Genomic DNA, 144,179 nt, shown 5'->3' with positions numbered 1-144,179 from the left:
ATACCTCTTATCCGGTATGGCAAGAATCACGTATCTCTGCACTTAGATACATACACACCTTTTGCCAACAACCTCAGCATGAAACACAACATCGACCTTATATGAAACAGATAGGTCGATAGCATAAACCCTAAACCCTAAACATTTAGGTTAAGCAATTTAGGCGGTTCAATCTTGGCCATTGAACACTTTGCATTTGAATACAACAGTCTTGAACAGATCTCGAGACATTCTGCATCATTCATTCTTCACGAAGGCGATAACCCATCATGCATTCTCCACCGTTTACAGGAACTTCACACATTCCCGAGGTAGATAGGATCAATCTCATTCATGCAAGATCCTTCACGTACACAAGGCTGACGTAGCACCATGATCTGATCTTCATTACAATGCTAGCTCATCACACAATGTCATCGGTTGAATCACATAGGCTTGGAACACTTCAACCGGAAACCCTTAAGCTAAGACTACCAACCGGTAGTCATACCATATTAAACCTTCATAGAAAACATTCCATATGCCGGATCACATTCCATCATACCGGTTCTCTTGGACAAACATACCACTTCACCTATTGCTCATATACCAGTTTATACCACTATACCGGTTCTCTTTGCCTGCTGCTTAGCTTCAATATACCTGTTCACTTCTTTGCACATATACCGGTTCACCACATTGTACCGGTTCACATTTCAGCATATTGTCGGTTCACTCTCTAACATATTGACATCAATGACAACATAATATCATCATGTCAACATACTCTGCACAAATGCCAATAACAATTTGTCCTCACGAGAGATCCTCTTGTTCCTCTCGAGCCAGATCTACCATAGAATGAAGATGGGCCCAATATACTAGACAGTCTAGAGGAAGGAGGACAAGATAGGAGGTCTTCCCAAACTGTTCCAGAACTCTACCAGAGAATCTGGGTGGACACATGGATGCTTCCATACCCCCCACCAATAATGCCAAATAAGATGAGAGAAAGGGCATCTAAAGAACAAGTGTGAGGAATCTTCTTCCCCATAACCACACAAAACACAGATAGAGGGTCCCAAAAATCCCCGCTTGCGGATATTGTCCCAAGTTAGACATCTATTCAAAGCCAAAGTCCAAGTGAAGAAATTACACTTCGGCCAAGAAACATTATTCCACACCTGTTTCCACCAGATCACCTCTCTTCCCTCAAGTCTTTTGTTCAACAATTCCCGATATCCACTAGCCACAGTAAAAATGCCCTTAGGATTTGGAAACCAAGCAAGCCCATCCCTACTCTTGAGGGAGCTACAATGTCTACTCACCAAAATGCCCTGCAACTCAGCACACTCTTCCTCTATCCCATCAGCCAGCCACTCATTAGGAACCTTCCACCGCTCCAACTCCAGTCGACCACACCTATAAGCAACCTTAAAGTCACTCACCCTTGACCATCCCGCCTCCAAAAACCTCTAGCACAGATTCCCAAGGTTAGGAAATTGGTCAAGGATGGGAGGATATCCATCCCAAGAGTCGTTCTAGAAAAGAACCTCTTTCCCCCTTCTACAAATCCAAAATAGACCGTCCTTAGTGAGTGAGGCCCCCCTCTTGAGAGTATACCAGATCGAAGAGCCCTTTCCCTCAAACAGATATCTAGGGATTTCCTCCATCGGGATCCTCTGCATATATTTGTTGGCCAGAATCCTAGCCCAGCCTTGATACTGCTCAACACACCACCTCTAGTATAGTTTAGCCGCCAGCGCTTCCCCAAAAAGAATAGACTACCTTAAACCAAGCCCCCCCGACTGTTTCGGGCTACATACCAAGTCCCAATTGACCAGACTCCATTTGGAAGAGGAAAGATTGTCTGCCCATAAGAATTGCCTAGCCAAAGAATCCAAACCCTTCAGGAACCACTTAGGAGCCACATGAAGCATACATTGATAGATCGGAAGAGCCTGAACCACCGACTAAATCAACTGAACCCTTCCAGCAAAGGATAGCCATCTATGAGTCCAGTGTTCAACCTTCGTGCAAAATTTATCCAAGATACCCTGCCAGGTCTCCCTAGGAGGGTTGCCAGGAGAAATAGGAATACCCAAATAAATCAAGGGCAAAGAGCCAACTTGGAATCTCAAGATAAGGGCAATCCTCCTTTGAATAGCATCAGGAGTGTTGAAAAATAGGATAGAAGATTTATCCTCATTGATCAACTGGCCCGAGGCCGCAAGATAAACATCCAAGACCTTACACAGATTAGTAGCTTCCGTGACCTGAGTAAGCTCCATAAGGGTCGTGTCATCCACAAACTGCAAATGAGATTGCGGCTGCAAGTCATTACCCCATCGCCATCCCTGAATAATACCTAGCCCCACATTATGCTTGATCAGCCTCCCCAGACCCTCAGCCAGAAGAATGAATAAATAGGGGGAGAGGGGGTCCCCCTAGCGGAGACCCCTAGAAGCACCAAACAACTCCGTATGATCACCATTAATAAGCATAGAGAAAGAAGTAGACTAACACAACTCATAACCCACTAGACCCACTCATCAGCAAAACCAAAAGCCCTGAGGATCTTCTGAAGGAAGGACCACCGAACTCTATCATACGCCTTAGCCATATCCAGCTTAATAAACATAGCTTTTTCCTTGGATGACGCCATAGAATAATGGTCTCCGTAGCAATAACCACACCATCCAAAATTTGTCGCCCTTCTACAAAACCACTCTGCTCCTCAGAGATAACATTCCCTAGGTACTTCTTCAATCTATCCGCTATCAGCTTAGAGATGATTTTACAAATCACATTGTAGAGAGAGATAGGGCGGAACTAGCCTAACCGGTCGGCCCCCTCACACTTGGGGATTAGAGAAATGAACATTGCATTCAACGCCCAAAGCATCTGTTTATTCCTTTGAGACTCCTGGACTACATCCAATAAATCTAATTTGATAATACCCCATAACTCTTGAAAGAATTCTACCGGGAACCCATCCGGTCCAGGAGCTTTTCCTTTCCTCATGTGAAAGATAATCCTTTCCAGCTCTTCCAACAAGATATGACACAAAAGCTTCTCATTCATCTCCCCTGTGACAAGAGAAGGAATGCAAGCAAGAACCTGATTCTCCACCACCACTTCTCCCTGGGAATCCTCCCTGAAGAGGGTCTGGAAAAAATGTAGCGACTCCCTCAAAATCTCCTGCAAGGATAGGCACTACTCACCTCTATCGTTAACTAGAACAGGGACGGAATTTCCATGTCTTCTTGATTTCACTAAGTTGAAGAAGAAAGCAGTGTTCTTGTCCCCCTCCTTCAGCCAATCAGTACGAGCTCTCTGCTTCCAGAATATTTCTTCTCTAAGCACCCATTCTTCAACCACCATGACATCCCTGTCCTCCTCCCTAAGCAAGTCCTCAGACAACCCATGCTCTCTGATTTCACCGGTGATCCCATTCAACACGCTTTGAGCAGCTTTCTTAGCATGAAAAATGTTCCTGAATCCCTGTCGGTTCCACTGTTTAAGCTGAAACTTAACAAATTGCAATTGTTTGGCAAAAGAGTACATGGTTATGCCAAAGGTCGGCCTCCCTTTCCTCCACCACTCCGCTACAAGAACCCGCAAAGTAGGATCCCGAAGCCACATGAGTTGGAATTTGAAAGAAGGTGAGTGAGCTACCCAAGCCGAAGAAGACACCAGCTTGATGGGCCAATGATCTGACCCTCTCCAGTCCAAAATCTCAGAACTTGTGGACCACCCCCCACCAATCCAAAAACTAGAGACCAAAAAATGATCCAACCTCTCTGCAATCCAATACTCTCCCAACCTCCTATTGTTCCAAGTGAACAACCCATTGCTAGGCTTAATGTCAACAAGTTGCAACAAAGATATACTATCTTGAAAAAGGAAGGAGGAGGGTTCCAACCTCATTACCTCCCCCCCCTTCTTCTCACTCAACTTGAGGATTGCATTGAAATCTCCTGCCATAATCCAAGGATGAAAAGGGGCCAACCTTCACACACCGGAAATATGAGACCATAAGTTTTGCTTTCCCTGAAAATCAGTAGGGGCATAAATGTTAGAAAACAAGATGAGTTCCCCAGTCTCAAGACTAGATATAACCCCGGATACCGAAGATCTGGAGGCAACCCACCAGATAGGGCAAAATCTTAATGGGTTCCAAAGGCAGGCCACCCCTCCAGAAGAACCAGTTGCCCCAACACACTGACACTCGCCTCGCCCCCACAACTTTGGCACTAGACCCATCATACTCTCCACTGAAAGTTTAGTTTCTTGCAAGAATATGACATCAGGTGAATGATTCCTAATCAAATCCCGAGCAACTTTTTGTCTAGGGCCACTGTTCAAGCCCCTCACATTCCAAGAAAGCACAATCATTTAGGAGGATTGGAAAAGGCAGAATCCAAAGTCTTCACTCACCTTGACTCAACCAAGTTCTACCCCATCAATTTGATCTTCTCTAGATCTTTCTTTCTGCCCACCTTTGAACTTTTCTCCGAAGCACTTTTCTTTATATCTTTTTGGTGCAGACCCAGGTGAACGGAGGACTTATTACTTTTAACCCCAGTCGGTTCCATTTTCAAAGTTATCAGAGACCCCTCCCCCTCAACCGAGTTCACCTCAAAGCCAGGAGTAATTCCCAACTGGGCCCCTACTGGCTGATCCATCTCCATCTGCTGACTTCCAACCACTAGCATGGCCTGGGTAGAGTTCTCAATTACTCTTTCTGAGGCCCCCCCTGAAGCACCTTGATCCAAAGGGGTACACCCCGGATTTACTTCCTGATGGCTAAGGTCATCCAAGACTTCAAATCTATTGAAGGAATCCCCCTCCTATTGCTCTTGTAAGGGCCTCTTTTGTCCTCGGTTCCTGTTCTTTGTCTTAACTGAGACAAACCCATCAACACCCTCAACCTCGACTAACATGGCAACTTTCCCCTTCTCAGCCCTATCTAGACTTGGGTCTGACTGCTGAGGTTGGCGCACCGCCGGTTTATATCTAGGGCACTTATGCTGTAGATGACCATACTTGTGACATAGTCGACATCGGTAAGGTAGAGTCTCATAATCTAACTGCTGAACCCAAGAATAAGAGCCTGCGCACATATCTATAGCATCTAGCAAAGGTTTACTAAGATCAATTTCAACACAGATATGCACAAAGGTCATTACCTTTCTCCCCAGGGTTTGCGTTGATGATCCCACAGGCCTCCCAAGCAGAGCGGCCAGCATCCGGAGCACATCCTCCCGACAACATTCCACCAAAAAATGTGGTAACCGAACCCACACTAGAACCCTATTTGGGAGCTCCTCTGAAGGATTAAACCCCGCATGCCAAGGCTTGATGAACAATCCCACCTGGTTGTAAAAATGCAAGCCCCCTTCAAAGACCCTATTGCGATCCTCCATGCAATTGAAAGTAACCATGAAGTAGTTATTGGCCAACAACATAATCTCCATTTCCCCTTCCGGTGCCCAAGTCCTCTGCGCCTAGTTTTCCAAAAACTGCAAGGAAACCCTCATTCCCAAAAACTTGCAGTATAGTGAGTGTTTTGAAAAATAATCAATGTCTTTCGCTATCATCTCTGGAGGAATAACAAATTCGGCCTCTCGCTACATCTCTCCAAACAACCATTAATCTTCATAATGCGAGAGCTAGCACCACTCCCAAACCCTGAATCTGATGCATACAAATTATTGTTAAACGTCTTCATACTCTAAGGTGGGGGTTTTGAGCCCATCGCAGCACGAAAATCCATGGCTGGAGCAACCTATGAGGCCTCACCACCAAAACTCGACATCGGAGCATAAAAATAAAATGAGGATGCCTAAAAAACCACACCCCCAAAGGGTTGTTCAAAGAGGCTCGAAGACCGAGACACCACCCTGCCTGAGCACCACCGTAGGACAGAGCCAGCCGGCACCCCAAGCTCACGAGAGACCCTCGTGCCACAACCAGCCGGAGCCCCACCCCCGCACAACTTAAACACCACCCCCGCGTAGCCAAAGCTCCACCCCCACGCAGCCTCAGCCCCACGCAACAACCCTCGCAACACCCCCACACCCACAACTGCTCCCTACCCAACACCCGCAACCTCGTCAGACCCTCGACACCCTGCACAACCCTCCCCCGCCGCACTAGCACCATCACCACCCATGAGCTAGGGCCGCGAAACCCTAGCTCGACCGCACGCAGACGCCCAAACGCACGACATCCCAAAAAAAACCTGCTAGATCATGCATGTGATATAAGTTACTCACTCAAAGGATGATATATTTTACTCGTGCTTAAAAGGATATTATTTTTAATTTTTATAATCTTTTGGTTTATGGTTCTACGATGCTATTATCTTAGAGATATATGATTGGATATCTTTGTTATTGTAATTTTTTTAATTGACACAAAATAATATGATCTCTCTAATATTGCTTTTACCAATCAAAAAAATTATAATTAAATTAATAATATTATTAATAAATGTAAAAATATTTTATTTGTATTGAAATTATTAATTTGATATGTAAATGATTTCAAATTTATTTTAAATATTTTTGTAAACTATATCATTATAATTCATCTCTTATTATCAATTTTAAAAGATTGATAAATGATAATATTTATATAAGTATTTAAAAAATAAATCTTATTATTATTAATAAAATATTCATATTATAATATATTTTTTAATTCATCCTAAAAAGATCATGTTTTTGCATACTATAAAAAAAATGATTACAAAACTACATATGCTCAATCACAAATCTTTAAAAAAAACTAAATATATTAAATTACCTTGAAAACAAACAACTAGATTAGTATTAAAAAATATAAACACACAAGTCTACTGATAAAAAATGTTCATGGACGTATGAATACATATACTACTAAAAACTAATATAGAACCATAACAAAAAATTCATAATATTATCATTATTTTTATTTATTTAAATATTATTGATAAAATAAAGTGAAATTATAAATAATAAACTTAATATTTTTATTTCTTTAATAAAATATTTTTACTTACCACATATGAATAAATTTCACTATTTGTATGTATGTTTAAAATGTTGCTTGTTTTAAATGTTATATTAATGTCAAATTTCTAAGTAAACATGTTTAGAATTTTTAAAATTAAGAATTTGGACTTTATAAAAAATGTACACATAATTTCAATATCATTAATCCATATTTATTTCAAATATATAGTTTTTATCCTCTTCTCTCATGAGAATAATATTTCAAAAAAAAAAAAAATTGGTTGTCCTTCTCTCTACACACTATGAAATTTTAGAATTAAAAAATCTCACCCTTAAAAAAGAGAATTTGTTTAATCAATTGTAAAATTATTATTAAAATAAAAAAATACACAAATGGATTTTAAATGAAGAGTTCTAGTTAAATTATATATATGATTCTAAAAAAAAGCAAGTTTAAATTAAAATTGTTTGTAAATATAATAGAAATTGTCCACTTTTTTCATCCTTCTTCATATGCATCTTTGTCAAGAAATTCATCAACCATTACCAATGGCTAAAAAAATTATATTATTTTACTAAGACTTAAAAAATACACACACGTCAAAATTCTAACTAATTAAAGTGTTTATTTATTAATCTTGTCTATTATAAAAATATCACTGTGCGTGATAAATATGATTTTCTAATATTAAGAATGATTAGTAGATCTAGAATTAATATGATTTTCTAATATTAAGAATGATTAGTAGATCTAGAATTATAAGTCAATTGGCTCAAGTTGAGGTCATAAAATATAATTAGAACTATCAAACTAAGAAACACAACAACAAACACACAAAAATTAACAAAATAATATAAAGAATTATATGTAAATGTCAAATATTATATTGAATTTTAAACTATAATACATAATACAAAGCATAAAACCACAACTATAGAACATAAATGAACTTTAATAAAGTTATAGAAATCATAGACTTTCTAAAGTGAGAATTACTTTACAATGTTAAAGAAGTAAATATTTATACACATATAACCTATTATGATCCCAAGATAATTACTACTGGCCTCTAATTTGATTCCCTCATTATAATTTCAGCTTATCTTCTTACTCGTGGATCAATACACAAGAGAGATATTTGAGATATAACACGCATTGAACTATGTCATCCATTTTCTTGGATCCAACATTATTTCCTACCTTTTGATTGGTTCATCTAGGCTAGTGAGGTTTCTAAAATCAAGCATGCCTCATTAAGGCAAGAATCTAGTTGTCCAACAAATCCAAAACCCTTGGTCCAAGGGCATGAATCCACAAGATGAAATATTGAAAATTTGAATTCCATGGTAGGGTGCATAAAAGTATTCTTTCCTTTGATGAAAACTTGAAATATGTAAAGAAACCTTATGAAAACTAATATTTGAAAGATAAAAAAGGTGGAGCCATGTTAGTTTAATTCTGATATAAGATCTAAGCTAGAAGTGTGATCAAGTTATTATTGCACAACATACTATTTAGTACAGAGATAGAAAAGTGAAAAGATCATCTATCAATAAGTGTCAAAAGAATGTTACAAAAAAAATCTCACACTAATTCAACATCATTGAGAATTTAATAAACATTATTAATGAAGATGCAAACAATATCTTCAAATGCAAAAATGGAAACTAAAAAATAAAGAAAATTAAAAACTCTTTGGCTTGCACAAGATTGCATATAGACTACAGATGCTCCAACATTGGACTTCTAGATATGAAAATAGTGATATTGTGTTTGTGACTCTTTTTAAAATAATTCAAGTTTGTTGCAATATAAGAAAACTTATTTTGTGACAAATATGAGACTTATTTTATACTTTTATTCTTCCACCTCACTAGATTTGTATCTTTGGTCCTATAATGCCCCACCAAGGAACCCTCAAGGAAACAAGTCAAGAAAACCTAGAACATTTTTTAAATATACTAGATAAATTTAACAACTTCAATGCCAAAGATACGACATCACACAAGCATGATGATGTGCACATGTGTTGCACAAGGAACATAATGACACAAACCTGTGCAACTTGATTAAACCTCACCAATGCATAAGCAGGGTGACTACAATAGAAGACTAACACAAGTGGAACCACTCATCATGGTGAAATGTGTGTGTGTGTGTGTGTGTGTGTGTGTGAGAGAGAGAGAGAGAGAGAGAGAGAGAGAGAGAGAGAGAGAGAGAGAGAGAGAGAGAGAGAGAGAGAGAGAGAGAGAGAGAGAGAGAGAGAGAGAGAGAGAGAGAGAGAGAGAGAGCTCCTCAATGACAATCAACACACACCATAATCACATCCTCTCTTAAATGACCCTCGGATGGGATGATGGAATCATCAACCTCCACTCCACATCAAACTAGGCTAACCAACTCAAGACAATCTCTTTTTACACATATAGGAGTTCACTAGATCAACTATAACATACAAAAACTTGTCACAACTTGACTAAGCACAGATGGAAGACTGAAGTCCCTAAATGCCAACCAACCATACGAGAAGGCTTAGGACACCTAAGAGAAGACCAGCAAGGGGTTTTAACCATTAAAATATTTCACAAGACAATCTAGACCATCTCCTTAGTCCTAGGTGGGGAATTGGCCTCCTATAAACAAAAGTATGCAAACTAATAGAATTGACACCATAACCTAAATAATGGGTACACAAATGTACCCCCTCAAAGGTTTCCCAAAAACTTCAATACATGACGACCAACTTTAGTGAACAAGATTCACCCATTTGAGGCCCCAAAAACCCAATCGATAAACAATTGAGAACATTGGTGCCCCAAGTGGACTTCAGCACCCACCCAGGACACTAGCATGCCAAAGGGACACTAGCACAACACGTTGGTGTCCTTTCAACACACTCCTATCCTCTGGGCGTGTTAGTGTCCACTTTAGGTGCTAATGTCCCTAGCAAACTAGCACCACATTGTTGTCCTCTAGACATACATCTGTCCTAAGCAACGAGTGAACTAAAGACATGGATCGGTCACTGGGACATCACAAACATGATGGAATACACCAAACGTTCATACAACACTCTAGGAACATAAAAACACCAAAAATACTCAAGCGAGAAGGAAGAAGAATGACTCCTTCATAAACTAGACACCACTGATGCACAAAAGGAGAGGATGGGGAGGTGCATGATGACCTTGCTAACATCCTAAAATCCTTTTCTAAGCAAGGACACACAAAAAATGGAATTGTGACTCTTTTCCACATTTATGACACGACACAAGATGCTCCAAATGGCCTCTAATGGACCTAAAAATATCACAAGAAGTCATAGTTTTCCACTTGAAGATAAGACAATGATATGAGGGATCTACAACACCCTCCAAGATATCTCTAGCACACAGTAGATTCAATTTAAGCCCAAAAGAAAATACCTACAATCATTTACCTTAACCAACATAAGCATCATAATCAAATTACAAAGCAATTATGCTCGAATCCAACACCGCTACACACAACTATTCCATATCCAATTACATTATCTATCCAAATACATATCCTCTCAATACAAGGTAGAATGAATACATTACATATCCTGCTAACGTGTATATGTGGTAGTTAGATAAGTGGACTATGGTATTCATTATCATTAATGAGAGTTGTAGTAATTGGCCCCTTATATATATTGACTATGTTGAGATGTACTTGATGGTACTTATTATTGTACTTAACTTGAATAGTATTTAATATTCATCACAATATTATTGTATTACTTGTATGTTTTACCTATTGTTGTAATATTGTAGCTCATAAGAAAAAACTCTAACTACACTTTTGATGGTTGTTATAATTATAAATTGATCCAACACATTCATTACATTTAGACATAAATTTTAAATTGAAAAATTAGTAATGAAAACATACTTACAATCATAAAATTCAACTATATAATAATAATTTACATGTTTTAGTCCTATTACTAGTCTTATCCTAACAAAAAATATAGGTTAGTATTTTTTCTTGTAATGCTCAATTCTAATAGGTAACACAACACATACATTTGGGAATAAAGTCAATATAGATGAAATGGTAAAAATATGACTAAAACAAGGACAATAAAAGACCATTTTAATAAGCTGGGATAACTCTTCCACAATTTGAGCCCTACCAAGCTTAAGAGGGTGCTCTTAGAGACTTCCATAAAAAGAACATGAATTAATTGACCAAACCTAATGCACAAAGACATTCCTAATAATGGCTATCACTTCATGTAACTATATAATTGGCTCATCAAATTACAAGCTATAGATCTCTCGATAAGGGGGATTTATGATAGAGCATGATGCAACATATGATGTAAAAAAATTGTATTCTCATGGGAGCATTCATATATATTTGGGTAATGAATAAATTTAGAACTAATAGTATGCAAAACTATCTAAAAAATATTGACTAAATTTTAAGCTCATAGAAGATATGACATAATTTTTTATTGCTAGATGCGCACAAACAGATGAAACATGACTTATAATTAATTTACTAGATTAAGGTGAATAATTTGTATTTTATTTTATAGAGATGGATTATCTATAATTAGCAGAAATGATTGCCTAACCTATGCAAATAGTCATATGTACAAAAGAAACACAATAATATAATTCATATTATTTTTCATTTGAATAGCATTAATTGAACATCTTATCTAGCAACAAATCACATTCTTAACAAGAATATAGCAAATGTATATTTAGAAATGAAAGTTTTTTTAAGCAAACAATAAAACAAAAGAGACAATCTAAATCAATCTAAGATATGTCATATTTTGATTCCTCAGAGAAATAAAAATATGAACATATGACTAAAAGCATATTTTAACACAATCCCAAAATCTTTCACTTATTTAAAAATAGAATTTATTGCTCTTTTTAGAGGTCTTTCATTTTTCAATTGACCCTTAATTAGTTGAGAGGCTCTAACAACAACTTAGACACAAAATAGACCAATACCAAATAAACCCAAATGAAAATAATATATAGAAAATTGATATTCTATATTTGACCAAAATTTGACACTTGTCACCATCTAAGCCCTTGATTTTGAATTGCATACGGACATATTGAATATGCCAATAGTATCTTCAATTAAAATTTTGACCCAATAGGATAACTATTAAAAATGTTATTAAAAAACAAATGCCTTTCCTTTATTTATTTATCTCCCATGAAATTAAAAAGAGCAAATGGCAAACACATAAAATAATCCTTTACATTGGAATTTGGTGTTATAGGATATAGTTTGTTTCCTCTTTTTTAACACTAATGAAATATTAAATGTTTATCTCATACTCCGCCAATGGTTTTGAATACAATGGTCCTTCTGACTTGGTGCGGCACTGCCGTGACAATAAGAAAAAGCTCACTTCTTTTTTTATTTATTAAATGAAACTTTATAGTAATCCTTTACACTTAAATTTTTAAATTTATCATTTCCATTTATAATATTGCTTGTAAACAATTTTTGAGCCACCAAGTTTTAATTAAAAAATAATTTAATTTTAATTTTAACCAAGTCAAACATTAAATGGGTAAGTTGGAAACTAATTGTGTTGTAGTGGCCAATACAATATTTATCGAGGAGCCTTAAACATATGTAGGGAAGTGTTGATAGTCATTTTAAGTCGGTAGAATTTGACATTCACAATTATAATTTCTAGTTATTCACAAATATTATTGATTGCAGGAAGTTAATCAAAAGTTTGTCAAGGACTCAAATTTCGTTTGATATATTTGAAATTGAAACTTGAAGTTGATTATGGTTTATAAATACTTACCTAATAGACAAAAATTTAAATTTTCATATTTTTGGCATGTGCTATTCATAAGCACTCTCAACTAGAAAATTGTTGCTTTTAAGTTCAAACCATACTTGAGTGACTCATAATCAAACTTGTCCAAACTTTTCCCACTACTATTTTAGGCCTAGAAATGTGACTGCCACATATCAACTAAAGGCTAAATGTCTAAGGAAAGGTAGTGTGAAATTCTTGACAATAATGACACTTGATCAAGGACATATGCCCTTTGTGAGCATAGTGAGATCCTAAAATTAATCTTCAAGGTGCAAACCAAGACATAATTGTAGATGAACACAAATTGACGAGCTTGCAAACTTCTAAATTTTTCATTTTGTAATTTTATTTCTTAATGGTCCAAAGCTACGTAAAAAATGTGAAACCATTGCCTTTTCTTTAAATTTTACAAAGATTTACTCCATCCTTATCCAATTGAACATTTTAATTTAAGTAACAAGGCTCTCCATGTTCCTTCCCCTTTCTATTGTATACACTATACTTAGGCCTCTTATTTAGTTCATTATCCAAGGTAGCTAATAATATTTCTAAGTACAATTTCAATTTCAAATTCCTCCCTATTCATAAAATTGTATTTCATGGGATTGAAAGAATTATTCCTTACTTCCAAATTTACAAGCTTAGCCAATAGATATAAATTGTTATGGGAACAAATAAGGTCAATGTGAGCCTGAGAATTGTAAAATTCAAAATCACTCTTGTGCTTGTCTATCTCTTGGGTATAAAGTTGATAAAGATGGATTTATATTAAGATTGTTAATATTTCCAACATGAAACTATATAGAATCTCAACACATGACTCAACTTGATACATTCTAGGGAATGAATCAAACCCTCTTCCTTGCCTTTTTGTTTCAAATATGTCATTACAATTTGCTAAGTGAAAATTAATAGAATCAATCTTGTAGAAAATATCTTCCTCTTAAACCTCTTCTAAGGGGACATTCAAATCCCATTCAAAACCTACATGCATATTGACAACACATTTTTTCGTTGAGTCGATATGTCCCCTAAGTATAATAATTTGTCTCTTATTAGAAAGAATAATATGAGGACTAATAACATCATAATAATGAAAGCTAGATAACAAGTCATTGGGAGTAGATTTAATTGATCCAAATCTACATTTAATTTAGTACTAAATAGCTCAAAAAACATGAGGAATGTCATTTATTTGAATCAATTTATCTTCCTTGAGTAGGATTTTTTTTTTTTTTTGTTCATTCATCTAGATGTAAATTAGAGTCTACATTTGCATCATCTATAACACGTTAATTTTATAATGTAGACTCCTCCAAGTCTTCTTCATATTACAAGATAATTGAATCCCTTTTAAGAAAATAAATTCAATAGTAACACACTTCTTAATTGGATCAAATAAAGATCTCTAATTCAAATTACTATTTGCTCATTAAGTTGTTTAATAATAAAGGAAGTGAAGAAATGAAACTATGATGCCCAAAGGTATTGAAATTGGAAGAAAAATATAAACCCAAGATTTAGTCTACATTAGCAAAAGAATTATTGTCACTATAAGAAAATTTAGGAGACACTTCATATTAGTCTGTTTATCTAACTGTAGAAAACAAATTATAATCACATTGTGATTTGCAAAATCATTCATGAACATAAAATATTTCTCTTTTCTTCCATATGAATAAATGCTTATAACAAAGATCTTATACCAACATCATATTTAAATGAAACAAATAATAGAATTCATCAAATAAAAAATGATGTTCCTTATATTCCATTTGAACACTTGCATGGACATAATATTTAATATATCTTATGCTAGCTAATATCACTCATGCTAATTAGTCATTATTACATAAAATTTCGTTATTACAACTACCAAAAGGTGTAGAGTTACAAATTTTTTCTTTCTCAACAAATGCATTTTTAACTTGATCATTAGAATATAATCAACATAAAACGTACCCATAAAAAATATTTGACATAAGAACAATAAATTTCTTGAATTTTAAAACCAAAATGGAACTTAGAGTCTCCAATAACCCCCCTACAAAGCTCTTTATATTTCTGCAGTCAAAAGGATCCCATATTTGCAAACAAGAGACATTTAGTGTGATTGCTTGTGTTAGTCCGAAGATTTAATTAATGCTATTAGTGAATTGGGTTAAGGCCGAAAATAAGGATTTGCTTACTAATTTGTTAGAAATCATTACCTTTTTTTTCAAATAGACTAAAGATTGGGAAATACATATTTTTTAAGTTTTTTACTTTTATGGATCAAAATCCCAAAGATTATACACCAACAAAAATATATGAATATCAAGAAAAAAAAAGTAGAGTACAAATATAACTAGAATAATTTAATATATTAAAAATGTAATAGAAAAATTCATATGTAGATGGTGGATGAATTGAAATCAACAAAATAATTGCAAATTGTTAAATTGTTGGTAGAAGTAACTTTTAAATTAAATTATTTCCCTGTCATGTCATATCTATAACACTATTCAATGCCACTCAAAAAATTAATAGGGTTAACAATTTAGGCACAAAATTTAAAGCACTACAACTTTTTTATAAAAATTGCATGATAAATTAGTTTTGCAATGACCATTTCTAAAATCAACCAATAGAAAATATACAATAAAGGTATACAATTAAGTCAAGATATGACATATACAATAATGATATGCCGTTCAAGCCATTAATACAATTGACATTTGATTGATAAATTAAATGCTTTAAGAAATACCATTTTTAAAAAAGAGAAAATTTTGATTTTTGTCCTTAATTTTTCTAATATAAACCAATAGAAAGACAAATAAATGACATTTTTATAATCATTTAAAATAGAGAATTAAATATAATTATAGGAATTTTGTTCAAAAATTATAATTCTATGTTATGATTGCTTAAATTATTGAAAAATATTGGATGCAATGAATGCATAATTATCTTTTATTTAAAAATAACCTTTCAAATTCCTTTTTTCTACCACATTTTCAAGATTTTATTTTTCTTTCTTCCATGGTAAAGTGTCTTTTGACTTTGCTAATATGATTGTTTCTTGCTTCAATTAGCTCAATTTGTAGATATTGAATAAGTTGTGAATTGCATCTCTATGTATCGTAAAGTCTATTAGTTGTACTTTTTACGACTGATGTTGACATGAATATCATCCATCTCCTATAAATATGCTAGTGGTCTTATGGAGGGGGGTTTCTTAAAAAAAATTATTTAGTGGTCTGATCTTTAGAATTAGATCATGAAGCCTCCCCCAGCGTTATCATCCTTGTATAAAAACATTTTTTTGTGTACTCCTTTGACCTTGTTAATCAGACCCATCATTTATTTCTAATATATTTTTCAAGAGACTTGAAATGTTTTTGCTCTCTGATCACTAATCATGGAACTTCTAAGTAAGTCCTTATCTTTATTACAGTTGCTTATAAGCAAGAGCTACTTTGCAAATTTTACTCGAAAATTTCAAAACTGAAGCCTCCAGTGTGAAGGTTGATTGATAGTGATTGGATACAATTTGGTCAATAACAATACTCTTCAACATGCCATCATTTTTTTTTAGATCCATGAAATTTTTTCTGTTTCAGCACAAATTTTCTACCCTGATTTTTAACAATAGCCTCAGGATATTTCCTTATCATATGTGTTTCTAAACTGAGCACTATACTCTTTTACTGGTAAAACAATGGCTCTCAAACTTTACATGCTTTCAGAAGTTTTGCCTCCAATAGTGAATGTGCTCTTAGCAGAATTATTTGTATCTGCATAGAGCTCAAGGAAATGTTTTTTCTCTGAGTGCAATTTCACACTACCTTCACTAGAAGTGAAAAAATGTTTGATTGTAATTTTGCTTCATCATTTTTTTCTCAAGTGAGCAGTAATCACAAGCCTAAGATGTTCTCTAAAACTTACTTTGATAAATTGATAGATTCTACACAGCACTTTTAGCAAATAACAGTTATCAAAGATCTAAAGAAATCCTAGTTGAAGCCATCAACTCTGTATCTTTCAGAATCCTCCAATACTCAGCCTCAACTATGATCTATGCTCAAGGGATTCAATGAAAGACGCTTGTCTCTAATTTTTGTGAAGAAGGCTCATTAATGTCTGTTGTGCTATATGAGACTTGGACACCTAGTTTCTTATCATTATTTATTAGATGCTGAAGAGACTCATCTTTTCCATATTTTATAGAAAACCTAGGAGGGTCTTCTCTATTTAGAAGAGGATACACCACACAAACATTATGGAATTCACTTAGTATCTTAGCTGTTTATTGTCTATTAGTCATTTCAATTCAATTATTTTTTAATGAAGGATTTTCATCCACAAAGTTATATCAGTTACTTGATATAAGAGCACGAGCTTTAAGCTGAAACCTCTTTGACTTAGAGTCAAGGACAGATGCGTCTATTCTGGCTCCAAAATGGCAGTACGGATTGACTAACACACGTGTTAGTCGCGCATTTTATACTGTCGATTTTGAAATAAACAGCTGCGACTGACTAACACATTGCTATCACGCTGTGCGAAAGGTCTGTTTTGGAGCCAGAATATCTTCGGCCGTCAAGGACTAGGGATATCCATTTCACCAAATTCATCTGGAACATGATCTCGGCGTCATCCCTTATAATGTCAAAGCCTTACACTCATCAAGACTTGATTCCTTGTAAGCTCATTAAACACTGTTCAACTTCAACCCAATTTTCAATGATATCCCTAAATCATTTTCTTCAATGACATGGTTTTGTAGTGCAGACTTATCATGACATCTCAAATCAACATTTCTCAATGATATAATAACATTTCTAAGGTCATGCATCATACAGGTATCCTAAATGACTAGGAAGACCAACCATGCAACAGTAGTGGTGTGCGTACTACGTATGGCATGATGTCATAACGTTGATCCATATAAGCAAGGTATTGCCAACCATTATCAATTGAGCCATAGAATCATTGCATTCCTAATAACAACATTTGTTTATTGAATCATCTCAAATACTTCATATGCATTAGTTATGCTCCCACATTTTGTATACATATCAACAAGGCCACTCCCCATGAAAACATCAGGGTGGCATCCCCTTTGAATGACATCTGCATAGAGGTTCTTCCCATTTTGTAGGGTCACTAAGTTGGCATTGGGAGAATACCATCAAAGGTGATCACATTGGGAGTAGTGCCCACCCTATTCATTTCCCAAAAATCTTCAAATCCTCATCAATACATCCTTCGATTGCTTACCTCATGTTGAGTCACGGTTTGCATAGGGAACTGCAAGTACATTATCCCACAAGAAAAAAAATTCTTCTATCCTGCAATTATTACATTCCATAAAACATGTCTTGATTGAGCATTTCATTGAAAACATCATATGCATCTTCTATGATTCCATGACTTCTATTCATAAATTTTTTTCATTAAAGCCAAGCATGATCAAGGTTGGGGTATTTTTTCACCTCCTTTCAGTCATTATAAGGCTGAGCATCATGACATAATAGATAAAGAAAAGGAGATAGTAGTTTTTTATAATTTATAATCGTTCTTGTTACTGTTTTTTATTTAGATTATATGCGTTTGTTTATATCAGCATATCAGATCACACTACGATCTATCATCAGGATAATCGATAGCTCATTTTTCTATTCCATAAGCTATGTATCATTCTGATATGGATCACAATATGATCAGAAACATTGATGTAAATAAACGCACACAATCTAAACCAGAAACAATAACAAGAAAGAAAAGAAGTCTTTCATTCTACCTCCAATATAGACACATTTCCATTTTCCATAATCAAAATACTTATTAAAAAAAATAAAAAAATTCAAATTTAAAGACCATAAAATCTCGATGATCTCCTCCTCAACTTTAAATTAACCAAACCCCTAAAATATGAGCCTTATGCCATTATTGATCACTGAAACTCACATCACTATCAGAAGAGCACCTCCATCTAATTGCCTTTGGCCTTGAACTTCTTTCCCTAATGTTCTGAAATTTCAGTGTTCCACATCTATACGTATGTCAAGACAATGTGCAAGAAGCCCATCATTCATGAACACACTGAAATGCTAGTGGTATAAGGTCCTTCTCTGATGCATTTATAACTGAACTCAAGTACATATTCAAAATGCTTGATCAACTATGCTATAGTTTGTCACCATGCCTTCCATATTCAAAATGTTTGGGTTCTAAATCTAATTCATGGGCAACACTTCCAGATTTAGAGCCCTTCTCTGTGTCATACTCATGTTGAACACTTTTTTTTCACCTTGACTTTAAGAGTGTATGGTAGACACCAAGAGGAATTCTGTCTGAACCTTTGCTCTTCCTAAAACAACTTAAATAGAGTCTGACCAAGCCCATTGGTTTAATATAGAAAAAAACAACGAGGAGCTATTTTCATAAACAATTTCCACTTTAGCATAGAGGTGATAGGAAATAAAGACATGTATCAACAATCTTGATTGTTAATGCATGGAGAAAAAAATAGTTATAGTCTTCAGGAGTTACTATCATAACGAAATTTCATTCCAACATTGATTTCATAAAGAGATGATAAAAATAAACGATATACCAAAAAAAAATTGATTGTTAATGTATGGAGAAAAACCGAGTTATAGCAATGAGAACTGACATCTTATACATAGAGTCAAATTTTGAAAATTTTATAAAAATTGAGTATCAAAATTGCAAACAACAACTGTTAACATTTTTTTTGGAGTATTTTCCATATATAAAGTGATACTTAGTAGATAGGTATCTATTTTAATTATTTTATTCATTAATCCTTTTAATTTTGTAATAAATCAATTTTGAAGTTGATAATTTTAAAAATGACATTGAATTTGCCCACTTAGCCTGTAATTGATAGTCATTCTTAGTTTAGAATATGTCGTCTAGCATTGATTTCAATTAACTCTTTTTTGTATCCACAATTATAGTGTGCTATGGGGGTTATTTATGTCTATTTTAAAAAGTATGGTTAGAAATCATACCATTTCAACGAACTTATACATTTTCAACATTGAATTATACTAGAAATTTTATAAGTTTTCCAATTTTAAAATCAATTGAAGGATCATGTCTACTATTTGCAATTAATTGTTCTAATCTTTGAAATGGTATGTGTTGCTTTATTTATCTAAATTGAATAATCTAGTGAGATCTATATTTTTATGCAATTCATAGAGTTTGTGTCTCAAACTTGAACATGAAATATGGTGGTATGATTTGTATGTAACTTGAAATATATTTCGTTATGTTCCCTAGATTCTTGCATTAATGTTGTTTATAATTGTGTGAAATATTGATCATGACAATGTTTTTTTAAGATCTCATCTAACCATTCAAATCTAACAAATGAAGTGAAATTGGTCATTTTCTATTTAGTTTTTTATTTCTTTTGAAACCCTATCACATTTCGATCATTTTTATGAACAAGTTAGAATAGGTATGGATCTAAGATTAACTCCAACGATATTCTTAGATCTAAATCAATCTTGGTGAAAACCTTTAAAATAGTTCTACATCTATATTTTCTAAGCATTGAAATTGATTTTTTTATTAGATCTATTTTTTTTTTTTATTATCTATCTCATTAGTTTGGTTTTCCAACAAATGCCTCTCATTTAGCTAATCACATAGACCACTAAACTATCCCACTTGATCAATCAATGACCAAAAAGGAACCTTGGAGCATAATTCATTTATTTTGAAGAGGACTAAGTGATCTATCATTTACTCAGAGTTGGTTGTGCTAAAACCACTATCAACAAAACTAGTGCTAGGAGGGTCGCTTTCAAGTTGGGCTTAGATAAAAAGTCTCCAGCTAATCCTTCTAGAAGAGTGACCCATTGATTTTTCAACAATTAACCTTATCTCCAGTTTGTTGAGTTATATCAATGCAATCAAGCCAAGACTAAAAATAAGGAATCAATGAAAACTCTCTTTCAGCCATAAATCCCTAGTCTAATAACCCAAAGAATTTAACTTGGTGGACCTAGCACTCTCACATCTTCTATGACCCCATTAGCTCAAATGGTATTCTTTAAGGCAAATGAGAGTTCTCCCCTCAACATTCTTGAAGATAAACATGCTCTATGAAAAAAACTAGAGATTTTTTACCTCTGAAATTTATATGGAGAATCCATGACTGCTGAAGATCATATTGAAACCTTGAAAAAAATATGCAATCAAGATCAAATTGAGCTTGAATATGTAGTTTCTAGGTTGTTCCTTTACTCTTTGGGAGAATTTTCATACAAATGGTATTTGAATTTTGCTCCTAAATCCATCATCTCATGGGCTTAATTACAAAAGAAGTTCTTAAACCAATTCAAGGTCAACATGGATCTCGTTGTTCTTTATTATTAGTTTTTTTTATGTAAGAAAGAACCTAATGGACCCATAAATATCCACAAAACTAAATTTAATAGGATATATAATAAGCTAATAGATCCATACACAATGGAGGAGGTGGTATCCATTCAAACCTAGTTAAGGTCTTTGTATCCCTTAAACAATCTATTTTTATGGAGATGGTCAAGCAATAATCTAAACACTTTGGAAAAGGTCTATTCTAAACCAATCAAATTATCACAATATATAGATTTGGTAGTTAGGGAAACCTTTGTGTCTCTATCTTCTTTATGTTTTCCTAGTATGACCAACCAACTCCCAACTATTAATAACACTTTGACCAGTCCCAAACCTTTGATGAATCTATTTCTAAGTGTGATGTATCTAAGACACGCCCATTTTTTTCTCCCCAAACTATAAAACAATTTTTATTTTTTTTGATCAGTAATTGGTCGAAGCCTGAATAGCTTTTGACTGGAGCTATGAACCAGTGGGGACATAGTAGGGGTCCCCATCCCCATTACATATCTTTGAATTATTATAATTATTATGTTTGATTAGATTGACCCCAAGACCTTCCCCATCCTATGGAAGGCCAACAGTCACAACTTAGAATTCCACTTCAGATGTCCCTTTTGGGAATTGAACTTGGGTCTCCACAGTGAGAACCCAGTGTTTTAACCAGTTAAGCTCAACCCCTTGGACCAAACTATAAGACAATTTTATTCAACCCTCAAGATATCATATCTTGGAGTAGGACACGAAAGATAGGCTATTAATGGTTCAATACCTAAGTTTATTTCTTTGAAGAACAAATTCAAAGAGATCCTTCTAACTTAGATTCCACCACTCAATTAGCCTATGAGTTGAAAGTTATAAAGATGGTATTCTCCCAAGTTACTAGTGAAATTACCCATTTGAGAGTGAATCCTTCAGAGGGTGTCAATAAATCAAAATCAAGGCAATAACTCTCCAAACCACAACCAATGTAACCAAAAGTTCTAAAATAGAAACCTCAACTATTACAAACTTACTAAAAAATAAAATACAAATCCATTCAATGAAGGGTTACTAACAACTTGGATGTAATGAATAATGAAAATATGGTTGATTGTTCTAATAATAGTTTTATGACAAATGGTTGTAGGTTTCATGAAACCATGGATCACCTTGAGGTTAACTATCCTGAGATGTAAAAGATTTTTTAGTTAATGTAAATTGATCATCCTTTTTCCTCAACTCACATAAACATAATGATGATGAATTCATATGATTTCATAGTTGAAGGAATTTTGGGGAAAAAAAAGAACAAAAAAAAGAGAAATTCACCTTCAAGTTTGAAGATAAAAATGAGCATGAAGTTGCAAAGATAAGTACTATCTAGCAATTAAGGAACAACTATAACCTCAATAGTAAGAAGGAGCCTCTCATGGATGGAATTCCCCCAAATATTGGTCCAACCCCTTTGAACCCCCATGCAAACAACAATCCTCCAGTGTCAAGGGTCCTTAATTAGGGCTACTAAGGAAACACATCCTTTCTTCAATAAGAATGTTGCATCGTACAAGGAGAAATACAATGCATTATAAGAAATAAAGAAAACTAAAGACGACATTTTCATGTTTTTCCCTAGCCCAAAGGAAGCATTGATGAGGTCGTTAGATGAATAAATGGGAGAAAATAAAATTTTCATGCAAAGGGACAAACAAAAAGTATTCGAAATAGAAGATGTCCTAGCCACACTCTTCAAAAAAAAGGATGGCGTCCCACCTTTCTTCTTGAGAGTTTGGATATTTAGGAAGGACTTAAACAATTATCAAGCATATTTTAGAGTATGTTTATTGTCATGCCTTATTATATTCGTCAAAAGTAAGAAATGATTCCAAATCCCTCTAGTAGAGTAGTTGTATAATTAGATAATACCGAAGTAAAGAGTATAGGTGAGTTGAAGAATTTGAATATCCAATTAGGTTCAAAACCTCATTTCCAAGAATATATTGATATTAATATACAAGTGGTTGCAATACCTATGTTATTAAGTAGAGAATTGATGAAATGTCTTAGGGGCTGGTTCTTTATTGACTTCATGTAGTTATGGTTGTCATGGATGGGCTTTAAAAACCAAATCAAAATTTATTGAAAAAGCTTAAACATATGTTCATTGAATAAAATGCCCCTAATGAATTTTCTTTTTTGATATTGAACTAGGGATTGATAAGATGAATGAGAAAATGGAGAGATCTATATTTACAAAAAATGAGATATGGAATGAGATCTATATATATAATTCTAAAAGATCATTCTCTATAGAAGAAGATATCCATCAATTTACATAGAAAATGATTAACAATTTAACAAATTTAAGTGAGTATGTGGATTTTTACATTCTCCTACTCACAACTTGGTGTCAGATCCACAAACAATACCATTTTGAGTTCACTTGTTTTGCATTTCGAGATGTAATGACATAGGTCGAAGAAATGATGTTGAGGATATAGTAATCAACTGGTGAGGATGATGACAAAATAATTTAAGGATGCATAAAAATTATTCGCCAACCTCAAGATGAAGGTGTACCTCCCGAAGAGCCAAATATTTGTACACATGTACCACCTACAAATAACGTAGATTAAAAATAACAAAAAAATTAAGGAACAACATATTGATTTAGAGAGTGATTTTAGTCCAACTACAATGGTTCCTGAACCAAAAGAAGTTCCCCACATAAATAATTAACTTTTTTAATCAAAATTAAAAGGGATAAAAGCACAATTAGATGTACCTCAACAAAAGGGAGTTGACGAATCATTAATAAACCAAGACCCCAAAGACTTAGGAAAACACTAATATGGAAGGTCAAATTTGATGGATCTAAGTGCAAGAGAGGTTATGGTATTAGATTTCATATGGTCAATCTATGAGGCAAAGCCTTCTTTTCATCTTATAGGTTACAACTCACATGCACAAATAATGTGGCTGAGTACAAAGCATTGATTCAAGGCCTACTCCAAGCCTATCAAAAGAAAGTGAAATACATGTGTGTGGAAGGGAATTCTTAGTTGGTGATTAGACCAATCTAGATTAATAATATGCTTGTCATGGAAAGATGTTGATAGTATATAGGAATAAATTTTGTGACAGGTGATAAAAGACTTCAATGCTTTCAATATTCACTCATTGGCTTAAAGAAGAAATCAAATTGTCGACCCATCAAAAGTTACTACAAGCACCCTAAAACCTATGGATATTGTTTGGTTGGAGATATTTTTAATAAATCTTGTACCAACACCTACTATCCTAAATAATATCACATATTTCCATCTATTTGAAGTTGATGTGCATATTTTGGAATTCATCACCAATACAAGACTCTTTGAAAATCAAATTATAGACAAGAATAACTAAGATGCTTTCGAGATAGCTGATGATGGTATTATTAATTCTAAAACTAATACTATTCACAAGGGAATGGTCTTCTTGGAAAGGATATTTGATTTTTGATCGCAACAATGTAGCCAAATAGAGAAAAGCTACTCCCAATTCAAAAGAAGGTAAATATGACCCACATAGCTTGGGAGATGGGAATGATAAAGTGAAGTGCTCATTGGAAATGTATGCACTCCTGAGGAAAGTAACAAGACCATAAATTCATTAAAATATTATATAGAGGTAATTACTTGGGGTTACAAAGAATTGAAAACATTCAATACCTAAGCAATCACTCACAAAATTCAAATGAAGCCTATAATAAAACCTTTCTTATAGAAATAATGTTCAATAAATTCTTTACTAGAACCTCTGATTCAAAAGAAAGTGCATAGATTAGTGTTGGTGAGAATTATCTATCTTGCAAGACATTTTACCTGGGTCACCAACTTTGTACCTACCAGAAAGAAGAATAGAGAATTTGTGTTGTGTGTAGATTTTAGGAATCCCACTAAGGCCTCTAAAAAGGACAATTACCTAGTAATCTAACTTAATGAGATAATCCATATCTTGAATGGTGTAATAACCCACTTAACTTAATCCAAAAAACTCAACTGATACATACATACATACATACATACATACATACATACATACATACATACATACATACATACATACATACATACATATATATATATATATATATATATATATATATATATATATATTGCTTTCTTTTTCTTACTTCTTCTTAATTATGTTTGATTCAATCGCATACTCAGGTACATCTATCCAAACGAGATAGGCATCCATCCAACCGGGATGGGCATCTAACCATATGGGTTAGGCATCTATCCATACGGGATTAGGCATCTAACCATACGGGTTAGGTATATGTCAATACGGGACAAGAGGTTCCATCTATCCAATCTGGGATAGGCATCTACCCAAATGGGGTAGGCATCTATTCGTAAGAATAGGATATGCTCTGGCCAGAGACTTTAGATTCGTCGAGACCATCTGGGGCTTGAGCCACTCTCTAAAGACTAGACTCCCCTACTAGGAGTGCACCGAGGTTGCCGTCCTTAGGAGTATAAAAATAATTACATAAACAAGCTTGAGTTCCGCCTTGGAATTCGTCCTAAAGCCTCGGGAAGTCAAGCGAATCCATATGGGATTCCTTCTGAGTATGCATTGAATTAATTTTAACCTTTCAATTATTATTTGCACCATTTGATTAAAAGACCAAGGAGCTTCAAGAACCAACTACTCACCCATAACCAAATCCTAATCCCCATCCCCGAATGCCTGAGTACAAGGGACAACTTCGTCCCTAGACTGCCTACATACCTGTTTCGGCACGAGATCAAGGCATAAAGTATGTAGTTCTGGTTTCTTACTATGGTTTAATGTAAATTGTTTGGTGGGTATGCAACCCTTTCTAGGGTCAATGTCCCAGACAGTTTCTCTGCGGTTGCTACCCACGATGGTAGCTCTATAGGAAAAAAAAAAAAGACTCAAGATGGCCTTTTGCTTGTGGCCTAAACAATTAAGTCCTATTTCCTATTAAATGCGTCACCCTTAATCCATTATCATCCGTTGAAATCATCGAGATAAATAAATTTTCAAGATCTTCACACACATCCAAACCCTAATGGGGTTATCTAAAGTTCAACTGATCGGATGTAAATTCATTTAAAATTTGATCTTTTTAGATTATCTATCCAAGGGGGATTACCCGCCCCTTGGATTTTAACTTCCAAATGACCCTTATTTCTCCCTGGCGATTTAGAGGGACAATGCCATAGACGCTGTTATTGCAGCTTTATTAGGCATTAAGTGCAGTAGTTCAACATGACGACATTACCCGTAAGTGTGACCCAGAGGCACCATAGATACCGAACGTCGCTAATTTTTGGTTTCAACTCCTCTTGTTTAGTTATCTAACTATGAATTTAACTTTGAATTCATGAATCTTAAATGAAGCAATATACCAATACAATTATGAAAAAGAAACTATTATATACAAGGAATTATCACTTGAATTTAAAAACTAAAGTATGAATTTTACGTAATTGAAAGGAACATAAACAAATCAACTACTTGGAATAGTATTTTACTAGAAGGAAAGTTATGATAATTAAAAATTCAAAAACTTGAACTAAATACATGAAATTACTAATTGCTTGGAAACCATGATACTTTCAAAGCTAACTTATGAAAATGATTTGAATTACTTGCAAGATATAATTGTTTTGGACAAACCATTACACAATAAGTATGAATCCTAATACTGATTTGCTTGAAAGAAAATTAAATGATTGAATAGCAAGAATTTGGAAATGAATTTTAACACCTACTTGTTTGAAGTGAAAAGTACTTAATAATAATCCCAACTAATTCTTCCATATGAAGTAATACAAATTTCATCTACAAATGATAACACTACTTTAAATGTGAATCCTAATACTTGAAAGGTACTAAATTGCTTGAAATAAAATTTAAATTATCAAATAATTATACTTTGGAAATGAATTTAATACTCACTTGTTGAAGGGAAAAGAAAAACAATTATTCACTAATAAGCTTCAAATTAACCACATTATTCTTAATTACTAATTGTTTTAAAAAGAGATTAGAAAAGAGTCTAAATACTTGCTAGTTAACCAAATAAATAATACCAAGTCTCATAATAAACAATCCTAATCAATAAACATCTAGTTGCTTTTGAACTAATACCTTTGCAAGATTATAAAGTGATAACTAATTACTCCTTATATTTCTTCCATAGTAGTAATTAGGATAATGAGTGATTATTTACTTATATCTAAGATGAGACATTGGGTTTTTTTCTCAAGTTTCACATGTGGGTATTATGTTGTGCATGCATGTAAATGGAAAACGCCATAAAATTTACAATGAATTATATAAGTAAGATAGATGTAAAAATAATAATAATAATAAATAAATGATAGTATTATTATTAGGTGAGGCTTTAAATTTGTTGCGCCCGAAATTAATATATTTACTTTTATACCATGACATTTTCTTCTTGTTTGTTAATGAGTTTATTAAAATATTAGACATATATGAACTTGTATACTAATATAACATAATTGTATTATGATAATTAATATTGAACTAATAGTTACAAGCCATGTCAACCCCCAATTCAATTTTTTTCCAAAACCTTTTAAAAAGAAGTTAACTCTTTTCTTACAATTATACATTTAATAATACATGATTCAAAAGATAATATATAATATTAAAATCATCATAAAAATAAAATTATAATAGCTAAAAGATTAAAGTATGTTTTAAGTAAAAAAAAACTGACCTTTTTCCACTCCAAGCAGGAAAGCCATGTATAAAAAGCTTTCATAAATCTTTTATGTACCTTTATATTGGATCTCTTTCCCTTCTTTTTGATGATATAAGAAATCTAATTAGAAAATTCTTATTTAAGTGGAGATTAAAATTTAGAAAGACTAAGACTTTTAATTACTATCATTTAATAACCTTAACATTACGGTAGGTGACATTACTATCTCATGATGTATTTTACTATAAAAGAACAATAAGTTTTTTTTCTTTTTTTCTTTTCTTTGTTTTTCCTTAAGATCATCTTCATCTTGCTTTTTTTTTATATTATAATATCATGTATATGATATTCAATTTATTCTTTTATTTTTTTGAAAACTCTATAATATGGATATAATTTATTTGTCTATTGATGTTTGAACATCCATATTTCACATTATATCATTTCCCTACTAGAAACTAAACTCGATATATATATACTTTATTATTTATTAATATATTTATTTATTTATAATTAAATAAATATTTTGCTTTACTTTATTAATTTATAATTAGTTTAAGTCTATTTCCAAATTTATTTTTTTTCTCTTAATTAAATCTCTATAAAAAAAAAAAATTTATAAATATATTTATAACCCCAATCAGATAATGCAAAAGAAGGTTTCCAAATAAGAATTTAAAAAGAATATGCATATTATGTTTACTTATATATATATAATGTTTTAAAACTTATCTAGTTTAATTACACAAAGGATAAATTACAGCCTAACAGGCAGAGGGGAAGAAAATTATTCCGAGGAATATATATATATATATATATATATATATATATATATATAGACACACACACACACAGAATTAATTTTTGAAAGAAAAATAATTCACAGGAGGATAAATTGCTTTGAGGAATAAAATACACAGGAATAGATTTCTGAAAGATAAATAATCATAGGAAGATAAATTTCTTTGAGGAATAAAATACACAGAGGAATAAATTTCTGAAAGGTAAATAATCATAGGAAGATAAATTTCTTTGAGGAATAAATTTCTGAAAGATAAATAATCATAGGAAGATAAATTTATTTGAGAAATAAAATACACAGATGAATAAATATTTATTCACAGAGACAATTAAATAAATTGATTATAGTTTTGTGAAAGGATTTTCGTAGATCTAATTTTCCCACAGAGATATACACAGGCAAAAAGTCACAGAGGGTAGTATTTACACACATAAAGATAACCATAGTGGTGCATAAAATCAGAATATGGATATCTTTTGAGATAAATGGATCAAAGATATGCACTCACAAATAATTGAATTTTGCACAATACATATATATCTTTCTTTTTTTTTTAGATTCAATTTTTCACAGAGAGGCACATTTTCACAAATTCAATCTCAAAGACAAAATATCATAGAGAAAGATAAATAATTTTTGAGATTTTTATTCAGAAAAAGATAAAGATGTTTTTTTTGTTTTTGTTTTTTTCGTGAGAAAATATCTTTCTCAGAGATAATCAAAAACATGTTATTCTATTCTAAAAAAATAAAAAATCTGATTTTTTTTTTCTTGATTTACTTCGGCAAAAGAGGATAATTTGTTCCTAATATATTTCACTCTTATTCCTTGAAATCTAAATTTTTGTAAAGAAATAAAAATCAATGAATGGAAAAAACAAGAGTTTAAATGATATTCTCATTTGCACTTAAAAAGGAGTCTACTAATTAATGGCAATTATTCAAATCTTATTTCCTATTTGCATATAAAACTTCTCTATCAAATTCTACACAAATTTACAATAGGTAAAGCATACAAGTGAATAGAATTCTAATTTTTCTTTGACTACATAAAAATCCATTTCAAAACATGAGAGTAGACAAGAAGCAACTTGGAACAAACGATTCCCTTGTTATTGAAATGCCTCCAATCTCCCAGCTACCCTTCTTCACTCCTTCCTTGTAGCTTGATAAGATCTCTTCAAAATCTTGAAAATCCTACCGTACAACGTGACTACCAAAATCCTAGTACTACTAACAAGAATTTGCAATAATTCAAGAAATTACATTTTTTTTTCATCCAAACCAAAAAATGAACTCCTTCTTCGAAAGTTTAGCATACATTATATAGAATAGGTGCACCATTCCCACTATCAGAAGAATTAATTGAAATTGACTTCATGCAAAATTGATTGTTGACATAGTGGGGGAGTTACATGCAAGAAGATGGAATTTTAAATTCACTTCTAGAAACTTCTCATTTCCTCCTACAACATGTGCTAAATTAACATATTGAGAAAATAAACAATTTCTAAATTAATTTCATGAAAAAATGATTGTTGTCATAGTGGGGGTTACATTTGACCATACATTCAAAATTCAAATTCAAATTCTCCTCCATTTTATCAAAATGCATTTTATAACTCCTTTGTCATAAAAATGTCATGAATAGAATTATTCTTGTCATAGAATAATTTTGTGACTCCCATGTAATATATTTGCTAAATATAATATTTATTCTTTAATATTTAAAATTTAAAATTTCTTTTCTAGAATCTTATTATTTCTCCTACACCATGTGCTTAATTAGGATATTGAGAAAATAAGCAATTTTCAAATAAATTATGACCTCATGTGTGTGTCACCACTTAAATTCCTTTCTATTTAAAAACTTCAACCTCATTTCAATTTATCTTTTCTTTCTAACATTACACATAAAATTAATATTATAATAGTAGTAGTAATAATAATAATAATAATATTTATTTATCTCTTAATTCATGAGTCACAATAATTGAATGGGAGGAGGTCCGAACGTTCTCGAATTTCAGAATAGGGTTCCATGGAATGGAAGATGGCGACAAGACGATAGTGAAGGATGGCAAGGCGTGGCAAGGCTTCGAAGTAGGACTACAGGGAATGGTAGATGGTGGCAAGGTTCCAGTGTCCCCCATCAGGCTCACCAAGGACAGTCAAAGGATGCCCCTAGTTTTGACCAATATTCAAAATTTGACATCAAACTGGTTTCAGACTTACCCTTAGGAAATCGATGGTTGAATCATTTCGCATGTGCCTCATCAAGATGACAATGCAGAATGGGAGGAGATCCAAACGTTCTCGGGTTTCAGAACAGGGTTCCATGGAATGGAAGATGGCGGCAAGACGACAGTGCAGGATGGCAGGGCATGGCAAGGCTTCAAAGCAGGACTACAGGGAACGATAGATGGTGGAAAGGTTCCAGTGTCCCCCATCAGGCTCGCCAAGGACAGTCAAAGGATGCCCCTCGTTTCGACCAATCTTAAAAATTTGACATGAACCCCTTCATTAAAATATTCAGGGATAAACCTTTCATCAAACCGGTTTTAGACTTACCCTCAGGAAACCGATGGTTGAATCGTTTTGCATGTCTACAAGACCAGTTAGATAGCCCCGACACTTTTTTCAATAGTCCTCTTGCTCATCTGGCCCGCTCATTTCATTCCCATCCCCACAAAGCATTCGGTAACCTGCAGAATCATTTGAACTCCAACACATCTGCTAAGGGAGCTTCTCTTAACCATGGGGTTTGTAAGGTCCCCAAAGGTAATCTAGGCCACCATCCACCTTTTCAAAAATCATTCGGGCAGGAAAAAAAATTCAAAATTCATTTGGGCAAGAAAAAAAATTTCAAAATCCTGTAAAAAATCTTTCACTTCCGAATCCTTTTCGATCGAAACACCAACAGAAACAACTGATTTTTGACATTTGCGAAGCATCTCCATCCATCCCTCATTAGCCCTCTCTCAAGGTTTGCCTTGCCAAAGGGAAAACTGGAGCAGATCAACAAGGAGATCATGGAGATCCCCTAAAGTCGAAATCAACGCACTTGGTGTGGAAAAGAAAACTGGCAGAGTGTAAAGAGACGGACTCCTCTTTCCCCATTCTGACTCGGGCTCCGGTTGAGAACACCTCCGATATCAAGATATCCTTTCCTGACCACGTTCTCTCCCAGTCGATCCCTTTTCTCCAAAAATCGGCTCTCATCGGTAAGTTTAACTCTTCATTCCCTCTTCAAACCCTGCGTTCATGGGCAAACAGTCACTGGTTGGGTCTTCATGATATTTTCTTCATCGACACCCACTCATAGTTTTTTATAGATCTATTTTCTTCACCAGAAGATAGAGATGCAGTTCATAAAAACAAAGGCTGGTTTTGTCAAGGGGCTGGTCTTTTTACCTTATCCTGGATTCCAAATTTTAAACCAGATGTTAATCGTTGTAGATTTTATCTTTACTGGATCTCTTTTCCAGGTATGCCTTTGGAATACAGAGACCCGAATATTGTGGAGACCATGGCCAATCAAATAGGCATTTTTGTAGCTCATGATCTTATACCCTTTGAAACAATCCAGAGAGATGTTAGGGTTTGCCTTCTCCTTGCCTCAAATAAGACCTTGCCAAAGCACCTAACCATCTCATCAAAATGGGGTTTGTGGCATCAAGACATTGTATTGGATAATGCAGAGGTCATCTATAAATATCAGCAACAATTAGGCCATTTCATGAATTATTGTAGTGGTCATGAGTGCTCAGAGCTTTTAGTCTATAAAAATCACTGCTTAGACCCTCTTCTATGTACTACCAACCAGCATGAGATAGTTTTGTCTTCTGATCCTGTACAATCATGTAATGATCCCTCTGAACCTCGGGATGCCTTAAATTTTGAATCATCCTACGTTTAGTGGATTAATCAGTTGACCCACTTTTTATCATGTATAGCTGGATCCTTTATAGCTATAAATATGCCCCCACGCTCACACCGGTTCTCCAATTATGTGACAAAACATCTGATGACAAAGAAACTATAGTTCGAGACCTAATGTTCAATGAATCCCTAATTGATATCTAGAATTTAATGCAGAATTTATCAGTTTTAGGGATAGCTACCTTAAATAAGGAGGGTCATATCCAAGAAGTAGCAGATGATATCCTATCCACTCTAGCTGCCACTATGATTGAGGAAATTGCAAAGGAGGTAGGTGTTAGTATGACAAATGTAATGTGTCCTTTACGAAAAACAAGGTGTTGTTGTTCAACTACTGACATCTCAGATAAAGGGAATCTCCCCTTGGAAATTAGTCAGGAAGAAATGGAAACCCTATCACAAGATGGTGAGGAAAAAAAATTTATTTTTGATTATGCACAATCCTAATCAATTGAGCAGAGCCCCAGTTTGAAACCAAATGGCTTTACAACCCCAAAAAAGAGAGGTGGAAAACCAAAATCTGTGAAGATCCAAGAAGAAATAGAGGCAGGTGTGCAGAGTACTCTAGACGGAAAATTTAAAGTATCAAAAAGAATTACAAGTAGTGCAAAAGGCACTCCCTGTTCACAATGAAAATGATTTCTTGGAATGTCGGAGGCATTAATGCCCCTAACAAAAGAGGGAGAATCAAATCCCACCTTGATTCTTCAAAGGCTAACTTTTTTTTACTCCAAGAAACGAAGCTATCACATGAAATGTATCACAAAACAATGGCTAAATGGACACAATTTGGATCGGCCCACATGCAAGGTGTTGGGGCCTCAAGAGGATCACTTACATTATGGAATCCTAAAAAAGTTCAAGTTCACTTATTAGAACAAGATCATAACTAGCAAATGTTGAAAGTGGTATGCTATGACATGACCTTTACGATATTCAATGTTTATGGCCCCATATCCACTTAGGAAAAGAAAGACCTATGGGACAAACTGACTCTGTTACTCCAACAAGAAGAAGCACAAAATTTCATCATTGGAGGAGACTTTAATGCAATATTTTCTCATAAAGAGAAACAAGGAGGAATCTGTCCACCCCCACGATCTATGCAGGATTTTCTAAGTTTCACCATAGAAAACAAATTATTGGATGTGATCCCCAATAATGGTCTCTTCACTTGGACTAATAGGAGATCAGGCTTCCTTCAGATTGTAGAGAGACTCGACAGGTTTTTCATTCCCTTGGAATGACGCCTTAATCAGGTCAGTTATTACTCAGACATTCTCCCTATTGCTGAATCAGATCACTTCCCAGTCCAAAATGTCCTTGAATGGCAAAAACAGAACCTCATGCCGATTTTTGGCTCCTCGTTCGAGTTTGAGCGTATGTGGTTTAGACATCCACATTTTCAGGCTTTATTAAGACAATGGTGGGTATCTACCCCCGCATGTAGTGGAACAAAGATGTTCTAATTTTTTAAGAGACTTCGGTTTATTAAGGTCCAGAGTAAGGAATTGAATAGAAAAGTCTGTAAGAGAGAAGAAGAATATTGGAGATAGAAATCAAGAGAGCTCTGGCTGAAGCAGGGAGATAAGAACACAAAATTCTTTCATGCTTCCACAAAACAAAGAAAAGCATCTAATGTTATATTCTCAATCAAGCATGAGGACTCAAGGGTATTGATTAAAAATTTAACAGACATTCAAGAACACGGAGTAAATTTTTTTAAGAATCTTCTAGCCCTCCCACCCTCTAATTTAGATCCCTTTTGGAAGGATAATGCTAAGCTTCTACTGCAATCTATCCCACCTCTGATCTCCGACCAAGATAATAGAGCCCTACTGGCCCCCTTCACTATGGAGGAAGTCCACAAAGTGGTATTTTCCCTCTCCCCAGATAAAGCCCCAGGTTTGGATGGGTTCACTGCCCTCTTTTTTCAAAAGTGTTGGGATGTGATTGGTTTTGACCTCTTAGAGGTAATGGAAGAATCCAGGAAAAGGGGAGTAATGCTAAAAAAATTTAATGCAACAAATATTGTTCTCATCCCAAAAACTCCTTCCCCCTCATCATTCGCAGAGTTCAGACCTATTTCTCTTTGTAACACAATATATAAGATTGTAACTAAGGCCATTTACCTTAGAATGCACTACCTTATACCTAAGATCATCTCGCAAGAACAAGGGGGTTTTGTCCCTGGTAGGGAGACTATGGAAGGAGCCCTAGTAGTGCATGAGGTTTTACACTCTGTCCATGAAAGCCAACAAGAAAAAAATTGTTATCAAACTTGATATGATGAAGGCATGTGACCGGGTCAAGTGGGATTTTTTTTTTTAAGTATTATCAAAATTTGGCTTCTCAGACAAATGGTGCAAATGGATCAAAACTTGCATCTCAGGCGCGCATTTTTCTATTCTAATAAATGGTCATCCCTCAGGGTTTTTTCAGGGTACACATGGATTAAGACAAGGCGACCCTTTGTCACCTTTTCTCTTCATTCTCATGGCAGATGCCTTGAGCAGACACATCAATTTTCAATCTTCAAAAGGGCTTTGGCTTGGTGTCACTCTTCCAAGTACTTCAATAACAGTAACTCACTCTCTTTTTGCTAATGATACATTGTTATTTGGTAAGTCTTCTCTAAAAGAAGCCAAGCTCATCAAGCAAACACTGGATATCTATTCTTCTGCTTTGGGTTAGAAAATTAATGCTGCCAAGTCTAAGATTTTCATTTTCAACACACCTTCAATCTTGTCACTAAGAATATGCAAGACCTTGGGCTTCTCAATGGACCAATTGCCATCCTCCTACCTTGGCATCCCCTTTTTTATGGGATCAAACAAACCGTCCTATTGGTCTATTGTCATTGGTAGAATCCAGGTGCGAATCTCAGCTTGGAAAGTAAGGTGGCTTTCACTATCAAGAAGAACCCTTCTTATCAAGTCAGTGCTAACAACGATACCAAACTATTACATGTTTGTCCTCAAAGCTCCCCCATCCATCATCCATCAATTGCAAAAACTCGTTAGAGATTTTCTATGGAATAGTAACATGACAAATGAAAGGAAAATCCCCTTAACCTCTCTGGAAAATATGTCATGCCAAAAATCCCAAGGGGGAGTGGGACTTCACAATTTGAAGCATCACAACAAGGCCTTTGGAGGGAAACTGATTTGGAAAATGTACACTAACCCTGTCTCCAAATGGTGCCAGATTATGCAAGCTAAATATTTGGACAACACTCAACCATCAAGAGTGTTGACAATTTTAGACCCTCCAAAGGGGTTTGCTATTTAGAACTTCATGATGGATTCAAGGAATCTAATATCTAATTATGTTTCATGGGAAATCAATAATGGTCTCAGTGCTAACTTCTAGATAGACTCATGGTGTGGGCATCCTCCTATTGCTCATTTGGATAACATGGAAAACATTATGAACACAACTATATCTCATTGGGGTACAAAATTGAGTGACTATGTGTCTGTTGTAGGAATATTTTCAGGGAAAATAATCTGGAAAGATCCCACTCTTCTCCCAATATCCATCCAACAATCTTCCTCATTGGCTAATATTTTATTGAATAGGACAATTATCATGTCTAATAGAGATGATGTGTTATTTTGAGTAGCTTCAAAATCAGAGCAATATTCAATTAAAGAAGGTTGCAATGCCCTACAACAGGGTTGCAACAGTAAGGTAAGTAGTCGGGCATACTCTTTCTGTTGGAATGACATTGTTTTACCAAAAGCAGGGTGTTTTGCGTGGCTAATGTTGAACAAAAGAATCCTAACAGCAGAGAGATTAGTAAAACTAGGCATTACACAAGCTTTTTAATTGTGTATTTTGTGACTTAGAGGAAGAATCAATTGATCATTTATTTCTACACTGCTCCTTTGCCTCCCAGTGTTGGTTCTTCATCATGAATAAACTCCAAGTTATGTTTCCCTTTCCAAAATCACTGTGGGATATGTTTAACTCTTGGCCTCTTTTATATTCTACATCAACCTTCTTAGGCATTTGGAAATGTGCTCCTACTCACATTATTTGGGACATTTGGTGGGAGAGGAATAAAATAATCTTCAGAAAAACACCCTCATCCCTGGATCAAGTTTTGATCAAATTGGAAAATTCGATTACAGAAATCATAAATTCTTCTCTCACTAATTCCAAGGACATCCAGTCATTTACCCGGTGGGATAAGGCAATTGCAAAACTATGGCACAATATTATTTTGCCAATAGGGATTCCCCCGAACTGGTCCTCAATTCACGTGAGAGACAGGTTGTCCATAAAATGGGTACCCCCAATACCTAATTTCTTTAAGCTCAACTTCAATGACTCTTCCCGTGGAAACCCAGGGAAGTCAGGAATCAGAGTTTGCATTCAAGATCAATTTGGCAAAATGTGTGCTTTCCAAGCTTCACCCATCCCTCCGGGTACAAATAACTTGGTGGAGGCAAATGCCTTAATAGCCGGTCTGGTGTTAGCAAGGGAGTGTGGCTTCTCTAATATACACATAGAAGGTGATTCATTAGTTATTATCAACTCCATTACCTCGAAAAGATCCAAGACTTGGCAGCTATCTTATGTTCTGAAGCATGCCTTGGATCTTCTCAACACTTTCTTGGACTGCATTTTCAGTCACACACTAAGAGAGGGCAACTCCGTTGCTAACATGCTAGCAAATATGGGTTGCGATGACATTTCAGTGGAGTCAATCGCAATTCCTACTAAACTGTCTTCTTTTCCTAAATTGCTTGATTTAGTACAAAAGGAAAGTACAACACTCTTATCACAAGCTACTTCCTATTAAATACTCACATGTAAGCATTTAACCGGTGCTTGTGAACAAGAAGGCTGATAGGACACTTGCATTTATGCTTTTAAATGCATTTTGTAGATGGCATGTATGGAACTTTAGTGCGAAGTTCCTAGGGATTTCCATAACATCACTTCACACGAGGCAAAACAGATTTAGGCCTCTCACACATCCCCTCGACTACATTACAGTCACAAAATTAATGCAAGAATCGCAAACATGATCCTAAAGTTCGATCATTTATTGCATTTTGAGATGGTAATTTTTGTTTATAATTGGAACCAGCCTGCTCTTATACACACAATTCTCAGCGGAATTTTTTGAAGTACCTCGGTGCTCTGCAATATGGAGAACGACTCTTGCGGAGGATGCAGGCAAATACACTGGGAGTATATGTCATGGAACGACCGGGTTTCAGTGCAAATTTCAGAACCTTCGATGGCTTTTCATGGACACATCAATGACAGGGACCTCGACCAACTTTTTCTTCTACACAATCCACAATTGAGAAGAGCTGTCAAAGACTTCATCGGTGAGGAGATGTTATCCCCTCAAGCCAAAAGGATTCTGTATCCCTATCAACTTCTTAGTTCCTTTTTGTCAAATGCTCTGGATCTCTTGCAATATATCCCTCTGCTTGAATTAGTGTTCTTCAAGTTGGTAAGACAAGATGTGCTTGCTCCGACCTCGTTCCATGAAGCCCTGGCAAAATATAATCTATGGCAGGGGCTGACTCTCCTTGGGGGCCTCTTTCCACGCCACTTTATTAAATCTAGCCATGCTTACATGGTTCTCTATGACTGAATAAAACATGCCCTCAAACGATAAAACTTCCTCCATGTGAAGAACGACCTGCATCAATTCGAAAGAAAATTGGACGACCACATTGTGCACAAAGTCAAAATTAAAGTTGGGGCTCTAATGGAGATCCTGGAAATAGACAATGTTGACCCCTATGTGCCAATTTCACAATCTGTGGAACGGGGACGGGCTACAAATAGGGTTCCAGACCTCAACGTACCAGTGCAGGATGAAGCCATGGGATGGACTATCCCATCTCTGCCCACCTTCGATGCCCCTGTAATTTAGACCCAGGATGATGCCGCCATGGTCGAGTAAAATTATTCTGGCTTTGTTTTTTGCTAATCAGAATATGCTCTTTTTTGATGGGTGGAAAATCTTACGACAACCAGTATGACCCAAAAAAATTTGACTGCCCCTTGCATTCTGGTGTTGGCTCTTGCATTTATTCCACTAGTATACTAGAACCGGTAGAGGAGTCATCCTCTTAGCTTGTCGGCTAGCACCAGTATTGGATGTGTAGTCACATAAATCTGTCCACTTAATTAAATGAATACTTAGTATTTATTTGATTATTTAACCATCAATTAATAATTAATTAAATTAATATTTAATTAATTCATCTTAACCCTATTCTCCTATTAATTAAATAAATTATTCAATTTATTTGATTTAATTCACTTAACCAAATTCAGACCATTAATTAAATAAATAAATCATATTTATTTAATTAAATCTTCTCTCACATTTAAATAAATTAATATTTATTTAAAACCCCCAAAATCTCACCTCTCACATTTAAATAAATAAATCATTTATTTAAAATCACCTTTATCCTCCACCCACTTGCATTTTCCTACAAATACAAGTTGCACAATTATTTTAAATAAATAATTTATTTAAATCACCTTTATCCTCCACCCACTTGTATTTTCCTACAAAAGCAAGTTGCACAACTATTTTAAATAAATTATTTATTTAAAATCCTATTTATCCTCACCCACTTGAAACCTTTAATGGTTTCCCTTAAAGTATTCAAACTTGATGGCTTTAAAGTCTTCAAACTTGATGGCTTCCTTCTATAATCTTCTTAAGACTTTAATGGTTTTCCTTAAAGTCTTCAAGCCTTTAATGGTTTCCCTCAAAGTCTTCAAGCATTTTAATGCTTTATCTTCATTTTTCTCATTTAAATAAATTAATATTTATTTGAATATTTATCCAAATGCAAATTACACCATTTAATTGAAATAAATGATTTTATTTTAATTGAAAATACCAAAATTTCTCCCACTTGCATTTTCCTACAAAATCCACTTGTATGCCTAAACCCCTTCTAGATTCTTCTAAACCCTTCCTAATTAGCCTAATCCATCCCCTAAATATTGTCACATTCCTAAGCAAATTGGAGTCACTTCTCAAAGACTCCAAAGTCTTTGAAAAACAATTAATGCTTTGTGTGTTCAACAAATTAACCCTCAAAGTCTTTGATAACCATTGAAGGCTTTCAACCTTCAACCACTTAATCCCCAAAGTCTCCAATAACCATTAATGGTTACCTCAAACCCTCCCACATGGTTAAAACATTTGTTTTGACTCAACCTCTACCCAACCCAAAGGTCTCATCAAGCCTTTAATGCTTTGACCATGATTATCTCTTAATCATTTGCACAAAGGTTTATCCTTGGATTAACTCTTAATCCAATGGGTAATCTTAATTTAGACTTGACCCTTACCTTCTAGATAACCATGAGGTCTTCTCAGGCCTTTAATGCCTCCAACCTCTTCTCTCAACCCAATCCTATGTTGACACTTGTCACCATTTTATTGGTGCCAATTGTGCACATGGATCCCCAACTTTCAAACTTGGCCCTTGATTAAACCATTCAATCTTAACCCTTCATTTCCCCATTTCTTCTATAAATAGAACCCTTCTCCTCAAGCAAAACGAAGCATTTTAGAGTATTGTTGTTATATTGGCATTAGCATAGAGCTTTTTCATAGCATCACTATCTACTCTTGCATAGTATTTGCTTATCATATTCAACCATCTTGAATCTCCATATGGCATCCATGGCTAGTGCTAAAAGCTGAGAGCTACACTCATTTGGGACTTGGAGAGGAGAGAAACAAGGGAGAAGCATCAAAAGGCATCATGGAAGCATCTTAGGGAGGCTCTTCTCCTTTCTTTTATTTTGTTAAACTTCTTTCATGCTTTTTGAAATCTCTCTTGATATGTTTGGAATGGTTTTTAGTTCTTTGTTTTGTTTTTATGGTTGAAACTAACTTATTAACATTGAACTTTGTTGTTGCCTTGTCCCCATTTCCATGACATTATTTGGTGAACCCGACGTGAATCAAAGAGCAATCATTTTGAAGACTACTAACTTTTGAATGTTTTAATTGACACACAGGTCATTCTCTTGCATTTTTCTTCTCAATTTAGCACCTTCGCAAATTGATACTTTAACGCTATTGTCCATAATGTTGCTCTTTCATGTTAAATAGCACTTCTGTTTTCACACAGAGTAGAGCTATTGTAACAAAGAGTTGTAAGAAAATTCCTTGTAACCGAAAACCAAAAATTTTAGGCTTGTAGAAGCCCACCAAAACATGCAGATTTTTCTAACTAATTATCTTTTGTGCAGGTTTTAACTAACCCCTACAATAGCATTATTTTTAGCAATTTTAGCTTAGGAAATAAATTTGTTCATATTGCTAACTTTGTCTTTCAAGTTAGGATAAAATAAATTCATTTTCCTTTTGGGTTAAAATCAACTACACTTTCATTTGGAGTTTTAAAAAGAACCATATCTTTCGTTTGGAGCTCTAAAAAAGAATCACACTTGTTCAAAGTTAAAAAGAATCACAAAAACAAACACGCAAATTTTTTTTGTTGCAAAGTTAGGAACAAATTCTTTTGGTGCTTAAAATCAACAAGGCAAATTTTATTTCTTGCATCAAGATAAAACTTACAATCCACACTTCCATTTTTGGTGCAAATAAAATTCACAATCAACTTGTCTCATTTTTAAAGCAATTTTACTTCATGCAAACGTGTTTTTCATTAAGTTGACCAGGATTTTCAAATTCTAGTTTACTCCAACAATTGCCTTTGAAAATTAAAAAGAACACCATGATTGTTGGAGCAACATCTCCAAATAGATAGAAAATCATTGCGATGACAAATTAAAAGGAACAAGTGAATTTTGTGTTTGGCACACTTGTGCAAAAGAGTTGGTCGAGTGGTCCTACCTCTAACACACACTATCCTCTCCCTTGGCTCTCGTGGTCCTAGGTGCAAGAGAAAAGTGTTAGTAACGCTCAAATTTTATCTTTTTAAGAGAGGCCTGCCAAGGGATCGATACTCTTGGGAACGACCTCGAGCGGTAAATCCTTCGAGCCGCTATAGAAATCAGGTGAGAGCGAAAGCTGTAGCCTTGGGTATAGCTGTTCCTACAGTGTAACTGGCCGAAAGGACAAATGGGCCCCACCACCAGTTACAAGGCTCTTAAGTGAGTCACTGCAGAATGAACTTATGTCCAAAAATATCGAACATGACTAAACACCTTTAAGTAGTAGCCCACCCGTTCTATTGATTGAGGATATTTGAGATATAATTTAGTGCAAGAGCATAGATGGTTTTGCTCCCAAGATACTCACCATACATATTTCCTTGAGTAGAAACATAGCTTTTTGAAAAGTCACTTGTGGCTTGATAAAAGTGGTGACTCCCCCATCATAGGGATCATCTATTTGTTATGCTCGTGCAAGACTTAGTATATCACATCCTTACCTGCCACGACGGGATTCATAAGATATGTAGTACCAAAGTCGAAGAAATATCAAGATGTGGGCTAAATTTATCACAACTGGCCATTTGACCTTAGGGATAAAAAGTGTTTGAAGTGTGTTCGTTTTACAGACCTAGTGCAAATTGAGCCGACTTCAGGCTTTGGAAATACACTTTAAAATAAATCTAAAGGAAGGCTCATATACAAGTCCAAAGATTGGGTTGATCTAGACCCATACTCATTTGTGCCTTTGGGGGCAACATTCTTGTGTTTGTGTGCTTGCTTTGTTTTCTTGTCAAAGAAAAATCAGCAAATCACTTTCAAAAACAAAGTACTCATCCAACATTTCTCAAAAACAACCAAACACATCAAAAACAAAGTACAAACAACAAAGAGTCAAATTTTATGACCATTCTTCACATCTCGTGAAAGAAGAAGTGTCATCAGAATATCAACTTAAGAAGGAGACCATTAAGCTCAAAGGCTTTAATCAAAAGGAGGAAATTCTTCTATCTCAATAGACAAATCTTTGTCTCACATAGAGTCTTTCTACATTGCATGCGTCTCTATCTTCAAGGTAAAACAAACGAATTTGATTCCGAATCATTGAATCGCAGAGCTTTTATGCAATATAGAGCTCTGAGTTATCACAAAAATCAAGGACGAAAGATTAATCCCAACTTCTTCCCAAACATTTGTATCACCTACAACACAGCTCGAGAAGTGCCACCAACGCCTGAAAGGGAAGAAGTAGAGTTTGTTCCATTTGTAACACAAAGTTTTTATTGAAGTTGAAAACAAAACATCCATCATCTCATTCATACATCATTTTTCCATCATCAATTCATCCCAAAACTCTCAAAACATTAAGAGGTTCTTGTCCCAAGTTCTCTTTTAGATATTGCTTGAAATCAAACACATCACATCACTTTTAGATTGTTTCTACATCTAGGATAAGCTCATCCTAAGAGACACATCTACGCAGGTTAAAACTAGTTCATGAGTGAATCCTCTCATTACTAGGTAGTCAAAATCTGTAACACATCTCAGATTTCTCTACACCTTATCACATCCAAACTCCTCAAAACAAACAAGCAATTCAAAGAAGGAATTTCGGTTACATCTACCTTAAAGTGCTAGAGATCCCCATACAATACAAATCACCAATCATCAATCTTTCATCAATAACTCATCATCATCTTCAATCAACTTCAACACAAACTTACAAACAAAATGGCTCAAACCCGATCGCGATCAAGGCAACGAGAAATAGAAATTGAGGAAGAAGAAGACAACCTCAATGAATTTCAAGAAGCACTTGGAGGAACTGTAACTGATGAAAACCCAAGTACTCCCACTCCTTCAACAATCGAAAGGGCTCAGCATAACCCTCACTTCAACAGATTATTTGATGAAATATTAAGGAGCAATGCGGATGCTCACTTCTTAAAACTCGCTCAAGAAGGAGCCAAACTCCCCTCGGACTTTGATCTTGCCCAATTAAGACAAGCATCAGAAAGACAAAGTCGCCATGAGGAGGAAAGGGGTAGAAATCACATCAGATATAACATTCCTCGAGGTAACCCACCACCTCCTCCTCCAAATGAAATAGAGATGTTGCGGCAACAAGTCGAGAATCTCGCCCAACAACTTCATAGTGGTGTTAAGACCAATCAATTCTCACTTAACGACATCTGTCCCTATCCTTTTGATAGGAATCTTTATATGCCACCCTTTCCACGCGGGTTCGAAACACCCAAATTTGAAAAATATAGAGGAAAGGGGGATCCCCGTGATCATGTCCGAGAATTTCATTCCGCTTGTCTTGAAGTGGCTTATGAGGACACATACCTAATGCGCCTTTTTCCCCAAAGCTTGGGAGGAACCACCACATCATGGTTTTCCCGACTACCAGGTGGCATTAGAACATTTGAGGAACTCATCCAGAAGTTCCTATCTCATTACTCTCATAACATTGAACGCGACATCACCATGGCTGATCTATGCAACACCAAACAAAAACCAGATGAATTATTCTCAGTATTCCTGCAATGATGGCGCCAAATGTCTAGCAGACGTTCTCTTCAGTTACCTGAACAAGAACTAGTGGAAATTTTCATTTCCAACTTAAACGAAGAAATGGAATTTCACCTGGATGTCAAAGACACAGACTCCTTTAACGATATGATCACCAAGGGTATAAAATGTGAAAGGGCACTCATCAAGAAAGGACTCATCAAAATCTTTAATGAACCAAAAGATGGTCCTCGCCCGCGCTTCAATAGTGATAAACCAAACTTCTGGAACAAGAATAAAAATATCGTCAACGATGGGGTTGTGGATGCTCGAACTATCCAAAATGCACAACCTGTGGTTCGGTTTGCATGACAAAATCCTCCACCTCAGAATAACACAAATGTTCCTCCTAATCAAGGTCGCATCACATCTCATGATGAACCAAGACCTCGTCCACAAAAACAAAAACGCACATACACTCCCTTAGGGGAACCCATTGAAACAGTGTTGCGACAACTCCTTTCTCAGAATTTGGTCACTCTACCTAAACTATCCAACTATGAGCCTCAGGTCAAACCAGCATGGTGGAGAGATACTGAACACTGTGAGTTCCATCAAGGACGAGGACACAAGACAAGTAATTGTCACCGATTGAAGGATCTCATTTAGGATCTTATTGATCGAGGAGAAATTGAAATTGAAGGACATGACCCAAAAACGACCAATAATGATCATCTCATGTTCAAGGATCCACTTCCATCACAAGATCAAAGGGGTCCTTCCACTTCCCGGTGAGACACTGATACCACTGATTATACGCAGGCTGCGTATAACTACACTGTAAATCACCTGTATGATGCCAGTGAACAAATTGCAACTATAACCTTCAAAAATCCCACCTCAAATTGCAATGTTGTTACACGTCGTGGCAAGGTCACCATCAAGGCAGCTCCACAGGGCACCACCTCCGTCCCAAAGCAATATAATCTTGTGGAACAATTAGATAAAACGCCTGCGCTCATATCCATTTTAGAACTATTGCGCCTATCGCCATCTCATAAAACAATCTTGGATCAAGCACTTCAAGAGGTGTCAGTCCCTGCAAACCTGAACACGGACCAATTTCGAGCCATGGTTGGAAATCTAAAGTCATCACCTTGTCTCACTTTTTCTGAAAGTGACAACTCTTCCTTCCAACAACCTCATAACGCTTCACTACACATTGAAGGCTTTATCAACCAACACAGGATCAAGCGAGTCTTGATAGATAATGGAGCAGGCCTAAACATTTGTACACTACAGTTGGTCACAGCATTGGGATATGCAATAGAGTCAGTGGATCCTCGCAAGAAGATCACCATCAAGGCCTATGATGATGCAGAGCGTTCATCCAAAGGAGTGGTGGTGCTACCAATCCGAGTGGGCCCTGTGGTAAAACACATAATTTGTCAGGTTTTGGACCTTCCTCTGCCATATAATCTATTATTAGGAAGACCTTGGATACATGCCATGCAAGCCGTTCCATCTACCTACCATCAATGTATCAAGTTCCCACATAATGGTGCAGAGATCACAATCCTGGGTGATGCAAATCCCTTTGCATTTTGCCATAATATTAGCCATCAACCAGAAATTACTGTTCCTAATAATAGGGAAGCCATTTCCTCTACATCATATGTAAGTCCCACCTCTCTTGCCAGTTCGAACACCCCTATACCCAAGCAAGAAAAGCTTAAAATGAAAGTCGCAGAGGAAGGTCCCGGGGAATATAACTTAAGTCAACTCTTTTGTGTGGGACAAATGCCCACTTCTCCTAAAACACATGGTAAACCACAGCAGTTACTCCAGCAATGACTAATCACGCCAGCATGTGCTTGGACGCCTTTCGTCCTTGGAAGAAGTCAAGAGGAAGAAACACAAGATGAGGACCTAGCGGACTGGATCTATAAAGATCCCATCACCACTGACATACCGCGAGTTACACTTCCTACAGAACAGTATGGCAAAGGCCTCCTCATTATGCAAAGAATGGGATATGATGGTCAGAGTGCTTTGGGATACTGCAAACAAGGACGACATGAACCGCTGCTGCCAGAGTTCAAGCCCAAAGGTAATACAGGCCTAGGCTTTGAAAAAGAGATCCTTCCTAAACTCAGATTTAAAGGAAAACCTAGCAAACCATTTTGCCCACCTACTGTAAAGAGGACACCTTTCATAATCAAAGCACCATCAAGCAATATTGTCACTGCCCCATTGAGGCTCACAAACCCACCGCAACCGTCATCAGTGCCAAAAATCCCACCAATCGAACTAGTAATCCCATCCACAGCAGTCATCACATCAATAAAACCATTCATAGCAGCAACTATATTGGAACCCGTAGCAGCATCTATGGCACCAGCCGTTCCAATAGAAGCCACTAAATCAACACTGTCGATACTTCCAGTGACAAAACCTTTAAACCCCATCACAGTTCCTGCATCACCGATCACCTCAAAGGTACATAAACCAATCACACCTGCAGTATTCAACTCCAGCGACATCCCAGTATGGTATAGCAATCGGATGCTGGAAAGTGATTCAGAGACCGACTCACATGAGTGGGAATTTGATTCTGTACAGCTTAACACTTCAGATGAGGAAGACACGTCACCACCTCCGCCACGCAAAGACATTCCTGTTTACGGAGAAGCACAGATAAAGACCACTTGGGTACCTGAGCTAGAAACATCTTCCACAGACCCTACGTCTCATCCTACGCCGGATTCTGATAGGGAGAGTACCATCAACGACCTTCACCACACTGTCTTAACCCTCACTGATACATCTCCCGCACTTAACTTAATCGATGAAGTAATGCCCATTATCCACCCTGAACTCATCGAATGGAACCAACCAAATCCCCCATGTCTTGACCTCTTCCAAAACGATGAGGCTATCATTGACTTTTCGGAATTAAGGGATAATCTACCAAGCGGGGATCACAAAGCTGGATTCGCCATTGAACTTAATAGCGCAGCATACTTCGGGGCGGATGCCAAACCCTTCAGCTGCAAAAATATAACATTAAAACATGGATCTTCCAGTGAAAACCACACTGTGGCACTGTTTGATCCAACAAAAGTAAAAAGAAAGAGTGTATCCAACGGTGAAAACCTCTCTGAGGCACTTGAGGATGAAGGGTTTGACATTCTCCCTACTAGTACACAACAGGAACGATCGACGATTCTCATTGAGGAGACTAAAGAATACAATGTGGGGACTCCTAAAAACCCTCATATCATACATCTGGCATCTCTTCTCACTCCAGAGGAACAGCCTCAATTTATAGAGTTCTTCCAACAGCGTCAGATCAACTTTGCATGGTCATATGCAGACATGCCTGGGCTTGATCCTGATTTAGTCATGCATCATCTCACAGTAGCAAAAGGAGCCAAACCTGTCAAGCAGAAGCTTTGTAAGATGCATCCTCAGATTGCCGTGCTAGTCAAAACAGAACTCAAGAAACTCCTGGATGTTGGTTTCATTAGACCAATTGATTATGCAGAATGGATCTCCAACATTGTACCAGTTGGCAAACCAAAAGGGGGCATCCGCATTTGTACAGACTTCAGAGATCTGAATAAGGCATGTCCTAAGGATGACTTCCCTCTACCAAATATCGACATCATAGTAGATTTGACAGCAGGACATGCCATGCTTTCACTCATGGATGGCTTTTCAGGATACAATCAAATAAAGATCGCACCCGAGGACCAACATAAGACAGCCTTCACATGTCCATGGGGCACATATTGCTGGAATGTAATGCCTTTTGGTCTAAAGAATGCAGGAGCGACCTATCAAAGAGCAATGACCACCATCTTCCATGACATGATGCATACTATAATGGAAGATTATGTGGATGATTTACTAGCAAAATCACTTACTAGAGAAGGACATCTCCACATCTTAGATAAAATCTTTGATAGACTGGAACAATACCATGTTCGACTCAACCCAAAGAAATGTGTCTTTGGAGTAACCTCCGGGAAGCTTCTAGGATACATTGTCTCAAGCAAAGGCATTGAGGTCGATCCAGCAAAGGTTAAAGCAATCATGGACATGCCACCTCCAAAGAATATCAGTAAGCTAAGAACACTACAAGGACGACTTCAATCTATCCGCAGATTCATTGCACAATTGGCTGATAAGTGTCACCCATTCACACACCTGCTACACAGGAACATCCGCTTTCAGTGGGATGACAGATGCCAGCAAGCATTTCAGGCGCTTAAAGACTATCTCATGAATCCACCATTGCTGATGCCACCAGATCCAAGTAGACCATTATTGCTCTATATCTCAGCAACAAGTACAACATTGGGTGTACTACTGGCACAACATAATGCAGAAGGAAAAGAGTGTGCTATTTACTACATCTCTCACACACTGGTGGGCTATGAACTCAATTACACACCTATTGAGCGAGCTTGCCTAGCAGTAATCTTGGCAGCCACTAAACTGAGGCACTATCTGTTAACACACAAGGTGCAACTCATTGCAAAGATTGATCCACTCAAGTATTTACTTAGCAAAGCAGCATTGACAGGTCGCTTAGCCAAATGGGTGATGATTCTAAGTGAATTTGATATTGAGTATGTGGACCGTAAAGCTATCAAAGGTTAGGTTATTGCAGATTAGTTGGCCGATGCACCTCTCATAGGTGATCATCCTCTCATTTCCAATTTTCCAGATGAAGAGATATTCATGATTACAGAAGCACAGTCATGGAAATTATACTTTGATGGTTCATACACTAGGCACGGCTCGGGGGCAAGCATTCTGTTTATCACACCTCAAGGTGATAGCATCCCGAAGTCTTACAGGCTCACATTTCCATGCACAAACAACATAGCAGAGTATGAGGCCTTGATCACAGGACTCAGATTAGCCATACAATGGAAATTAAAAGAATTGCAAGTATATGGTGATTCCCAACTAGTCATTCGACAAGCAACAGATGAATATCAGACCAAAGATGATAAACTCATGCCATATAAGCAAATGGTGGACACTCTAAAGACATCATTTACTACTATCACTTTTGAGCAGATACCAAGAGATCAGAATCGAGCTGCTGACGCTATGGCTACCGTCGCATCTCTCCTAGATCTTCCACAAAATTCAACACGCTACGAGTTCTTGGTAGAACAGCTTTGGATCCCTGCTTATGATATCCCTGAATCTGAAATGATATGTCACCTTGTTGGTTCTGAATCCCCATGGTACGGTGAGTTCTACACCTATCTTCGCGATCATACCCTTCCTCCCAACCAATCGAATAACCAATGAAAAACCTTCATTCGCCAAACTGCTCGATATACCATTATTGCCGAAACCCTATACCGACGCGGTCTTGATGGTACTCTCCTCCGATGTCTAGACCAAGGTGAGATAACAAAGGCTTTGGAAGAGGTACATGAAGGAATTTGCGGGACTCACTCAAGTGGTCCATCACTAGCCAAGAAGATCATGCGAGCTGGATACTATTGGCCATCTATGGAAAAGGATTCCTACTACTTTGTCAGGAAGTGCAAAAAATGTCAAGTTCATGGCGACCTAATACATGCACCAGCTCAAGAACTGCAACCAATCACAACACCATGGCCTTTTTGTCAATGGGGTCTTGATCTTGTGGGTAAAATCCATCCATCTTCATCCAATGGCCATAAATTCATTATTACCGCCACCGAATATTTCACCAAGTGGATCGAAGCTGTTCCACTTACCCAAGTCACCGACAAGCAGTTCGCCTCATTCATCCTCAATTACATCATCTGCCGGTATGGTGTGCCCATGTCCATTGTCACAGATAACGGTCTTCCTTTCAAAAATCAGGATGTTCGTGAGCTTTGTGAGAAATTTCATATCCAACACCGCTTTTCCACTCCCTATTACCCACAAGGCAATGGTCAGGCCGAAGCATCCAATAAAAACATATTGAGGATCCTAAAGAAGACAGTCAATGATGTTGGCCGTGATTGGCATGTTCAATTGAATCCAGCGCTATGGGCATATCGAACTAGCATTCGGACCCCTACAGGTGCAACTCCTTATTCATTGGTCTATGGTGCTGAAGCTATCTTACCTATTGAGGTCGAGATACCATCCTTACGAGTTTCATTGCACAATCTCATCGATGATGAAGCATACAGAGTGTCTCGTCTTCAGGACTTAGAGTTACTAGATGAGAAGCGACAAGCTGCATACAATCACCTCAAAGCCTATCAGCAGCGCATGAGTAGAAGCTACAATCACCGAGTTAGATCTCGTACATTTGAGGTAGGTGATCTTGTTCTTCGAGAAAATCCTCGCAACCAACCAAACAGAGAACATCAAGGCAAGTTTGAATCAAACTGGTTGGGCCCATATGTTGTCACTGTTGTATTCGGGTCCGGGGCATATCAGTTGGCTACATCAGACGGAGAACCGCTCGCAGATCCAATCAATAGCATGCACCTCAAACGGTTTTATACCTAAGGTGTACAAGGCATCAGGCTCCCCTGCATATCAGAAAATACCAAAAACATTCAGAAAAATCTCCTAAAGAAAATACAAAAACATTCAAAAAAGTAAAGAAAAATCATGCATCCAAACGGTGAACAACCACTCCAGTGGCACCTTGGGTAAGTACGATGGCGAAAACCTGGCAAACAGGCGCCACTCGTAAAGGCAATGGCTCCAGTATCTTTCAGGCTCATTGCGATCACATTCATATATACACACATCCATCCATCTAACCATGGCTTGTTATTTGATCTGTCATCCAAGAAAGTACTTCATGCGTCTAGCATCCCGCTTTTTCATAAATCATGTCCAACTTGGGGGCAATGCCCTTACAATCTAGATGATGGAAGTGGATTCTACATTACTGGTGATTCATTGGCAAAAACATTCAAAAATGTCTCGCAAAATACAAAAACATTCAAAAATGTCTCGCAAAATACAAAAACATTCAAAAATGTCTCGCAAAATATCAAAAACATTCAAAAATGACTCACAAAATCCACAAACATTCAAAAACTATTACACAAAATCCAAAAACATCGAAAAACCATCGAAAATCACCCAAAAAACATGACAACACCTTGTACATATTCATCCGATCAGATACAAAATACTCACACAAATGACCACTTATCACTCGACCAACACAATCAACATCAACAATCCCAACTGTCTTAAACAAGGATGCATCCTTCCTTATCAAAACAAAGACAAGATGACATTTTCTTTGACAAGAAAATTATGTTAAGCTATCAAATACTTGGTTGATTTATGAGTACAATCATTTGTTTATCTATATCGGGATCTTTCAGCATTGTTTTGTATCGTTTGCGCATTACTTCCGATGAAGTACTGGGGCATGTACTAATGGTGTCTACGTGGGAAGTTCACCAAGCTACATGATCTTATGCAAAATGCAGTCATAGATCATTACGGCTTGCTGACTACAGCGTATACCTCGACCATATGAGCATGAACCATTACCAAGGATCCATATTCTTTATTCTTTATGTATATATTGTTTGTTTGTAGGTACAATGCTCATTTTTTGGTTCCTCCTCATCCAAACTGGATAAAGGTTTTATCTCTTATTACGGTATGCACTTGTCTCAGGATATGATCAGCCTAAGATCAAGGAGGACGTTCCAAGTCATGCATGAACGGAGATAATCCTTGTCTGTTCCGCAAGCAATACTCAGGTCAACTTGATCCATTATATCAAGTTGCTTTTATTAACTTGCTATATCAAATCCATGTAAGAAATACTCTGGTCATCTTGAATCATTATGTCAAGATGCTTGTATTCTCTTCCAACATTTTAAAGCTCAATGATGAAAATAGAGCACTATGGATCGTCATTCCATCTCATCTATATATACTGCATTTCGTTGCATTCCAACCATCCATACATTCATAATAGCTGCATATCATGCATACATAGTCATAATAATGCATACTCTATTTTCCTCTTCTTCCATAGGAATGAGTCATAAGTCCTCCATATCTTCTATCTAACATCAAATCCCCCCTCACCCTCCCTATCTTGATCGTCAACATCATCCTAATCCCTTCATCACTTCCCATCCTCACTCATCCACAAAATTAAGCCAGTTACTCTGTCTACACAGATACATCGACTCCCACACACCTAGACTATCAACAGATACTCTGATCAAGTATCTTCGGGTCTCAACAGGTAATCGATCATGGTAATCCTAGACTACATCAGACATTTATCATAATGACCTAGTCTCAACGGGGCTGCCATGATTCCCCACAACCATCCATCACATGCACACACTATCAATTGATCAACCAATCAAACACAATCCAACGGACAATTACATCAATTGTCTACGTCTCAACGAGTATTTTGCTTCATATACCTTGACTTCATCGGGCAATTACATCAATTGTCTAAGTCACCATCAGGTCACTTTGATTCACTTACTCAGACTTTATCATGTCCAAGCGACCAACTGACATCAACTGTCACGCTTTGACTTGACCGGGGCAATTCAACCGATTGCACCAGATTGTCCAACCAATTTTGATCAATTGTATAACATCAATCAAAACCCCACACTAAATCTGCTATGTATCTCTTGCATGACCTCAGGGTACTCGCTGGCTTGTTGTTTCTTCATATTCACTCCATTTTCTCCCATTCTTTCATCATTAGTTCTAATTTCTTCTATTCTACCTCCCCTCCACTTTTCATTCTTTTTCGAGAGATCGCCCGATTTTTAAAAAAAACAAAAAAACAAACATTCGGCCCATCTCTCGAGGGGGCATACCACCCATTAAATTTACATTTTATGGGGCATTTCTTCACACCTATTTTTCTTTCTTTGAAACGACGTGATAAACCGCACCGTCTCAAAGAGGGGCAAATGTAGTCACATAAATCTGTCCACTTAATTAAATGAATACTTAGTATTTATTTGATTATTTAACCATCAATTAATAATTAATTAAATTAATATTTAATGAATTCATCTTAACCCTATTCTTCTATTAATTAAATAAATTATTCAATTTATTTGATTTAATTCACTTAACCAAATTCAGACCATTAATTAAATAAATAAATCATATTTATTTAATTAAATCTTCTCTCACATTTAAATAAATTAATATTTATTTAAAACCCCCAAAATCCCACCTCTCACATTTAAATAAATAAATCATTTATTTAAAATCACCTTTATCCTCCACCCACTTGCATTTTCCTACAAATACAAGTTGCACAATTATTTTAAATAAATAATTTATTTAAATCACCTTTATCCTCCACCCACTTGTATTTTCCTACAAAAGCAAGTTGCACAACTATTTTAAATAAATTATTTATTTAAAATCCTATTTATCCTCACCCACTTGAAACCTTTAATGGTTTCCCTTAAAGTATTCAAACTTGATGGCTTTAAAGTCTTCAAACTTGATGGCTTCCTTCTATAATCTTCTTAAGACTTTAATGGTTTTCCTTAAAGTCTTCAAGCCTTTAATGGTTTCCCTCAAAGTCTTCAAGCATTTTAATGTTTTATCTTCATTTTTCTCATTTAAATAAATTAATATTTATTTGAATATTTATCCAAATGCAAATTACACCATTTAATTGAAATAAATGATTTTATTTTAATTGAAAATACCAAAATTTCTCCCACTTGCATTTTCCTACAAAATCCACTTGTATGCCTAAACCCCTTCTAGATTCTTCTAAACCCTTCCTAATTAGCCTAATCCATCCCCTAAATATTGTCACATTCCTAAGCAAATTGGAGTCACTTCTCAAAGACTCCAAAGTCTTTGAAAAGCAATTAATGCTTTGTGTGTTCAACAAATTAACCCTCAAAGTCTTTGATAACCATTGAAGGCTTTCAACCTTCAACCACTTAATCCCCAAAGTCTCCAATAACCATTAATGGTTACCTCAAACCCTCCCACATGGTTAAAACATTTGTTTTGACTCAACCTCTACCCAACCCAAAGGTCTCATCAAGCCTTTAATGCTTTGACCATGATTATCTCTTAATCATTTGCACAAAGGTTTATCCTTGGATTAACTCTTAATCCAATGGGTAATCTTAATTTAGACTTGACCCTTACCTTCTAGATAACCATGAGGTCTTCTCAGGCCTTTAATGCCTCCAACCTCTTCTCTCAACCCAATCCTATGTTGACACTTGTCACCATTTTATTGGTGCCAATTGTGCACATGGATCCCCAACTTTCAAACTTGGCCCTTGATTAAACCATTCAATCTTAACCCTTCATTTCCCCATTTCTTCTATAAATAGAACCCTTCTCCTCAAGCAAAACGAAGCATTTTAGAGTATTGTTGTTATATTGGCATTAGCATAGAGCTTTTTCATAGCATCACTATCTACTCTTGCATAGTATTTGCTTATCATATTCAACCATCTTGAATCTCCATATGGCATCCATGGCTAGTGCTAAAAGCTGAGAGCTACACTCATTTGGGACTTGGAGAGGAGAGAAACAAGGGAGAAGCATCAAAAGGCATCATGGAAGCATCTTAGGGAGGCTCTTCTCCTTTCTTTTATTTTGTTAAACTTCTTTCATGCTTTTTGAAATCTCTCTTGATATGTTTGGAATGGTTTTTAGTTCTTTGTTTTGTTTTTATGGTTGAAACTAACTTATTAACATTGAACTTTGTTGTTGCCTTGTCCCCATTTCCATGACATCAGGATGCTTTTCTTTTTTATGAACCGGTCATGAAGACAACAGACCGGTATCAAAGTACCGGTACAACATAACCAGAAACCGGTTGTGGCAGCTCTTTAGTGTTCTGACAATTAGATTCCCTCTTCTCAGTCCCCACGACAACCGGTTGTGGGGGTCAGTTTTTTTTTATGGTTTCCTCTGGTCCTGTCTCGACCTGTTACTCCAATTTTGGCCCCTAAGAGGTTCATTATGCGGGCATACCCTATCTATCTCTCCGAATCCGGGGGGCTTCTTCTCATAGTCCCTTTTCCTTTTTTCATTGTATCTGAGCAAGGATATAGGGTTTTCTTCCTGATTCTTTCCCCATTGAGCTCTTGAATCAGTTTTCTTATCTATATGTATATCAGTGGCTTGCCACTTTTGCCCAATAATAATAATAATAATAATAATAATAATAATAATAATAATAATAATAATAATAATAATAGCAAGTCATATCAAGGTCCAAAAAGAGGGTTAGACAAATGGATCCCATATTATATCATTTTTGGATGGGTATTTAGGATAAAATCAAATATTGTTTTAAGAAGAGGTTAGATTGAATATGACTTTTACTACCAAGTGGGGTATGTTCACATATAGGAGGATGTCTTTTGGCCTCATCAATGTAGGAGCTAGTTTAAAAAGAGATATAAACATTGCATTCAAAGGTTTGATTAGTAAGTGCATAATAATTTATATGGATGATCTCACTATATTTTCAAAAAATAGCACTAATCATGTTGCAAATTTGCATAATATCCTCCAACGATGCAAAAAATTAGGCATCTCTTTGAATCCCAAGAAGTGCATCATTGGGGCCATTGAAGGTAATTTAGAAAAGTATATTTTGTTTGACCCTAAAAGATTAGAGGCCACATTGGAGTTATGTTTTCCCAATGGTAAGAAAGAATTGATTTTTTTGTTGTTGGAAATATTAACTTTGTTAGGAAATCATAAAAATTATGTATCTGTTGAATGATATGTTAAAGAAGGATGCAAATATTGAAAGGAATTCTAAGGACAAGAAGGATTTTGAATAGATTAAAGAATCCATAGTTAATGCACATATACTTCCTATCTCAAATTATACAAAGCCATTCAATATCTACATCTTTTCCTATAGAGCATTCATGTGTCAGTGTATTGACACATAAGGTAGAAGATGGGAATGATAAATCTATTCCTTTTAGGAGCTCCCATTTTAAGAATGTAGAAAGGAGATATCAAGACCAAGATAAGCAAGCATTTTCCTTTGAAACTGCAATAAATAAATTTAAAAATGATATCCTATGGAGAAAAGTTAATGCAACAGTCATTGATTAAGTAGTGAAGTTGATGCTAATGTAGAACAAGTTAGGTGATAGAAGAGGAAAATGCATGGCCATTTTACAAGCATTTGAATTAGAGATATATCCTATGAAGCGAGTAAGAGGTCAAGAAAAGTAGTAAATACATGATCAAAGTTGGATTTATCTGCAAAAATGACTACAAAGGGGTTTCCTTGAGATTCTTGGATAAAGTTGAAGCCACTCAAATTATCAAAATTTATCACAAGTTCAAGATAGGACATAGGTTAATTGAATCTATAAAACGTCAAGTATTGAGGGTTGGTTATTATTTTCCCACCTTATTTAAGGATACTTATCAATGTTTAAATGCATGCCACATGTTCCAAATTAGTGAACTTAAAGAAATAAATGCAATAATTCCACTACAACTTGTATATGAGGTATGCCCATTCACTCAATGGGTCCTCAAATTCATAGGTATGATTAAAACCCATTCTTCTATAAGACAGATTTATTTTGGTAGTAACAAATTATTGTACACGATGGACTAAAGTTGTCACTTGCAAGGAATATACCACCATGGTGATAATCATGTTCTTATAGGATCACATCATGACTAGGTTTGGAATGCCTTTTGCACTAGGTTGTGATTGAAAGTTTTGAAGTTAGTTTTGAAGGCCTTATAGGCTCCAAAATGGCCTAAAAGTGGCTATAATTAGGAAGTAGGTTATAGCTTGATAGAACACTTCACGAGGTCTCTAATGCTTCAAATGGTTCATCAATCAGACACTTGGTTAAAATGTTAGGTCTCCTAAAATAGGAATTATAAATATGCGTTGGACACATAAATGAGATGTAAAAGGGGGTTACATGTGTTGGTGTGTGTTTTGACTGATCATAGGGCATCTTGGATTGGAGTTAAGTTGGGTGCCACTTTTTTGGTTGGTTTTAGTTCATGGTTTTGTAATACTATTTGATGGTTTCCGGTATTGTATATCCTATATATTAGGTGCATGAGATGGAGTTTGTGTGTAAGAGTCTTATACCTATTGAGTTACCTCCAATCTCTGGTTGGTGATACTTCTATGAGAAGCTTTCTCTGCAAGTATATTGTATTTTGTTGTTGATTTTTGAATAATATATTGGGCAGCTTTTGGACTATGAGGTTTTTCTCCTGAAAGAGTTTTCTTTGTGATATATCTTGTGTTTGTTGTTAATCTATTTGCATATTGTATATCTTCTTCTATTTGTGTTTCTTATTTTGTAACAATTTAAGATTTGTAAGAAAATTTGTGTCATCTCCCCAACTAGATTAGTGTTAAGAAGAATTTTCCACACCTTTGCTTCCTTTCATCATGATAGCTTACTCAAGAGGAATTAGTCGGTTATGAGTGAGAGGCCCATCAAGAGAAATCATTCCCATAAACTTTAAAAAAGAGAAATTGTTATCTTGATTTTGATAATGAGGTCTTGGAAGATCGTTTGAATTTCCTTCACAAGTGGGAGGCAATGAATGGTCTCAAAACAATGTCTGTTATGCAATCTTATTCATTTTAGTTTGTGCTTTATGCTCTATTGTTGATGGTTTGTTATTTTTGTTGTTGTTTGTGGTTATTGTAGACTCCACCTCTCATAGAGCCTTGTTTTTTGTTCTTATATCTTTTAAGCTCTCTCTTTCATTTCTAGCCCATTTAGAAGGTTTTAGCCCTATCACAAACTCACTTTTACCCCTAATAAAAAAGTATAATTTATAATTAATCAAAAATAAATTTAATACGATTTTAAATTGTATATTTTTTTGTTATTCTTTTAAATAAAAAATATTTAGAATTAATTATTTGCAATAAAAAAATATTTTTAAAATTAATTATACATCAAATATATTCATTTTATTGAATATAGGGGTTTTAATGAATATAAGGGTGGGGGGACACCTTGACATCTAACATTTGATGTTAGAAATCTAATACATTCAATTATTAATGTTATATACATTGCCTACATTCAATAAATTTTAGACAATGACACATTATTAAAATCTATGACACTTGTTTTTATTTTAGATATTTTCAAATACTTATTCTTAAAGCATGCATATCATTTCACTTTTCTTCATTTTCAAAAAATAAAATTGTAGAAATTAGTAACACCGGGTAAGCAAAATATAGTTGATCCAAGGTAGTGGTCCTAGGAGGGGCTTCCCAAAATATCTCAATCTGTGTTGGTAAGAATTTTTAGCTTTCATAAGTAGGTGGTCCCATGAATTTTGTTATAATGTGCAAGCTTAAACTTTAAGCTCCAAAATTTTCACAAAGATGGCGGCTTTAAGATTAATATTTGGCAACAACCATTTTAGTTAAATCTACCATTGTATAGCTAAATCTAAAATTATATTGATGCGAATTTTAAAAAATTGTAGATGATTGATACCTAGCATTAAAATTTTAAAAAGCTAGTGGTTGAAAATTTCAGCCCCTCTAAAGAAAACCTCTAAAATCTACAATCTAAAATCTGAAAAATAGGGGCTCCTTTTCTTGCACAAGATTCTAACTTATTATGTAGCATAATTTTCTTCTTCTCATGGGACCCTTGCTTCACAAAAATGGTTCCATCATCAAGGTCATAAGGTTGCTTCCTAAATCAACAAATAACAATAAATCTCTAATCCAGTCAAACAAAGCTAACTAAATTACTAAACTAGAATGTTGATAAAACTAAGTTTACCATAAATAGAAGCTTGTCACCAATATTTTAAATTTTAACTAAATTGTTAAAGGCATAGCTTATCTTCAATGTTATTCAATAAATTAAGTAGTTAGAATAGTCAATTTTATCTCTCAAATATTAAATTTCATGTTTTAATATAGTTTTGTAAATTTTTAATTTAAAACCAAATAATTATGATTTCATTACACCATCTATGAAGCTTTAAATTCCTCATGGGTGCAATAAGTAAGGGATGAGGTTAGGATCATATGCTAGGTGAATTTGGTGGATTGGATACCACCAATCTCTAACCCTAAGTTATAAGAAGTCAATTATTTGTAGAGCTTAAGCGCATACGCCCATTGCCACCAAATTTGGTAGTATGAATACTCCTTAATTCTTGAATATAAATGAAAAAAAGGTTTGATTATCCACCCTCACCCCAAAAATTAAAAAAATGACCACCATGAATATTTTAAAGAAAAACCACGAATAAATGCCTTCAAATTCTCCAAATCCCAGGGTTCCTCCCATAGCATGTTGGTCAAGTGGTGGTGGTGTTGTACCCACCAAAGTTCAAACCAATGTTGGCCCATTGTAATTGTAGGCTTGTGCCTTCATTGAACCAATGTGATCATAAATTTGAACCTTTGCATTGATAAATGGAGATGAGATTCCGTCCCGATTAAAAGCATTCCATGTGATAATGGAAGACATGTCATGTCAACACATTTAAAAAAAAACATGTCCAAAATCCATGGTTCAGATTAGACAGTCTTACAGTAAATCCATTGCACTTGGGAAAAAAAAAACGGAAATCATAGAAGCATTTCAATTCTTTGGAATCATCCGAACCGTCCACAGACACATCAGACTTCGGTGAAATAATTGGAGTCGGGAAACACGTGGGATTAAAATTTACCGCTAAAAACTTTTTTGGTCGTCCGGCAAAATTGTAATTACTACTGCCAGCAAGGATTGGATTCAAAATTTATGTTTGCCTTTTGTCAGGCTGGCATGACTAAGAAAGATTCACACACTACCTACCAGATTTAACTACCCATTTTGTATTTTTTTTTTTGGTCGGTTACCCATTTTGTATTTTGAATATACAGATATCCGATTAAGTCGTGATGGGCGATAATAATTCGGACAAGAAAACTCAGATCCTACTGCAAATAAAATGATTAAGAAATATCTAATACTGATAAATCCAAGGAAAAGTCAAAAAAGACCTTTTCTGGCTTTTAGTGCCTGTCAGAAGTCAGACTAATTATATGAGATGATTTAGATGTATGTGACGACTGCATTAAAAAGGGGTTTTGTTCCACTTGAACTGCAGAAATACAGGACTAATTAGAGTTTTCCTGGAAGCAACTGCAAATCAAAATTACCGTCCACAATTTGGATATATATGATATATCTTTCTTTTCTTTAGATATGGGTTAGAATGAAAGCCAATCCTTGAAGCTGGAGAATTTTTATTAATCTGGTTTGCTAGAGGATATTTATGCTTCTGTATTTAGAAGAGTGTTCTGTTAAACTAGGATTGAAATAGAAAATAACTTTAACTGTAATGAATTCAAATGCAAAGCTAGACAAAGCAGCAGCTCTTGATGTGATGGGTTGAAAATCATATTACTTGGGGTGTTATTATCAGGGTACGCATTTTTCATGAACCAGTTGCCACTTGGGGTTCAAGACTAAGGACCGCTCAAGCCTCCTTGACATCATGCTCTTAGCCTGCTTCTGATACCATGTTGAGGTTTTTAATGGACAAAACCTTTTATTTCCTGCTGGGTACTCAAGACCTAGCCATTTCTCGAACTTTTACTTGTTGGGTACTAGATGCTTAAATACTTCTCTACCTTTTGTTTGCTGAAATTGCCCAAGGCTTAGCTACTTCTGTTTGTAGTGTGAAAGCATGAATGATTTCCAAGCTTCTGCCTCTTTTAGATTTGTTTAAACAAATTAAGCTGGTGAAGCTCAACTTCAAGGCCTAGACAGGGGTCATCCACGTTCAGAACAACGCCAGTAGCTTGAAGAGGAAGCTCTACATGTCAGCAAAGACGAGGAGATAACTCTGGATATAATAATACGTGATAATCTTGATCTGAGTGCTTTGGTTTGTTATACCCCTGTCCCTTTGAAAGAAAAGCCTTTCAGTGGCGCTGACAGAGCTCTGGGAATTAAGATCTGATGGATAGATTAGTGGCTTGTGATTTCTGTGAAGAATCACAAGCAATATTATATTGCGAAGCAGATGCGTCAAAACTCTGCCTGTGCTGTGACAATGAAGTCCATTCTGCCAATTCACTGGCCAAACGCCACTTTCGCGCCCAGCTGTGTCATGTCTGTGGAAACAATCAGGCGTCAATTCGCTGTTGCACCCAAGACCTCCTTCTCTGCAAGATATGCCAAAAGTGTCACATGGCGGCAGGGCATGAGCATGAAACCATTGAGGGATTTGATGGCTGCCCATCTGCGAAACAATTGGCTTGCAAATTTGGTTTTGATAAAGCTGTGTTCAAACAAGTTGGATTTTCAGGTTTAGGGGCTAATGATATCATTGATAATCATAAAACTGTCAAGAGTTACATGTATGATGATTATGACTCGCTGATTTGTGTTGTTTCGGGAAGGAAAACAGTGGATCCGTGGCTCGACGATGGGGTTGTTCCACTTGAATCGTATATGACCTTGCCCTCTTTCAAGAAGCCTTTGACTCCATGCATTGAGGTACTAACTTATCTCAATTTTTGTCTATCTTTTAATCAGATTTGAAGTTGTCAATGCTTCCAGGATATTATTTTGGCCAAGAACAAGACTACAGCTACTATAATCCTGTGTTTCCCAAAGCTTTAAGGAATATACCTGCAAAATGATACGCTAGATATTTTATAGCTCAAAAAATATAGCTAAAAAGTATGTAATGTTTATGAACTTTGTGAAAAATGTAGGATTTACTGATAGTGCATTTTTTTAAAGAATCTAACAACTTCATTGCAATTTCATATAACACGTTCGCAATGACAAATGGAAAATCTGCTAATTAGGAATTTGATTCTGTGAATTCTGTGAAAACTTAACCATTTGGCAAAGAAAATAGCCCAGAATAATTAACCTTTTCTAACTTCTTCTTAGGTTCTGATGTTAATGCTACTGGTGATGTCTAGGTAAGTGTGAAAACTAATTACATTATTGAACATTTCTAGTAGCTATCATAGGAGTGTAAAGTAATCTTGGTTTACTGCCAATTTTATTTAATATTTTGGATGGGTCTTTTTTTAACTCCAACAAAAATAAAGTTAGTTTTCTATTGCATGAAAAACCACTCCAGTTTGCAGCAGGGTATTACACCTGATTGAAGGCGGAATTGCCCTAGCCCTAGGGATTTTAAAATCACAATGACCAGCCCAACCAACACAAATCTCATTGCTAGCTTCAATTCAGTCTTGGATGACATGATGATTGCTAGAGTTTCAATCGTTAAGCATCTTCTGGGTGCCCTCTTAGCCTCAGCCTTCCTTTATCCACTTAAATTTAAATTTTTTTTTCACTTTGTTGCTGTATTTTAAGTGCACCCCTTCCAAGGGGATTTACAATTTTGCAGTTAAGTTTTAAAACTGAATTAATTTAGTCCCAAATATCAACTATAAACTATATCATGTATGCACAGATGGATGTCTATCTCCTAGCAGCCTCTACTCGACATTGTGTCCTTTCATCCTTTTTATTACAGAAGTTGGAAACATATGCAAGATGGGCCCTGTTAAAAAGGTGATGTAGCATGAATTAATCACAGTATTTACTGATTGTTTCTTGATTTGCTGCAAAAACTTCAGGCACATTGCAGCAAACACGAACGGATAATTTACCAACAGCTGCTTCAATTGCTGAAGCAAGAAAATAATTCTGAGGCACAACATAGGGGTAATGTTCAGGATGGAGCAATATCTGATTCAAGGCCACCCACACCTAGAGCACTGCAATGCTCTCCCATGTTACAAATTCCAGATACACCTCATCAACAAGATGGGTTAAACGAAAGCCAAGCAGGGATGGATCAATTGCAAGATCAAGCAGGATATTCAGAGTTGCAGTGCATCACACAACGGTCACTTGAGAGAATGCAGCACATAACTTCTATTTCAATGCAAATGCCACAAGAAACTAGCTATCAAACAACTGAAGACAAATTTGAAGATGCTCTGTTGTGGTTATGTCATGGAGAAATGCAGTCCAAACAGGTATGTTCACATGTTATAGTGATTTCAAATTTCATTTGTGCTCTTCTGTGGAAGAATTGGACAGCATTGAAAGATACCTAGTTATATGTTGTTTGTTCTTTTCCAATGAAATAGTATATAATAGTTTCATGATTTTTTTCTTTCTTGTTTAGAACTTTGTTTTTCTTATCATTTCATAAATAAGTAAGTTTTCCTGTAAATTCACTTTTCCTTTTTTAATGTACTCTCTAAAAGTAATTGACAATATCGTACTCACAAAGTTTTTCATTTTAAAAAAAATTCAGTTTGATGATGGTTTTCCTAATCCATTTCATCATGTTTTCTTCATCTTTTGTCTTTTTTAATTAATTAAATGTTAAAAAATTATCCAATCTAGTCAAATCAGAAAAGACTTGAAATTGCTTCTTTAAAATGAAACTTCTAAATTAGATGGTTTGGAGCAGGTTTAGATCCAATGCACTCCCTATTCCAGCACAACCCAATTCTAATGAGCACCCACGTTTTCTTTATACTTTCTTGCTTACCACTTTTGATAAACACATTAAGTGGTGTCTTCAGTATTATCATGTGGTTTTATAGCTTTATTATAACAGCAGGATAATAACATTTATAAATTTATCAATTGCTAGACTATGTTTCAATTCAAGTACTCTCTTTCAGGTTAAGTAAAGCGAAGTCGCAATAGATTTAGCCAAAGATTACTTCCTTTACATTAAAGACTTCCATCTCTTCTAATGTACATAATTTCTGTTTAGAACTCACTAATGTAATATTGTATTTCAAGCAAGTATTTTGTGTCTTTGTTTGCACATAATGAATCCTATTTTTCATTGTGTTGCTACACCTGGGGGCATCTTAATTGATATCAGAGCCTCACTAAAACTTTCTTTCTGTTTAGTGGCTTCTGTGCCTTTCAGCCATGTTCGCTAACTCATTTTTTCAATAAATTTTTGCATGTATCTTAATTCCTTATTATAACATTTTTCCTAAGTAAATGGCATTCAGGATGCATATATATTGTTTTGGTTGTTCGTAAGTGAAATAAGATTTTAAAGACTTTCATAAACATTTTTTTTTCTTTCTGTGGCATGAGAAAGTTGGCTTTTACACTGTTGTCTTTTCAAACTGTGACTTCCATTTACTTTGGTTGTTCTTGTTTTCTGCTCCATTTCACCAGTGCTAGTAACTGCAACATTGTTATAGTTCTGTTTCTTGTTATGGTATCACTACATGGTAGCTGAAAGCTCACTAGCTGAACATATTCTAGTAAAATTTAGCTTTGCTAGACTATGTGTATAAGTATATTATGGGTACTGGGAATCGTTATGTTTCAAAGGAAGAATGTAGTTTCATTAATTGACTTTTTTCAACAAGAATTTATATAGGACAAGTGAGGCCCCTGGTTTTTTCAAACAGCAATGAAGATTCGTAAGGACAAAAGTTAATTGACATGGGAGACTATATGAAAAGAGCCCAAATGCACAAGGACTAAAAGTTAATCAACTTAGGAGACTTTAAAAAAAGAGCTCGAACATATGAACTAGTACCTGCCAAAGCAATCCTTTACCTGCCTCGGCGAGTTTTTGAATCCAATGTCATATGCAGTATAACCATCCAAGTTGGTAATCAAAACTCAAAGCTTTAGGTCAGAACTCAGAGGGAGCATCACCAAATCATGTTTGTCTAAAGGTGATCCCTGATGATATTGTGAAGCACTGTCTATTTGCAATTTCAACAAATTACCAGACTATGTTTGAATAAAGGTGTCTTCTGATGATTGTCATTGTGAAGCACTGTTGTTTTGTGATTCCAATTACCATCTTCTCAATCTAGTCCGAAACAAATAAGAAAAACTGATTTCAATGCAATTTAGTAGTTCAAGAGAGCCTAGTCCATTTCAAACAAAGGCATTTGAAATACTAAATTTTGGCCCACCTATTGCAAGGAGATCCCTCAAACAAAGTAGCATATCATAGAAGTTATAAGAAGGAATAACATAGAAACCAGGTCCTTTGTGATAGGGTATATACTGGAACTAGAGACCATCTTGGATAAAGAAGAATATCAAGACTGGCCCCATCCCAAGGCACATAATATACAATGGAATTGTGCACCAATTTGCACAAGGAAAATCATTGTATTTGGACTCCCCTGATGTCAAGAAGCCTCCCAAAGACACCATTGCTGGACAAGGAAACGTACTGAAGTGGGCTTTCTCTTGGACCATAGATTGTAACAAAGTTGGTTTCCATCTCAAGGCAAGGAATTTATTAGAATTAGGCCCTCACTTGGTGATATGTATGGAAACTGAACCCAGGAGATACTATGCAATGCGTTCATGCAGTACAGGGAGACTAATAGAATTGACTTTAGCTTCCTTTGCTCCCTTTGTTGGTTTGAGGGGTGCAACCCTTGCAAGGTCAAAAGCCCAACAATAAGTCAACAGATTTCATTACCACCACCAAGATCTGATGTCGTGCTACCTTTGGAACAATTTTGGAAAGATGAATTGTCTCATCTTCGATGAAGACTATAATACTATTGCGTTGTGCATTGCCTGAATTAATATTTGTACACTGTGCTTCCTTCTAAGAGATTTGTCATGCATAGAACTTTTTACATTAATACAAATTTGATTACAATTCTTATTGACATTATTATTCTGTGTGTAAATAAACACACCTTTTCTGTGTTTGCAATCTAATTGTTATTTACATTTTTTTCTCTACAGTAAACATTTGTCCTTCTATTGTGTTCTCCAAATTTCTTCCGGGATCTATAGATCACATGGAACACAAAATATACTAGAAACAAGTCCTGTTTCAGGACAAGGAAATAAACCTGTTTTAGTTTCCCTCTCAAGACAAGGAACCATAAAAACTTATTCGTCAACCACCACAAAATATAACATGTGCAAAAAAATATAATTCATCAAATTGTAAATACAGCAATAAAAGCCCTTAAATAAATGCAATATAAGTCCAAAATGATCAAACAGTCAAAATACCATTAATTGATCAGTAATCCAATTTCTCATGGGAGGACTAAAGACATACTTGGACATACTGATACAACATTTCATCTGTGAGTTGATACAATGAAGAGATCTTGAGATAGTCTATTATAGCACAGAGACTAGGGCAGCAAAGATCTACCGCAAAGAACAAGGGGCAACTCCACAAATTTGGAGATGAATTTCAAGTCTCACCAAATGGTCATTGTGGCAAGGAAATGTTGGAGTAATGGCCATTTGAAATTCACATGGCCATGTTGTAATGTCCCCACTTTGAAATAGAATTTACTAATAAATAATATAAATAAAAATAAAATATTAAAGATTAAATTAAAATATAAAAGAATATAATTAAAATTTAATTTAGTTAATGAATGGTCAAGACTCAAAAGACATAAAATGAAAAGTTGTGACTCTCTCAAACATGACATATAAAAGGGAGAAGAGAAGCTCATTTGAGGGGGAATAATTTGGGAATCAGAAGTACAGATGTGATTTAAATAAGAACCGCAGATCTGATTGTGAAAGGTTGTGTCCCTTTCAAAGGGCAGAAATAATGAAGAGCTGCACTCTTTCAAAGGGTGTGTCTCTTGCCAAAGGGCATACATGATGAAGAGGTGTGACCTTTCCCTCACATTGAGAGATATGAAGGAAAGGAATCAAAGCATCCAGTGATATCACCATGGATCAGATCAGATCAGAACTATTATTAAGTTACAGGCAGTAACATCTTTGTTCTTGGTGGTATTCATGGGGATGTGCTTAATATATGAAGCCTGATAATGTTTCTATGCAGAATTTAGTAGTAATATTAATATAGACTGCAATATGTATGACAGTCATACTTAATTTCACATACATTCATAGTACATGAAAGACTATAATATTAATAGCCCATTCCTTAGTACTTCTGCTAATGCCTATGGAGGATGGGAATGATTTGTGTGTAGGGAAAAGCAGTCTAAATCCTCACAAGTCAGGCAATCCCGAGATGGGGTAAGGACAGGTATACTGGTAACCTTGAGGGAGTAGTCCTAAGATGGGGTAAGGGCCTGCATCCAGAAACCTTGAGGGAGTCTGCTTGTTGATTGGTCTCTAAGCGCCTGTTGTGACGTTTTCACACATCGCCCCATTGCAAATGGGGACCCATGTTTTTTTTGCTCGTTTTGCTCGTTTTCGCTTTGCTTTTTCTAGGGTTTTGTTAGTTTGTTAGTTGTCTGGATTTAGGGTCAAGCCTTAGGGTTTTGATTACCGTCTTTTCGGACCAAAATCCAGTCACTTTTGGGAGCTTTTTGAATTTCCTTTTCTAGAATGCAAATTTTGAATGAAATGAATTCGCCAGAATGGTCTATTTTCAATTGGAATTTTGAATGCAGAGCTTAAATTTGTCTAAGTGTTGAAGATGAAATGTGAATTTTTGTCCAATTGAATATTTTTGACCAAATTTTGACATTTTTGATTTTTGATCCTAGGCATCTCTAATGATTTGTTTTCGCCTTGTGAAGTGTTAAAATGTCTAAAATCATGTTATTTTGGCCTGTAGGAGCAAAATCGCTCCTGTCCCTCAGTGAAGGACGGGAGCTCGTTTTCAAATATTTTACTATTCCTGCAGGGTCAAGATGAATTACGAATTGGAAGTGATGGAGAAAGGCGAGATCTTTCCATTGAATATAAATTGAAGATTTTCATGAACACAGAAATGCCTCCAGGGGAAAAATCGCTCCTGTCCCTCAGTGAAGGACCGGAGCTACAAATCCAATTTTGCTTTGTCCTTGCAAGATTTTAACGTCTTGACGATGTGAAAAGGTCCAAAGAGGTGCATTTTATCAAATGAATATAACTTGAAGCGCTGTCGGGGAGATCAATAGGGTAGCAAGTCCGGCTTGAGTGAAGTCCTGATCCTGAAATTTGGCTAAGTCTGGAATGTCCTGATCCTGAAATTTGACTAAGTCTGGAAACTTAAAAAACCTCCAAAAACTAGATTTTGCAATATAACTCCTGGAGGTCTGAAACCACTCTCAAACATCCTGAAAGTATATATGGAATATAACTTAAAGTATAAGAAAGAAGAAACATAGAAGGAAATGTCACTTATACTTAAATGGAATATAACATTTATCCTGATAGAGAGTGCGAAAAGTCAAATTTCGCTCGTGTCCTTCTCCAAGGGTCCAGAGCGAAAAGCGCTCCTGTCCCTCTCCAAGGGACCAAGGCGAATCGCTCGTGTCCCTCACCAAGGGTCCAGAGCGAAAATGCTTAGTTGAGCCATTCCTGACCTTGTTTGGACGAATCGAGACATCAAAGGCATGGTGAAGGACGAAATGAGCATGATAGAACATCCAGACTTGATCAAAAACAACGAAATGATGAAGTTTTTGCCTAGAGGGTCAAATTCGCTCCTGTCCCTCACTGAAGGACCAGAGCGATTTTTGTTGTAGATGATTTTCTCGCCAAATTTCAACCGATCTCAAGGCATGAATGAATGAAAGGAGGCATTGCGAATCCGTTGAATATAATTTTCGAAGGTGATGAAGTGAAATGAGGCCCACAAGAGCAAAATCGCTCCTGTCCCTCTCCAAGGGACCAGGGCGATGATCTTCTAAACATCAAAGCGCCTTGTAAAATTCAAGTGAAATGAGAAAGGAATGAAGGAATAACGTTGTTTGTCCCCACAATGAAGATTGAAGTTCAAAGATGCAAGATCAAGGAGAAACAATGGAGATCGCTCCTGTCCCTCTCCAAGGGACCAGGGCGATATCATATCTAAAGGATATTCATTTGCAAGAACAAGTCAATTAAGCTCAAAGGACCTAGCGAAAATGGCAATTCCAACGTGGAAATAAGGACCTTGGACGTAAAAATTGCAAGAATCATGACCAAATTGATGGATCGCTCCTGTCCCTCTCCAAGGGACCAGGGCGATGAGGTACGTATCTTTGACCTTCACAATTTGGCATTCAAACAAACATTTTTAAATTTATTTTAAATGCTAAAAATCGATAATCTTTGAAAATTCAATTAAAATGGCATTTAAAATTTGTGCAAAACATTAATTAATTATTTTTGCCTTGTAAAAAAAATAAAAATAAAAAAAAATCGAATTTATTAATTAATAAACAAGGAAATTTAATTAATTAATTGCAATAAAAATGGAGCGCTTGAGTTTATTTTATGAAGGTCGGCCTTTGTTATTTTTTAAAAATCATTTATAATTGCTTTATTATTACCAAGTCGGCCTTAAGGTAAGTATGAGGTGAGCGCTATAAAGGGAGGGTGAGAATCTTCATTTTCACATTATCATTCTTCATTCACATGCGATTTGAGAAGGTGCGAAATTGTGTTCAAAGTGCGATTTGGAGTTTACAAAGCAAGGTGGTGCCAAGGTTATCCAAGGTGGTGCGAATCTAAAAGTTTCCACTTGAGCGAATTTGCCAAGGCATTAGAGATCACGTCCAAGACTTGAAGGGTGGCGAAGTTGATAAGAGGAACGTTCTTTTGAAGATCACATCAAGACTATCGAATTTCAAATTTTGCCTGGGCGAATTCCTTTATTTTGCATTCTAGAGTTAGTTCTCTAGTGAGGTATGGCGATTTGGTTTTATTGTTTTAATTTTGAATTTTAGATCGTCATTGCCTTAATTTTGAATTTTGAAATTTTGTTTTTCCTTAGCTCAATCGTTTTTTAGGAAATGATTAATAAAGGACTTATCATTAAGTTTCCTAAAAATTGCTCTCTAATTTATGTTATGTATTGCAAAATCATGTTACTAATTTTGAAATGTTGTGTAGGCATCAAATGGAGGTCTCTTCAAGGAAAATCAAGCCGGATCAAGGACGGTCTTCGCCAGGACGATCAAGCCAGGACATGGACGACCTTCTTTGGACTAACATCATCAAGGGCAATCCAACGTTCCAAGGCGAGGTACATCATCTTCCTGCACATCAAGGACGCAAGGAGTTAGAACAAGGGCTCGTTGAAGAAGCAAAATAGTTCTAGATGAATTAATTAAAGCAAGCTTCTCAACAACATCAAGTTGAATATCTACCAAGTTCCAAGTGTCAAATGAGGTGGCGTCCTAGTCATCATTTCTCCAATCAGTGAAGTCCATCTCAGCATGTCCAGATTCAATGTACTTAACTCATGGAAGGTGGCACAAACTCCGATGTACCTACCCTGGCTATCCATTGGTCGATTTTTCTAGAGAGGACATGTGTCCAAGCAATACAATTTTATCATTGGTCAAGCATTAAATGTTATGTAATGGTTGTAACAAACCCTAATTAGGGTTTTCATTGTTGAATCTTGGCCATTGATCTTGAATTGATCTAAGCCATCAAATTGTATTGTGGGCACTATATAAGCCCAGGCATTTCATTTGTAAAGGCTAATTAGAGTTAGAGAGATAATAGAGAGAGTTGTGAATAATAGAAAGTAGTTAGTAGATAGAGAGTAGAATAGGAGGACAAGGCAAGAAATTGTTGCCATTGATTGTAAACAAACTCCATTTTCATTGAAGTAATGGTGAAATATGTCGTTTTCTTGCAATTTGCATGGTTTCTTGTTGAGTCTTCAATCTTAGATGGTAGATGATTAGATGAATGGAGGAAATGTGATTGATTGATGGTGGAATTCGTACATCCATACTACTAGCAGTTTGTTGATTGCAAACTTGCCTTGTGTAGTCAACTGGAATAGTTCAACTTAAGCTCAATTTCAATTTGTTGCCTCTTCATTGATATGCATCAACTTGGATGGTATCTATGCCTGCGGTGATGATTTGAACATCATAAAGCTCCCTTAGAAGATCGCACTAGCCTTGTGTAGATGTTCCATTGATGTCAAAACAAGATCTAGTTAGAGTTTCATCAAAAAATCAAATCATTGCTCCTACATTCTTAGTGTTAGGATTAGATCCTCTCTTCACCCCCATCCTTTTTCCATTTTTTAATCTAAGTTAGTAAGAGCTTGTGTTCTAGCAAAGTAGATCGGAAATTCAATCACCAAATGTAAGTCCCCTTGTGATTACAGCAAATCACATCATACCACTGGAGCTTGTCCACATGTAGAGACCCTACCAAAAGGAACCTTGAAGTCATCCTAACTGATCCTTCATGCGAATCTTCAGCAGTTAGCGACTTTATTCAAGAGAGGATAAGATACCCTTAGGTATTTTATTCTGTGTATGATGGTGTACAAAATACACGTCAACAGCGCCCTAGCACAATAATTTTCCCTCCTCAATTTGGGCTAGAGAAGTAACAGGGATAAGACCTTGACATATAGGGTTTTGGAATTGTATTATTAAGGAGTAAATGCCTACTAATCTAAACATTTAAACTAAGATGTTATAATTTTTAATGATGCATTTAATAATATAGATAATTATTGATAAATGGCCTGCCTCCAAGTAGGGGACATCACACATGTCACTTTATGAGTCATTGTGTAGTTGCAAGTAGTTAGTGTCACTTTATGAATCATTTTGTAGTTGCAAGTAGTAAGTAATAAGTATATGCATAGAAGCAGATGTCTTTAAAATATCATGATATATTCGGATATATTTTTTCTTGGCAGGGTCCTTGACATTTGCTTGAAAATATCGTGACTTTTTAAAAATATCTAGCTGAAAATTTCACCAATATAAATTATTGGCGATTAAATTCCATGTAAATTAGATTTTTTTCAGTGTTCCACTGGGACTCTCATCCCCTCCAAAATCCCCATGTTTCCGAGACATGGGGACTTGGGGGAAACGTCCCCCCACCGCACTGCCACCTCCATCAAGTTTCTATGGTTTTGCCTGAAAGAAACCATGCCAAACTGAATATGCTTCACGTTTTAGCGTGACGTGTGAATCACTTATAATTGTGCCTGCTGAGAAGTGTGCTGATGGAATACTTCCATGGTCATACCAACAAAAATGTGCACTCATGTTCATCAGCTCTGCCCCCACCGCCGTCCCCCTTGTTGTCCTCAAATTTAGGCCCTTGGTCCCCAAAACCTGTCCCCATGTCCACCATCAAGAAACTCCGTGGAACTATGTTTTTTTCTTTATAAGCACCAAAACTGCAAGATTTTGGTCATTCTACTCTAGAAATTTTATAAATGGGCTTAGAAACCTTGAACAGTCTAAGTAGCTGTTAAGATTTCCAGCTGCTATTATTGAATAGCAGTTATATCTGTTGCCAAGGAACAAGACAATTATTGCTATTGTTATTTGAAAACTGAATGTGGTTATCTACAGTTGTGAAGACACTTGCTATAATTGGGTTTGAAAACCTTGTGAATAGGGAGCATGAACAGTGATTAGTGACTATGGCTGTTGCCTTTGATAACGATGAACTTGCTGTCATTATTCATGATTTGTGAGCATAGCCATTACTAGGAAAAACTGTCAAATGATTATGCTCTCCTTTGAATTGTCATTATTGTTGCATCACAAATGTTAGTGCTGTCATTTCTCCTTATCAATGGATATTGTTGTGTTTATTTAATTTGTAAATCGGAATATGATTAAGGTAATTGTTTGGGAATTTGCATTGATACAGATCAACAGTTAATAATCTCGTATCTGTTGAGATTGTTGTTATCATTATCATCTTTTGACATAAATCCTTTTCTGATTAGTAATATTCTTATGATTACCGATCAGTAGCATCCTTTCATTATTGTGACCTCTACACTCTTGATTAGTATGGTGTTTGGTAGCATCCTTATTAATACTGTGATCAATTAATATGAGCATCAATACCGATGTCAACTTTGTAGGAAATATTGCTGATCAAAGTGATTAATATAAACGTTGTTAAGACAGGACATAAGTTGTCCTGAAATGCCAGGCATGAATGTTGCCACTGCCGTTCTTAAGAGATATGTGAAGAGGTCAGGGTTACTTTTGTTGTCAATAATAGAACTACCATTTTGTGTATAGTTTATTCTTTTCAACTTGATAGATAAGGAGAACAGTAGGGTTAACAAGTCATATTTACCTTACTGACATTTTATTGCATTAATAGTTCATTATCATTTCTGGCAGAGTTATTAATTAATGTTGTTAAAGACATTTATATTACAATCATTTATAATTAGCAATCTCTAAATTAATGAGAGAAATCTATATTTAAATTCATGGTACACTCTTGTTTACTTTCACATTCACTCTATGTAATTGTGATGGCTTTAAATGTAAAAAACATCAGCTATATCTCTCTTCTTTAAAAAAATTACTGTATTTTTTGGTTCTCATATTTTTCCAGTTTTTACCAATAATATCCCTATCTCTTGATAAATTCCAAAGAATGATATTTGTTTCTACGAGTACATGTACATGTAGGTAAGACATATTGTATGTTCACCCATTTAAGCAATATCTTTTAGTGAATATCATCATGTGCTGATGGATAAGGTCAGGAGCATAGATATGGGTTGTCATCCTTGTTAGTTTTGTCAATATTGTGTTAAGTCTATGTGTGTTGAAGGCCAAGAGTCTATATGGTGATGAGTTGTTAGGAAGTTTTGAGTTCACTATAATGCTAATTTCCTTAAGATCCATTTGTGAATTACAAAATCTTTCATAGGGTAGAGAACAAGTTTTCCCCATCTCGAGACAAATAGGCTCAATATTAGAGATTGGCACCTCTTGCTCCTTGTAGATTATACTCCTATTAGAATATAACTAAGTTACCAGGTTCTGCAAAGGGACCCCTCGGGTCTTGGTCCTGGTCCAGTTCCCTCTGTGTTTGGATAGGGTCCTGTTGACGAGCGTTTTGTGATCACACCAACACAGAATAAAATTTCCCTACGGTCACCTTATCCTCTCTTGATCAAAATCAGATGTATGCTAAGATTATAGGAAGATCATACATTGACTCCAAGGTTCCAACTGCGTGTTGACGTGTTTTTTATGACGACGTCTAACACAAAATAAAGTTTTCCAACAGTCACTTTACTCTCTCTTGATCAAAGTACGATTGTATGCTAAGATAGTCGTAAGTTCAAGCAATCAACTTCAAGGTTCCTATTCAGAAAGGACGTGACTCAATTGGTTGATATGATATGTCGGTTATCCATGGGGACTTTCGCACACTAGAAGAAGATTAAACAATTTTGCAACTTACAAGGTATTTACTCGCGAATGATTTATCAATGGGAAGCTCTTTTTTAGGATTTTTAGGTTTAAAATATGCAGAAAGTAAATAGGAAGGGTTTAAGAAGGCTATGCTAACTCTAATAACAAGGAGATGATGATTGCTTGGGTAAAACCAAACCGCACTTTGCTTTGCCAACTTTGTACAACTACACAAAGACGGTGCAATCTTCAAAGGTTGTGCAGGAGTTTTTCATACCACCAATGAACACCATCATAGAACAATATCCATCGATGATCGAAGTTAAGTTTACACATAAAAAGGCTCAGACTAACCTTGCAAAGTTAATAACAATCAGCTACTAACAAAAGGTATGAGCAAGGGTTTCACTGCAAACAATCTCATCAAATCCTGTTCATCTAACAATTGAAAGCAAATCTACAGTGAAGAGAGCGAGATCATGCAAGTTGCAAAACAGAACAAGTATACATCATCAAATTGAACAATGTATTAAGTTACAGCTTCAACAACTTATTGCAACAATCTCAAAAGCAATCTCTCCTCCCTTACAAATGAGGGGGGTCACCCCTTTATATAGGCTTCATGCCTTGGCTACATGCAAACCCTAATTAGGGTTTTTCCCTAAAAGATTCCCCACACATGGTGCAACAAGGTAGGAATCAGCAATAAATGCCCATTATGCCCATATACAATTAATTTCAGCCCATTACAATTGGTATCCAAAATACATTAAATGTGCCACTTCACTAAATTTGCCCAACATGCGTTGAATATTCCTCCATGCATAAATTGCTCCATCATGCCATAAATGCTCCATCATCTCCACATGCGAATGCTGCATGCAAAAGAAATCTGCCATAATACCTTAAATGTGACTGTTGCATGCAAAAGATACTCCATTAATTCAACATGCGTTGACCCAACTGCCACTTGGTCAAAGTATTCTAACAATAAATATGCCACTATGTCATTCAGTTAGAAGATCCTCGTCTAGAAATGGGCGACCATTATCTCGCTCATTAATGGCATAAGCGATGAATTTGGTGACGACAACCTCCAATTCTCCTACAGAGACACTTGGCACACTTTCTATCCTGAACTCCATCAAAGTAATTTCTTCTTCACTCTTGGAGAGAAAACTCTCCCATTCTGCTACCATTTCCTGTGTCCTCTACATAGTGCTGGAAAATAAAGAAACATTTTCCAAGTGTGCCTTGGAAAACACCCCCACAAAGAAAAATTCATGCAACTGGGCCCTTAGAAAATTTGTTGTCACTTTGCCTTCATTCAGCTTCCTTACGAATAATGCCTCAATTGCGTTGAGGATTTCCTCCTATACTCCTCTGATTGAGTCTTTCAAAGACAGACTCCATGCTGAATCTTTCAAAGGCCTCCCTTCCAATGCAGACGACACAAAACCATCATGGGAAATCATAAATCTCGTTCTCTTGAATCACCTTCCTGTCTATCAATGTCTGCTTTGGAACTTTCATCAAGGCTTTGAGTCGTGAATGGTTAGGTCCTGATAAATGTGAACATCTTCCTACGCACCATCCACTACCTCCAGCCGGTTCAAGAGGGCAACAAGTCTAGAATGAAGGCTAGCTAGGTCTTCAATGAATTTTTCGGCTCCAATGAAAACATCCTCCACCCGTTCCTTAGAATATTGGGCAATTTTCCTAACCTTTTCAGCGGCATCAATGTATTCTTTAGGAAGAGAGGAAGGAGGAACAAAGGACAAATCCTCCTCCCTGAGTGGATGTTTGAAACTCTTGACATACTTGCACAAGGCCGTATTTTCACTCTTCAGCCTTCTACATTTTTCCTTCAGATTTTGCATCTGTTCCTTCATAGCCAAGGAAGATCCTTCAAATTCGTCTATCACCTACGTTGTGGAAGCACACCCCAAATCAACCTCTCTGATCACATAATCATCTGGCATAATTCCATTTATGTCCTTGTCCATTGCAAGATCTACCATATGCAAAGTTCTAGATCCAGACTCATCCCTTGTGACCTTGGAAAACTTTCAAGAAGCCTTCTTTTCTGTTGGTTTATCCATTCTTCTCAGAAGTTCTTCCAACTCTTGTGCTGGATCCACTTCCTCTTCTGGTTCTGTAACTAGGAATTTGGAATAACATACCAAAGCCTAAGTTATGCAACCACAAAACATAACAGGATAAGAAATTAATCCTAATACATTCAATGAAAGAAGGAAAGACAAGATTTCAAAACAAAAGCGCAAACCACATGTAAAAATCTCCTTCCTTGACCTCCATTGTTTCTCTTTTTCCTCCAAAATGCAAGTGTGATAGAAGCAAGATGATAGCAAAATCGCCAGCGTGAGAATACTTGAGATGTGGGTGTCAAAAATGAGCAATGAGAGCTCAATTTATAGGAAAAAAAGATTTTGAATCGACAGACGAGATTAATTTGAAGACAGGAAGAATCAACGGCTAGGATCAAACACATAGCAAAGTTTCCTTTAGGAGACAAAGAAAAAGAGAAATAAATCCGGAAAGAAATATAGAATCAAATCGAGGAAGATAATATGGGGATTTAATAAATAAACAAAATTGATTATTCTCATATATTTCCAAATTAGCAGGTTGAAAAAATAAATATGTGATAATTAAATAAATAAAATTTATTATCTGCATATGAGAATATAAATATGATAAAGTAATAAATTTACTATTCATATTTAGGAATTAGCTAATCAAATAAATTAAATTTATTTAATTATCAAAGAAGACCCAAAATTGTTAATGATTTTGATAAAAGACTGATAAGATTGATAAGACTAATTGACAATGACTTGATAAATAATTGATAAGATCGATTGATAAAGTGCCATGAAAGGTTGATAGAGTGTCATAAAGGACTGATTGAAATTGATTGATAAAGAGGTTGATAATTGATGGTTGATTAATTATCAACAAAGAGGTAATTAAGTCTAATTGTCAAGATGAGACCAATTCGAATGATTTAAAAATGATAAAACGCCAATCATAATGATTTAGGACCAAATGCAAATGAAGAAGACTGATTAGGGTTGGATTTGAAATGAACTGAAACCAGAGGGATGACACAATGTCAACATATGACGAAGATGAAATGCGACATAGAAGACATGTTAAAAATTAGGTTAGCGACATAGGAGTGATGACCAATTTTGAGTGTCTACAGGTTCTTTTCTTAATCCATCTCTCAGCCAATCTGGAGCAGTTGTCGACTGATCTTGAATTTCCATTTGTGCTTGCTCCTATGAAGCTTCCTCCATTTCTCCAAGGATTGTTTCTATGAAACTATCTTGGCGTGGCTCTTCTGGATGAGAGGGAAGTTCTTGTCTTTAACCTCCTGGCTGAGTTGGCCTGCGTGCAACACTGATGCTAAGAACATCCTGTGTAAGTGTGTTATCAGGAAAATAACCCTGTGGTGGACTTCCTTGCGTGAACGTTTCCACCTCTCGCACACTAGAAACTGGTTGGGGATTGAGCTTCTTCCACCCTTACTCTTTTCTATTGTGGTTCTTCCTAGTGGACTTCCTGTTGAAAAGTTGGTCGGATTTCAGTTGAACATTTGGTTGGGCTTCCTTCCTTTTCCTTGTCCTAGGCTTCTTCGGAGCATTCTTTCCTTCACTAGGTCCAACTCCTTTTGGCTGGATTTCTCCTTTCCAGGCTTGGGCCTATGATGATCCTTCTGTGGCCTCATTGTGGGAATCCGGATTTCCCATTTATTTGACAGTGACTTGATAAATAATTGATAAGATCAATTGATAAAGTGCCATGAAAAGCTGATAGAGTGTCACAGAGGATTGATTGAAATTGATTGATAAAGAGGTCGATAATTGATGATTGATTAATTATCAACAAAGAGAGAATTAAGTCTAATTGTCAAGATGAGACCAATTTGAATGATTTGAAAATTATAAAACGCCAATCATAATGATTGAGGACCAAATGCAAATGAAGAAGACTGATTAAGGTTGGATTTGAAATGAACTGAAACCAGAGGGATGACACAATGTCAACATATGATGAAGATGAAATGCGACATAGAAGACATGTTAAAAATTAGGTTAGTGACATAGGAGTGATGATCAATTTTGAGTGTCTACAGGTTCTTTTCTTAATCTATCTCTCAGCCAATCTGGAGCAGTTGTCGACTGATCTTGAATTTCCATTTGTGCTTGCTCCTATGAAGATTCCTCCATTTCTCCAAGGATTGTTTCTACAAACTATCTTGGCATGGCTCTTCTGGATGAGAGGGAAGTTTTTGTCTTTAACCTCCTAGCTGAGTTGGCCTGCGTGTAGCACTGATGCTAAGAACATCTCGTGTAAGTGTGTTATTAGGAAAATCACCATGTGGTGGATTTAGTGGATTTCCTTGCATGAACATTTCCACCTCTCGCACATTGGAAACTGGCTGGGGATTGAGCTTCTTCCACCCTTGCTCTTTTCTATTGTGGTTCTTCCTAGTGGACTTCTTGTTGAAAAGTTGGTTGGATTTCGAGTTGAACATTTGGTTGGGCTTCCTTTTCCTTGTCCAAGGCTTCTTCGGAGCATTCTTTCCTTCACTAGGTCCAACTCCTTTCTGCTAGATTTCTCCTTTCTAGGCTTGGGCCTATGATGATCCTTCTGTGGCCTCACTGTAGGAATCCAGATTTCCCATTAATTGGTAGCTCAGACAGACATTCCCTTCCTTCAATGTCCTGACATGTTGATCGATCCAATGCCTAATGAACTTCAAAATTTGTCTAGCCAAAATGTCTAGATCATCAACTTTAGGTTTTGATCAATCCAGAAGTTGGATAGGCTGATCCCTTACCTTTTCAAATTCTAGTTGCACTACGTTTGGATCCTCTTTCACTTGATCCAACACTTGCATTATTTCACCAATTCTAATCATGTTAAGAGGTAGTCTGGAAAACATCTTTTTCCTGACCTCAAGATCATCCTTGGCATGAGCCCAAACATATTCCAAGTGAAACTTGTGCACAAACTTCATTCCAGCTAACTTCCGAATTTTATTATATGGATCATAGTAAGATCTGGATGTGTAGAATGTTAAATGGTAGAATGCCAATTCCTCCACTCCCTTCTCAGCTACTGCCAGGTTTGGGCACAATTCCACATAATCACCCAGGACAATTGAGAATTCTACGAATAATTTTCTTTTCTTTTTCTGAATCTGGTCATACACTATCAATTGTCTGATAAGTTCTAGCAATACCAATTTATTGACGGATATCTTGGCAATATATGTGGTTGGGAGGAAAATCCCTGACTCTTGGTATAGGTAAACTTTGGAAACTGCAAGAACATGACCCCAAACTTCTGCACTAGTGCCTTGGCTTTCGGTGACACTCTCGTATGAAGCTCATTTTGCATCAACTTGGTTAAATACATAGTGAAAGTGTTATTCACCAATTTGAATGAACTAGTGTTGGATAGGTGCAGTTGGGGATAACATTCATGAACCTTCAACTATGTCGGTCCACATCCCATGGGCCGATTTCTTGGCAAGCCATCGAAGCCACCCATCCTTGCGAGTGAATTTATCACATGTGAGCTCATGTAGAAGGCTTGGGTCTTCTTTTCCTTAAGATTTTTCAACTGTTCGTGCACATAATGGCTAATCAATCTAGCCCAATCCACCATCCCATTGGCATTCATGACTTCTCCAATGAAGAAGAACATCCACGTTTCAAAATTGATGGCTTGTGGACACCCCATAATTTCGCTCAACATCATCAATAAGTCCACATACTCTTGCTTGAATTAAAAAATAGTGAGTTGTTTGGGCATCTTGGAAATGTGAGGTCTTGGCCTCTGCATCCAGTTCTTGTTGATCGTTTCAGCACGTCTGTCTGGACTAGCACGTTTGTCTAGACCTGCATCATATACTGTCTAAGCTCTATCCTTAGTCTTGTAGGTCATGGAATGATGTGATGGAATTCCAAAGGTTTCCCCAATAGCTTCAGAGAGACAAGTTGGCAAGAAGCCTTCCACCTAACGTTAGAATTGCCCTTTTTTCTAGATTGTAGTGCTTCGCGCATTCCAAAATTAATTCTAGATATTGGATAGATGGAGGGAAACCAACTGCCGCGACAATTCCACTCTTGACAATCCTGGTAGCAACGAGTGATGGAGCATGTCTAGCTGTTTCAAACATTTTGATCTGGAAAGCAACCGAGTTGAAAGTTCCAAGATTTGTGTCGCTGATCTCCTTCCACTTGGACACAATTTTGGACTCCGAAAGAAATCCCTTCATCTCGTTTTTGATTTGTGCTTGCCTGGAAATAGTTGCTGCCTTACTTGCCTCCGCCATTCCTCCACAAACAAAGCTTGTGAAAGGAATGGAAACTTCTTCAAGTCTGATTTCTTGCTACTTCTCTCCAACTCTAACTTTCTGCAAATTCGCACATGAGAAATGAATTGTGTTTGCTTGTTAAAATATAATTCTTCCACCATCTTGTTAAGTTGGCGAAAGAACAAAATTGGCAGTTTGTTTTAATGATGCGTCATACTTTCCTCTCCAACCTGCCATGCAAATGGGTTCCGCCATTATCCTTGAGTTTCACAATGGAATTTTCCTTTTATTCTTTGAGTCATGCGTCATGATTTGAAATATTATTTCTTTTTGAGTTGCTAACTCGCCAACTTTCCGTATTGAAATCTTGAAGAGATAATCGAAAGATTTTCGTAGAATTTTGATTATTTGTCCCACTTGGCGAGAAACCACTGGAGAGAGAAAATTTAATCCAAGAAGTTTTTTTTTTAAATTTTGAATTTGTCTTGTTCCAGGGAAGCTTTTTCATCAATTTTCAACATCTATTTTCAAGGGATTTTTTCAAATTAGGGTTTCGGGGTCCAGGAGAGAAAATTCCTTCACAAATCCAAATCTATCATCATTTTGAAATTTAGATGATTTGTGATGCCCAAAAATGGATTTTTCCAATTTTTTCCCGAGGGGAATTTTCTTTTCCAATCTATCCTTGACTTCCATTTTCCTTGCCTTGGAATTTACTCTTCAAACCTGGGCATGGAATTCACCTTGATGAGGAATTTTTTAATCTTCTTGTTTTTCCTTGACCCCCTCCACCTAGTGCTCTCCATTCTTCTTGGGTGCTAATTTGATGCCTTGGAGGAATTTGTGGTGCTTGATGACTTTCCTTGGCACCCTCCATCTAGTGCCCCAAACTGACCTTGTGCGCTAATTCACTGCAGGGGAGGAATTTGATCTTTGAAAACTTTTTCCATGACCCCCTCTATCTAGCGCTTGTTGAAGTGTGTTTTATTCACATAGCATTTCAGAATAAAATACCAAGGTAATTTACCCTCTCTTGAACAAAATCACCTCAGATGCTAAGGGTAAGATCAACTAAAATGATTCCAAGGTTTCTACATGTCAGGTCTTGACGAGTGGGTAACTCAATGGTCGATGTGAATTGTTGTGTTCACTTGGGGACTTACACAAATGTTCGAATTTGGGACTTACACAAATGTTCGAATTATCTTCTTTGATCATGAAATATGCGGAATAGGTGTGTTGACAACTTAGGATTTAGCAATGTAGCTTTGGACTTAATTCTTACTAAAAAATGGGCAAAATGAATAGGGTTAAGGAAATCTATTCTAAGCCTAGGAATGTAGGAAATGATGAACAAATTTAGTGAAATCAAACTAGGCAAGGTCTCACAAACAAGTATTGACACAAGCTTAGTGCAATCATCTAAGGTATACTTATGGATTTTCAAACTATTACCATCAAACGTTGACACCATCCAAGTTGGCGCTTGTCGAGGGATGCATAATAATTGCAGTTAAGCTTACTCAAATTTCAAGTTGACCACACAAGGCGCACTTACCAACGACAAGAGGCTAGTGGTATGGATTAAGGATTCCACCCAAATATACTCAACAAATCTTTCACTTAATCTAATAAACATGAAAACAAATTCTAATCTAACTTGGAGGAATTGAGAACCATGAATGCAAAACAACATTTGAAGAGCAAAATCACCAACAAATTGAACAATGATTTAGATTCAAATAGTTGTAGCATATACCAACAATTCTACAAAAACTCTCTTACAAATGAGAGACAATGAGGTATATATAGAGTCTCATATAAAATGGATGGCCAAGATTAAAACTAAATCAAGGGCCAAGATCATGCCAACAAAACCCTAGAATTGCCCTAATTAGGGTTTACATAAAAAATGGTGCCGCCAACATATGGCCCAATAAAAAGATACCTAGTCATCAAATAGGGAGTCTTCTAGAAGATTCCTCTCTGCATCTCTCTCTCTCTCCTAGCATACTCCAAGAATCTAGCCAATTCAAAATCTAACTCCTCCATGGAAATGCTAGGTAAGGTATCTTATTGTAAATCAATCATGTACAATGTATCCGAGCAAGCATCCAAAGTGTTCTCCCAATCTGGCATGAGCTTCTGCAAACTATGAGCATGAATCAACAAAGAGACCAAAGCATCCATCTGAGTCTTTTTCAAAGAGTCCAACTGACAAAAATCCATAAGTTTCATCTTGTCTCTTAATTCGGCTAAGTGTAAACCACTAGCATCACTAACATCAACACCCAATAACTCCTCAATTGAAGCAAGGATTTTCAGCTGAATATCCTGAATCGATCCTTCCATCTCTGTACAACTTAGTTGGGCGTTCTCATAAGTCGATTTCTTCATGGCCAATGAACAATACCAGCTATGGAAATCGTACGTCTCCACTGTGCACAATATTCTCCCTGATCAATGTGGACTTGGGAATCTTCTTCAAAGCTCTGAGACGTGGAATAGTCCTCTCCTAGATTGGCCAGAATTCTTCCTAAACTCCCTCCAAATATTGGATTCTAAACATGAGCCCTGTTGTCCTATCATATGCCTAGACAAACTGAGTAAGGAAATCATCTGCCTGTTTTTTTGCACCTTCAATCCATTTCTCCACCTCCGAGAGAGTCTCTCGCTGCCTCATAGTGTGAATGTAGTCCATGATCAACTGCAATAGGGGAAATAAGGGTGGGATTCCCACACCTTGTCCCCGCAATGTACTCTCTAAGTCTGATATTCTCTTCTCTGTACTTCTCCTTCTCTTAAATCTCTCTATCCAACCTTGCGTTGGTCGCCCTAAGGTTCACCAACCCCCTGAAATTCTTGCTCTCTTGTAGTACGACCAAGGGCAACTGAAGTAATCTGGAAATCCATAGGAGTAGCAATGTCCGTCGTCACACCTCCAATAGGAACAACCACCTGCGCAATCCGCATTCCTGTCTCGTCTCTAGCTACGTGTGACAAGATCTCATCTCTCTTGGGTTCTTTCTCCTTAATGCTCCTAGCTAAGTAGTCATCAATGTTATCAATAGGCTATACCTCTATCATCTTCTTACTCTTCATCAGCCAATCAGGAATATCGGACATCTCCATACTGTCATCAAGACACATCTATCGATCAAGCCCTCTCAATGCTGAGATAACATCATCATCATCAGGATTGCTCCTGGTCAAATCATATACCTCATTTTCCAAACTAACTTCCAGAAGGACAGTAGGGGATTCTGACTGATCATCATTCTCATTCGATGGAGTAGATGTTGTTGTGGCATGTAATATTGAATATTCTCTGGTAGTATCACTGTGTTGGAATATTGTTGGGTCTCCTTGTTCTGTTCTGTCATTTAAACTTCCTTAATTGATGAGACACTGAGAGGGGGTGAAGGAATGATAGGCGAATGAATGATAGTCTTTCGTTTTTTCTTCTTGACCTCCTCAATCTTCTTCCCTTTGGCCTTGACGACTCCTAGTGTGTTTTTCTTTCTCTTGGGAGCTTGACTCTCTTCATCCGCATGAATCCTGACATCACTGATAGTCCTCTGATCATCCTCCAAAGTAGATTCTTCCGGCTTCATCTTTTCAAAAGTGAAGGAAACACCCATATCAACTAACTTATTCATCTGAATATCTACCCAGACACGGGAGAAACTCAAGACCTCTCTCATCAATATCTTTAAATCTATCTCTTTTGACTTTGACCAATTAAGCAATAAGATCGCCTTCTTCATTTCATTTTCATACTGTGGATGTGTATGATCTCTGTCGTCTAACACCTGATCATGAATGAGGAAAAATCCACACTCCCTCATGAAATCCATTGACATCCTAGACCACATTTGTCTTTTCACTGCCTAATCGTCCATCAAGTTGGCCCAATAATCCTCTATGTCTGCCTCGTGGATGAACTTCTCTCCCCTGATCCTTCCAATTTTCTTATCTAGATCAAATCTTTCTCTTTTCTTGAAGGTTGCAAATTGATAGAATGAAAGCTCCTCACTCGCTGTGCTGGCGGCTAAGGCAGACTGGCAAACCTCCAACGTCTTCCCAACTGAAATAGGGAATGTCATGGCTGTGCTATGCTTCTCTTTTTGAATAGAATCAAACTCTAGAAGTTGTCTCACCACTTCCAACAAGATCATTCTATCGGAAGGATACCTAGGAATCTTGTAGGGTTTGGATTGAAACCTATGAATCCTAAGGTACGTGAAAGCAGGAAACTGTATATATCACGATCCATATTTATCTATCAGCTATGTTGCCTCCTTGGACAACCTCCTGTGGATTCCGCCCTGCAACATCTGCGTGATGTACATTGTGAATACATCATTCACTCTCTTATAATCTTCAATTCTATACATGTTCAGCTGGGGATAACACTCATAACTCCTGAATTGTCCTTGCCCATTTTCAACTTCACCTTTGCATATCAAACCTTTGTATGTAAAAAACCGTGCAAGCAGATATACCAAGTAGGAAGTCATGGCGAATGACTTGGACCGCTCTACATTCCTCAGCTGAAAGTCCAGATTGTCACTTATGATTCTAGACCAATTTATCAACGTTCCTCTGACAATCCTTGATGAAATAGAACATCCATCCATTGTATATTGCACCCTATAGCATCCCCATTACTTGGTTAAGCATGAATACTAAATCACTATATTCCTCTTTGAAATCTGTGCACATAAGTGTCTTGGGAGCCTTGGAATGATGAGGCCTAGGCTCGATTATCCACTCCTTGTTCATCTTGGTCTTAACGCATCCATCTTCTTTGTATATCGATCTTCATATTCTTCTTTAGTTACATCCTTCATGTCTGCTCCACGTGGAATTCCAAACACTTTAGCAATCACGTCCTCAGCAAGGTAGGCAATGACAACGCCCTTAGGGATCTTGATCATTCGGGAGCGAGGATCATAACATCGTGCACACTCCAGAATAAGCTCACTACACTATATGGAATGTGGAAATCCAACGGCTTGAAAAATACCACTCTTCATAATGTTCACATACATTGGGGAAGGAAACTGGCTTCCAACTCCGAACATCTCGCATCAGGTTCAAGTTCAGGAAATGCATGTTCGTGTCCGTTATCTCCTTCCATCTGAATGACATCTTGGATTCTAGATAGAATCCAGTCTCAACAATCCTCTATTGTTCTCTCCTTTCCTTAAGTCCGGACTTCGACATCGTACCTGTACGAAGCTTGAAGTTAGAGCATAGGAAAAATATAATATTCTTAATACAATTCTTGATTTCTTGATGATTTAGACTAATTAGGGTATGTAAATCAGGAAAAACAATCCACATTTTAGATAGATTTCAACAATTTAAATACAAAATGTGACAAGGTTAGGGTATGAAAACCCTCATGAAATTAACACCTCCTTATATTTAGAAATATCGTGCAAATCAAAGTGCAAAGGAGTATATTGGATCAATAGTGACTAAGGAAAGGCGTGAAAGATTGTGTTTTCACACAAAATTATGATTGAGGATACCTTCCGCAGTCAACAATGGCTGCCAACAAATCTGAAGACAACCTGCAACTATTATTTAACCTCTCAAAACATGTTGCAATCATTCAAAATATGCACAAATTTGATGAAAATCAATCATGATGACGAAAACAATCAAACCAAGGAACATAGGTATGGCTGGTGAAAGTTAAATTTCTGAGGACAAGCAGCCAATAATGAAGTTGTAGACTTGTGGCAGCCCTTCAATGGTCTGAGGATTGAAAAAATGATCCCCAAAATGCCTCCAAGTGTAAATCGTTGAAGTTGTGGTTGGCTGGGCAATAAAATATAAGTCTGAAAATTGATGATCAGCCAACAATGGAGGTTGAACTAGTTGTAGTAATGGCATCAAAACTCAAATCTGAAGTAACCACAACAAATAGGAACAATGGCAGCCACCAAACATGAAGGGAATCCATCAAAATATGGCACCAAACCTTTGCAAAACCAAAATCGAAATTTTCCCGCTATGGTGTCACCTCACACATCTGAAAAATGTCATCAAAGGCATTCCAATCTGTCAACCTAGGTCTGAGAACAACAAGTAGAAAATGGCGGCATCAATGAGAATAGTCCAAGTTGGAGAAAGAAACTTCAAACACAAAAATCGCCCCTTTCTACAAAATCGCTACCTCACCAAAAATGGCGAACTTCACCAAAAAAAATTGTGGCATTCAATCAACAATGGCAGCCACCAAACATGACGCCCAGCTGGAAAAATAAATGGCAATGGGGAAAAATGGCAGCAAGAAGAGTCTTCAATCAATCACCTCCACTTAGACACTTCCTCCAAAATCGCCTTTGCATAAACACACTTGGCAAACTCAATAATAAAATAATGTTGGCTCATTCCCTATTTGAACTCACTTTCATCATCGAATCTCGCTACACAAGCAATGTGGGATATAACACTTGTTCTTATACTTGCTTGGTGAAACCGATTTGTTTCTAGAAGGTTGAAAACATTAATTGCTCATTGCAAATCATTAATTGTTTTTTATTTATTTTAAATAATCATTGTCTTTCATTAAAAAATAATTAAATGGGGCTCACTTTATTAAAATATTTCAATTTAAATCCAAAAAATGGGCCAATTGGGGAAATTTGATCCTTGTAAGGATAAAAAAATCCTCACAAAAATCACTTAAAATCATAAAATATCCCCTTGGGGAAAATTGATCCCAGTAAGGATTAAAAAATCCTCCCAAAAATCACTTAAAATCATAAAATATCCCCTTGGGGATTGGGGAAAATTGATCCCAGTAAGGATTAAAAAATCCTCGCAAAATCATCAAATGTGCATAAAATGGGGTCTAGGGGAAAATCGATCTAGGTGTGGAATGAAAAATTCCACTTAAAATTAAGTCATCACACAAAAATACCCCTCTGGTGGAAAAACGACCCTAGTCTGGGTCTGGATGAAAATCCAGACTCAACATTAGAAATCTCTCTCAGTGGAAAATCGACTTGAGTTAGGATTGAGAGTTTGTACAAAAATCTTCAAAACTTCGTCACAAGACCTGGTGGAAAATCGATTCAGGTGTGGAATCAAGACAACTATCATCCGCAATCCCATCCATACTCCCCAGTAGAAAAACATGGGTAGTCAGGATAAATCCTGACACTTAGTCAAAATTTAATGCATCCAGGGGAAAAACGACCCTAGTATGGATTCACAGTGGTGGAAGAATGAGGCAAGTATGGATTTCAAGGGAAATCCATGTCCAGTTTGGATTTTGAGTGGGGAAACCATAGGTAGTCAGGAATATGAGGGGAAAAACACTTCTAGTATGGAACTTTGACCTTTTAACCCTTAGAATATGGATTTTCATTTGGAAAATGATGATTTTTCCACTCAAAACCACTAGGAAACTTCAAAACTCAATAAAACTCAACTGGACTCGAGCAAATTTACAAAAAAATGGAGCGTAACATAAGGAAATTTATCAGGATAAAGTGCGAAATCAACTTGAATAACTTCCTAGGAGCGAGAAAACAACTCCAAAGGGTCTAAAAACACCTTAGCACTTAAAATCACCGACGAGGATGTTCAAAACATGCTAACGCTCCAAAGGGTCAACACTTAGACAAAAACTAGGATCATTAAAAAAATCTCAATTTGCATGCACTTGATCCTATAACTTCAAAAACCCTAAACGACACTAGGCATGACCAAAACTCCGAGACTTGAGGGCAGGAAACACAAAATTGCCCACTAAGTTGCCAAAACCCTAACCTAAACACCTTGAAAGCAAGAAGAGAGGGGGTCCGCGTTAGCAATGGGGTGATGTGTGAAAAGGGCACAACATCTGGCGACTCCACGGAGGAAATGTTCCAGAACGTTTCAAGAATAAAACTCAATCCGACTCTTAGAATCTTCAATTAATCCTTGCATAACATAGCAAAAGTTAGAAAACACATTCGAAAGGATGGAATCCAAGAATTGTATCGAGTTACTTAATCATTGATTATCTCCATGTGTGCAATTGTATTCATTACGTTTATGAGAATATTGTAAAGTCAAAGGATCCAATGAGACTAGCTACATAAGATGTCCATACTTCGCAAGCGGCCTATTGTAACCTCACGAATATTGCTCCACTGCCGGCCAGGCGTCTATAGTCCCAATGGAGTTACTCGCATATTCTCATTAGCCAATTTAGATTTTTCATTTCTTTACATTTCTTTCTTCTTTCTTTCTTTTTTTGATGATATTTCCTTTCATGTACTTTTCATATCTTGTCAATTCCTTTAGCTCGTAAGCAATGAAGCTTACTAGGGTTCGAGAATTACAGTGGCACTGAAGCAGGATATAAGATTTTTCACTAGTCACAGCTTCACCTGAAAATCTACAATAACTCGAACAAAATTAATGTGAAAAATATAATAATCAAATGATGTTAGCGTCAAGGTACAATAAAAGTTTTCCAATCCTGTCAAATACGAATTCAACCTATGATACACTATACAAAAACAATCTCCAATTCAAAGAACTTCACGAGGTATCATTCAAGAAATGGACCGAACAAAACCTAGTGAAGCGCAAAGTGTCTTAACAACAACTCCCACATCACAAGCAGATATCCCTTGGAACCAACACCTAAGCAAAGCCGACCTGAAAGCTAAAGCAGAACTGGGAGCAGAGCTAAACTAAGGCAAACGAAAGCAGATCTATTCTAACTATGATACAAGCGATGGGTTTCAGAAGAAGCCTAAGGTTGGAAGTGATGCTTGAGGAATTGTCCATTGACAAGCAACGAAACATCCTCACCAGTTAAGGTTCTCAGCTTGAATGCATTCTCTCCCAGTATCTCAGCAATCTGATAGGGGCATTTCCATAATTTGTCATGATCTCCCCTTCTCTCATGGGCTTTGTCCCAATGCAGCACCAGGTCAGAAATCCTAAAGGCTTTTACCCGTGCTTGTCTGTCAAACCATCTCTTAACTATGTCGTAATGTTTGGCAAAGTTCTCTAATGCTTTATCTCTCTTTTCTTCTAAGTTCATCAACTGTGTCAGTCTCGTTTGCACTCTGTCTTCGCCCTCCCATGTAATCTTGGAAAAATATCAACGTAGGAATTCTCAGTTGTACGGGGAAGACAAGCTCTTGGCCATATACCAGAAAATATGGGGAAGTCCCCAATGAATTCTTCACTCTCGTTCTATCTACCCAAAGGGCGAATCTCAGTTGCGTGTGCCAGTCTTTTGGATTTTTCTCTAACAACTTTTTGATCATACTCAATAAATTCTTATTCGTTGATTCGGATAACCCAATACCCCGAGGATAATAATTCGATGAAAACAAGGGTTATACCATATTCAAAAGCCCAATTCGAAAATTTCAATGCTGTAAAGGCAGAACCATTATCACAAACAATAGCATGTGGACAACCAAACCTGGTAATGATGTTTTCCTCTAAAAATTTAATCACAACGTCAGTTGTACATAACTTCTAAGCTTGAGCTTCTGACCACCGAGTACAGTAATCAGTTGCGGTTAGAATGTACCTGTGTTGTGCAGAGGAAGGTGGATTGATCATACCAATGAAGTCGATACCCCACATAGCAAAAGGTCTGGACTCGATCACGGGCTGCAGCGGCATAGCTGGATTCTTCTCTTGAACGACAACAACCTGGCATGTGTGACACGTTTTCACATGTTTATGAGTATCTCGGAACAAAGTAGGCCACTAATAGCCTGCTCTCAAAATTTGGTGCGCAAGCTTGCACCATGACCTGTCCCAAATCTGTTGTGAAAATGTTCCATAATCTGTTTCTCTTCATCTTTGCCAACACATCTCAAATATATTCCTTCATGATTTATCTGGTATAAAACCAAACCTTGTAACATAAAATGTTGACACTTCAATCTTAATGCTCTCTTTTGAGCAGGGTTCATACGCGCGGGGCATTTCTGGTTTAATAAATAACAAACAATATCTCTACATCATTCATCTGGAGTGACATCCTCAATTGCTATTTCCATTACATGGAGGAATTTTCAACTTGATGACCTTTTTCATGCCACCCTCCATTTGGCGCCCTCAATTGGCCTTGGGCGCTAAAACACTACAGTGGAGGAATTCTTGACTTGATGTCTTTTCCATGACCCTCCTTCTCCAGCGCTTCCACTTGGCTTTGGGCGCTAATTTGGTATTGTGGAGGAAAAATTGGTGTTGAGGAAAATTCCTCCACACGCCCTTTCTAGTGCCCTTCTTTCTCCTTGGGTGCTTAAACAACATGGTCAAGGAATGATGGAATTTCCTTCGTGACCCCCATTTAGTGCTCATTCCAAACTTGGATGCGTTTCTTTGGTGAGGAATTCTTGCTTGTTCATTTCCAGACACAGTCAATTTTGATCGTTTTTTGGATTAGGGTGCCATATCTGGAATTGAAGTGATTTTCTTGCCAGACTTAGAGAATTTTTCAATGCATTCCACTTTTGGAATGGGAGTCCACACTTAGCCATTTTTTTCTGATCAGTAGCTTGCTTTTTCACACTTTTCCGGATTTAGAAATGTTCAAGAATGCTCAATCTTCAGTGCCCAGAGCCTTGCCTATTGACGAACTTGCCAGGAATAGACTTACTATAAATAGTAAGTACTTCAAAATGTTAAGACTGGGGCAAAACAGGACAAGACGACTCTTACTAAAAATAGAAACTAGCTAAAAATAGTAAGCTTGATTTTTGGCAAAATTAGACCAATTCGGGAAGCAGTGAAATCCCTAAAAATAGGAAGACAAAATTTGCTCAAATTTCACGAGTAGGTTCCTAAAAGGTCCTTGATTCCAATGCAACGCTCAATTTTTCCAAAACCCTAAAACAGACAAAACAAGCTCTAGACTTAGCCAAATTTGCTCAAACGAGTTGCAAACTTGATCAAATTGACCCCCAAACACTTGCAAAGCGAGGAGACTGACGAGACTGCCGCGAAAAAATGCAACAAACCAAAACCAAAAGACCGAGAGAGCCTAAAAAGTAGGGGGGGCCCATTTGAAATGGGGTGATGTGTGATTAGGTCACAAAGCTGTGTACTAGCAACTTTACTGCAAATATAGAGTCGTTTGTCTTTGATGTTTGCTGGTAATCCAAGGGGATTTACATTTGAATCATTCTTTCACTTCTTTGCTGTGGCTGGAACTTCATCATCAAATATAGCAATTTTGTGATCCTTCCTTCTACTTCAAACAAACTGAACTGAAATTAAACGGGAAAGGGTTTAGGAAGACTAAGCTAAATCTAAGAACTCAATAGATAGTAATGCTTCGGATGAGATCAACCACGCTTTACTTCGCCACTAGTAGACAACTACATAAAATGGGTGCAATCTTCAAAGGATGTGCTTGAATGATTCTAAACTATTGATGAACACCATCAGAGAACAATGTTCATCCAACAATTCAAGTTAAGCATACACATAAAAATAGCTCAGTCCAACCTTGCACTGTTGATAGAAATCATCTCCCAACAAAAGGTATGAGCATTCGATCTTCACCTTAAAAAATTACAATCAACTTTGTTCATCTAATTGAGCATTCGATCTTCACCTTAAGAAATCATCTCCCAACAAAAGGTATGAGCATTCGATCTTCACCTTAAAAAATTGCAATCAACTTTGTTCATCTAATTGCTTGAAAAATAAAATTCTACTCTAAGCGAGAAAGATGAAACCATGCAAGTTTTGAAAAATAACTTAAGTGGACACCATCAGAGAACAATGTTTCACTGTTATTATCTCAATAACTTATCGCAACAATTTCATACAAAACTCCTTGCTTTACAAATGAAGGGGTCACCCCCTTATATAGGCTTCCAGCCTTGATTACATGCAAACCCTAACTACCCAAAAGATTCCACACACATGATGCAACAAGGTGGGAATAAACATTAATAACCCATCATGCCCATTATCAATTCATTACATTCTTTCCAAAAACAAGTCTACTGTGCATTAAATGCACCATTATCTATCAAGTTTGCCTATAATGTCATAAATGCTCCATCATGCAAAAACCGCCCAATGTGCAATAATTGCACCATCATGCAATAAATCGCCTATAATGCCTTGGATGCTTCACCATCTCCAAAATCAGCCACATGCAATAAATTCTCCATTATCTCGCCATGCATTGACTTAGCCGCCATTTGGTAAAAAATTCCCCAGCAATAATTGCGCCACCATGTCATCTTGCAATTAATAGATTCTCGTCCAAAAATGGACAACCATTATCTTGTTCATTTATGGCGAATGCACTGAATTTGACAACGATGACTTCCAGCTCTCCTACGGAAACACCTGCCATAGTCCCTAGCTTGAATTCCAGCAATGAAATATCCCTTTCACACTTGGTTGGCTTGGAAGAATTTCAACAGTTTTGTCCACTTTTGAAGGAATCCTACACATCTAAACTTCTTGGGGAGAGAAAATTCTTAAAGAGATAATTTTTCATCCTAAAGGAATTTTTTCGCGTTTTTGTGCTTATCTCGTTCTGAAGGAGATTTTTGACCAATCAATCACTTTTCCTATTTTTTAGGAATTTTCTCCAATTTTAGCTCAGAAATTCGAGAGAGAAAATTCTCTCTTAACCAATTTGTCTTTGTCTTGAAATTTCTACCTCATCTGGAATTCCATTCGTAACTTTGTCCTTGAGCTTCATTTTTTCCATGCGGAGGAATTCTTTCTGGGAAGGAAAATTCCTCCCTTACCTCATTCTGCTGCCTTGATCCATACTCGGGTGCTGAAACCATCATGTGGAGGAATTTTGTAGTTAAAGACAAATTCCTCCCTTATCTAGCGCTCATTCCTTGATTAGAGCGCTATTTGCATATGGTGAAGGAATTTTTTGTCTAGGAGGAAAATTCCTCCAAGACCTTGTTTTGGTGCTCACCATCCTTAATTGGGCAGAATTTTGATGCTATGGAGGATTCTTGGGAAACGTGAAAATTCTTGCACGACCCCTATCTGGCACCCATATCCAGACTTGGGCGCTAAACTACCTTGATGGAGGAATTTTGGTGTTGACGAGAAATTCCTCCTGACACCCATTTTGGCGCCCTATCTTTGACCTTGGGCGCTAATTGCATGCTATGGAGGATTCTTGACTTTCATTAACTTTCTTTCCTGCCTTGGGTTTAGCGCCCATTCCTATCAAAGAGCACCATTTTGCATTGATGAGGGAATTCCTTGAGCAGAAAATCCTCTAGTACCCCTGTTTGGCATTGTCTCCTTGCTTGGGTGTTGTTTGCATGTTATGAAGGATTCTTAGGAAACATGGAAATTCCTCCATGATGCAACTTTGGCACTCTACCTCCATGCATGGGCATTGAATCTATGTGATGGAGGAATTTATGCTTGGAAGGAAAATTCCTCCACAACTCAAATTTGGCACGCCCTTTTTGACCTTGAGTGCTAAAAACATATAGTGCAGGAATTTGGGCTTGGGAGGAAAATTCCTCCACAACCCCAATTTGGCACCCATTCACCTTTGGAACGCATTTGTGCCAAGATAAAGGATTTTTTCAGATTTTCTTCCCTGAGTTGGCCATTTTTCACTCTTCCAGATTGGGATGCCAATTTTGGAGTTGAAGTGGATTTTCGTGCCTTTGAAGTTTTTTTGTGCTTTTTCCACTTCAGGAAAGAATTTCACACTTAGTCATTTCTCTAATCAACTGTTTGCTTTTTCAACTTTCTGGATTTAGACAAATTTTCAGGAATGTTTTGTCTTTAGTGTCGGGACTTCTCCCTGTGATGAACTTGCCAAAAATAGACTTACTAAAAATAGTATGTACCTCAAAACTTTAGAATTAGGGCAAACCATGATGAAATTTACCAAAAATAGAAACTTACTAAAAATAGTAAGTTTGATTTGTGGCAAAATAAAGACAATCTGGGAAGCAATGAAATTTTCTAAAAATAGAAAGTTGCTCAAAATTTGTTCAAATTTCACTAGTAGCTTCCTTGAAGGGTCTTGACTTCATTGCAACATTCAGATTTTCAAAAACCCTACGGAAAAGACCTCCAACTTAAGTTTGAAGCGCAAAACCCTAAAATAGACCAAATGAGTTCTAGACTTACCCAAATTTGCTCAAACGACTTGTAGACTTGGTCAAATTTCACCAAAAACACTTGCAAACCTGGGAGACCAAAAGGATTGCCATGAAAAGACCCAAAGAACCAAAACCAAAAGACAAAGAGGACCTAAAAAGTAGGGGGTACCCATTTGCACTGAAGTCAAATTTTTTAACTTTTTTAAAGTGTTTATTTTTTTTGCCAAAAAGGTTTGATATTTTTTTTTTGAAGTGTGTTTTTTACCAAATACAAATATATAAGATTAGTTCAAACCAGCCATAATGGAATCCTGGATTTGTACCAATGAAAAAAGCATTTAAAAGCTTATGTCTTGGTAAAGTTAGGTCAACACTAAGCAACTAAAGAATCTCTAAGTAAAAATATTCTTATCTGCTTTGAACTTGATCCAACACTCATAATGAAACCAGACTGGTACATTTGCTTTCTAGTCAAAAAATCATGAAAAAATTCAAAGAGAAAAGATGATCTTAAGGGATCCAATGTTATTAGAGACCTTACCTACAAAACATATATAAACAGAAAACAATCTATTATGTATTTGTTGAAAGCTGTTATTACAAAATGTGTGCTAATATCTTGCAGCCCAGATTGGAAGGTACCACCTCACCAATGAGAGTAAACACACCTCAGCAAAGAGATAAAGTTAGGAAAACAACCTTAGAAACTTAAGGAGAATAGAGTAATGTATTGAGATCATGGGGGGTTGTCTAGTAAAAATTTAGCTCAGCAGAAATACAGAAGCACAATTGAACTCCACTCAACACCTTTAAATTACAAACCTGAAGACCATGGTCTTATACAAAACAATGTCCATGAAAAAGAAATTACCACAAAGAATTGAGCTTGCACACTTTCAAGAAATAGTTAGAAATTAATCTCAGGTATACATTGCTTCACATTTTGCCTGAACTTATCTTCCAGGATCTTGGATCTAGGCATATCATGACAAATATGTAATTCAGAATTCCAGAAACAAAGATCTTATGATTAAATACTTAGCTGAATGACAGAATCTGGTTCTCTAAACTTAATATGGTGGTGTATTTTGCTATGTTATTTGACTATTAGCATAGTGGTGTATTTTGAACTTAACTACTGTTGCATATATGTATATATTTTTTATTTTTATATGTTTTTGTACTAACGAACCCAAAAAAATTCAGCTGAACTGGTGAATCCAAATCTCGAATCCGAACCCAAGACCAATCCGAAACCGACAACTTAGGAATATAAGAAAAGAATATGCCCTGCAAATTAAATTGATTTTATTTGCTGAAAGAAGTCTTGCTTCATAAAGTTGATTACTGTGGGTGGTATGGCCTGTTGATTTAACTAAAAGTATACACATTTTTATTGGAAATTATTCAGAAGCATATTGTGGCTGGCATATGATCTTTTATTAATGTTGAACAGTGAAAAAAATCATTCATAATAAAATTGTTTACATTGTTGATTGTCAATGTTTCAAGGCATGCAGAGCCAGTTTCTTTTCTGCTCTGGTTGTTGTGACTGGAATTTTAAATGTATTCCTTTCATAATTCATTTGCAGGCATTTCTTATCGTTAGAGCTATTAGGATGGAAGAAAAACGTGTCATAAGATAACAATATGAAACTGGATGGTCATTGTTCTTGTTGTTGTGAGTGAATTTTAAATGTGCTGCTCAAAACATCATATATATGTATTTCTTATCTTTGTAGTTTCTGAGCTTGAGCGCACAACCCTCCAAAAGCTGCAAAGATCAGGAAGCATCAAAAAGATACCGTACTCCTGATATGGGCATCAGCGTTGTTACTCGTGATGATTCATATCAAAATTCTCATGTAAATTCGATGCCACCTTCCTGTGACATTGGAGCATTAAAGTGCTCTTCTGGATGGCAACCTAAATCTTCATCAAGTCTTCACTTTGCTTCAAAAGATGTAAGTGCATCTTAGTTCTCTTATGCTAAATTTTTCCTGCAGGTTATATAAGTTTAATGTTGTTTATATTGCTATTATGCTAAAACCTTCATCTCAATGCCTATAGGAATTACTGTAATATTCAATTGTTGTTTCTCGAAGTCCGCAAAAAATTTAATATGGGAAACTTCTTCCTAAGCATCATCTCAGGACATGTTTTCCTATGCTTGTAAACTTAAAATCGTAAATTTTTTGCTGATAACTTTCATGCACTTGATGCTTTATGCCCACAAGCTATGCTGCAGCTTTTTCTTGTACAAGTTAACATTGAACTATTTAATATTTTTTCAAAAAAATACCCTTTTAAGTTGTGAAAGAAGCTAATATTTTAGAACCCTCGTGTACAAACTAACCATTCTTATAAATATTTGACTTGTTAAAGGATTTTTGCATCATTAAAGAAACATATCCAATCTCACCATATGTATCTTGAAACTATTTCTTCATTGCAGGTCACAATTTTAAATCTTAATCTTCTTTGGTTCGTTGTTGAAAATAATTCATATCAAACATATTCATGTTTCATTTTATTAGAGGCTGGTCAAGGACTCCTGAATAGAGATATACCTTTAAACAAATTAAGGGCATCAACAATGCTAACTTCTGGGACAAGCCATGGACTTGGACTAATCTACCATCATGGAATAGTCCAGCACAGTAGTAACTTAAAAGATAAAACAAATGTGCATACCAAGGATCATTAAAGTGTTATAGGCTACAAAGCAGCAATGAAGGAATGAAGAATACAAAACTCACAAGAACGTGAAGGAAATTACAGAATGCCAACCAAAACACCACATCGCTGTTAAGAAATTAATCTCTTAACTATTGAAACATCAAGTTTCTTTAGTAAATTGGGAGAACATGTTTAGATGGGGTTTAAAGGGAGATGACAAGTGTGTAGTCAAGCAAGCATATCATTCGCAAATACAAGATCGCTATATAAAAACATTGACATCATGCAAAAATAACTCTCAACAACCCACTTCTAGCCAAAAACATGACTTCCTTCAGCTTGCTGCATGTGAAAAAAATTAACTTGTGAGGCATTCCACAAAAAAGATGGCAGGAGCTGTATATCCTCATATTGTGTTGTAAGAAAGAAGTATCTCATAGTTGCTAGTCCCCATACACAGTACCAATCTGGGAATCTATCTCTATCTGGACCATGGCAGGTTGTGTAACAGAATCAAATACTTAATCCATGTTTCTCAAATGGAGTAAGAAACCAAAATTTAGGAGACAAATTCTAGAATACCAAATATCAAATGGGGGAAACCACATAGCACTCTTGCAAGTTTCTTGGTCCATAAAATACTTGAAGGCCATAGAACTAATGTGGATGATGGAGTCAGCTGCGTCCTACAAATTCTATATTGTCTGACATTTGGCATATCAGAAACCAATATAGGCCAAGTTACATTAGTCTAACCAAAGTCATAGTTGCAGCCACCTGATGAAAGTTTATCACTGCCCACTAGGGGCTGCAGGGGGTAAGTATTATTGTTTCATTCCCTCACTGAGCCATGTTAGAGAGGTTTATTCCAGGCAGATTTAAAAAGAAAGCCTTTTATTGCCTAGAAGGAGAATCAGCAGCACTAAGATGCCCTTACTTAAGAAAACACCTCGAAGACTATGATACTATAGGATGCACCAGTTGAGAGGCAACTATCTTACTGAGATCCCCAAATGTAAAACTCACTTCACATTCTAAACTTTAGCAAGACATGGGTTTTTTGTTTCCACAACTGAATTGTGTGACATTAGCTCTATCAGATGGTAAAAATATCCATAATGATGATTACATATTGAGGGGCAACTCAGATCAGGTGGAATCTCTCTCTAGTGAAAATCTCTCATAGATGTTCAAGCTGAGAGGGAGTTCCATTTCCAAAATTTGGAAAGTCTAACTACGCTGGACCAACTAACATCAATCTCCCGATGGTGTGCAGACTCTGCACCAACCACCTGTATATTTACTACATCTGCAACCACCTACAGATGTTGACATGGCAAATAACTCACTCCTGCTTGACATAAATTGATGACAATCCCAGCGAACACATAAACACCTGTCAAAAGTTGATATCTGGAAACCTCTTACTTGAAACCCTGTTGGCAGAAGATGCACAATTACAATATTCGTAATTGTCAAGCTTCATCTTCCTTCTCCACTTTTGTGGAAATATGTATGATAGCTATTGTAAATTTTAATGCACCATTGCATTCAGTCTCCTGTTTTCTGGAGTCATATCTAATATATCTGTCCTCATAGATAACTTCAGAACTTACAAATTGATGAAGAAACCATAATGTAGTAGAATTTAGAAGTCCGACTATACTAGCCCAACCAATGTCATCTCCAAGTGATCTGTATCAATCTCTCAAAGATCTGTCACATCTACAGCCACTGGTGTGTTGATTCAAGTAGCATCGATCAGATAAAACCGTATACCTATCTATTTACATCAAATGAAGAAAGACGGTAATGCAGATATATATTTCATATGATTGATTTATATATCGAACCTCTACATTATCGAATTGCAATTAAATACATGTCCAAAACATTACCGATATATAATCGGGTTATATTAGAATTGACCCGAATTAGTTATCGGGCTTGTTTGCTTTGATACCGATTCATTATTGGGTGTGTTTATATCAATCTGTTATCATTTACAATGGCACCGATTAGTTATCATAGACACCGAATGGATCGGTTGACATTTGGAAGTGTCACGACCAAGTGACATCTTGGTCGGACATGTCTAAAAGACATGTCCGATCAAGGTGCCGCTTGATCGTGACTACCTTACTATATATGCATCATTCAAAAGAAAGGGGATGACATTGAAATTGATACATGTTCATCCTCCATACCTGCAGCAAAAGAAAGATCTTCAATATTATTACTATTCTTGTTACAATATTGAAGACAACAATATTATTGTCATAGTCATAATACCAAAATCTTAAATACACCATCTTGCATATAACTTGTTCATTAAATTGGAAATTGCACTAACATTTACATGGTGGATGTTGACCCGCTTGATAACAATTATCAACAACCCAAACAGACACCAAGACACCCTTCAAAGTTACCTGTTGGAAAATCATCCTTCTTCCTGGAAACTAAAACAGCAGAAGATGAGCATTTAACTCTTTGAATTGCCAAGCTTTGTCTACCTTCTCCACATCTGTAGAAATATGTGTGACAGTTAATCTATAGTTTTACCATGACATTCAAGTTTTTAAACTTTGTTTTGTTACATTATAATACTTTTGTGATTTGTAATTTTCCTCCTGGATATGTACAGGACTTGCAGAATGATAAATAAAATATAGTCTGTCAATACAATGTGCCATCATGGGGTTTTCGTTAATAACTTTGATTTTGTTCTTTGGCATGGCACTATTGATTCATGTGTTCGAGTTACAGAACAAACCATCTCTGCAAGTAACCCCTTATTGTCTCTCAGCTTACCCTTGAACAATGAAAGCCAAATCATTTCTTTTCTTGCATGTGCAATATGATTAACCAAATATTCATCTTCAAAGGGATCATACTCCTCCTTTATGTGCACCATGCTGAACTAAACTCTTGAACCACTACTTTATTTCTAGGTTACCGGGTTCGGCCCCCTAGAGCCCTGGTACTGGTCCGGGGTTCTTGTTCGGATCAGGTCGAATCTAAGAGGACCCAGGTCGAACCTAGGGGTCTGACAGCCCAAAAAAGGTTTTTTTTTTGCAAAATTAATTTTTATAAAAAATCAAAATATAACCCCTAAAAGTGAGTTTTAAAACATTAACTTGGCTCATTTCACACAAGCAACATGACTACAAGCAAGGGGAAACAAAGATGTGGGATATAGAGCCAGCGCATATTGATTTGGATGCTTTCACTTCTCAGTTTGTTGCATTTGATGACCCAGATAGCGAGCAAACTTAAAGTGCAGGTGCAAGTGTAAGTGGCATTGGCATTGATTCATCTAATGTCAATGTCAATGATCAAGAGGAGAATGAGGATGATGAATTAGAGAATCCATTTGATGATCAAACTTTAAATTGTTGAAAGTTGAAACAATGATACTTGAATATTTTATCATTTTGATAGTAAACTTGATGTATATGATGTTGTTATGGTATGATCATGATGCTATGATTACAAGTTTATGTTGTTTTTGTTGTTTATATGATGCTATGTGACATGCTAATCTTAATTCATGCTTATAGGCTGCATATATATAATGTATATGATGTTGTTATGGTATGATCATGATGCTATGATTACAAGTTTTTGTTGTTTTTGTTGTTTATATGATGCTATGTGACATGCTAATCTCAATTCATGCTTATAGGCTGCATATATATATATATATATATATAATTTACATGTTTTTGTACTAGCAAACCCAAACCCCTTTTCAAAATTTTGCCATACCGGCGTACCGGTTCTTCGAACCTGAACCGGTGCCCGAACCCGAACCAACAACCTAGCTTTATTTGAGAAATGCCAAACATAATGAGTAAATGTCATGTCCCCATCTTTTTGATGCAATTCCCACATTGCATTTGTTGAATAAAGACACTTACAAATTTCTAAGTGTCAAAAGTTAATAAGGGAAAAAGTTACTTTTATAAAGTTACTTTATAAGTCTAAGTTTCTTTTTTTAATAAAGGCTTATGTTTTAATAAAGTGGCCCCTTTAATGTCAACACCACCCCTTTCCTCAAATCACTTAAATGACATGGCATGGTGGGACCCTTGTCTTACTTTAAAAGCCTTTAAGCCTTTCAGCTATGTAGACCCAAAAGATGCCAAGGAAGATGCTTTTTTAGTTGGATATTCCATTTAGGGTTATGCCACTCCTTGGAAAAGGTTATTAGACTTTTTGGAGGAGGGAATTGGCATTATGTTATTATTTTATTTTCTGATTTTCTCAGCTCTGCATTAGCAGCAGAAATTGCAGGTGTTTGGAGGTGTACCCACTAATTTGCCCACGTGGGACAAGGATGTGCCTTGTCTAGACCCAATGGGGGTCAATTTAGCAACAAAATCAGCCCAACAATCACCATTAGGTATGATATATCAGTTTTGAGCAGTTTGTCTTGAAATTGCAGCAAGTGTGGGTTTCATAATTGCAGCCGAACCATTCCAGGCAGTGCCGTACCATTCTAGAAGGCTGTGCATCAATTTAAAATTAAATGGAGGGTTCTAACTCCATTTCTTGTGCTTGATCTCATTGTTGGGATTAGAAAGGGTAGTGTGGAAGAAATCACAGTCAACTGACTAGATTTGTGATCAGGGTGAGCAAAATAGTGGGAAAAGAAGGTCAAAATTGTATAATTTTGCCTGGCAAAGGTTAGATTTCCAGCTGGTAATTGGGTTCTTGCCCAATTTGTTATTGGTAATTCATCTTATGGCAGAATAAGTAGATTGGATCCACTGATCTGCTCCTACACCATCCTTCTCAGCTTGTATCCATTTTCTGGATAGCAAATCAGCCTCAAACCCTAGCACTGGATCCTTGGTATGTTTTCTGCTTGTACATGTGAATGTTATTTCACTTTTAGATGATTGTAATCTGCTGTCATATAAAAAATCAGAAGCTGATCTCTTGATTACATTTCATTTTTATGTTGTTTCTTGTCATATGTTGCAAACCCCATCACCAAAAAACAACACAAAAGAAACAAACTCTTTTGCATCTTCTGTCTAGTCTCTGAGAATACCAAAAAGACTCCAAAATATAGTTTATTAAATTAAAATTTAAACAGGGCAGCAAAAGACCTATTTAGGGATCTTTCAGTAAATGAGTTTGAAGATCATAGTTCAAAAATTGTCTCAGGCTCAGCAAAAAGCTCAGCATAGACTCAGCAAAACAAAAACCTCATAATTACACCAAAAAAAAATGGAAATCAATGCATTTAGAGAGCATAAGTGTTTAATTTGACTTCAATTTGTCATAATTCAAATATTACACATGTTTTATGATCCTCAAACTTTCAAAATTTGAAATTTCAGTCACTGTTTGTTATGTTCAAGCTTAAAAGAGTTTGAGCTCAGGACTCAGGAGTCCGAGCCTAAGACTCTCCAGTCTTGGATTAGGACTTGTCTGAGTACTCTCCAATTCTTGGCCGGAGTCAACATGGGAGTCTTGTTGACTCGGCTTGGCTTGGCTAGACTCGACATAGGAGTCTAGCCAACTCGGGTTGGCCAGCTCAGAGACTCGAGAGCTTGGTAGTCTTCAAACTATGTTGAAGATTATTAAAAGATGTCACTTGAGTTTGGCCATCTTCATTTCACGCCTTTGGCACCATGCCTAAATTTTGAGATAGATTTGGAATTCTCATCGATAATGCTCACAAATATTGTCGAAACACATAGCACTTGGTTGAAACTATCACCCACTTAAGACCATCGATGGCAAATTTAGGATTTATAATGTTATTGGTAATGCTTACAGATTGTAATTATGATCAAACTCCGCAATTTATGCAAACCTGAAGTGTGCAGTAAACATTTTTTTTTGGTTAACAACGAATGTATTGATGCTTGACAATAATTCATGAAATTTATGAAGGATAAGTAATTACTTGTTAAATATTTTAATATCCACTTGACACCTATGTCACCTCAAGTTTCCGGGATGGGGAGATGAGTTTCAGGGATGGCATTTTTTGAGCCATTTTTGGAGACAGCTATATAAAAAGAAAATGAAAAATCTAAAATATATAGGAAAATTTCAAATATTCATATGATAATATTGATAAAGCATTCATTATATAAATTATAGATCCATAATACATAACATTTGTGTTGAATTGAGATTTCACATGAGTCGAACAAATTAGCAAATGTCAAAACTTAGTTGCTTTCATAATTCATTGTCAATATGTATGCGATTTTAAAAAATAGTTTACAAGTTACACAAAATGCTCAAAGGCTGCAACTTTCACTTTCAACTACAATATGAAAATACAAAAATAAAGAGAGTTTCATTTTATTTCTTCCTCATTTAGTGTGAATTAGGGTGTAGGTTTTGTTGTCATGTGAAATCAATTTTCTTTTTCCAACATTGATTAAACAATTGATGTATTGTTACTTTTTTTAAATGTCACTTTTTTATGGGGATGACCAACTGTCCCCGAGACGATTGGGGCCTGTCACAGATGTCCCTGCCTATCCTAGGGACAATTGACTATCCCCTTTTGTTTTCTAGACATCCCCAAATTTCCAAGATGCCCCCTGTATATTTTCGAAAATTGGGGACAGCCCCGGTACGTCCCATAGGCATTCACTCGTCCCTAAAATGTTCAAAAACAGGTATACCCCAAAAAAGATGGGGACATGTCCCCAGGTTTCCCTACTCAACACCCATAAATGGAGTAATTTGTTTTCAAGCATGGTTGCATGATGCATTTTTGTTATTACTTGATTGAAAAATCAAGTGGTGGTTGTAACAATCATTCTTGATGGATAAGTTATGAAGCATCTGGAATCTTTGTGTACAAAAAGAAATATTAACTTGACGTTCAGGTCTACATATATGACCCATCATTAGATAAGAGACAATAGCAATGTTTCATGAGGATGTGTCCCTTAGGGTGTGGGTGACATCCTATGTATCCCAAGGACTAGGGACTTGCATAAAAATATAAAAAAGTAACAAAAAAAAAGCTAAAACAACTTAAAAAGCTTAAAGGGAGAGGATTGTGATTGCAAATTCAGCACAATTTATTTACTTCTAAATTTCAGAGTTGCTGAATACCCCCAAATCTGCATACGCGTATCTGCATATCTGCATATCGGATACTTGATTAGGATATGACACTCACAATACAACCTGTATCCAGATTTACCCAAAAACAAAGCCAATATTTGAGCCATATCCGATACATTTGGCAACAGCACCACACCAGCTGGTACTGTACCTAATTTAGGGTTTATATAAAACATCCAAAATTTGCAAAAATAAAATAAAATATAAAAAATGCACATGCATGCACACAAACACGCATAAATCACTAAAATATAATCAATTAAAATAAATATTTTTAAAGCTTGTTCTTAGATATATAATCATAAACAAAAGAATTTATGTATATTTCAATTATTGTCCTATGTAGATGTATCTATATTAGGGGATCTTGAAAATTTACCAGTCCATATCCGACACCATATCTGTTTCCATGCAACTCTGCTGACTGCTTTTTATAATTTCAGCTGCCATCCTGTCACCACCTCCCTATCACCCCCAACTTCCGGGAAAAAAAATTCCATCCCCGAATCCACATCCCCCAGTCCCAGAAACTTGGAGAAACATTAGAAAATAGAGATGCAGAAAAACTGAAGATTAGAGCTCTTTTATATGGAAAGCCTGTAACTTACAGTTAATTTCAAGGATTCTTCTGTAAAGATCCCCAAGCTTCAACTATATAGTATCTCTATTGCCTTCCTCTCGATGAAGGGTCATCTGTCTAGACCTGAATCATCGAGTGAAGGTTTCTTTTTGTGCATGGTAATTCTAAAAGTTTCATAACTTACTCAGAATGCACAGTGGAACCCTATTTCATTTTATTCTTAATGCAATTTTGTTTTAGATATCTTTTTTTTTTTTTTGATCGGTAAGAGGCCAAGGCCAAGAATTTTATTAATTATTTTGAAGTTTTACATTACTCCACTCGTGCGGGCGCCGGTAGGAAAGAGTGGAGGCGAGAAAACCTCCGGCCTTGCCCGGGACCATAGTCCAGCTAGTCTTGTCTTAAATTTTGTTTTAGATATTAACGCTAACAAAGAAATCCAAATTAATCTAGGAATCAAACAACCAGGTGGCTTGCTAAGAAAAGCATGCCAGAGACGTGATCAAGCTCGATGCATCTAATGTGGGCTATTACACTATAACAAAGCTGAAGTATGTGCTGCCAGGTTCTGTTTTAGATGATCTCAGTGTCACCTGGGTGGTAATGAAGTGAGAATCATTTTGCATAAAAAATATCCTCAAAAAGCGTAGGAAATCCAATAAAACAACTTGGAATCTTGAAGCCTGTGTTTAGGAATGTTCAGAATTCATTAAGTTCTCTCAAAGATGCAAGCCAATATGTTAGCAGATCTTCTGTCCAATAAAGGTGCATTAAGGAAACCTAGCCTCATTAAAGTGTGTAATGAACATAATATGTGTAGCTTGCTGTCAACATCAAGGCTCTACCCCTGCATTCTTAATACCAAGTTGGCAAACTTTGTCTTTTAAAGACTTGCACGGTTACCAGACTAAAAAGATAATGGATTCTGAATCTTTTATCATCAAGATAAACTATATTGCACTATTCTACGATAGCAATTATAGAAGATATTTAAAAAACGTATTTTACTATAAAGTTGATAGAAACTAATTGAACCTCAAGAGGTTTTTATTTGGCCTCATTTTTTTACTGTGGGCAAACTTAAACATACTTATAGAGATACTTCAGTCCAAATTTGAACCTCAAGAGGTTTTTATTTGGCCTCATTTTTTTACTGTGGGCAAACTTAAACATACTTATAGAGATACTTCAGTCCAAATTTGACTAGATGAGAAAGCGGGAAAGAAAAGGAGAATGTCACCAAGACTTTAGTAGCATATCCTCTTCGTATATGCTGATTCTTGTCACTAGGCCTCCTAATGAAATGAGATGTACCAGATATCAAACGAGCGGCCATAAACAGGATGCAATTCTGAAATAACCTTACTACACCTCACTAGACAAATAAAAGAAAAGGCATCCCAGCACTAGCATGCAGTTTATCATGTTCATATTAACAGTTTACAAGAACACTGCCATCAAATTGTTCCAACTTACTTCAAGACTAACCATTAACTTATTAATTATTACAGACGTCCTGGTCTGCAATCAAATTAACTACTACACTGTATTACAATAAACACTGCATTTAAAATGAAAACATGAATTCATAATACAGAAAGTTATTCAGAAGAAATGCACAGATTTCATTATCATTTTATTATTGTTAATGCTTCATTTGGATCAGAACACAAACTCCTGGAAGGGGAAGTGGCTTTCATGGGCAGGTAGATTAGTTATGCGCCAAGCAGTGATTTTGGCCCCACCTATTTACTTATTATCCATTTTGTCTTTAACAGCTAGTGCAAATTCCTACATCATCAAGAAGATAAGAAATTTTTTCTGGCAAAACACTGAAGAAAAGCAGAAAATTGCCTTAATTGCATGGGATAAAATTATCAAACCTAAATCAATGGGGGGTTTAGGAATCAAAGATCTAAAATTGCAAAACAAAGCTCTTGGGCTAAACTAGCTTGGAAGTTTTAAAAAAATCCTAACACAACATGGGTTAGGATGTTGGCAACAAAATATCTCTCAGACCAGGACCCCCATAATCCCCTTAGAGCAAACATTCATTTAAAGGGATCTAGAACTTGGAACTTCATTGTCTCTTGTAGAAATCTGATTTCGGAATCCTTGTCTTGGGATATCCATGATGGAACCTCTAGCCTCTTTTGGGATGACTTGTGGGGAGGATATCCTAGCATTGCAAATTCTCTCAACATCCCAATAGCAGAGCAATGGCTTAAGCAACATTGGGGATCCCGAGTCAGTGACTATATAGCGTTGTGTTGTGACCATTTCACACATCGCCCCATTGCAAATGGGGACCCCTGCTTTTTTGCTTTCTAGGGTTTGTTTTTAGGTCTTTTAGGGTTTTGTCTGTTAGCCTTTAGCTTTCGAGTGTCGCCAAGGGGATCACCTGGACAACAGGTTCTGCTTGAGTTAGGTCAAGTTGGTGAGTAATGAAGTCTGGAATGTCCTGATCCTGAAATGAAGTCTGGAATGTCTTGATCTTGAAATTTGGCTAAGTCTGGAATGTCCTGATCCTGAAATTTGACTAAGTCTGGAAACTGAAAATCCTCCAAAAACTAGATTTTGCAATATAGCTCTTGGAGGTCTGAAACCACTCTCAAACATCCTGAAAGTATATATGGAATATAACTTAAAGTATAAGCTTATACTTAAATGTCATATTCCATAAAATTATCCTGACGGAGAGTTCAAAAAGTCAAATTTCGCTCCTGACCCTTCCTGAGGGTCCAAAGCGAATTTCGCTCCTGACCCTCTCGGGAGGTCCAAAGCGAATCTCGCTCCTGACCCTTCCAGAGGGTCCAGGGCGAAAATCAATCCAGGACTCATTTCTTGCCTTATTTGACCAAATTTTGACTTGCAAGGCATTTTGAAGGGAAAGTTGGAAATGCTTGAAAACCTTGAAAAAATGATGGATTTTGGCCAAGATTAGAAATTTCGCTCCTGACCCTTGCTGAGGGTCCAGAGCGAAATTCATTATAAACTTCATTTGCCACCTTGTTTGAGCTTGAAACCTTGTTCCTGGCCTTGAAAATGATCTTACCTCGCCCTGTGAAGTGTTTTGAAACTAAAAGATTGAGCAGTTTAGCCTAGATTGTGAATTTCGCTCCTGACCCTTGCTGAGGGTCCAGAGCGAAAATCTTATTGGAGCTTATTTTTCACTAATTTTGGCTAACTTGTTTTGTGTAGGGTCTCCCAAAAGGAAGATTGGACGTCACTTGATGCAATTGAGGGTTTGAAAGCATGAAAAATGGTGAATTTTGGGCAACTAAGGTAAATTCGCTCCTGACCCTTGCTGAAGGCCCAGGGCGAAATTTTGAATTTCCCTTATTTTGTAGTGAAAAAAGTCAAGTCTTGGGCATGAATGAAACAAGGACAACTCCCTTTACCCTCCGGAGAAGTTTTAACTTAAAAGAATAAAGGATTTTGCCTAAAACCAAAATTTCGCTCCTGACCCTTGCTGAGGGTCCAGGGCGAAAATCTTAGTAGAAGACATTTCTTGTCTTGTTTGGTCAAATTGAGGTGATTTTGAGTTTGAAAAAGGAAGAACCAAGCCTAGAAAAGGAAATTCGCTCCTGACCCTTGCTGAAGGTCCAGGGCAAAAATCCTAAAACCTATCTTTTCCTCCAAAATTTGAGCAAGGCCAAGCTTAGACATGGGTGTGAAATGACATTTGAATTGCCTTGAAGTTGGGTTGGATGGCTAAAGATGCAAATTTTGATACCCAAAGGGAAATTCGCTCCTGACCCTTGCTGAGGGTCCAGGGCGAAATATTCAAATCCTCCTATTTTCCTTGCATTTCAAGATTGGATTTTGGTTTTTATGACTTGGATGGGAGAAAGACATGTGTGTTATGCCTTAGAAATAATTTGGAGCTAAAAGAATGAAAGAATTTGCTCAAAAAACTCAAATTCGCTCCTAACCCTTGCTGAGGGCCCAGGGCGAAAATTGCAAAATCAACCTATTTCCTTTGAGTTTTGGCTAAGGCAAGGATGCACTAGGGTAAAAATGGCCTTCAAAAACATGATGAATAAGGATTTGCTTCCAAAACTTGATGATTCTAAGCCAGGGAAGAAAAATCGCTCCTGACCCTTGCTGAGGGTCCAGGGCGAAAATTTGAAAATCCCCTATTTTGCCTTGCAGGAACGAACCAAGCTTGGATGGAGTGGAAGAAGAAGACCTTTGCCTAGCCTTGAAGGGTGGATTCAAGAAAAAAAGATGGAGGAGTAAGCACAAATTTGAAAAATCGCTCCTGACCCTTGCTAAGGGTCCAAGGCGAAAAAATCCTAAATGCACTTTTCTTCCAAAATTCAAGTGAAATCAAACCCAAACTCCAGTAAAGGATGCCATTTGGAGTGCCTTGGTGATATTTTGGATTTGCAAAAATAGGATATTCAAGGCCTAATTTGGAAAATCGCTCCTGACCCTTGCTGAGGGTCCAGGGCGAAATTATTGTCAATCTTCATTGAGGCCTTAATCAAACATCGATATTCCTCAAATCCCCCAAAATTGCTAACTTCGAAGCATTTGGAAAGATTAAATCAAATACGCATTAAATTAAAGGCATTGGCAATTTAATAAATTAATTTTTAGGCCTTGAAATAAATGAAAAATTCCCCTTGGAGGCATTGAAATTAATTTTGAAAATGAAAAAATTAAATTGGGCGCACAATATTTGTTATTTGCCTTTATTTGTCAAGTCGGCCTCCTTTTTAGTGGTTTTTATTTTATTTTAAGGCTTATTTGCTAGGTCGGCCTCATGGTTGATTAGGGTGAGCGCTCTATATAATGAGGGAGTATTGCTTTAAGTTTCAAATCATTCATTCATCCTTCTAAGTGTGAAATTGAGGAGCAAATTGGAGAGGTGAATTTCTTGCTAGATTGGAGGATAATTTCCAGATTTTGGAAGGTATATGAAGGCGAATTTCCAGATTTTGAAGAAGCTAGTGGAAGGTGGAGCTCTTTTAAAGACTAATGGAGGCGTAATTCATCCAAGGGAAGACTATAATCTAAACCTTGTCTAGCAAAATCCAGTCTTCTTTCATCATTTTTGAAGGTCTTAGAGTTAAGTATTCAAGAGAAAGTATGGGAATCATTTTGATATTCTTCGTCAAGGCTTGTTTTAATTTCATAGCAATTTTTGAAAAAAGTCTAAGACTTGAGAGTTTGATTTTGTTGATTAATTAATTAGGAAATGAAGAATTCTAGATTTATCATGAAATTTCCTAATCAATATCTTGAATCTTCCCTTTGGAGAGTCTTAATTTCTACACTTTAAGATATAATGCTTAAAGACTAATTTTGGAATTTTTGTGTAGGCATCAAATGGCGACTCCCAAGCCCGGAGGATCTACAAGTCAGCAGACTCTCATCAAAGAAGATCCAGTCCAGGACAAGGATGATCTCCTGCAGTCCAGCATCATTAAGGACGACCTTCTCCATCTATCCTCTAGTCCAGCATCGACAAGGACGGCCTTCTTCGGTCAAGCGTCATCAGGAATAACCTCCTCCAATCCAACATTCCAAGGCGAGGTACATCATCATCCTGTACATCAAAGACAAAAGAAGTTAGAGCAAGGGTTCGTTGAAGAAGCAGATAGTTTCAGAAGAGTTAATTAAAGCTAGCTTCTCAGCAACATCAAGTTGAATATCTACCAAATTACAAGTGTCAGACGAGGTGGCATCCTAGTCATCACTCCTCCAGTGGGGTTGGTCCACCTCAGCATGTCCAGATTCAATGTACCTAACTCATGGGAGATGGCACAAACTTCGATGTACCTACCTGTTGTGACCATTTCACACATCGCCCCATTAGAATGGGGACCCCCTCTTTTTCGCTTTTGTTTTGCCTGTTCTTCTCTCTGCTTTTAGGGTTTTGAGTGAGTGAGTGGTCTGTCTGGGCTGGGGCTAAACCTTAAGGGTTTCTTCCAAATTTTTTTTAAGATGAGTCCAGTCAAAATTTTGAAAGTTATTAAGCGTCCTCCCGAAGATTGAGATTTTTGAAATAAGGTGAGTTTGTCAGGAAAGTCAGATATGTCTTAGGTTAGGTCTAGTCAGGGTTTTTTGGGGTAAAAATCAAATTTTGTTTAAGTGTTAGCATTTTGAAGATGAAATTGCATATTCTTGCCTAGGTAAATTTTGATCAAATTTCGGAGGCAAGATGATGCCTGAAACAGAGAAAGTGCTCCTGTCCTTCACTGGAGGCCCAGGGCGAATTTCATTCTAAGTGCAATTTCTTGTTTTGCGAGGGCTTGCTAACTGATTCCTGACCTTGAAGATGACCTAATTCTGTCTTGTGAAATGATTGGAGACCTAAATTTTGAATATTTTAGCCAGAAAGGACAAAAGCGCTCCTGTCCCTCTCCAAGGGACCAGAGCACAAATGTTATTTTATGCATATTTGTCACTGACTTTTCTATTTTGTTTTGTGCAGGGTCTTCCGGAATGATAATTGGACATGACTTGATACTTTTGAAGATTTTGAAGGCATGAAAATGGTGAATTTTGAAGGTGGAAGGAAAAAGTGCTCCTGTCCCTCACCAAGGGACCAGGGCGAAATTTTGAATTCCCTCATCTCGCAGGGAAAATAGGTCGAGTGTTGGATATGAATGGAAAACAAGTGATTTTCTCCACCCGCTTGAAGAGGTTTTAGCCTGGAAAAGTGAAGGATTTTGTTTGAATCATCAAAAGTGCTCCTGTCCCTCTCCAAGGGACCAAGGCAAAGTGCTCCCGTCCCTCACTAAAGGACCAAGGCGAAAAGACTTATTGGAGCCATTCCTGACCTTGTTTGGTTCAATTGAGACATCAAAGGCATAGTGAAGGACGAAATGAACATGATAGAGCATCCAGACTTGATCAAAAACGATGAAATGATGAAGTTTTTTGCCTAGAAGGTCAAAAGTGCTCTCGTCCCCCACTAAAGGACCAGAGCACTTTTCTTTATATGCACAATTTTAGACCTTTATTGGACATTAACTTCTATTCATAGCATGAAGTAAGATGAAATCTTCCCTAGCAAAGAAATTTTGTGGTGAAAAGTGAGACAATTTGGCTTAGAAGGCAAAAAGTGCTCTTGTCCCTCACTGAAGGACTGGAGCACTGAATTTCAAATTCGCACTATCTTTGCAAGGTTAAGGTGATTTTATGATTTGAAGAGGTTAAGGGAAGCATGTTTTGTCCATTGAATATAATTTAAGCAGTCTACAAAGGAGTAAATCAACCCAAATGACAAAAAGTGCTCCCGTCCCTCACTGAAGGACCGTGCCACTTTTTCAAGTTTCTCTTCTTTGTTTGATATTTTATGGCAAAACTTGACTTGGATGGGAAGGACGAATGATGTTTTATGCCTTGGATGCAATTGAGAGGTTTAAAGAACAAAGAAGTATGCCAAGATGTAAAAAGTGCTCCCGTCCCTCTCCAAGGGACCAGAGCGATTTTCCACAAAGTGCTCTTGTCCCTCTCCAAGGGACCAGAGCGATTTTCCAAGAAAGTGTAAATCTCTTGCAAAGACAAGGCGAGTTTGTGATTGAAATGAATGGAAGAGGACATGATTATCCCATTGAAGATAATTTGGGAAGCTAGCAAAGGACGGATAAGCTTGAAGTTGAAAAAGTGCTCTTGTCCCTCACTGAAGGACCAGAGCACTTAACATGTTATCTAGCCCTTCTCACCAATTTTGGACAAATTGAGGCCAAGGCGCAAGTTTGAAAAAGTGTTTAAAATGCCTTGAAGTGGTATTGAGATGCGAGAGTTGCAAATTTTGACGCAACTGGCAAAAGTGCTCCCGTCCCTCACCAAGGGACCAGGGCGCAATTTCCAAATATGACCATTTACCTTGCATTTTGAAATGATATTTTTATTACCAAGACTCAAGATGGAGTGAAAGGTGATATTCTACGCTTTGAGGGTAAATTGAAGATTAATGTGATCAAGAATTCATGCAATGGACTCAAAAGTGCTCCCGTCCCTCACTGAAGGACCAGAGCGCTTTTTATGAAACAACAAATTCCCTCCGAGATTATGCCAAGGCAACGTTGTGTGAGATGGTAAGGATCCTCTAAAGAATGGTGAACAAAGGTTTGACTTCAAAAAATTGAGAATCCTAGCTTAAAATACAAAAAGTGCTCCTGTCCCTCACCAAGGGACCAGGGCGAAAATCCTTGGAACACTCATTTTGCCTTGCAAAAACAATTTAAGCATGCATGGAACAAGTGAAAGAGATCATTGCTTACCCTGCCTCGAGAATCGACAAATGAAAGATGAAGGATTGAGGACAAAAGTGAAAAAGTGCTCCTGTCCCTCACTGAGGGACCAAGGCGAAAATGTTATAAGGCACGTCCCTTCTAAAGATCAAGTGAATTAAACTCAAGACTCCAATCAAAAATGTCATTTTAAAATGCCTAGATGAAGTCTTGGACAAGAAAATGAGGAATGCAAGGCCTAGATTGAGAAAAGTGCTCCTGCCCCTCTCCAAGGGACTAGAGCGAAGTTAATGGCATTCATTATTTTTTACCATATTTGGGCGTTAATATCCTCCAAATTGCATTAGATGCCAAAATTGCCAACTTCGAAATATTTGAAAAAATTAAATCACATTGGCATTTAATAAATTAATTTTGAGCCTCAAAAATCGAATTTTTTTATTATTAAGGCCTTTAAAATTAATGTTTGTGAAATTAAAATTAAAAAAGGGAGCGCTTGAGGTATCATTTTTATTATTTTATTAGGTTGGCCTCTTCCTTTTTTTAAATTTTTTTTTGCCCTATTTTGCCAAGTCGGCCTATGGGGAGATGAAATGGTGAACGCCCTATATAATAGAGGTGCTTTGATCAAATTTAATCCATCATTCATCCATTATTTCAAGTGCGATTTGGAGATCAAGAAGAGGGTGCGAAATCTGGTCTAGTTGGGGCAAATTTACTTCAAGTGTTGAAGACTAAAGGTGGTGGAGTTGATGCTTGTGAAGACTAAAGGAGGTGCATTTTGCTAAAAGGAGGACTTCGATCTACATTTTGCCTAGCCAAAATCCTCCTATTTTTTTTGCATCATTTCTTAGAATTAATTCTCAAGTGGAGGTATGACAAGATCATCCTAGTCCCAACGTTGAAGTTTTAAGTGTTGAACTTTAGTTTTTGAAAATTGCGTAGTTAATTAGGAAATGATAACTCAAGGTTTATCATAAAGTTTCCTAATTAAAATCTTAAATCTTCCTTTATTTCTATATTTCTACGTTGCGAAATATGTTACTCATTATGAAATGTTGTGTAGATATCAAGATGGCGACCCCAAAGGCAGGAGCATCCAATAGTCAACCACCCCTCATGAAGGAAGATCTGAGGAATGAAGAATTGGAGACTAAGATGGTGTCCAAGTGGAGCAACATTGGAGATACCAACTTGGGAAACTTCAGTGTGAAGAAGTTTCGGGAGGTCCCTTACATTGGCAAGCCATCACCTATCGCAAAGAGAATAATTGAAAGTGGTATCATCAAGGCGGCCGGTTTCCCTCGAGCAGTCTAGTGCCATGAGCTGATGATCGATTATGCTCGCCATTATAACCCACAATCAAGATCGATCGTGTCCAAGGAAGGGAACACTTTGGCGTACCTTTCAGAGGAGGCTATAAGTGAAGCTCTCCATCTTCCAGAGCATAAAGATATGATTTACAAGAGCCTAGAAGGAGCCAGGTCGATGTATGAAGATGATCTAGACTCTTGCTTGAACATCATCAATAAGAGTTGGTTACTCAAAAGTCGTCCTCGCCTGAGCAAGATTCCCAACACACCACATAGGATCGACTTCCAGGAGGAGTATAGAGATTTGAGAACTTTGCTCAATCGAGTTACAGGGGCTCCTCAAGCCCTTCTATTTTGAGAAGTGGATGTTCTACTTCATCCAAGTGATAGTTCAAGGAAAAGGAACAATTCATTGGGCTAGAATTATTAGTCATTGCTTGGACGTGCAGTTAAGAAGACTGAAGCCTACCAAGTCATTTCACATGAGCTCATACGTCATATATGCCTTGATCAGGAGTTTCGAATGTGCAGGACTACCTCACAGAGGAATGATCGGAAGAGGACCCGAAGAAGTTAGAGTTTGTGACTCTTATGTTCATTTGCATCATCCACCAGGAAGTGACTACAAGTTAGTCAATGATACCTTCACGATGAACATCACTAGGATATTGCAAGGTGGGATTCACAAACGACTATCTCAAGATGCACAAGAACTTATAAAGAGGTACGGTGCTTGGTTCATCCAGTTTCAAAAGTTTACTTATATCAGAGTTCATGGGTGTCCTTCACCTCCCTACATGTTGCCGAGGTATTCGACAGACAAGATAGTGCTACTTGAGGTGGCTAGGCAGTTGGCAGACTATGCGAAGGCATTCAGACATAGGCATAGAAATGGAGCTCCTGTGCCCATCATATTGGGGAATTCAGTTGAGGTATGTCCTAATGCTCTAGCCTTAGATGATGCAAAGAGGGAGTTGGCCTCATATTCATTCACATTCTTTGCCTCAAGGGAGAATTTTGATCCTTCTGGGTATATAGAAGAAACATATGGTAGGAAGTACAAGCACGAATTTCAGGTAGAAGACTTTTGGATGAATCTCTCAAGTGATTTAGAAGTGAAACGAAAGATGCATTCCAGGTTACCTTTAGATTTCATCAGGAAATGCAAAGTTTACAGAGTGGCCGATCAAGCTCAGGACAGTGGTAGACATCTCCAGTCATCCTATGACAAAGAGGACAAGGCAGTGAAGATAGATTGGAACGAGCCTGAGATTTCAGACTTGAGAGTTTTGATGGCTCCAGTTTTGTCATGTACTCGCAGATGGGTGGATGTACAACATCAAAAGTTAAGAGAACAGAACGTACCAATGACTTATACTTTGGAGAAAAGACCAGAAGAAGGAGGAGCAAGCGCAAGTGAAGACAATTCTCATCCTAGAGGCGCAAAGAGGAAAGAAAGACCCGAGAAAAGGGAACCCTCCAAGAAGAAGCAAGAGGCTAATCGAGATCGCTCATCAAGTACATCATCTCGACATGAGAAAAGGACAAGTCAAGTTGAAGGACAAGAGATAACGATGCCTGAGGTTGATGAATCTATGGAGTCAATAATACATAATGATAGACCTGAAAAAGGGAAGGCACCTCAACATTCATCAGGTCGATCTCCCCAAGTCAATGAGCTACATGAAGACAAGAATGATGATGAAGTGACATCTCCTCTCCGAGAAGGAGAACCTTTGCCTAAAGAAATACAAGTTAGAGAGATGAGATCCGCCATTCCAGATTGGTTGAAGGAGAGATTGACAAGGGTAATTGTGATCGAGGATGAAGATAATGTGATTGACTTAGAGAGCCTTGTAGGAAATTCTCAGGAAGTAACGAAGAAGAAGAAGGCCACCAAGATGTCCAAGATGATCAGAGATGAGATAGGGTCTAGGAAGTTGCAGATAGCTACACCAACAGTGGACAAGTATGAAGGTGAAGTCCTTGCAGAGGAGTATGATGTAGAAACATTTGAACTTGGTGCACTCACTGCTGAGCAGGCACTAGATGAGGCAACCGATTCATTTGAAGCACTTAAAGACAAGCTTTAGGAAGAAATGGAAAAGAATAGAAAGCTTGAGAGAGAGGTCGGTGCTTGGAGAGGCTACTTTAGCCATCTCAATCAGCCCTTGGGACGTCAGGATCCGGCAGTGTCTCCTGTGCAAGCACTTCCCCTTGAATCAGTTGGCGAGGCAGAGAGAGTCAAGAGCTTGGTTCAGCTTATGAGCTCTTGGATTGACAAATCCCACACAGTAGCCGTTGAATTTGGAACAAGAATGATGCAGACAATCCACCGAGCTATCCAGGTCCTTGAGATCGTCCACAACCTAATGATAATAGTAGCCACTTTCGCTCACACTAGAGATATTATCATTCCTGTTTTGCAAGTAATCGGGCAAACACCAAGGAAGACCTTAGCACAAGAAAGGATAATGGATGGAGGAGCTCATAATTTACTCCAGCGGTCAACTCTACTTTAGATGAAGGAGGTTCTTTTCGAGGATATCAGCACCAAATGCAATCAAGTTGAAGGCGTCATCCATCCAATTCAGGACAAGGTGTTTGAAGTGTTATGTACCATTCTTGGCAGAAGGATCGAAATTGAGACAGATGTGGACCTTCAAGAGTTGGAAGAAAGGGTCAAGGTCATCTTTTGCAAAGATGAGAATGTCATCACAGATGAGCAACGGGATCTAATGTTCGCTACTATGCTCCTGATTGAGAAGATCAAAGAAATCGAACCTGGATGGGATGCGGCTCTTCTCAAGGCCTTTGATCAGGTTATTCACTTGGAGGAACGAATGAGGAATCTTCTCGAGATTCCTATTGCTGAGATTGAAGGAATTGTGTCCAGATTCATTGCATATGCTAAGAAAGAACATTGGAAAGGAAATAAGGTTCTAGAAGAGAGGTTGTTGTAGATGATGTGGCACCTTAATTATCATTGGTCTATGTTTCCTAGATTTTTGTGCCAATTAAATATTTGGCTATGCATTTAATTTTGTTCAACTAAAAGGGGAACTTTTTGTAACAAACCCTAATTAGGGTTTAGGTGTCAGAATCTCAGCCGTTGATCTTCTTTTGATCTGGGCCGTTCATTGAGGATGCTATATATACCCTCACTCATTTTCATTTTGGCATGAGATATTAGATATGAGATATTAGATAAGAGATTAGAAATCAGATTTTAGGTATTAGAGAGAAGAAAGTTATTTTGTAGCAAGATTGAGCATTGAAGAAGGAATTTCAAGCAATTGTTGTTTATTTTGGCTTTGAGATCAATAAAATATTGAAGTTATGGTGTTTTATTGCAATTCTTGTGGCTATCTTCATGGTTGTTTACTTTCTTGAATCATTCTCAGTCAAAGTAGTATTTAAGTTTGAAGGACTAAGTATTGAGCTTGATCTTTGGTGAGATTCACGTTCCAAACCACTAGCTTCTTATTGATTGTAAGGATGCCTTGTGTGGTCAACTGGAGATATTTGGATTGCTTGAACCTTCAATCATTCTTGGACTATTGATATGTACCTTTATGGTAGTATTTCTAATTCTTGATGATTTGAAAATCACTAATCACCTTAGAAGATCGCATCGATTCCAGTAAAGTTGTAATTCCTTGGCAATACTGAAATTGGTAGAATCTTACCGAGTCTAGCCTACATTGAGTCATTCGTAGGATTAGATTAGAATTCATCTCTTGCAAACCCTATCTTTTGATCTTTTTTGAGAACTTGTTAGTTTTAGGAAATTCTGTTCTTACAATTCGGAAACGTAAGGCCCCTTGATGAAACAGCATTCACAACGACCACTGGTGCTTATCCACATGTAGAGACCCTACATCGAAGAACCTTGGAGTCATCCTGATTGATCCTTTTTTGCGACATCTTCAGCAATCAGAGGCTTTATTCAAGAGAGGATAAGGTACCCTTGGGTATTTTATTCTGTGTTTGATAGTGTACAAAATACATGTCAACACTACCCCAGCTATCCATTGGTCGAATTTTCCAGAGAAGACATGTGTCCAATTAATACAATTATTTCATTGGTCAGATTTGAGTTTGTTGTAACAAACCCTAATTAGGGTTTTCATTGTAGAATCTTGGCCATTGATCTCAAATTGATCTTAGCCATTGAATTGTATTAAGGGCACTATATAGCCCCGACTCTTCATTTGTAAAGGCTAATAGAAAATAGAGAATAGAAAGTAGGGAGTGAATAGTTAGAATAGTGAATTAGTCAGTTAATAGTATAGCAATTAGAGTAGAGTAGAGAGAGAAGGCAAAAATTGTTGCCAAGATGTTGTAAAAGACTTGTAAAACTTCATTGAAGAAATGGTGAAATTTATGGGTCGATTCAACAATTTGCATGGTCTCTATACTTCTCATATTTGATTTCATGTTATTAGATGAGTGGAAGAAATGTGTTTGATTGATGGTGAAATTCGTATATCCATACTACTAGCAGTTTGTTGATTGCAGACTTGCCTTGTGTAGTCAACTGGAATCATTCAGCTTAAGCTTAACTTCAATTGTCGCTTCTTCATTGATATGCATCAGCCTGATGGTGTCTATGCCTGTAGTGATGATCTGAACATCATAAAGCTTTCCTTCGAAGATCGCACTAACCTTGTGGAGATGGTCCTGGGATGTCAAAACAAGACTTAGTTAGAATTTCATCAAAGATCATTCATTGCTCCTACATTCTTAGTGTTAGGATTAGATCATTTCCTCGCCCTCGTCTTTTTTCCCTTTTTTCAAATCTAAGCTAGTAAAATCTTGTGTTCCAGCAATATTCAAAGCAAATCAGACGTTCAGGTCATTGAGTGTAAGTCCCCTTGTGATTCCAGCAAATCACATCATACCACAGAGAGCTTATCCACACGTAGAGATCGTACAACAAAGAACCTTGAAGTCATCCCGATTGATCCTTTTCGCGACATCTTCAGCATTCGGAGACTTTATTCAAGAGAGGATAAGGTACCTTTAGGTATTTTATTCTGTGTTCGCATGTGCATAAAAAACACATCAACACGTTGGAAAGGACCTCTAATATGCAAGGATGGAGTTGGAAGTCTATGGATGGATTGCCTATTCCAGTGGCTGGATTAGAACAACTTTTAGATCTGATAAAAGTAAGAAACATCAAACCTAGAAGAGGGAAAGATACTCTAATTTGGGCCTCCTCCAAAATAGGTCAGTATAATACTAAAGATGGTTATAGAGTTTTAGTCAGCGCCTTAAATCAAGATGAACATGATATTCCAATTAGGCTTTTTTGGAGCAGTAAGATTATTCCAAAAGTAGGGATTTTTGCATGGCTAGCTTTCCAAAAAAAGAATTCTAACAGCATAAAAGTTTACTAAAATGAGCTATGAAGGGCCTTCTAGATGCATCATGTGTAAAGCCCATGCAGAGACAGTCGATCACCTTCTTTTGAATTGCTCATTTGCCTCAAAATGCTAGCGATGGCTTTGTGCAAAGTTGGGGTGGATTTCAGCTCTGCCTAATGACATAATATCTCTTTTCCAATGCTGACCTCTTCCTTTGAAGGAAAACACTTTGAGCCAGATTATGGAAGTTTCCCTGTCTTGCCTTGTCTAGGAAATTTGGAAAGAAAGGAATCGAAGGCTCTTTGATAATAAAGCCAGAAGGTTTGAATCAGTCCTAAACTCAATTGAAACGTCAATTGTTGAGACAATAAACTGCAAATTAGCTTTCTGACTCGTCCAAAATTTTCTCTTCTTGGGATGAAAGTATAAGGAAAAACTGGCAGGGAATTAAGATCCCTTCCTTGTTTGGGCAAAAATCTATGTCTAGAAAGGAAGCTATTTGGACCCCTCGTAAGCACAGTTGGTTAAAATTGAATTTTGATGGAGCCTCCAAAGGCAACCTTGGCCCTTCAGGCATAGGATATGTGATTAGAGACCACTTAGGGTCAATCATTGGGAAAATGGCTAAGCCAATGCCACCGGATACCAATAATATAGCAGAATTTAAAGCTCTACTGTTAGGATTATTGGATCGCATTAATCATGGATTAAGAAACATCATAGTGGAGGGAGATTCAGAGATAGCTATCAATGCAATCAAAATGCAAAAATCCCAAATTGGTGGCTACAGGCAATTCTTGATAGCATATCAAAAAACTTGGCGAAGCTAGAGCAATTTGAGGCTAAGCATATTTTTAGAGAAGCGAACATAGAGGCAGATGCCCTCTCAAAAGCTGCAACAGAAGGCATTTCTATTCATTGGTGGAAAAAGGGCGTTATCCAGCAAGGCTAACTATTACAGGGTTTAATTATGCAGCAATAATTCCTTCTGGTTAGATGTGCGCATGGTATGGTTCTCAAAGCAATCAAAAAGGTCCAGCAAAGCCTTTCCTTTCTATAATTTCAAACCTAATTCATGGCGCTTAAATTTGGAGAACAGCTATATTTTTTGAACTCACTTTTTGCCATCTCTGAGAGATGAGTGGACACGCTAGCGGTGATGTCATTTAACTTGCTTGTTAAAATAGCATTAACTTATTTGCCTCCTGAAAAGCCAGTTGGTGGTAGCCGCCATTCCAAGCCCGAGGCATGCGTTGTCCACAAGATAAGACATCATTTCAGCTATAGGGAGATTTGGCACGATTAGGGACAAATATCCTTCACCACCTTTGTAGGCGAATTTAATGCAAGGCATTTCCCATCAATGCGTGTTAAGAAAAGTGCCGCCTAGCCTTTGCTACGTTTTCTATGCAAGCTATCAACTTTTCTTATCTGCAAATGCTCTCAATAAAGATAAATTTGCTTCATACCCTTCTCTAGATCCTCAACAACCACCAAGGCATTAAAGAATCCGGTAGGCATGTCTGGAGAGGAGCTGTATGGGTTCATAATGAGCGTTTATCCAAGGCCAACTTCATGCTTTGGTGTAGACTCTCCCATCTCCCTTTCAGCTTCCACCTGACAAGTTTCTTTCAGAAAAATTAAAGATTTAAGATTGAAGCGGCTACTGCTATATCCAGAACCAATAGTCATTCTGGCGGTAAAGTTCATACTAGGCAATGGGCATTTAAGCAGGGAGGAATACCCTCGTAACAATACAAGCATTTCATCTAGATTTGTTGCCTCCCTTTTGGATTTGAAGTTAGCTAAGCAAGTTGCTTGGATCCTCACAAAGAGGCTATTCCCAAATGAAATCCTGCTGGAATTGCAAGAGATCCTTAACAAGGTGCGTCATGATTCAAGAGCTCCCCGACCGAGTGAAAGAATATTGTTCAATATTCCCAAGGAACTCATCAAATACTATCCCTTTTTGCTCGACCTTAAAGGCAAGGACCTAGACAAACACAGATCATTCGCAGGAATGGGGCTCAGATTTCTCAAATGGCGCTTCCTTGGGGAGAATCCAGAAGATTTGGGTAGGGAGGAAGAACTCATTGAATTTGCTAGGTTGAATGGAGTTTTGCCTCCAAAAGCAAAAGAAGAGGCACCCCATGCTGAACGGGGCAGGAGAGGTGGAGGCAGAGGCTTGGGTCGCGGTTCCGGACGAGGCCGAGGACGGCCTCCGAGCAGAGGCCATGGTAGAGGCAGAGGCCCAATTCCCCCTGCTGAGCTAGAAGATCTTTAAACAGATAGGTTCCTTTTGTTGGTGGTTTCCTTTGAAGATGTTGCTAAGCCTCTAGTTGGCTGCTGGTTTTTAAAGTTTTTTCTTTAAAAATGTTATGTGACTATTTCCCCAAGAGAAGATAAAGTAATAACCCTTTTAGAATTAAAAAGAGAGATAAAAATAAAGGATATTATAATCCTTTGGTTTAAATAAATATTAATAAATAATGTTTATGACAGACTCTCATAAGAGAGAGGAATAATTATAATTATTAAAGGACAATTAAAGGTGACCTTTTCGAAAGGGTGTGATGGTTTGGAAACTACCCTTGAAAAGGTTATATAAGTCATTTATGTGAGACTTGGGAGGGGGCATGGAGATCATTCAAGGAAAAAGAAGAAGGTGGCTTGGCAAGCTATAGCCATGGGAGGAAATTATAGGAATTTAGAAGGCACAAAGGAATGAAGGTTAAGGTCATTGGTTGGCATGGGCATTGGAGAAGGGGCACACTCGGGGTACGGTGTACACTCAGGAGTGTCCTGGCCAGAGTTGTGTTTATTTCGTGCCGTGAAGGCATGCAAGGTTCTGTGTAAGAACCTCTCCTCCTGGAGTACTTACTTGCCGTAAAAGAGCCTAGACCTGTGACTATTCCTTTGAATTATAGATAATATGGTTGGTTCTGTGTAAGAATCGGTTTCCTCCGTGGGGTGCCATAGCCATAAAGGACCCAAGGCCATTAGAATCTTCTTGGAGTGAGAATGACTATTCCAAGTGCTCAAGATTAAGATAAGTATTGGAAAAACTTGATGCTATAAGATATTGAGAATGCTTTATATATGATTTGCCAATAATATGGTTGAATTAAGTGGTTATGTTATTCCATTTATTGTGTTATTAATTTACTTTGTAATTAGTATCATTTACATATAATTTAATGATATTTACTTTTAATTAATGAACTGTACATTAACATTTAATCAATTAATTCCGCTGCAAATAATTAATTAAGTTTGGTTGAAAAGTGGCATTACAAAAAATATAGATACTCTCTGTGAAAGCTAAACTCGTAAATAGTATGTTAAGCTTTTGAATATCGTTGCTATATACTTTGAAGGTTTTTGAATAGATGAAGAAACTGTATAGGGTTTAACGCATTTCAAGATAAACTTGTTTTCATCCTCAGCCCAGAAAATGTGGGCATTGAAGCCAGATTCCCTCACTGTATATTCAGGGATTGGTTTCAAATATCTAACTTAGGCTCTTGGGTTTTTGGAATTCTGGATCTTTATGCTGTAATCTTTTCTAAAAAAGAATATATTAATCTGGGTCTGCCTTTACTGATCAAAAAATAAATAAAAAAGGCAAAATTCTTAAAAGGACTCATTAAAAAATTGTCCTAGCTACAAGCATGTTGACAGATCAGTGTGGATGCCTACAACATGTAGATGTAGATTATCCACCAATCAAAGTGTCCAAATTGCATGTCAAACTTATGTTCCATCCCTATCATAGAAAGTCTCACCTCAACCCTTTTCAGAACACATGATAGAACAATTTCTGCTCATGACCTTTTAAGTTTTATGTTTGTGATGTCAGAATTCATCATAATCACTAGAAGCTTTTTTCCCCATTCTTGAATACACTTATATTTAGTTTCCATAAATCGGCAGTATTTCATTCCAGTAAAACTGTAGCAAAACCCAAATTGTGTTTGTTGTTTCAAGTTCTTGCTTGTTTAGTAAAGTCTTCTACACTGGGATGCTCTTTAGTTCTAATACAGTGAGAATGTTGGTCTCTTGCAGCCTCAGCTGATAAACCCAACTGGCAAAATTCAAACTGACATGCATTGCCTTCATGGGTCACCTCCTGCTCCAATATTTTCTGCTCAACTTGCAAGGTCTTATTCAGGTTTAACATCACATGACCAAAAAATTGGTACACCTGATGTTGATAAGGAGCAACATAAGCTCAGGAATGAACAAGCATTAGCCAAGGCTAGAGATAATGCTATGGTACGCTACAAAGAAAAAAAGAAGACAAGAAGGTATGTCACGTTATGCATTAAAATGTTGATTTGTCTTTACTTGGTCTCAGTGTGGAAAAATTTTAAAGAAGAGAGTACTTACTATCGATTATGACCACAGGTTTGAAAAACATGTGCGCTATGAATCTCGTAAAGCTCGGGCTGAGGTCAGGCTTCGTGTCAAAGGTCGCTTTGTCAAGGCGGAAGACATAAGAGAATGCATGCCTGTAAACTATAACTAAAGATATATTATCCTGCCCTCGATTATCAGATACAGTTCTTTGTACCAATATACCAGAGCCTACTTTTCCAAGACCCTGCGCTAACAATGGTGTGCAGGAATAAATTTTCAAGAATTTACATTTACAATCTTTATCTCTGCAGCTGAAATATTTATTTTCAATGCAAGCAATGCAAAAGCCTTATTGCATGAATAAATAATCATATTAGAAAAAGTTGTTTGAATTGGATATATGCTTAATGTGAGCTGCAGTATCCTACCTTTAAAGACAACTTGCGGAAATTCCTAATATTCAGTTTACCTACAAATTCGTTTTTAAGTATGTAACATGAAATGCATGTGATTCTCAGCAGATCACACTACTGAAGCTTAATGATGTTTTAAAGAATTAGAAGAACTTCAACTGCAGACGCCTTCAAAAGAATGGCAACATCCTAATTTTTGAATAAATATTTTTTATGAAATTAGGGTTTTTTCTTGGTTGAAAGCGGAAAATGAACCATAAGCTTTCCTGTTAAGTTGCAAAAATCTCCTAGAAAAATCTTCTATAAAAATTCATCCTGTTTCTCATTTAAAATGCATTGATATTTAACTATGTTCTATAGTGTTTTCAGGACAGGGACGACAGTCCGAGGGCATTTTGCGGGATGAAGGGGGCGAAAGATATCAAGAGAGAGATCGAGATTTTTACTTAATCTTTTATATTAAATTGTGACTCATTCAATGAACTGTCAATGGATTATAAATTTTTTTTTTCAAAAAATTGTGTAACATCTTGAAGAAGCATAAGAAGTTTTGCAGGAGGAAAAACAACAAAGAACAAGGAATGCAGCAACACAGCCACAAAGAGGCAACCATGTAAAGTAGATACACAGTCATTAAGACAACAGTTGACAGCAAACAGCTGGAAAAGAAAACAGAAACAGAGGTTAAAAAACAAAACAAAATAAGTGCAACTCACCAAAAAGAGACAAGGCTCCCCACAACAAAAAGTGGATTAAGATTAATTGAACATCGAGAGGGTGTTTGTTGGCAAATGAGAAAAGTGTTCCATAATTTCTCTTCTATCGACACTTAATTGTAAACCTTTCTTTGAAGGGGTATCCACGTTAAAATTTTGCAAAGATGTGTGAGCAAATGAGATGCACATCCTATCAATTAAATCTTTAATAGCTGAGAGAATCAAAATTTCCACCTAGTAGATCTTATTTATCCATTTGATGTTGACTTCAAAATCTTTAGAATTTTATCTAGATTTCTATCCATGGACAAAGTCAGCAAGCGGTAGTTTCAAGGCCATACTTTGCAAAGTTATTTGTACCACTGCCCAAACCAGCACTGAAGGAGACATAATGTTTTGGATTATAAAATAAGATGCTTGTTGCCCCACAAAATCTAGGATTGTCTTGACAAGCCCCATTAAAAAACCTCATAGGTCCCAAACCAGCACTCAAAGAGACATAATGTTTTGGATTATAAAATAAGATGCTTCTTGCCCCACAAAATGTAGGATTGTCTTGACAAGCCCCACTAAAAAAACCTCATAGGTAAGTTTTATCAATCAAAATGGGAGTTGTGGGACTCCGAATTCCCGTTGTGGGACTCTGAATTTTGACCTTTGGTGTATTATGAAAATGGGCAAAAATAGATAAAATTTAAGATGAACACCGAAAGGAAGGGATCAAATTGTTTTGGAAAATTGCAGTATTTTTTACCAGCCAAATACCCCAAGCAACAAGAAGTGGTAGAGTCCTATGCTCGTCAATCGATTATAGTTACACTTGTCAATTTGTCTAGCATCTTAAAGATCAATATTTCAATATGTAGTTGGAGTTTGTCGATATTTAAGGCCCTATGAATTGCAATTAGTTTCTTCCTTCATCTAGATATAGGTCAATTTTTTTAAACAAGTGGATGAAGCTATAGTTGGGCCAATTCCTCTAGCAATAGAGGAACTAGCAACTTATGAGAGTAGGTGAATAGCAAGGTGCCTCAAGTTTGGTGTGCCTCTCTCATGTCACGTCATCCAATAGATACAAGGCTAAGAAAAATAGTCATCACAAAGTATTTGGTATGTTGGAAGATTTTTTCACTTGAAGATGCTACATGAGGAGTTGAGATTTATTATTACCCAAATCTGAAAATTGCTTGAGGGCAAACAATTTGGGGAAGAAAGAATTGTCGTGTCATTTTTGTTCATTCAGCAATAATATTATTGTGCTATTAATTAAAAGTGTTTTTCAACTCTAAATATAATAAACTAAAATATATAAGATCCATGGACCCAAAATTATTGACAAGATTTGAAGTTGATTTTATTATTATATATTATATTTATTTATTTATTTTTATTTTATAATATATATGTATATGTACATAAATTGGTGCCAACTTTGGGCCCATGTATCCTAAAGGATATTTTCAACTTTGAGGGTCATTTTGAGCCATGTGATTTTTCCATATTCATTTCTTGTTTGAGATTCAAACAATTATGCCTACAAGGACAAAACCCCTTGATGACATTTTGAGGTTACGATAGAAACCCTACCCTCTTCTTGGCAATTTCCACATGAGAATTGCAAATTGGGCTAAATTAGAGATTATAATGTTTAAATTGCAGAGGCAAAATCTTATCTAAGTCAAGTACTAGGAGACTAATCACAATTTATTTGTTGCTAGACCTAGACTAGGAACAAACTTATTGGAAGTTGATTGCTCTTTTTAATGTTGCTAGGTTGGATTTGAATTGGGCACTACATTATTTGAAGGATTATCTGCAATTCGAAGGCATATTTCACCCATTGTAATACTGATACATGAGCTTGGACACGGAGATCTCACAAGAAGGATGAAGCTAGGCATACAATCAAGATACACCATAGCATTGTTCACGATTCTCAAGATTGTCACAAGGTCATAGTTGCTAGTCACCACTTTATACCCTTATTAACATCTAGTCAAGAATATTAAACACCTAGATTTGAATGTAGGAGTGTTGGTTTGATTATAGGAATTGCCAAAGAAATTGATAGTGACTGGCAAACATCTTATGTATCTCATTGACCTATTATGAATCTAGTGTGATCTGTAGATTTAAATAGAATATATAAACATTTTTTATCTTGGCATACAAATACTAAACTAAACAATTGTTATCATGAGGGCTTTATGTTTGTGTTGTAGATCTATTGCAAGTAGGAATAATTTTTAATACATTTCTAGTTATTTAATATATATCTTGTTGGGTATGAATTTATTACATCACACTTCTTCAGTCTTCTTTACCAACAATTTCATAACAATAGTTATATATTGTTGTAGTCGACTCAATGCTCCTAACCAATAGAGTTCATAACAGTTTATTTACATTACGTCAGTAGCAACAAAAATCTTTTGGAAATTTTTTTGACAAATAAATCAAAATTGTAAGATTTTTAATAAATTGGGATTTAAATAGAAAATAACTAGGACAATATAAAATTTAAGAAAAATGTTTAAAAAAAAAAAAAAGGTGGGGTAGGAGGGGGGTGGAACTTTTTTAAAAGAAATTTCAGCAATATAGAGAGCAAATAAAATGAAGAGTTTAGCTCATGGAATATAGATTTTTGTTGTCATGTTCATATTGTTAATTACATTGCACAATGCATGCTTCCTATTTCATAAATATTAACTAGATATTGATAGTTTTCAAAATTTTAATTACAATGTAGTTTGTACAATCTACGTGTAAGTGGTGAAATCCATCTATCCAAAACTTGTTTTTGATAATGGATAAATGGACAAATCGATCAAAATAATTTTGTCAATAGGATCGTATGAACTATAGATCCAAACAAAAAAAAGTGCACCAATCTAAGTAGAAGGTAGCTGATGAGGAATACATAATTAAATCCGATTATTGAATTTTTTATTTGTTATTTTTTTATTATGAAGTTGGCGATTGGATAAAATATAGTGCACTAAGTGTTATGAAATTAAGAGATGTGTTTAATTGGAATGCTAAGCACAATCAGATTTGATAATGGATAAAGGAACAAATCGATCAAAATAATTTTGTCAATAGGATCGTATGAACTATAGATCCAAACCAAAAAAAGTTCACCAATCTAAGTAGAAGGTAGGTGATGAGGAATACAAAATTAAATCTGATAATTGAATTTTTAATTTTTTAATTTTTTAAATTATGAAGTTGGCGATTGGATAAAATATAGTGCACTAAGTGTTATAAAATTAAGAGATAAGTTCTTTGGCAAGGCAATTCTTATGGGCAGGCAATCTGTCCTCATACAAATGGTGTCTTGTCAATTGGGACTTGGTGTGTAGCCTGAAACAGTCGGGTGGGCTTGGTTTAAGGCAATCTATTTTATTTGGGGAGGCTTTGGCAGCTAAATTGTACTAGAGGTGGTGTGTTGAACAGGATCGAGGTTGGGCTAGGATTTTGGCCTACAAATATATGCAAAGGATCCCGAAGGAGGAAATCCCAAGATACCCGCTTGAGGGAAAAGGCTCAACGATTTGGAGCACTCTCAAGAAGGGGGCTTCTCTTATTAAGGAAGGACTTTTTTGGATATGTAAGAGGGGGGAAGAGGTCCTTTTCTAGTACGACTATTGGGATGGATACCCCCCATCCTTGATCAATTTCCTAATCTTGGGAATCTTTGCTAGTGGTTTCTAGAAGCAGGGTGGTGTAGGGTGAGCGACTTCAAGGTTGTTTATAAGTGTGGGCATCTGGAGTCGGAGCGATGGAAGGCTCCTAATGAGTGACTGGTTGTTGGGATGGATGAAGACTGTGCTGAGTTGCATGGCATTTTGACGAGTAGACACTGTAGTTCCCTCAAGGGTAGGGATGGACTTGCTTGGTCTTTGAATCCTAAGTGCATCTTTACTGTGGCTAGTGGGTACCAGGAGCTGTTGTCTCGTAGATTGGAGGGGAGGGAGGTGCACTGGTGGAAACATGTGTGGATTAATTTTTCTTGGCCGAAGTGTAACTGTTTCGCTTGGACTTTGGCTTTGAATAGATGCCTAACTTGGGACAATATTCACAAGCAGGGATTCTTGGGGCCTTCCATTTGTGTTTTGTGTGGTGATGGGGAGGAAGATTCCTCGCCTTGTTCTTCAGATGCCCTTTCTCGCTGCTTATTTGGCATTACTGGTGGGGGGTGTGGAAGCATCCTTGTGTTCACGCAGATTCTATAGTGGAGTTTTGGAGCAGTTTGGGGAGACCTCCTATCTTGTCCTCCTTTCTCCAGACTGTCTGGCATATTGGGCCCATTTTCATACTGTGGCAGATCTTGCTCGAGAGGAATAAGAGGATCTTTAGGGAGGTTAGACTTTTAGTTCAGCAAGTGTAGAACAAAATCATTGTTATGATTCGGGAGATGGTGGAAGCTAAATGTGAGGTGCATTTTCCTTTGGATAGAGATGAGGCGGATATTGTGAGTAGGTTGGGTTTGCAGGAGTTGTCTCTCGCCTCAGCTTGTGTCAGGAGAGGTGGATGTGCTATGAAGAAGGTTCAAAGGGTGGGAAGGTGGATGCCCCCTCAGGATGAGTTTATCAAGATTAACACTGATGGCACCTCTAGGGGTAATTTGGGCCTTGTTGGGGTTGGTGGTGTTGGTAGGAGTCGTATGGGGGAGGTGGTTTTCTTCTTTTCGGTGCATAAAGGGTGGCAATCTAATAACTTTATGGAGGGATTAGCAATTTTCTATGCCCTGGAGCATGCCTTGGAGTTGGGATGGCGGAAGGTTATCTGCGAATCGAATTCGTAAATTATTGTTAACTTGTTGATTGAGCATAAGGTGAGTGGGATTCATTGGCAGCTGGCAGGGATTGTTCACCAGATTCTTCAAATTAGTACTATGATGGAGCAGGTGTCTTTCATCCACTTTCGTCGTGAATGGAAAAGAGTAGTTGATTGTTTGGCTAAGTGGGCCTCGGAACATGATAATGATTGGAAAGTTGAAGGTTGGGAGCATCTCTCCCCAGATTACTATCAAGACTTGCAGAAGATCTTTGTTGAGGACATGGATAGTTATGAAGTTGGTTGATCTTTGGTTGGGCTTGTGGTTCCTTTTTGGGGCTTTGGGGCTCTGGTTCTCTTTGTAATTCTTGATTCTGGTTTTCAATAAAGTTTTTACCCCTTTATTCAAAAACAAATTAAGAGATAAGTTTAATTGGAATACTAAACACAATCGGATTGTGATTGGTTATCTATTGTACTACATGAATTTAAATTACTAAGCAAGTGTTGTAATTTATTCACCATATGATAGAGTGACTAGGAGACATTGTGGACTCAAAGTATACACAAGACTCTTAAGATATACCATTGAAGGGATAAAACAAACACCTATCCCACATAGTAATATTTTGTAGATAAAATGTATGTAGCCTCAATTTGGTTCACACTACAATTTTCTAATGTCATAATTTTCTATTAATAAAGATAAATTTTGTTTTTAATTTGTCTTGTATATTATTTGAATTGTTTTGAATTAGGTTTGAGGACAAGGGATTATAGGATGATGGCACAAATGTGTGTGTGTGTGTGTGTCTATGTATTGAACATTAATAATGAAACATGGAGGTTTGGGATGTGTGTGTGTGTGTGTTGCAATGATTGCATTGAACATTAATAATGAAACATGGAGGTTTGGGAGTTGAGCCTCCAACAGGGTCAAGGGGCAACACTTGTTGTGGGGGTTTGAGGACGGATCCCCCAATAGAGTCGATAGACAATGCCCCTCATTAGGTTTGGGGGCAAAGCCCCCAAATTGGTTAAGGGGGCAATACCCTTCATAGAATCTAGGGGCGATCTCTCCAATCCCCAACCAAGCACAAATTATGGCTTTCAAAATCATATAAACTTCTATGGCAAACATCCTCATGAGACACTAGAATATTAAACACGTGCAAATTAAGTTTTGAAAAAGTTTTAAACCCACTGAAGAATTTTAGGGCTAAAAAGATAGAGCTTGTGTGTGCACACTTTTTCATCCTATCGATTTCACGTGTGTACTTTTTCATCTTGTCTATTTCACTATAAAATAGTTTAACAAAACTTTTTTGAAAATTGTCATTAACTACCTTAATTGAACATTTAAATCAAATATGATATATTATCCAAAGCTTAATTTACAACATAAATAATATTAACTATAAATTATCTTTAAATAAATATATCTTTTTCATCTTATCTATTTCACTATAAAATAGTTTAGCAAACCCCTTTTGAAAATTGCCCATTAGCTCACCTTCATTGAATATTTAAATCAAATATGATATATTGTCTAAAGCTTAATTTACAACATACTATAAATTATACAACTTTTTCATCTTATCTATTTCATTATAAAATAGTTAATAAAATTCTTTTGAAAATTGCCCATTAACTTATTATTTTAGTATTCTTTTGAAAAAATCAATTTTCTTGGTTAAAATTGGAAATTATTCAATTTAATCATTTGAATCAACATTACAATCTTTAAAAAATATTCAAAAAAAAAAAATCTATTATTATTATTGAGCACCTAATATATGAACCAATAGAAATTTAAGAAAAAAAATATTATAGATATGTAAAATATAAAATAAATATGAACTATAGATTTTTTGCTAAAAAATTTTAGTTCTAAATGTTAATTAATTCAACTAATTGAAAAATTGAAATGCATGAATGCAATAATCCTCCTTGACATAAACTAGTAAATTATCTATTGATTGCCTCTAGAGATTAACTAATTTATAATGTTTAGATTGCACAAGATTAGCTGGTTAATTTTGTATATCCATACAAATTCTATACACCACCTGTAAGGAATTGTCAAACTCTATAGCAACAGATTTATACAGCTTCTTGCATGACCTAACAGAGCCAAAACCAGGTGATTTCTTTCTTGGCTGCCTTGATTTCTATGGAAAATGTAGCAGAGTTTCTAAATGGGGGAAAGTTTGGAAACCATGTTGAAATAGACAATGGCGGACACTTTAAAAAACTGTGGCTAAACATAAAAAAACAGCAACTAAATGCCAAAAGCCAAATTGTCTATGCAGGATCGGAATGCACCATAGATTATATTTATTAATTAATTTAAAATCAGAATACAACTGTTTTATTTTCAATTAATTAAAAAATCCAGTCAACAGTGCATTCTGATCCCTGAATAGACGTTGCCCAAAAACCACAATAAATCGGAGAAAATGGTCAAACACAGCAGTCAACTTCGCCGTTTGGCAATTTTTTCTTGATTTATACTATGCAGTTCAGTTATATATTTTGATCATAAACAAGTAGAGAACCCCAAAAAATTTTAAAAACAGAAAACACAGAGATTTGTTATTGGGAATATCACACAATCATTCAATTATTTCTCCCCTAAAGATGGGTTCCAAAGGAAGACTCAACACGTCAGGGTTTCATTAAACTTGACACATGATCGTAGAAACACTTAGACGTATAAAAATTTATGGATTTTGAACTTGATTTTAGATTATAAAAAATCTCTCTCGAATATTGAACTGTTTGAGGGTTTTACCAAGAAATGTCAGAATCTTAAAATTCCAAGAAGTGTGGAGAATATATGCAGCCATTTGTATTTGAAAATAAAACAACTCAAACCTCTCGGTGACTTCCCTACATATTCTTAAGACCTAAATCACACGACAATATTACATCCATGCCATATTTCACTTTTTTATATCAGCGCTGGTCCCTGCTTAAACACATAATTGTTCTGTGAAATTCCAATCTAAACAAGAACATGAAAAAATGTATCAGATGCTATGTAGACCATACTTTGTCACTTATCAGCAGTAAATCTTGGCAGTTTACATTAGAAGTAGTTAAAGACTCAAATTTTTTTAAAATCTCAACATTTTTTTTTTCCTTGCGATCAAGTAAGAGATAAAGAAATAACTTTCAATATAAGTCACGGGTATTACTTAAGTTGTCACATGTAAATCTAGAGATTAGGCTTACCAAACACACAACGACAACAGAACTGCTAAAGTTGATCACATCATGCACTTTAATGCCTAAGTTGAATTAGAAACTAAATCGAAACCAAAATTTTCTATTTGGATTCCACACTTCAAACTTACAAAGGGCAGCTAATTAATGTGAGCCCCTGTTTCTTCACATGTTTCCTCTTTAAGTCAAATTTGACTAAAGGAAAATCTTAATTTACATTTGTGGTTGACAAGAAAATTTACAAACGTTTCTTTGGCATTTTTGCTTTAATTAGTTTGTACTTGACCATTTTTACTATCTTGAAAAACCAGAAGATACTCACAACCTGTAAGCCTACTGAAGTTACCTGCAGGGCAGGTCAATTCGAAGTTCAGGTTCAAAATAAAAAAGATGATATTCCCTTTGGTGCTCACGGATTTTATACTCTAAAACCAAAAATCTTATCTCACTTAGCAAAAAATGATTTGTCAACGCTTGATGGTCAATAGAAAAAACTATTTAGTATTCAAAAAACATACCTTGATAATCAAAGGATTGTCAGCTGTTACCGTTACGTACACAATATAAGGTCCAATAATCAATCGAGCTAGTGTAAATACAACAGCAAAACACACCTGCGTAAAAAGGCCAGTCCTGTGATACTAATAAACTAGCATTCATGTTGCATAGTCATAAAATGTTCTCTTAAAGAATACACCAAATAAACGAGCTTGGCACTCACGTCATTTATAAGGCTCAAACTGGAATCTTTATAGCCAAGCTCTTTCAAAAGCTCCCTCATGTGCATGAAAGGGTTTGATATCTCCATAAGCCATAAGCAACCAATCAACTCGGAGCCACACTACAGAAATGGATGGATGAGAAATAGATGGTCAAAGAGTCTGATCTTAGAATGTCTAACATAATTAACTTCCATTAAATTGAACTTCCTAATAATGAAATTGCCCATACAACAACACAAGGGAAGCATATTACCGGACTTCAAGAAACTATGCATGGACAAAAATCAACTCTTCAAGTATCAGAGGATTTCACATACATTACTTTGCCAAATTGAAGCACTCCGAGAGTCAAAAGCAAAAGTACAATATCCTCTTATGTTTGCTTCGTCAAAAAGTTTTGACATTAAGAATTTAAGACGATATTAAAACTGATTTGAGAATGTCAGACACAAGCTCAATCTCCAGGAAATTAACTTGAAATAGTTTTACAGGGGTGCAATTTGATGCAGATATTCTGGAAGCTGGGCCACAGAAGCAGAGTAGAATTTATTGGCATCGTCTTAAGGTTAAGTAGCATTTTTTGCACATAAAATGTACTGATCACTTGCACTTGCAGTTGCAAAAACTGCAAGAAAATTAAAATAAAATTTTATGTAAATTATTTTTTAAATCTTAGCTCATAAACTCTTAGAGCTTCTCTATCCAGAACTCTAGGGGTGGGGTCCCATGGAGGGGGCTTCCTAAAAATAGAGCAGCAACAGCTGAGATTTTTTAGGAATATTTTAAAGTTACTGGTCCCATGAATGTTGTAGTGTTATTCAGCTTAAAAATTTAAGCTCCTAAATTTAAGGAAGCTGGTGGTCTCATGAATATATAGCTTTGTCTTCTATTATTTCTGCAATGATAAAAACAACATTAAAAACTTATTTTTCTTCAAAAATCATTTTTTAACAGCAATTTAAAGTTAAACTCAGATATGTGACAAGTGGTAGATATCATCCCTAAGTTGGTGGGGCAATTCCTAGCCCCACCCCAATTTCACCTGCTAAAATATGCAGTTCTAAAAAGTAGGAGCTGCTATTTTTTTAAGAAAAGATTATCAATAAACCTGTAACATAATTTTTTTTGTTTCATGGGACCTCCTGTTCCATGAAAATAGAAGCTTAAGCCCCCTCATGGGACCGCACCCTAATTCCAAAACATGCATTACTAGATATTTTTGTTGGAGGTGAAGGCAGAATAACTCTATTAACTGTTTGCTAGCTCAAGCTTAACGCAGTTAGAAAGAACTGAAGCAAATAATAAGTTAAATAACTATTTATAATATCATTATGTTTATTGCTAGCACCAACTTCCAAGAGAAACACTAAATTAGATATAGAATAATAGAAGCACCTTAATACAGTATACACAAATATAAATTTGCTGAATTCTGACCAAAACAAATTACATTCACAAGCTTTTAATTGCCAACGTAGTGTTTCTATTCTACTGTCCTTAGAGGAGGTCCAACTACTTTCATGGAATGTTACATCAAATAAGAAGGAAAATACATTATGTACACAATTCATTTTTTTAATTTTGTAGAGGCAAATGAGTAGTTAAAATTCGATATTACACTTCATTGCATCCCAGACCAACTTCAGACATTTTTCTGGGAGAAAACACAAACCAATGCAAGCGATGCAATGGGAGATCTAAAGAATATTTTGGGCATCCTACGGAACCCGTACTAAGTAAAAATTATTAATGAGCTCTAAGTTAGGATCAGAACTTTGGATTAAGCACAGTCCAGTGATGAAATTGGACCCATTGTTGCTAGCCAACCAGGAAACAATAGCCAACTGGACTTATTTGAGAATTGAAGTCAGCATGGTGATCATTGTAATTTGTAACATTAACTAATAATTATCAATTAAAAATGTAGCCCCTAAAAAGTGCTTAGTTTCTATCATTAAAATGTTTTCTGTACATTTTTTTATGTAGCTTCTGGAACTCTAGCATCCTTTTTTGGGAATTAAAGCATCAAGAAAATTATCTGTATGGATTCTCATTTCTCAAAAGGAAATGAAATTCAATCTTCTTTCCTGGGCATCTCTGGGGTTTGATAACCCATTTATTGTTGTTTGAGAATTTCAATTTTCTGCATGAATTTTAAAGCTGAATTAGGATCTTTGAGCTGTCCAAAAAGGAAGTAAATTTAATTCAACCTGCCTCTATCGCAAAAATACATTCGTTATTTAGATTTGTAGATGTTTTTAGTGAAAATCTAATTCTCTACCTTTCGAATTCTGCCATCTGCTTTTCGCACTCACAAATATTTCTCGTGGATCAAATCATAGTATATGCAATTAGGTTGTTTATTTGGCAATTCACTGGTCCATTCCTAGTTTTCTATTTCTGCTTATGCACACAAATTTATGTTCTATTTTCTGCCAGTAAATAACTCTCATACATGTAGACCAAAAACACTGAGTATTAATGTTGAATTAGTATTTAATCTCATATAATTGCATATGTAAAACTCCAGTTACATATAGAAAGCTTAAGTTTATAAAAGGAAGCATGCAACTGAGTCAGGGTGAGGCCATGCATACACCAATAATCCTTTGACTGATACAAAACCTAATGGTCTGATAAAACTCCCACGCATGTCAATAGAAGGCTAAGCAAGTAATTGGCAAATGGTAGAATGGCATAGAAATGTACATGATGAAATATTGATGCCATGCTGAAACACAGAAAGACCTGCAGCTGAATCAAAAGCCAAATGTTTTTCACCGGAGGCTAAGGACATTGCATGAGACTCAAGCATGTGGCCCCCATAGTGCATGTTTATCATTATTTGCAAAGATAAGTGCGGATAAGATCCAAAGCCAAGGAAAATGAAAGATGCTAACCTTCCATTTATTGATGGAGTTTCTATGGAATGCACCTGAATTAGAGTTCCCTTTAATTAAATTATACACAACTGTGGTTTGGTGAACATACAATTAAATGAACTAAGAACTTGAACCATGGAGAATACTAGTTTATTCAACAAATAACAAGGTATTCTTTTTATTGCAATGCTCCATTTGTACTCTCTTGCTCTCTGCTCTTTGAGACCTATAATAGCCACAATCAAACATGAAAACAGAAGAAGCTGCTGAGAATACATACTTTTGCATAAATAACACCACCTCCAAGGCCTGATACACTGACCAGATGATGAATACAATTTGAAATACTGATAGAGGAATCGAACAAGCAACAAATGGAGTCATAAATAAAATAAGACAGGCTCACTGCTAACGCATGTATCTGCAAATAGACAAGGAAACCTGTCAGAAAAAGCTCGAGTATATAAAGAAATAAAATAATATCAAGCTATGTTGTAAACAAGACTGCATATCTCATACAAACAATGGATTTTCAATACTTCATGCTTCTTTCATCTTAAATATGTTAAATTCGAAAGATTGGCAAGCTTATAAACTTATTAATATTATTAAGATGAACAAATTAAAACATGTCAAAACCAGGACGTCCAGGACCACAAATAAATTCAGTCGAAAATATATATCTTTTGATGCTCCTACATTTTGTGGGTCATTCCAGATTGATCATTCTCCTTAGCTAATGGTTAGATCTCTGTGAATGTATGTATCATACAGAACAGCATAAACTAGAAAAATGTGGTCAAAGAGCTGTCCTTTGTGTGTATAATATAACCACTGATAACATTCTGAAGAATCAAACTCAAGTTATTGGACAGAAAAAGGAATTGTAAGACAATATTTATAAATAGCTAATTATAAGCACATGCTAAAATCTTAATGCTTGTATAGAAAGCACAACTAGACAAAACGACAAATCTAAGTGCTTCAATCAATTAGTGGTTTATACCCAATTTGAGTTAAATATTTTGGTAAACCTTGACTACCCATTTGAGCAAACAAAGCATGTATAAAACATTTAACTGAAAGTTAAAAAAAACACAGCACAATACACTGTTTATATTTACAAAATATGTCAAACTTATGAAATAGGAAAAAACAATAAATCCGACTTTTAACATGCTCGGAAGGAAAATATTTTTGACTCAAACTCAAACAGTAGAAGACAACCCACATGTTAAAGCATAGAAACACTTATAGAAAACAACAAGATTAGAATATTAGTCAAAAAGGATGTATGGTATAGCTAAATTCATCATGTATAATGTGTACCAGAGTTAGAGGAAGCTCCACCTTTGTACCCTTTGTTCATATCCACAAAGGAATCCTTCCACTCTTAAGCTGAATGTGTCTCCATAATAGACAACTTGCTCATTTATACTTCATGTACATTTGCTAAGATGCTTTTTGCTTTTGCTCAATGTGGAAATTTCAGCAGTATCATATGAATTTGCATGTATGACTTTTCCTTTTTCCATGTTTCCAGAAACTCCAAACATGTGCCTGCTTAATGCAATGTTGATTACAATTATGGTAACAGGAAACATATTTATCTCGTTTTGTCATGAAAACTAAATCATGGATTCACATCATCCAGATTATCCTTGCTAAGTTTCTTGATTCCAAACTCCCTTCAATGCTTATAAAGAATTAATTGTTTCTTCTATTTTTTATCTTTTAGTCAAAATCGTATCTGTACTAACATTGAAACATTGTCACACATTGAACAAGTAATTTAATGAAACAACTAAAAAAGCCATACAGCAAATTTCTCAACAATCTAGTGAAAAGCTATTCCTAATGAAAAGGGTTGCTCGACTCCATTTAGTTATACCTTTGTAAAACAAAACATTAATGTTAACAAATCATGAGGTAGACTTCCTCATTCAAGTACGCATTTACACAAGAATTCGTCAGCCCTTGCATTATTAATTAAAGTATTATTTAATCCAGTCTTTGATATGTTAGGTACATTACTAAGATGTGATAGGTTATTCTAGCTCTCGTACAAGAATGTAATATTCCAAAAGAATATTTATGATATTTACACAATTTAATCCACTTCAATAATTTTCCAGGGTTAGCTTCATTAACAAAATTAAATATTATTGATTGCTATTCGGTTGTAATACTGAAATTATTTATGCAGTAGTTATGGATAGTAAATCATCTTATATGAAGCAGCAGGTTAAGGAACAGGACTAAATGATATAAATCCACGGCCAGAAATAAGAGTTAATTCCACAATTAAAATGTATTCAGTTGATTCCAGCAATGGTATGATGAACAATGAACGAGAATATATAATCAGCCTGAACTCAACTCATTGAAATGGCATATTTTATTCATATAACCATTCCCCTTCACTCAGTACTGCTGTGTCATTTCTACAATGATTTATCAAACCCTGATGCTGATTGATCACAGACTTTGTGCCCTCATTGATCCATTGTGCTCAAAGGTTTGAAACTTCACACCGAAAGCTGTTGACTTTGTGTTCCAAACCCTCACTGGGCTGCTGGTGTGCTCATGGGCTTTGTGCCCCTGCTAGGCTACTTTGCTATAAGATTTGGACTATTCAGGTTAACACGGTGCATTCAAGCTGGGGATGAGGTCTCTTGTTTGTGACCTCACTTGGCTTGGGCTAGGCCAAAAATTTCCAAGTTACCAAGCAAAAAAAAAGTGAATATGCTTCTGTTTTTCTAAAGAATAATTGTGAATTTTTCATAAAATCAGTTAAAAAATCACTGATTGTTGTTTCCAAACTGTTTTCAATGATGGAATAAATTATGAGAGTTCCCCATATAGATAATACAGAGATAAATGAGTGACTTAAAAAAGCAATTCGAAAGATGTATTTTCACAAGGAGGTGCAAATTATTTGGCAGAAATTTCTATATTTGGTTGTACTCGATCAATCCAATTGAATAAAAGCATGGGAGAAAAGGTGACCAATATGAACCCACTGAATGTGCATTAGGATACTGCTTATTAGAAATCATCACTTCGGCATACAATTACTATCATAATTTGTTAGTCCCTTATTTGCTAAGAAAAGATGAAAAACCCTGAGCTTTTTTCCCTTCAAGTGAGAGGAACGAGCACATCTCTATTATGTTACTTGTTCTATTTGTTACTAGTAATCATTTTCTATAAATGACGACTCTCTATAATTATTAGTTGATCTCTACAATGATGTAATTTTCATACATCTGATGTTCCATTGTATTTTAATTTTGATTTTTGTAATGACCCCGTTTCCAATGCCCTAGTTTTGCCTTAAATTTACAATTCCAAGTAAAACAAGAAATTGGTCTATGCACACTGTAGCCTGTTTCAAACAGCAAAGACTCCACAGCACTGACAGGATCTTGAAATAAGTGGGACGGCAAACTAAAAAATTCTTCACCAGTGGATGAGGAACATAAAACTCCACAAATACAAAAGGAACATGATAACATAATGCTGGAGTTTAAAAAACGTAACAAGTTTTCCATCAGTTAAAGTGAGAAAAAAACACATATCCTTGAGTTGCCTGTCCTTTTTGATGCAAGCAATTGTTTCTTGAAGATGTCGACTCTCCATGATTGTAGTTTCATCTCTACGATGATGCAATGAATTGGAATTGTACTTTTAAATCTACTGTTTCATTGTATTTTCATTTGGGCATTTTTACTAATATGAAAAATGATTGTTTATCCAATATGGTGGACTTCCAAGTGCATGTCCAGTTTGATATTTGCATAATACGAGAAATACAAATCAGTTGAAGGAATCTTGACATAAGAGAAAGTTGAATGTGAACAAGGACTCGAGAGTAAGCTTATTCCAGGCAAATAGGATTAAAAAACAAATAAGTTTACTATAGAAAAATAGACAGTGAATAGAGCAGAAGCTTTTACTAGGAAAATAGAATAGTGTAAAGCAATGCAAAGGAAAAAAAAAATCCATTCTAGGCCTAAATTCGGTAATGCTTGGTTTACACTAGATGTTGGTCGTGAGGTCAAAATTCTTGGATGTACAATTCATACAAAATATTAAGTTTTAGCAAAGAAATCCCCTAGTGGAAACCCACAAGGGTTGTCTCATATGCCAATATAGCATTTAGAAAACCTTTACCTTTAGGAATGCTGTTAGAGGGTAAAGAGAGAATGGGGCATTTTAGAAGAATTCTTGCCTTAGTAATGCAAGGCTTCTAGTAATAAGCAGCTTTTCCTTATGCAAAACAGTCTGATCTTACTGGACAGGCACTTAATTCATTGAAGATTGGTTTGTCTTCCAAATTACGATTGATTCATCTTAAATACATGGTTGTTCTATATAAAGGTGGTATTAGAACAGGATTTTATTTCTAGAAATTTGTGTCGAAGGTTTTTCAGATATTGTTTCAAAAAATTTGGAGTTCATTTCAGTCCATTATATTGATATCAAAGCTTCATATTTAAGAGTTTTACCAGTTATAACAGCAAGTTCTTGTTAGGAAGACATCAGTAGCATCAGAGCTCATCAATCAAATCTGCATTTCACTAATCAGAATGTTCATTTCCAAATTAGTTCGTCTCAGTTTGCATGTTACCATTTGTTATGCAACCGATACATTAAATATGTATACTTATCAATAAAAAACTCAAATCTGTTTTTCTGGAGACGCAAGATCAGGGTGGATTCTCTAGGTATCTCAAAAACGTGTTCCCCCACCCCACTGCAAGTTTAAGAGTTTTACCAGTTATAAGAGCAAGTTCTTGTTAGGAAGACATCAGTAGCATCAAAGCTCATCAATCAAATCTGCATTTCACTAGTCAGAATGTTCATTTCCAAATTAGTTCATCTCAGTTTGCATGTTACCTACTGTTATGCAACCGATACATTAAATATGTAAACTTATCGATAAAAAATTCAAATCTATTTTTCTGGAGACGCAAGATCAGGGTGGATTCTCTAGGTATCCCAAAAACATGTTCCCCCACCCCACTGTACACAAATGTTTGGTAAACATAATTTTAAGACCATGACACTATCGAAACATCTAAACATCTATTCTTGCATTGCCATCCTAGACATCTAAACATAAACCCTTATTTGTATGCCTATCTGACAACTGAATTTTCAATTCCATTTAAACCTAGACTGTGGTCTAAGTGGTGCTAGACTGTGGTCTAAGTGGTGTTGGAAGAAACAAGTTCTGAACAACGAATAAACCCTTATGTCCTAGGTTGACCATTTCAATTACCTTGCATACTATCCCAAAATCATGTACAGATTTATTGTATAAAGTGGCATGAGATGCTCCTGTTTGCCATTCATTATCTATATTCTAAATACCCAGATAAAAATAACAAAAAATATAACATTGGTGTATGCCCTTGGCTTCACTCAAGGTTCTGACTAAAAGAAAAACAAACAAACGAGTGAGATTGAATCCTTGATTTCACATGCATTAATTATCTGCATACCCTAAACACAAATCACAAATAATACAGCATTGGTCTCTGCCCTTGGCTCCACTCTAGGTTCTATCAAAAAGGGAAAAAAACCCAAAAGAGAGAGATTAGATCCTTGATTTCTCCTACATGCATTTTTGTAACAATTATCAATAACAGAACTTGAATTAAGGGGCATTTATTATCTTCATTTTGTGAAAACACATTCTTGCTACGAAACTAGTTCTAGATGCATGCCTGTGATGGAGAAGCCGGAGAAGCCGAAGGATGAAGTGGATTTTTCCAATCTTGGATGGAAACAGAGCACAACCACAATGCCACTGCCACATGGATGAGAGAAACCACCCTGTTGCAAAAGTCAAATGAACGTTTTGATAAGACCTTTCTCACTCCAATGAATGTTGCAGTCCATGCAACCACTCCAACCACCACTGTTTTTACTCTCTCCTCCATATCTTTCGCTGAACCCAATTTCAATCCTATCCCCCACGAGCATACCAGGATCAGCTGGAAAGTTTGTAAAATATAAATACAAACTATATAACTAAATAAGGAGATTAGTGGGTAGGATTATTGTGGGCAACGCCAGTTACAGCAGACAATGATACTGACTTTAATTACCTGCCATAACTGACAAACAGGAATAGAGATGAGTCATGGAGATGCTCTGCATGTGCTTGGAATGTACCCTTTAGATGGTACCTATGTTCTTTATGTTTTGTAATAGGCTGTTTTAGTGATGCCAGAATTACGGTCGCTTGAACCTCTTTTCTTTAAATCTACCGGCATTTGTCAATAAATGCATGGAATCCTCCCAATTAATTAGGACCGTAACCTTGAGCTCGCTGGAACAGCCGAATATTTTTATCGTTTCAGCTCAAAACGAATCTACGTATCTGTTCAATATTTTTATTTATTTAATATTAACTAACTATTTTTTAAATCACTAAGCTTAATTAGTGATCTAGGGCTCTTTTCCCTTTTTTTTTTTTTTTTCCCAATTACATATTTTTTAATGAAAAACTTGAATTATTTATTAGTTTATCATTCTTATTTAATAAAGTAATATTTATTTGTTCTCAATTTTTTTATCAAATTGTCTATTATACAAAGATCATGTACAATTGACTCATTTCAGCATAAAAGTGGTAAGAAAATATAACTTTATTTCCATATACTCCTAAGTCCCTATCTTGATTTTCAATTTATTCATTCATTATCCCAATCGAAATTATAGGGGTGGGCCTAACTCATTCAATTCAAATGATCCTAGAGCTTGCAAATTTTAATTATGGTCTAAGACAACTACCACCCACTAGTTATTATGTTCCCACTTGAACATAGAATAAATCAATTAAGAGCTACGATATTGCATTTAAATATGAACTTGTGTTCGTTTCAAACCATTAAAGATTATCCATCATCCATTTATGCATTGTAGCATTATCATTCTAGTACGTCATGGAACATGAGCTTCCTCCAACATCTTAGGCATCAATGCACGTTTATAAATTATATTTGATCATTGTACCAAACCATTGAATCGATAATAAGGGTGACCATAGGAGAAAAATCTCAGCCTAGCAAAATCCTCCATCGACAATAGTCATGTTTAGACAA

General features: G+C 36.3%; 2 protein-coding genes across 2 annotated transcripts; one reads left to right on the top strand and one right to left on the bottom strand.

The window, feature by feature from the left end:
• The first annotated feature begins 60,012 nt into the window (after positions 1-60,012).
• On the top strand, positions 60,013-124,897 carry LOC131034959 (uncharacterized). The gene is made up of 5 exons (XM_057966576.2): positions 60,013-61,639; positions 62,746-63,150; positions 96,435-96,656; positions 124,028-124,269; positions 124,370-124,897. Exons 1-5 carry the CDS (start codon positions 61,100-61,102, stop codon positions 124,488-124,490), a joined length of 1,530 nt encoding a protein of 509 aa, XP_057822559.1. The 5' UTR covers positions 60,013-61,099; the 3' UTR covers positions 124,491-124,897.
• An 8,630-nt stretch (positions 124,898-133,527) lies between these two features.
• On the bottom strand, positions 133,528-143,423 carry LOC131034964 (uncharacterized). Its single transcript, XM_057966581.2, has 6 exons — positions 143,181-143,423; positions 142,797-143,038; positions 137,342-137,482; positions 134,179-134,298; positions 133,976-134,071; positions 133,528-133,803 (listed from the first exon to the last, which is right to left on the bottom strand). The coding sequence occupies exons 1-6, from the start codon at positions 143,230-143,232 to the stop codon at positions 133,696-133,698; spliced, it is 759 nt and encodes a 252-aa protein (XP_057822564.1). The 5' UTR covers positions 143,233-143,423; the 3' UTR covers positions 133,528-133,695.
• Positions 143,424-144,179: the final 756 nt, after the last annotated feature.

The sequence above is a fragment of the Cryptomeria japonica genome, chromosome 8, assembly GCF_030272615.1.
Source record: "Cryptomeria japonica chromosome 8, Sugi_1.0, whole genome shotgun sequence".
Lineage (NCBI taxonomy): Eukaryota > Viridiplantae > Streptophyta > Pinopsida > Cupressales > Cupressaceae > Cryptomeria > Cryptomeria japonica.
This window is presented reverse-complemented; position numbering and strand designations above follow the sequence as displayed.

Excerpts from the sequence above, each read along its gene's own strand:
- LOC131034959 (XM_057966576.2), top strand. The coding sequence starts at position 61,100 with ATGGATAGATTAGTGGCTTGTGATTTCTGTGAAGAATCACAAGCAATA. Across the intron at positions 63,151-96,434 it reads GAGAAATGCAGTCCAAACAG|TTTCTGAGCTTGAGCGCACA; the intron begins GTATGTTCACAT and ends TTATCTTTGTAG. Across the intron at positions 124,270-124,369 it reads GAAAAAAAGAAGACAAGAAG|GTTTGAAAAACATGTGCGCT; the intron begins GTATGTCACGTT and ends TTATGACCACAG.
- LOC131034964 (XM_057966581.2), bottom strand. The coding sequence starts at position 143,232 with ATGCAGAGCATCTCCATGACTCATCTCTATTCCTGTTTGTCAGTTATG. Across the intron at positions 143,039-143,180 it reads CTGTTTGTCAGTTATGGCAG|GATTGAAATTGGGTTCAGCG; the intron begins GTAATTAAAGTC and ends CGTGGGGGATAG. Across the intron at positions 137,483-142,796 it reads CTCCGGCTTCTCCATCACAG|ATACATGCGTTAGCAGTGAG; the intron begins GCATGCATCTAG and ends GTCTATTTGCAG.